The sequence below is a fragment of the Ahaetulla prasina genome, chromosome 10, assembly GCF_028640845.1.
Source record: "Ahaetulla prasina isolate Xishuangbanna chromosome 10, ASM2864084v1, whole genome shotgun sequence".
In the NCBI taxonomy this organism is placed as follows: Eukaryota; Metazoa; Chordata; class Lepidosauria; order Squamata; family Colubridae; genus Ahaetulla; species Ahaetulla prasina.
The window spans coordinates 9,629,424-9,773,602 of NC_080548.1; the positions used below are offsets into that span (position 1 = coordinate 9,629,424).

A 144,179-nucleotide genomic window follows, 5' to 3' on the forward strand; every position below is an offset into this window, starting at 1 on the left:
TTAAGTGAGTTTTGTCCCATTTTATGACCTTTCTTGCCGCAGTTGTTAGGTGAATCACTACAGTCATTAAGAATAGAATAGAATAGAATAGAATAGAATAGAATAGAATAGAATAGAATAGAATAGAATAGAATAAGATTTTTTATTGGCCAAGTGTGATTGGACACACAAGGAATTTGTCTTGGTGCATATGCTCTCAGTGTACATAAAAGAAAAGATACGTTCATCAAGGTACAACATTTACAACACAAATGATGGTCAATATATCAATATAAATCATAAGGATTGCCAGCAACAAAGTTACAGTCATACAGTCATAAGTGGAAAGAGATTGGTGATGGTTATTATAACATGGTTATTAAGTGAATCTGGCTTCCCCATTGACTTTGCTTGTCAGAAGGTTGCAAAAGGTGATCACATGATCCCAGCATGCTGGGACCATCATAAATATGAGTCAGTTGCCGAGTGTCTGAATTTTGATCACATGACCATGGGGGGGATACTGCAATGGTCGTGTGAAAGATGGCCATAAGTCCCTTGTTTCAGTGCTGTTGTAGCTTTGAACGGTCACTAAATAAATTTTTGTAAGTCAAGGACTACCTGTACAGGTTAGGTTTATTTATTTATTTATTTATTTATTTATTTATTTTGTCACAACATCATACAAAAAGATTATATAGTATATACACATATAAACATATATAGGAAGAAGAAAAGAAAAACAATAGGACAGGAACGGTAGGCACGTTTGTGCGCTTATGCACGCCCCTTATGGTCCTCTTAGGAATGGGGTGAGGTCAATAGTAGAAAGTTTTTGGTTAAAGCTTTTAGGATTATGGGAAGAGACCACAGAGTCAGGTAAAGTATTCCAAGCACTGATGATTCTGTTGCAGAAGTCATATTTTCTGCAATCTAGATTAAAGCGGTTTACATTAAGTTTAAATCTATTGGTTGCCCTTGTATTATTGCAATTAAAGCTGAAGTAGTCTTTGACAGGAAGGACATTACAATAGATGATTCTGTGAGTTAAACTTAGGTCTTGTCGAAGGCGACGGAGTTCCAAGTTTTCTAAGCCTAGGATTTCAAGTCTGGTGGGATAAGGTATTTTGTTGTTTTCAGAGGAATGGAGAACTCTTCTTGTAAAATATTTCTGGACACGTTCAATTGTATTGATGTCAGAGATGTGGTGAGGGTTCCAAACAAGTGAGCTGTATTCTAGAATTGGTCTAGCAAATGTTTTATATGCTCTGGTTAGTAGTGTGGTGTTTTTGGAAAAGAAGCTATGCAAAATTAGGTTTACAACTCTTAGAGGTTTTTTTGCTATGTAGTTGCAGTGGGCTTTGGCACTTAGATCATTTGACATGAAAACTCCAAGGTCTTTAACGGGATGGGGGTTATTAAATGAGACTCTTGACTAAATCATGAGTGCCTGCCTGTGCATTACTATGGGTCTTGATATGTGAAACCAGTGTTGGTTTGTGGTTTGGAGGTTTGTGTAATTTCAGAAAATTGATTAATTCAGTAACCAGGTTGAACACAGATGTCTGCTATTAAAACTATTGTTGAAGTTTTGAAATAATACAGACAAACTCATTGAAGCAAATCACCGTATTAAGGTGAATCCAAGCCAGCTGCTACACAGAAGTCTATTTTTAACATCATAAAATCAAAAGAACCCCTTGAAGTGCTTTAGAACAGGGGTCTCCAACCTTGGCAACTTTAAGACTTGTGGACTTCAACTCCCAGAATTCTGGGAGTTGAAGTCCAAAGTCTTAAAGTTGCCAAGGTTGGAGACCCCTGCTTTAGAACATGACCGGCTGTAACTTCAATAAAAAGCTGTCTCATAACTTTTCATCCTTGCTAAAGCTTAATCAACCTCAAATGAACAGCATCTTTAAGAAATAATGTTGCAAAAAAATGAACACCCTTTGTTTTTAGGGTGAAGTTAGGTGAGATGTTAGGTTTTTAATACTGAGAATGTGCATTTATGTCAGTAAAGATAAGGTAAATGAATTCAGGAAGACAAATTGCAATGTCAGCCATCTGGAATATCAAAATGCAAGTGTTGAATTCCTTAAGAGGGCCAAGTAAGGTCAAGCAAGGGAGGAATCTCAATATAATAATTATAATCCATAGCAATCAAGTAGTGTGATCTCTGAACTCATGCTAGCCAGCTCTGTCAATAACAATAATGATTAAAGATTTCTTCAGTTGTATTAATCCATTTCTTCCTTCCTTTCCTTTTAGACTTGCCCTGTAAACCAGATAGGAATCACAACCCCCCCCCCATTTCCTTTACAGCTGAGAAACTAATCGGGGGTGGGGGTCTTGCCTTACCTACTATCCAGTTATGGGCTATGCTGTCTTTTATCTGTTGGCCATATCTTTTTGTCCAGTCTCCATGGTCTTTTCTGCATGCCTTCCCTTCCCTTCCCTTCCCTTTCTTTCCCTTCTCTCTCCTCTCCTTTCCTCTCCTCTTCCACTTTATTTCATTGAATTTCATATATCCCAATAGCTACCAAATAAGGTTTGTTCTTTACGTCATTGAAAAATAGGCAATTCCCTTGGAGATATTTTATTGCATCCTGAATTACTGCATTAAAGAGAACCAACCAAAGTGCATATTTTTGTAGGAAAAGAACCCATGCACACAAGCAAGCTAAGTTTGAAAATCAATGTATGCTTCTAAAAATGGTAGACAGAAAAATACAGTTATTTAAGAGGAAAGAAAGAAATCTATATGAAAAAGGTGTGCATCAAGGAAATGTTATATAAATATATTTATATAACATGTTGATGGGGATTTTGAGGGTTATATATTAGTTGAGTACAGAATAATAGAGTTGGAAATGATCCTGGAGGTCTCTTAGTCCAACCCTCTGCTCAAACAGGAAATCTTATACCACTTCAGACAAATGGCTGTCCAATCTCTTCTTAGAGCACCCACAACTTCTGGAGGAAATCATTCTATTGATTAATTGTTCCAACTGTCAGGAAATTTCTCCTTAGTTGTAGGTTGCTTCTCTCCTTGATTAGTTTCCGTCCATTGCCTCTTGTCCTGCCTTCAGGTGCTTTGGAGAATAGATTGATACCCTCTTCCTTGTGGCAGTCCCTCAAATACTGGAACACTGCTATCATATCACCCCTAGTCCTTCTTTTCATTAAACAAGACATACCTAATTCCTGCAACCTACAAAAGCTTATTATGTTAGAAAACAAAAAGAACCATACAAAATAAAGGCAAAATACTTCCTACTATAGCAGGGAAGCTTCATTTCAGAGGTTCATTTAGAAAGACATCTCAGCAAATGTTTACATCCAGCCAATTAGGTCCAAACTTAATAAACAATTCAGATTGAATCTCGGAATCAGAAGCTTCGCATTTAATTCAATGGTATGAATCAATTCAATGATTCAAACTGGAACCAATCCACCCCACCCTGATGACTGGAAATCTCAGCAGCCCAGAACCTGATTGTTTTCCATAATGTACATGTGATTGATCTAGGGTAGACCTTGGTAAACATAATGTCTTTGGTTAATAAAGACTAGGTGTTCTTTTCTGGTATAATAATGAACCTAACCTGGAATTCACTCAGCTGTCCATGGCTATTGTCTGAAACATTGCTAAGGTATTTAGGCCACCCATCCTTGTCCAATACAAGAAGTTCTGGATCTCCAGAGGTAGGTATCAATGAACTTTGTTTCTAGATGGTAATAGAGAAGGATGCCTAATACAAAGGCAAGCATTCACTCCTTCCCGTAACTTTTCTCTTCTTGCATCACGCAGCTTTATGATCAAGTGCCTCCTACAGCTAACTTCTTTGCGAACTAATTTGACTACTGAATTTCCTTTGACATTTTTATTACATGACTCCAGCTTCATCTCCCTCTTTAATCAAGGTGAGCAAAGCATATACAGTCCTGCAAAGTGGCAGAAGGATTTGGGCATACCTATAAAAGTTTTTCTATGGCCAAATGCTAACATGGCACTCCTTTTCATACTGTTTCTGTGCTTCAGTCAAACTTCAGAAGAAGAATGCAAGGTGAAACCCAACTGGAAGAATATAGCTGAAGAAAACATAGGTTAGACCAGTGTTGCTCAACCTTGCCCATGTTAAGATGGGGGGACTTCAACTCCCAGAATTCTGGGAATTGGAAGTCCACCCATCTTAATATGGGCAAGATTGAGAAACACTGTGTTCACCCCATCCTAGAATACTATCCCACTGTTTGGAATGCTTACCATATATCAGACATTAATACAATCGAATGAGTTCAGAAATACTTTACAAGAAACATTTTGCATTCTCCTGTCTATAGTAGAATAATACCCTATGCTGTTAGGCTTGAAATTTTTAATTTGGATAGCTTAGAACTGTGACACTTGCGGTTACACTTCGGTATTGCATGCGATATTATATATCGTAATGATTTGCCTGTAAATAAATTTTTTTTAGTTTTAACTGTAATATGTGAATAATCGCTTTAAACTTAATGTAAACCATTTTAAATGTGATTGTCAAAATTCAATTTTTGTAATAGAATTGTCAAAGTTTGGAATATTCTATCTGATTCTGTTGTCTCAGCTACTAATCTTTATAGTTTTAACTCCAACTTAACTCCATCTGTGGACCTCACCCCATATTTAAGAGGTCCTTAAGGGGATAAGTGTGTAAGTGCACTTAGGTGCCTATCATCTCCGTCACATTGTAATTTCTTTCACTTTGCTTGTTCAAATTTGTAATTTTCATTTAATGATAAATAAAATGAAATGAAATAAGAAAATTAATAATAAGAAAATAAAATCCAATCTGAAAAATATGGCCCATAACTGATTGGTTCAAGGCTAATCATGGATTGTAGAATCATATGATTGTTGAAAAAGCTACTGTAAAGTCATTGTCTTAATTTTTCAAAAAACATCCGAGTCTAGCCTTCACAAAGAAAATACAGTGTTTTTCCACAGGGATTTTTTAATGGCTAGGCCTTAGCTGAACTATGAATATGAACAAGCATTTCTCCATGCCCTGAAAGCAGGTGTAGCAACTGTCCAGTAGAGTTTGCTTTAGAGGGCACACGACCAGCTTTGTATTATCTGACACAATTGCTTATCTGAGAAAATACTGTTTTGTGTGAAGAAAACACCAAGGAATTCTGTCACTGACTTTCAAAAGCCTCAAAAAACCTCGAAAAGCCTCAAATACACCCAAAAGACAATTCTGAAAACACAATCAACTGAATAATCTAATAGATTTAGTCAATATGGCACTTTGATTTGCCCTGAGTCCTACGGGAGATGGTGCGGTATATAAGTTTGATTAATAAATAAATAAATAAATAAATCTGCATCAACTGAATTTGAAAAATGCTTTGGTTCCAGGCAACTTTGGAGGAAGGCTCTCTAATTATTAAAAGTATTTGGTTTTCTCTATAACACCTTTGCGGTATTTTAAACTTGTGTACAAGCACATTTTCCTGGGTTAATTACGATACACCATCATTGTGAGTTTCTTCTCCTTCCTGAGTAAACTTAAACTTTTGTTTGGTCTCATACATTTTAGTAAATTATATTTAGTTGGCAAGGATTGCATTTTGTTGTGTTTTTTTAACATATGGGAGAGCCAAGGGATTCATTCCATCTTTTTCACCTTTTAAAAAGCACTAAGAGCTAACTTGGTAATTCCTTCAACTACCACAGAACTCGTTGGAAAAGCTGTAGTCTGAGCAGAGAAAAGCATCTGATTAGTTTTTTGTAGTCTTGGAAGCAAAATAGTTAGGCCTGGTTAGTACCTAGATAAGAGGCTAGAGATTTTAGAACAGCAGACAAGATGGGGAAGTTTTTAGGAAAAGAACAGAAGGAAGCCATGGATACAAGTTTAACTTTTATTGCTTTATATGGATAAAGTCACCTGGCAGCTGCATTTCTTGGAGGGAGATGGTCACACGTATGAAGAAGGGTAGATGGAGGGTGTACTGTAGGATGACAGCTCTCCCACTTTTGAACGTGCTTGTGGCATTGAGAGCCAGTTTGGTATTGTGATTAAGGCACAAGACTAGACAAAAGGAGGTTGTGAGTTCTAGTCCTGCCTTTGACATGAAGCCAGCTGGGTGAACTTGGGCCAGACCCTCTCCCTCAGCTCGGTAGCAACCAATAGCAAGCCATTTCTGAAAGACCTTGCCAAGGAAACGGAAGGGACTCGTCCAGGCCAAGAGTCAAGGATGACTCAAAGGCACCAAAATAAATAATATGGCATCAATTTCCAGCGTGACACTTCCCCTGTCACCTTGCTGATTTTGATATCCACCCACCTCAGATGCTGCTGTCACTGGATGTCAGGCTGGATTGGGAGGTTGAGTTTCTCATCCTCCTGCAACTGGATAGTTTGCCAACCTTTAATAAATAATCTCTTAATAAGACAGTTCCTATTAAGTCCTCAATCATTCCTACCTTTTTAAGAATCCTGTTTTAGCAACGACTTCAAGAATGGTTAGCAAGGTTATGGCTAAAATGATGAAGACATTTTGTTTTCCACTCATCTGATTGAATAGAAAATTCAGCTCAGAAGTTGGCAGCATAGTTTTCGCCATATACAAGTAGTCCTTGACTTATGACAGTTGAGCCCAAATTTTCTGTTGCTAAGTAAAACATTTGTTAAGTGAGTTTGCCCCATTTTATGACCTTTCTTGCCACAGTTATTAAGGGTGAATATTAAGGGTAAATTAGTCAAACTTGTTAAGTGAATCTGGCTTCCCCATTGACTTTGCTCGTCAGAAGGTCACAAAAGATGATTACGTGATCCCGGGACACTGCAACCATCCTAAATACAAGTCAATTGCCAAGCATCTGAATTTTGATCACATACTTTGGGGATGCTACAATGATCATAAGTGTGAAAACTGGTCATAAATCTCTTTTTTCAGTGTCATTATAACTTTGAATGGTCACTAAACGAACTGTTGTAAGTTAAGGACTACCTGTATATATATCTGGACTATTGTGAAATCTGGTACCATCTGTTTCTACCTTGAATCAAAATCCATCTCACTGAAGTTTATTCTCTACAGAGGCTCAGTAAATTTGCAAAGCATCATCTATATATATGAAAGCGAAAACTACTCACGTAATTAATCATGAAATCTCCAGAATCGTAAAGCCTACAAATTTGAAATTTGCCACCTATGTTCCTCTTGGCGTCTAGTTGATAACTAAGAAAGGATTTTTCAAAATGACCATCAGAGCATTAGTATTTCCTATATTATGATTAACATGTTCTGATGCTAAGGAGTTCTATCCCCCCTTCCCACCTGAAAAAAAATCTGTTCCAAATGCAAAACACAAGCAGAGGAGAGGAGTTTCACTTTCAGTTTTACTTTCACAGCAGCAAGCAGCTTTAATACAGAACATTTGAGCTAAGCCATGGCCAGGCCCCTTCCTGTCTCCTTCTTGTTCTACACAGCAAATACTGTTTGAGTTTCCAAACACCCCTCACCTCTCTCACACACTGACAGGATGCTAGCCAGATGAATACCAATGGATGCTGCAAGCTGGGAAATTCTACTCCCCCTCCCCCTCTGTTCCAACTGCCAGTTGCATTATATTAATACACACTGATGCTATGGAGTTACACATTCTACATTAAGTTTCAGGCTGCAAGTGTCAATTTATCAAGCCTGAGCACATAGTTTTGTAGCAAAGTATGGGTGTCCAGCTAGTAAGTAATATGGACTATCATTACTGTGTTCTGTGGCCATCTAAGTACATCATTTAACAGCAAAACACTCATATTTTTAGCATTCTCTGTTCACAAATATATGTTACTCACCTACATGCTCTGTAACCTGGGAAACTATTTCTACTTTAGGAAACGAATAGCTCAAAGGCTCATTAAGACTCAAAAATGTCAGAGAATAGCTCAAGCAAAGAAAATTAGTGAACCCAGACATCAATATATAGCACTTACATACTTTTTAAACATTCAGATTTAAAATACCTGCTTATTCTTCAAAAGGGCAAAGAGCTACCTTCCTTCATCTTACAAAAAGGGTTGATTCATCTGTGGGCAAGTATGTCATTTCAAAACAACAGAAATTGAAAAGATGGAGAAAAGAGAAAATAACATGTAACAAATGTAGAGTGAGTGGGAGGATATCTAAGGAAATAAAACAGGGGTTAACTCTGGACCAGCCGAAGTTCAGTTGCTGATGGAAACAGGGAACCATGGCAAGAAATACTGAACATTTTAAAGATTCAAGAAAAAAAAGGAGGGAAAAAATGATAATGTACTGACTCAAAATGGATGGAATTACAGTACTGAGAATTCCTAGCTAATATTCTTGAGGCGAATGTATGTTCTATGGAGAGATGCTAAAAATTCTTTTGAACTGACTGGGTTAAGAGAAAAAAAAAGAAGTATTTGCTCTGATAGAAGAGAATATTTGTTAAATTTCATCAGGCTGCTGAGCAGCATTGATGCCAAGTGGAAAGAATGAAAAATAGCCTTGAAAATGCTTTTTTTCAAAGTGTTTTTTTTTTTAAAGCAACAGGACTGTTTTTTATTTGAGAAAGAAGAGGAAGACATTATCCAAGAAGCTTCATCAGTTATAATTCATAAATTATATGACTATACAACTATGACCTGAATTATTGAGAATCTCCATAGACCAGAGTTTCTCAACCTTGGCAGCTTGAATAGAATAGAATAGAATAGAATAGAATAGAATAGAATAGAATAGAATAGAATAGAATAGGATTTTTTATTGGCCAAGTGTGATTGGACACACAAGGAGTTTGTCTTGGTGCATATGCTCTCAGTGTACATAAAAGAAAAGATACGTTCATCAAGGTACAACATTTACAACACAATTGATGGTCAATATATCAATATAAATCATAAGGATTGCCAGCAACAAAGTTACAGTCATACAGTCATAAGTGGAAAGAGATTGGTGATGGGAACGATGAGAAGATTAATAATAGTGCAGATTTAGTAAATAGTTTGACAGTGTTGAGGGAATTATTTGTTTAGCAGAGTGATGGCCTTCGGGGAAAAACTGTTCTTGTGTCTTGTTGTTCTGGTGCGCAGTGCTCTATAGCGTCGTTTTGAGGGTAGGAGTTGAAACAGTTTATGTCCTGGATGTGAGAGATCTGTAAATATTTTCATGGCCCTCTTCTTGATTCGTGCAGTATACAGGTCCTCAATGGAAGGCAGGTTGGTAGACTGGTCAACTCCCAGAATTCCCCAGCCAGCATACTGGAAGTTCTGGGAGTTGAAGTCTACCCATCTTCAAGCTGCCAAGGTTGAGAAACACTGCCATAGACATATATTCTATTTTATTTTTATTCATTTATTTGTTGAGTACATATTAGATAATATATATAAGTATAAGCATGAATTGAATACATAAAATGAATACAATTAAAGGGAACAGTAGGACAGGGACGGTAGGCACGCTGGTGCTCTTATGCACGCCCCTTACTGACCTCTTAGACATATAGCCTTGGATAATTTCTTGTCATTCCAAGGAAATATCAGGTTGACCTTATGCTAAATCCAAAATCTAGATACAATGCAAAAAAGGCAGGACAAGGAAGACAAAAACTGAAATCTGGATTCTAGGACACCTGCAGGTACTTCTCAACTTACCACATCTTGCTCAACTTATAATTTACCACTTACAAATCCAGCTATAAAAACTTAAGGTCAGAAGTCAAGGTGCCCATGTGACCAGAAGAGATTTTAATGACCTTTTTTGCAGAGGTCATTAAGTGAATGTGGTGGTCATTACTGCAAATCCATTCATTTGACTGGGCTTTTTTTCCCTCAGAAACTAGTAAAAAAAAATATTGCAAATTGTGGCCACATGACTGCAGAATGCTGCGACAGGTTGTAAAGGTGACTGGTTGCCAAGCACCAGACATGTAGTATTATAACCATGGGAGGGGGTATGCAACACCATTTATGATAAAGCAAGCCAGGGGGTGCTTTACAAGCTGTAAAACCCTCATTCCGTGACCTTTCTAAATGCAAATAGTCATTAAGCAGCAATTATAAAATTTTGACAAATTGTTCAGCTGATACAGGCGTTCAGGGTTCAGCACAAGATGGAAAAGCAAAAGATGGAAATGCAAAGAACTTTCAAAGAAACTTCAGGCTACTCAACTACATTTATTAAGAAATGACTGGCAGTAAAATTCATGCTAACGTTCAGCTATTCTCTGGTTAAATTTAATCAATTAAATAAATAGTATCCCTGTGCCATCCAGATCCTTTTTCTCACTTTTTAAAGACTTCCTCTTGTGTGTTTGCAAACAGGGCAGAAGTTTGCAGAAAGATAGGCACAGATAGGTTTCAGCCAGTTCGCACCACTTCGGGAGAACCGGCTGTTAACTTTCTGAGCAGTTTAATGAACTGGTTGTTAGAAGAAATCATTAGGGCAGAGAACCAGTCGTTAAATTATTTGAATCCCACCACTGGATAGGCATCATCAGAAACTGGCACGTTTCTAAGAAATTCCATTTTAATTTCATTAATAGAGGGAATGAGTCAACAACAAGGCCATCCTCATTCCCAAAGGCTCTCCAAGACTTTTAGCTCACCTGGAGTTTTTTTTTTTTCCTTCCTTTTATTTTTAAAATTTTTGCAAACCTAAATAAATGTTCTCACCCATCTGGGCGACATCCAAGAAAAATAGCAGGTAAATACTACCCAGCAAAGAACCCACGTAACAAGTCATATTATGAAACTAGAGTGCCGCATGTTGTTTGAGAGTATTGTTTTCTGCTTCACAGCACTTTTGAAACAGTTGGACGGGTCTGCCAAGATGAGAGGAGGGGATCTGACTTTAAAAAAAAATGTTGTACTATCATGTTTGGTTTTGCAAAGTAAACCTTTGCTTTCTTTGTTTCATGTTAGGGAGTAACTTTGGTCTTGCCTTTGAATGACTCAGAATTTCTTTGCCATCTCCTTAGCTTTTCAGCTGGCTCTCTCGTCATTTGTGATTTGCATACAGGGGTACAAAGCCCACATTGTGGTTTTGGACTAACTTTTTTTTTTAGAAGATTTAGAAACTTAGTAGTTTTTTTGCACACCTCTACACCCCCAAAGTGTATCTTGGGCAATGCATTATTTGTAATATATTCTGTTTGCCCCAGGTGTTCAGGTCATCATCATACAATAATCCTTTATCATCTGTTCTTACGTCTGCTTTGTAGTAATTCAACATGGACTTACAAGTAGAGGCAGTAACATCAAAAGGACAGAGAAAAACAATGACTCAAGTGAAAGGTGTTTTCTGCGTGGGGGGGGGGGGCACCCAGCTCCTGATAATCTTGGAAAGACTTCTGGAAGAAGATAGAACAAGGGGGGGCGGGGAAAAGTCCACAAAACTTTTTTTAAGATTTCTGGAACTGTTTGTGTTCCTATGTACAGGAGTTGTCTCTCTACCTAGGGCAGTGATGGTGAACCTTTTCAGCACCGAGTGCCCAAAATGGAACGTGTGTGAATGTGTGTGCATGTGCGTGTGCCGGAGTGCCGGAAACCCAAAGTCCAGCTGGCTGGTGTGCATGCGTGTGCCGGCCAGCTGGTCTTTGGGTTTCTGATGCATGCATGTGCGCTGGCCAGCTGGACTTTGTGTGCACCAGAACACCGGAAACCCAAAGTCCAGCTGGCTGGTGTGCATGCGTGTGCCGGCCAGCTGGTCTTTGGGTTTCTGATGCATGCATGTGCGCTGGCCAGCTGGACTTCGTGTGCACCAGAGCACCGGAAACCCAAAGACCAGCTGGCTGATATGTGCATGCCTGTTTTTTGGCCGTTTTCCAGGCCATTTTTCGGGCTGTTTTTTGGGCCATCTGGGAGGCTGTTTCCAGGCCTTTTTCTGGCACCCGTGAAACCAGCTGGCTTGCACACATGTGCATGTTGAAAACCAGAAGAGCAGCTGGCGACGGCGCACGTACCCACAGAGAGGGCTCTGCGTGCCAACTCTGGCACGCATGCCATAGGTTCACCATCACGGACCTAGGGAGAGATTGTAGGCCTTTGGTTTTTGCACAGATATCCAGAAAGCCAGCAGGAAGATCCTTTAAGATCTCACTCCTTAACAGAGAAGAGAAGAGTAATGAACAGAACAGAGGAGAGAAAAAAGGAAAGAGTAATGGTTGGAAGTTTGTTAAATAGAGATCCAACCTAGAAGTAAGGAGGAATTTTCGGACAGTGAGGACAATTGATCAGTGGAATACTTGCCTCCCAGAGTTGTGGGTGCTCCATCACTGGAGGTTTTCAAAATAGCCTGGACAACCGTTTGATTGGTATGGTAAAAGGTCTCCTGTCTTGGGCAGGGGGTTGGACTAGAAGACTCCAAGATCCCTTCTTGGATTCTATGTTCTAAGAGCCCAAGAGACCACACCGTGCACCAGTCGTAAATTATAGCAAAACTGGCTATATATCATTGGCCATTAAATGCTGCAGAATCCACACGAAAGGATCAATAGCACTAACAATAGCATTTAGACTTATATACCACTTCACAGTGCTTTACAGCCCTCTCTAAGCGGTTTACAGTGTCAGCATCTTGCCCCCAGCAATTTGGGTCCTCATTTTACCCACCTCGGAAGGATGGAAGGCTGAGTCAACCTTGAGTAGTGAGAATCGAACTGCTGGCGGTCAGCAGAATTAGCCTGCAATACTGCGTTCTAACCACTGCGCCACCACAGAAGGAAGGAAGGAAGGAAGGAAAGGAGGGAGGGAGGGAGGGAGGGGGAGGGAGGGAGGACTAGCACTTAGACTTATCCTGCTTCACACAGTACAGCCCTTTCTAAGTCGTTTACAGAGTCAGCATCTTGCCCCCAACAATCTGGGTCCTCATTTTATTGACCTCAGAAGGATGGAAGGCTGAGTCAACCTTGAACCATGTCAAAATGAAACTGCTGGCAGTCGGCAGAATTAGCAGACTGCAATATGGCATTCCAACCACAGCACCACCATGGTAAGCAAAGTAAATAGGCCCTTAGTACATTATGTGGGTGGAGTTTAGACTGGCTTATTTGTGTGCTTGTTATTACTGGGCTTCTATACCAGGGGTCTCCAACCTTGGCAACTTTAAGACTTGTGGACTTCAACTCCCAGAATCCCTCAGTCAGCAAAGCTGGTTGAGGAATTCTGGGCGTTGAAGTCCAACAAGTCTTAAAGTTGCCAAGATTGGAGACCCCTGTTCTATACAACCTCTCTGTTTGTAAAGCAAATCCTCTTAATGTTCCAGAAAGCCCGTAAGACCTGTTATTATCTTCAGACATTGGGGTTGGGATGTTCTGAGAGCACCAAAGATGTGTGTGAATTTGTGTTATAGTTCCTCAGTTGTCTTTGGTATTGGATCACCTCTATGTTAAGATGGATAGGCATACACCTGTCTATGTAAATAAATACAGGTAGTCCTCAATTTACAACAGTTCATTGAGTGACCATTCAAGGTTACAGCAGCATTGAAAAAAAGTGACTTATGACCATTTTTCACACTTACGACCATTGCAGCATCCCCGTGGTCACATGATTAAAATTCAGATTTTCAGTTGCAGTGTCTCAGGGTGATGTTGCGCCCTTCGGATAAGTAAAGTCAATGGGGAAGTCAAATTCACTTAACAACCATGTTACCATTAGCAACTGTGGCAAGGAAGATTGTAAAACGGGGCAACACTCACCTAACAACTTAAGTTTGCTTAGCAACAAATTTTTTGAGCTCAATGGTGGTCGTAAGTCGAGGACTACCTGTACAAAGAGGTTTGCTATCCATCCCAACCCAGATAAAGAATTTTAAATATTAAGGGGGGGATCACAATATAGCCAGAAATGCTAGGCTACCCAACAACAACAACAAAAGAAAAAACTGCTTAAACTTCTCATGTTGGACAAATCGACTTCTGTGCCTTTGATCTGCTTAGATGCAGGGGAGAAATCCAGCAGGTTCTGAAGAACCGGTAGAGGAAATTTTGAGTAGTTCGGAGAACCGGCAAATACCACCTCTGGCTGGCCCAAGAGTGGGGAGGGAATGGGGATTTTGCAGTATCCTTCCCCTGCCATGCCCACCAAGCCACACCAAGCCCACCAACCCACGCTCACAGAACCGGTAGTAAAAAAATATATGTGGATTTCACCACTGCTTAGATGTGCTGTGTGAGCCCAGACATGCCCTACACGAATCAAGAAGAGGGCCGTGAAAATATTTACAGATCCCTCGCATCCTGGACATAAACTGTTTCAACTCCTACCCTCAAAACGACGCTATAGAGCACTGCACACCAGAACAACTAGACACAAGAACAGTTTTTTTCCCAAAGGCCATCACTCTGCTAAACAAATAATTCCCTCAACACTGTCAGACTATTTACTGAATCTGCACTACTGTTAATCGTTTCATAGTTCCCATCGCCAATCTCTTTCCACTTATGACTGTATGACTATAACTTGTTGCTGGCAATCCTTATGATTTATATTGATATATTGACCATCACTTGTGTTGTAAATGTTGTACCTTGATGAAGGTATCTTTTCTTTTATGTACACTGAGAGCATATGCACCAAGACAAATTCCTTGTGTGTCCAATCACACTTGGCCAATAAAAAATTCTGTTCTATTCTATCTATTCTATTTGCTCTTTTTAATCCCTTCTTTAAACTTACTCCTTTATTCACCTGCCTTGACCTTTACGTTCTCCATCTCTGCTCATATTAGAATGCAACTTTTCAGTCATTGATTTCCTTCCTTGCAAGTTATATTGTCTCCTTCGGTTCCCCCCCCCCCCGCCCCCACCACCTGAAGAGTTCAAGATGGCAAGTATTATACCTTCTCTTCCCATTCTTTCACAACAGCAACCCATGGAAGTAGGCTGGGCTGAGGGAAAGAGACGGGCTCAATGTCCTCTAGGAACTTTCAATGTTTGAAGGAAGACTAGAACTTGGTTTATATACTGCTGTTCCAGCTCTTTGCCATTTGACCAGATGGACTGCTGGGCTGAGCCACCCCAAGACCATCTATGGCTAAGGTGAGCTAGAAACTGGGTCTCCTCACTTCTACTCCAACTCCTTTACCACTGCACCAGATTGGTAGCCGGTTCCTCTAGGGACACCCCTACACTCCAGGTAGTCCTCGACATAGGACCACCATTGAGTGCAAAATTTTTGTTGCTAAGTGCAACAGTTGTTAAGTGAACTTTGCCACAGTTCCTCCTATAGTTGTTCAGGGAATGACTGCCGTTGTTAAATGAGTAATACGGTTGTTAAGTGAATCTGGTTTCCCCATTGACTTTCCTTGTCAGAAGGTTGCAAAAGGGGATCACATGATGCCGGGATACTGCAACCGTCATAAATGCATGTCAGTTGTCAAGTGTCCAAGTTTTGATCATGTCACCAGGAGGATGCTGCAATGGTTAAGTGTGAAAAATGGTCACAAGTCACTTTTTTCGGTGGCTTATTAACTTGGTAAAGGTAAAGGTTCCCCTCGCACATATGTGCTAGTCGTTGGATTAGAAGATCTCCGACTCTGTTATTCTGCATTTTATTCTGTATTCTATTATCATCATAAAAAGGTAAAGGTTCCCCTTGCACATACGTGCTAATCATTCCTGACTCTAGGGGGTGGTGCTCATCTCTGTTTCAAAGCAGAAGAGCCAGCGCTGTCCGAAGACATCTCCGTGGTCATGTGGCCGGCATGACTCAACACCAAAGGGGCACGGAACGCTGTTACCTTCCCACCAAAGGTGGTCCCTATTTTTTCTACTTGCATTTTTACGTTAACTTGGAACAGTTCCTAAATGAATAGTTGCAAGTTGAGCAGTACCTGGAATCAGTTCTTTTCACATTGCACCAAAACTTGTTGTAAATGTTGTACCTTGATGAAGGTATCTTTTCTTTTATGTACACTGAGAGCGTATGCACCAAGACAAATTGCTTGTGTGTCCAATCACACTTGGCCAATAAAAATTCTTTTCTATTCTATTCTATTCTGCCCGAGACCCGTTGTTTTTGCTCCCAGTTTGTGTCGTGAATTGAGAGATTTGCTTGGCGTATACCAGATTTGAACAGGAAGACAAAATGGATTGAGGGAGCATTGATTTGGGAGCGGAGAGAGAAGGGCTTCTTGCTGTGCTCTCTTATGACAATCAACCTCTGCCCAAGATCTAAGAAAGATACAATCAGATTGGTTGTAAAACCAGCCAAATAAAAATCCGACTTAGCCCCCACCTTCCCCCCCTGCTTCGCCACACAGAGAGAATTCCTTTCTCCTTGCACAACTCAAGAAAATTGAGACCACACCCTATTGCTCACACAAAATAAGGCATCTCATTACAGTGCCATGAGCTGGATTCCTCCGGTGCTTTTTTCATGCAGGACAAGGAGAAAGTTTCATGGCTTAAACTCTTAAGATTTCAGTAGAGCTGCCACAAAGAAGAAGAAATCCCTGCTTTTCTTGGGGGTGGCGGGGGGAGGCTGGCCAATCTGAGGAAAGGCTGAAGAAGATTTGAAGAAGTTGGTGAGTAGAATTTCCCTTCTTACTGGTGGACGGACGCGAGTTTCGGAAGATGGAGAGAGAGACTCTCTCAGTAGAGTTTGGAAGTATTCATTGTTTGCAACCAGGAGAGATCGACCGGGTGCCAACTCTTTAACCCTGATCTTGGATTACTGGGAATATTTTCATAGTACAAAATGAATTAAACATGATGCGTAGGTATAACTTCAGTGGATAATAAGATCATATTGCTTGTTCAAGCAACTAGCCGTCTGAGTAGGCATTTTCAGCACCCAAAGGTAAAGAGTACCCGTAACAAATTCTTAATACTACTTAGGACCCCAAGACAAAATAGTCTGATGGGTTCAGTTGCTGAACAGCAAGTTAAAACAACTTGCTTCGCAGAGTTTTGGCTTCGTTAAGAAACTTCAGGAAAAAGCAAGGTGCTTTAATGTCTGTAACCAGGAAGTGCCTCTCGCCTCATCCTGCTGATCTCCTTAAGTCCTGCTCAAGTCCCTTGTGAACCTCAAAAACTGAGCTGAGCAGGGGCTTGGAGGCTGGGGTTTAAGGGAGCAATGAAGGCAATTCAGTTGTTTCATCTTCTTGGCTTTTTACAGAATAGGAAGCAGTGGTGGGATTCAGCCAGTTCGCACCACTTCAGGAGAACCGGTTGTTAACTTTCTGAGCAGTTTGGCAAACTGGTTGTTGGAAGAAATCATTAGGGCAGAGAACCAGTTGTTAAATTACTTGAATCCCACCACTGATAGGAAGCCATTGAAGTTAAAACACTTTAAAGAAATGAAGCTAAGCGCAAGGTTGGTTCATCCACCAAGAGGCAGAAGGAAAAGACGAAACGTTTCGATGTACAGAAATCAGGCTTAATTGTGCATCAGGCGTCTGAATGGCGACTTGGCCCTCAGTCTTTCGGTGTTGGGTAGCAATTATCAGGTTCTCCATTCAGCAAATTGCCTTTCTTTTAAAATTAGAAGCTGTAGTAGCAGTAGTAAATTTAATGCTAGCCAGAATAAAAAGGACGTGTAAAGGACACGTTTGACCTGATAGGAATGAAAAGCAGGCAGGCAAGCACGTAAAAAAATTGACCTTAATTGTGCAGTCATCTGAATGGTAACTTTCCATCAATCCCATGGAGCTGAATGGCAATTATCAAGCTCTCCATTCAGCAAATTGCCTTCGTTTTAAAATTAGTTGTAGTAGCAGTAGTAAATGGCATGGAAAGAAAGCAAAACATGTGTTATCTGACGGAGCTGGAAAGGAGGTAGGCAGGCAGGGAGAAGAAGGAGTTAATTTTTTTTCTCCTTTTGCAGCCAAAGTATATACTCTTGTAAATACCTTTGCTTTTGAAATGCAATGGCTTGTAAAGGAAGGTAGCAACTAGACAAAGAGAAGAGAAAAATAAAAGCAGTTCCTGGAGTAGGAAACACAAAATGTGATCTCCCAAAGCTTCTGCAATTTGATGCAGGTAGGGCAGCTGCTTAGAAAGGACTTTTAATAAACTTTGCATGGGGAGAAAAAACGAGACGCTTCCTGCCAGCCATACCTGACTTGCTGCAGGGAGCACCAGGGGGTGGACGGTGGTAAGAAGGAATGACTGAGAACTGTCAGATGGGGTGGTTGTTGGTTGAAGTGTTGGCCCTAGCCAAGGGTGGGGAACTCTTTGCGATGTAATTCAGTCACATTGTTTAGGTGGTCATTCAAAAGCTGGAGTCATGAGAGCTTATTGCTGTTCCAAAGAAAGTGCTTTTGCAAGTGTCGGAATTAATCCAGAGAGAGAAATGCATTGCTTGGTCAGTCCGTAGGTGCAAGATTCAGAAGGATTTCTTTTTTGAATGCTTCCCTCAATTTTTTTTTTAATTATTTAAAACCTCCAGTGTTGGAGAACCCAAAACTTTATTTATCGTTTTGGCTAAAGATTGTTAGCCAAAGTAGCCATAAAGAGAGGGAAATTCCAGACCGTTGAATTCCATGTGTGCGAGTTTTTCATTTGCAAAGAGACAGGCTGAAAATTAAAAGATTACTTTAGCCTCCATTCGTGATGTCTTGGTGATATTTGCAATCCTGGCAGTGACTCTCTGAAAGTTTGAACAGAAGTCTCTGAGAAGGTCAGGGTGCCAGAACTTAACCTATCACCTTTGAGGTACGAGGCAGGTAAAGCACCACTGAGCTAAGGCCCTTCAATTATTTTTTGTCTATGTCAGCAAATCTGGTGGCTGCAGCAGCACGTTGCATGGCTGGAAATGCTTCCAGCAGCCACTCAGGCAACATCATTGCTGCAGGGATTCCTCAACTTACAACCGCAATAGGGGCTAGAATTTCCATTGCTAAGCAAGATGGTGATTAAGTGAATCTCATCCAATTTTTCAAAAAAATAAAAATTGTCATGGTTATTAAGTGAATCACTGCAGTTGTTAAGTGAATCACATGACTTTAAAGCAAATATGGGTTCTCCCATTGACTCACACTTATTGGAAGCAGCTGGGAAGGTTTCAAAGGGCAAACACCAGAGGTGGGTTTCAACAGGTTCTGACCAGTTCTGGAGAAACAGTAGCAGAAATTTTGAGTAGTTCGGAGAACCGGCAGTAAAAATTCTGACTGGCCCCACTCCCATCAATTCTCTGCCTCCCATGTCCCAGCTGATTGGAAGGAAATGGGGATTTTGCAGTAACCTTCCCCTGGATTGGGGACGGAACCTGCCACGACCATCAAGCCACACCCACCAAGCCACACCCACCAAGCCACGCCTACCAAGCCACACCCACAGAACCAGTAGTAAAAAAAATTGAAACCCACCTCTGGCAAACACATGACCTGAGGATGCTGCAACCCTCATAGATACATGCCAGTTGCCAAGCACCTAATTTTGATCACATGACTGTGGGGATGCTGCAAGTGCAAGGAGTATGTGGCATTTTGTGTGTGTGTGTGTGTGTGTGTGTGTGTGTGTGAGTTGTGTTGTGTCTGTGTAAAGTGTGAAAGTTGGTTTTTGGTATCTATTATTGTGTTGTGTACTTTGTTTATTATTTTTATTATTTATTGTTATTGGCCACGCCCACCTGGTCACCTGACCACCAAGCCACGCCCACCAATTAAGCCACGCCCAGAGAACCGGTAGGGAAAATTTTAAGATTTCACCCCTGGCAAGGACCCGTTGTAAGTCACTTTCTTTAGTACCATTGTAACTTCGAAAGGTCGCTAAATGAATGGTGGTAAGTTGAGGACTATTTAGGTTAGTGAGAAGGATATGAGTGGTTACTTCAGAACCTGACAATTGTTTTGGCCTGCACTGTTGCCTGCACCTTGTCTTACTTCTTCAGCCATTGACATTGTTTGGGAAATTATAGTCCAACTTCTGCTAGGGCCATAATTCAGTTTGTTCAAGAAATTCTCAGCGTTGCCAAAAAAAAAGCAAACCCACATCAGATTTAATATTATTGTATTAAGTCTCCATGAAAACTCAGCTGCTCGTGAGTTAGAACATAGAATATAGAATAATAGGATTGGAAGGGACCTTAGAGATCTTCTAGCCAACTCTCTGTTCAAGCAGAAGACCATATACTATTCTGGACAAATGGCATCCAGTCTCTTCTTGCAAACCTCCAGGGCTGAAGCACCCAAAATTTCTGGAGGTAAACCATTCCACTGATTAATTGTTCTGTCAGGAAATTTCTCTTTAGTTTTAGGTTGGATCTCTCTTTAATGATCTTTTATCCATTACTTCTCCTGCCCTCTAGTGCTTTGGAGAATAGGTCAACCCAGTGGTGGAATTCAATTTTATTTTTTACTATTGGTTCTGTGGGCGTGGCTTAGTGGGCATGGCATGGCATGGCTTGGTGGGCATGGCTTGGTGGGTGTGGCAGGAGAAGGATACTGCAAAATCTCCATTCCACCCCACTCCAAGGGAAGGATACTGCAAAATCTCCATTCCCCCCCCCACTCTGGGGCCAGACAGAGGTGGGATTTGCCAGTTCTCTGACCTACTCAAAATTTCCGCTACCAGTTCTCCAGAACCTGTCAGAACCTGCTGAATAGCACCCCTGGGCCAACCCCCTCTTCTTGGTTACAGTCCCTCAAGTACTGGAAGACTGCTATCATGTAACCCCTAATTCTTCACTTCATTAGATTAGAATACCTATTGTTCATCCTCCAGACCCCTAATCATCTTTGTTGCTCTTCTCTGCACTCTTTCTGGGGTCTTTTTTTTTTTTTTTTTTTGTATCATGGTGACCGGAACTGAATGCAGTATTCCAAGTGCAGTTTCATCAGTGCAGTATAAATTGGCATTATTGCTTTACGTGATCTTGAAGCTATCTCTTTGTTGTTGCAACTAGGAATGCATTAGCTTTTTTGCTTAAGAGATGGTCTACTAAGACACCTAGATTGCTCTCACAGTTGTTCCTGTTCAGCCAAATGCCACCTATTATATACATGTGCATTTGGCCATTCCCCCTACCTTGGTGTCATCTGCATCATCTACATGGATTCATGTATGTAGGTTTATTGACAGAAACACTAGAAATAGAATGCCATTACCTTGTTCAGGGTTGCTTTTTCAACTTCCTAGTTTGGCATACAAACCTGTACATCCCAAAGGGTTCCCTGTCTAAGACCTAGTCAGGATCTGCTCTGTTTAGCTTCTAAGAACAGTCAACATTGGATAGGTATTTCACTGAGGTTTGTGGATCCATACAATGTTCTGATTCAAACAACATACAATGCCTAAATAAAGACATACAAGCCATGGTAATTAGCTTCACACAACAAGCTAAACCTCAAACAAGTTAATCACACAATGGTTAAGTAAAAGAATTGAATCTAACCAGAGTCTACCATTGGAACACAATTTGTAACTATGTTTCTCTGTTCATTAGATCTCAGTTTGGATTAACCAATCCAGCAATGGGATTAAGAAACATGGCAGGTGGGTTTCAAGTAGATTGCAATTAGGTTCATGCATCACATCAAACCATATCACCCTAACCATGGTTTAAAGACCAAAACGCAATTGGCTAGATTCACAAAACACACTAGGCCAAAGCCAACCAACACACCTAGATTGTTGATCTGAACAACACCTAAAGCCAGCTCATTTTAGCCGGTAGTTTCTAAGTATTCCGGCAGTAAAGAGGTTAATATCTTCCTTTTAATCTCATGCATTAGACTGAGAGATCACCTGCAATACACACATCCCCTCCCCCCAACCTGGGAACTCCCATTTCAAAACTTCTTGGAATGCAGATGTCAAAGTCCTGTTACAAACAGGCTTTGGAGAGAGTAGAAGACACGCATCTCTTAAAACAAGCAACTGTTTGAAGGTTCTGTTTGAAGTAATATGACCTGAGCATAGCTCATAAAATTATCTGCCACAATGTCCTACCTGTCAATGACTACTTCAGCTTCAACCACAACAATACACGAGCACACAATAGATACAAACTTAAAGTGAACCGCTCCAAGCTTGACTGCAGAAAATATGACTTCAGTAACAGAGTTGTTAATGCCTAGAATGCACAATCAGACTCTGTGGTCTCATCCCCAAATCCCCAAAACTTTAAGCTTAAACTGTCTACTGTTGACCTCACCCCATTCCTAAGAGGTCTGTAAGGGGCATGCATAAGAGCACCAGCGTGCCTACCGTCCTTTTCCTAATGTTCCCTTTAGTTGTATTCATTTTACGTATTCAATTCATGCTTATACTTATATATATTATCTAATATGTACTCGACAAAATAAATAAATAAATTATATATAGACCACAGATGTCAACTGAGCTGCTTAATTCCAGTAGTGGATTTTAGTTCAGGACATGAGCCAGGTTCCCACCTAATTTCTGCATCTGATCATCGTGTCTTTAAAGAAAGGCAGAGTGGCAACTCTAACAAGAGCTGGACTCCATTTGGGATCTTGCTGTTGAAAGCAGAGCCACGTTTAATCTTTGGTGGTTCTAAATATGGCTGCTTGAACCATACAGCAGGCCGAAAAACAGCATGTTTTATTCTTTTTTTTTTTAAAAAAAGTTTATTATATAAAATACAAAAGTACAGAAGCAAATAATAGGAAAAATAGGGGAGGGAAAAGGGAAGAAAACAGTGTAGAAAAGAAGGGGGAAAGAAAGAAAAGTCTTTGATGTCCAACTTCCTTTGGTGCAGTAGAATAAGATAGTAACATCAAACCCCAACTTTTCACTTTTACATAATAGTATAAACCAGCCATTTCTATAACAACAGATCTATCTAATCAGTAAAACCCAGAATCAAAGTTTCTTTTTTTTCCTGCCTCAAGCACAAAGTCCAGAAACGGTTTCCAGGCAGAAACAAAAGTAATTGTGTTTCTTTATTATTATTATTTTATCAAAGCAGCCAATTTAGCCAACTCTGCTAGCTCCCATCAGCTTTTACAACCATTCATCCATTGTGGGGATTGTAGTCAGGTGGAAGAGTGATGGACAGGGGTGTTTTTGCTCCAGGGGCCACTCCTGCGTCTCCATCTGCAGTTGGATTCATCGTGGTTATCTCTACCTGCGTATTTTTGCAGTCAGTGCTACTGCTAAAGGCTGAGATCTAGCTGTTTTCTGCCTGGTTGGCATTCCTAGCTGACAAATGTATCAGTGTTGGTGCTTTTCAGGCATTTTAGTCCAAACAAAATTTGAGCCAAGAAAATGAGTCATCAAGGAAGAGAAGGGCAGCATGGCTTTCCTCCTAACTGTTTACCATTGGGTGGAGAACCACTGGTTTCTTTCCCCCACGCTAACATTTTTGGTCAAATGCACCATAGTTATTTAGTACCTGACACCACCTTCGATAATTAATGGCTCGTGAGATTCTGTGCAGGATAGCTGCCAAAGCCAAATGAAACCATCCAGAAAAAATGGGGACAAACATATTTGCACAACCATATTTTTAATACGTCTATCCAGGATGTAAATATGTTCTGTATGGAGAATATAAAATGTTGTTTTCTGAAATAAGTCTCTCAAAGGTACATTGAAATATAATGCATTAAAGGCGAGCTCATGAATCTATTATCCGGCTGCATAAGAGCCCCTAGATTCACTTAAATATAATCAACATTCTGAAAAATAATCTCCACAGAAATGATTGAGTTTTACTCCAAGTATTCAAACCAGGAGGTATTATTGCATATGGCATTTAATATATAAATTCCGGTTACAGAAACTGAGATGAAGAATATGACTAGGTGACTTTAGATATCAGATTGGTAGGGATTATGTTACAATGCCTAAGTTATCTGTTATTGCTGTACTTTTGACTGTTGGAATAAGAAGGTGTAGACAGGGATCCCTGAGTTCTTCAGCCAGTTGACCCTTTTATGAAGCTTCAGATTGTTCATTGATCCCCAAACATTTAATCCTAACCCTGTGGGAGGATCAATACTCACCACTTTGGAGAACCCAGGGTATCGTGAGAGAACAAGAGATTCTTTGAACAAACAAATAGACACACCCTTCACAGTGCAGTTATGGATACTTAAAATAGGCAAGAACTAACGTCTTTGTAGAGGTGCTTTTAATAAACAGAAATTCCCTATTTATTTAGGTTGCAACCCTCTTTCCTCTTACATTTCTCCTCCTTCTATTAGGAGAAATCGAACTTTCTCCTATTTTCATGGGTTTTGCCTGTTTTTATGGGGTTTTTCCCTTACTTTTGTATGCTGCTCAGAATCCACTGTTGGGCATCTAATAAATACCAATATCAATCAACCAATCAATCCAGGTTTGAGCTAGTCTGGTCAGTGAGAAAAGGAAAGAGAGACCCAAACTCTCTTTGGGGGATCAAACCCAAGTGTCTCCACACCTATTTAGTGCCTTCATAATTACCTTTACTACTATTGAGAGGAGGGATTGGCCCCTCTAAGTCCCTTCAGAATCTTCTGAGCTGGGGGGGGGCCTACAATCTAGGTCTCTCCACTCCTAGTTCAAACTATTCACTGTCGTCCTATCCTAACTCCTAGGATTAAAGTGAGGGATTGGCTGAAAGGTTCTGTGGCTCAGGAAGGACTAGAATTTGGATCTCCCTGCTACCATTCCAACACCTCGATCACATCACAACAATGATTCTTGGGCTAAGACAGAGAGGATGTCATGGGCTGTCAAAATAAGCTTGGGAGACAGGAGGAAGAGTTGCAGCCAGGGCAAGAGTCAGACAAGAATCCATCTCAGTCCATAGAAGGAAAAGGAGTGAAGAAAGCATTTCAGAAGTGATCCTCCCTAGTCCTCTGGAAAGGAATGAGGATGGAGAAGGCATCTCAGAAAGGATGGAGACATATCAATTTAATTTAATTAATTGGTTGATTAATTGATTAATATCCTCCCTAGTTCTCTGGAAAGGAATGGGGATGGAGAAGGCATCTCAGAAAGGATCTCAGAGTCCCCTTCTCAGTGAGATGGTGGCACATCCATGTAATTACTCAATGAATTCGTTCATTAATTGATTAACTGGTATCCTTCCTTGTTCTCTGGAAAGAAATGGGGATGGAGAAGGCATCTCAAAAAGGATTCCAGAATCACCTTATCAGTAAGATGTAGACATATTGATTTAATTTAATTAATTGGTTGATTAATTGATTAATATCCTCCCTAGTCTTCCAGAAAGGAATGGGGATGGAGAAGGCATCTCAGAAAGGAACCTGGAGTCACCCTATCAGTGAAAAGGGTGGTGTATCCATTTAATAAACAAAAAAAAAAAATGAACAAACATCCTCTCTTGGCCTCAAACAGAAATGCCACGTCAATAAGGACAAGAAGAAATAAAGAAAATTAGGGATGATTCAAGATCTGTTCAGTAGTATTGGATAGCTTCTTACATTCTTCTGTCTGGCCAGCTAAACCACATGGCTGCCAACATTTTTACTCTCCTGCCTTGCTTTACTTGCTGTGGCTACGTTTCAGGCAGAAGCAGCAGCTGACAACTTCTTATGTTCTCTTTTCTTGCAGGGGTGTCTGCAGGGTCTGATGAAAACAACCTTTAATAAAAGGAAGGATGATTGATTTTGAGGAAGAAGGGAGGGAGGGAGGGAGGGAGAAAAAAGGAAGGAAGGAAGGGAGGGAGGGAGGGAGGGAGGGAGGGAGGAAGGAAGGAAGGAAGGAAGGAAGGAAGGAAGGAAGGAAGGAAGGAAGGAAGGAAGGAAGGAAGGAAGGAAGGAAGGAAAAAATAAAAATCAGAGAAAAAAGGAGACAAAATTACTATTACTATTTCTACAATTACTTTTTTGCTGTCATTTACTTTCCTGCCTATCAAGGCCATGGCAAAGCAAAATTTCAAGAACATTTTGTGAAGTTTTTCACGGTAGCCACAGACCACCATGTGTGCTTCTATTTTAGTAGCAAAAAAAATATATGACAATATGGGTGCTCTAAAGATGTTCAAAGGATGTGGTGGCTCAGTGGCTAAGATGCTGAGCTTGTCGATCAAAAGGTCGGCAGTTCAGTGGTTCGAATCCCTAGTGCCACGTAACGGCACTTGTCCCAGCTTCTGCCAACCTAGCAGTTCGAAAGCACGTAAAAAATGCAAGTAGAAAAATAGGGACCACCTTTGGTGGGAAAGTAACAGCATTCCACGTGCCTTTGGCGTTGAGTCATACCGGCCACATGACCACGGAGACGTCTTCGGACAGCACTGGCTCTTCAGTTTTGAAACAGAGATGAGCACCGCCCCCTAGAGTCAGGAACGACTAGCACATATGTGTGAGGGGAACCTTTACCTTTAAAAATGTTCATATTTCTCTTTTTTTAAAAAAAATGCATCTAACTGCCTTGAATGGACGACAGCCTAAAAGACACAGCAAGTAAAATTTGTTCAGAGATCATGGAAATGTTTTGGAAGGAGACTCATTTTTCCTAGAATGAGCCAAGAAAAATTATTAATAACTTATTGTTTAACACAGAAATGCAAAACCTACGACAGAAAAGCCTTAGAGTTCAGCCACTCCAAGACTCCAAATTCCTGATTTGTGATCCAATTTGGTGTTTGTTTTCTGGCCTAGAAATTTTAGAATGGAATTTCGGGAGCTAGACTTCAATGCCAAGCAGGACCTAAATTTGAAAAAGGTTTACTTTATAACCCTTTACTTCAGTGGTGAAATTCTATTTTTTTTTACTACCGGTTCTGTGGGCATCGCTTGGTGGGTTTGATGTGGCTTGGTGGGTGTGGCTGGGTGGGTGTGGCAGGGAAGGATACTGCAAAATCTCCATTCCCTCCTCACTCCTGGGGGAAGGATATTGCAAAATCCCCATTCCCACCCCACTCTGGGCCAGCCAGAGGTGGTATTTGCCGTTTCTCAGAATTACTCAAAATTTCCGCTACCGGTTCTCCAGAACCTGCTAGATTTCACCTCTGCTTTACTTTGATTGTCCTTTGAACTAAGTAACATGGAGTTTAATTGATCAATTAATAATATTATGTGGTTCTTGGATTATGCAGAATCCAATTATCACACGGGGAAAAGAAATCCATGCAAATAGAAAACTAATCTGTTGGGGAGAAGACTGCGTTTGTATGCTAGCTTTCCTCTGTGGAGGGATTGATTGTATGGAAAATATCATGTCTTTGTTCATTTATGGGAATTTACAGGGGAATGATGAGAACCATGAGTTACAAGTTAGTTTATTACTTACAGAAGGAGATGTGGGGCGGGGGGGGGGGGGAGGCAAGATTGTCTTGTTTTTCCTGTTTCTTTTGAAGAGCATATATAAACCTCCCCCAGGTCAGTTTATTACTTGCAGAAGGAGGCCTGCTAAATCTCAACTAGCAAGAGAATAAGGGAGAATAGATTATATCAAAAGGGAAGGTGAGAGAAGAATACCATTTTTGAAAGCTCTACTGTATGAAAGCAGAAAAATTAAAAAGGGTGTCTAAAAGTCCATCAAGTCCAAAAGGAAAAATGTTCTGCTCAGATTCTATTATCTTGTTCTTTCTTTCTTTCTTTTTTCTTTCTTTCTTTTTTTTTTTTTTGAATTTATATCCCGCCCTTCTCCGAAGACTCAGGGCGGCTTACATTGTGTAAGGCAATAGTCTCATCCATTTGTATATTATATACAAAGTCAACTTGTATTGCCCCCCCCCAACAATCTGGGTCCTCATTTTACCTACCTTATAAAGGATGGAAGGCTGAGTCAACCTTGGGCCTGGTGGGACTCGAACCTGCAAGTAATTGCAAGCAGCTGTGTTTTATAACAGACTGTCTTACTAGCCTGAGCCACCAGAGGCCCTTCCTTTCTTCCTTCCTTCCTTTCTTCCTTCTGTTCTTCCTTCCTTTTCTTTTTTTCTTCCTTCCTTCCTTTCTTCTTTTGCTTCTGGAGTTTATTCATTTATTGTTTAAGGTTCACCAAAAAGTTTTCAAGCTATTCCCTGTTCAAATATGGTTTTCTTTGACTTTGAAATCAGCCAGTCACCTATGTAACCTTTAAAACCAAAAAGCAAAAGGAGGTCTTTGAAAGATGGGGAAGGTGTGGTCCTTTCATCTCTGTTGCCTGGTTATTATATAGAGCCAGATGTATGATGCATCTGTAATCACAATGGAGAAAGGAGGCAGACACCTGCAGATGTTGTTTTTTCTCTCTGTCCTTGGGATCCAGGGCTGACCCTTTTAATGCCTTACCCTCCACAGACCATGTAGTCCTGCTGTCTTTGCATTGAATTGGGGCATTGAACTTCAGTGCATCTGATGATGGGCAGACCCTTTTATTCGTTAAATTTATTTATTGTAAATATTGTCATTTACTGACAAGTGGCTCTGCATGGCTTGCAACTGCATAATACGGTAATATAAAACAATGAGAGCCTTAACTTCATCAAGTGTTAAAAATTAAAACATTAAAAGTTAAGGGAAAAACCAGGATTAAAGGGACCAATATGTAAACAGGATGCAGATGGAATCTTTTCCTTCCTATATGAGATGCCAAGATGAACCAACAATCTTGGGGGTTCTCCTTCATGTGCATTTCTGCATACAGATAGTCCTCAACTTACAACCATTCATTCGGTGTTTAAAGTTGCAACTGCCATGAAAAGAAGGGATTTATAATGGGTCCTGACTCCTTGCGCTTATGACCATTGCAGCAACCCCATGGTCATGTGATCAAAATTTGGGCATTTGGTAACCAAAGGGCCGTGGTAGCTCAAGCTGTAAGAAGCCTGTTATTAGAACACAGCAGCCTGCAATTACTGCAGGTTCAAGCCCGGCCCAAGGTTGACTCAGCCTTCCATCCTTTATAAGGTAGGTAAAACGAGGACCCAGATTGTTGGGGGGGCAATAAGTTGACTTTGTAAAATATACAAATAGAATGAGACTATTGCCTTATACACTGTAAGCCGCCCTGAGTCTTTGGAGAAGGGCGGGATATAAATGTAAATTAAAAAAAAAAAACCAGCTTGCATTTACAACAGTTGCAGCATCTCAGAGAGAGGTGATTGCCGCTTGCAACCTTCTTATAAGCAAAGCCAATCACTGCAGTTGTTAAGTGAATCACACAGTTGCTAAGCGAATCCCTCATTCGTTTTGACCGTCAGAAGCCAACTTGGAAGATCATCAGTGGTGATCACCTGGTCACGGGACAATGCAACGGTCAAAAATGCATAGCAGTTGTCAAACACCCCAATTTTTATTATATGGTTGCGAGGATGCCGTGATGGTCATAAGTGCGAGGCCTGGTTCTAAGTAATTTTTTTTTTGCAGTGCCATTGTAACTATGAATGGCTTCTAAACCAATGGTTGTAAGTTGAAAATCACTTGTATTAAGCCACCAGGTGCTTTTGGTTAGGCCGAATAATGAACTCATTTGGCGGCTGAGTTCACACAACATGCTGTACTAAAAAGGGATTGGGTGATTCAAATGTCTGCATGGGAACAGGGAATTCTGACCTGGTGGAATTTTCTTGTATGAATTAAGCTATTGTTGGAAGAAATATCCATCTGGGTTCAGTTTCAAGTGGGGACAAAGACACTGGAAACATGGAGACTGCTTGGAAAGATGGTTTAATGGTGGTCAGGATCACATGGCTTGAGTTCCTGAACAGAAAAAGGGCTGAGATCCTGTGTGCTCCCTGGCTTTATGCTTTTTCTGAGCTTTGAACTTTCTGGGGCACAAGAAGAGTACCCTGATTGGCTGTCAGACTCCCAGGGGGTGGGGGTCTTAGCTAGCCTTGCTGGCTGATGTAATCTTCCCAGGTGCCATGTGGTGAGTTTCAGTTGCTAGATGGGTTCTATTATGATGCAGATGATGGCCCATTGACAAAGGTGGGGGGTGGCAGGAAGTTGCAGGGAGCTGCTTTGTCTTTAAAACATGTTTCTCCATTTCTCATCCAGGGAAATATATTCTGCCTTTTAAGTATTTTCTAAAATATTTCATTCTTCTAAGAGGTGGGTGGGTGCTAAATTCCTACACTATCATAGCAAGCCATAAATTTGTTAGTTTTGGAGACAGATTATACCAGTGGTGGGACTCAAATTTTTTTACTACCGGTTCTGTGGGCATGACTTGGTGGGTCTGGCATGGCTTGGTGGGCATAGCAGGGGAAGGTTATTGCCGAAATCTCCATTTCCTCCCGATCAGCTGGGATTCGGGAGGTAGAGAAGAGATGGGGATGGGGCCAGTTAGAGGTGGTGTTTACTGGTTCTCCAAACTACTCAAACTTTCTGCTACCAGTTCTCCAAAATTGGTCAGAACCTGTTGAATACAACCTCTGGATTACACATTTTGTTTTATTAACTGGGTTTAAGATTCAGCCAGTTGAATGAAAAACAGGCTTAGCCTTATTACTGTTATTATTCATTAACTTTCTAACCCATCTCTTACATATGTATTAGCCCTAAAACAAGCCATTGAGGTTCATTCAACAAACAATTATTTTAAAATTAACCTAACATCATGTATGGAGACCGTGATTGTCTCTTAATACTCAGGAAATTACTGAGCGGTTAGACAAAATCCAGATAATCCATTTCTGGTTTAAATCTCAGGAAACATTGTTGTAATTTTGCACAGTCTTATGTTGTTTTAGGAAACTTTTTTTTAAAATGTCAGTTGGGGAAAAAAATGGTAGGAAACCTACAGTCAAAATATAAGTTGTTCCACCTGTTTGATGGGTTCTTTGCAGATGCACAGAAAAAACCTTAGATCTAATTGGTCACAAGCACCACAATTAAAGGAAAGAAAGAGGAATTGGACAGCTCCCAAAACACCAGCAGGATTTCCTAGCTAAGAACAGTTGCTATTCTGGCAAAACATGAGTGAATTGAACTTTGGAACAGCCAACATATAAATAGTCCTCGGTTTATGGCCACAGTTGAACCCAAAATTTCCATTGCTAAGCAAGATAGCTGCTGAGTGAGTTTTGCCCCATTTTACAACTTTCTTGCCATACTTATTAAGTGAATTACTGCAGTTGTTAAATTAGTAATGTGGTTGTTAAATGAATCTGGGTTCCCCATTGACTTTGCTTGTCAAAAGATCGCAAAAAGGATCACATGACCCTGAAACACTGCAACCTGCATAAATACGCCAGTTGCCAGGTATCCAAATTTTGATCACATGACCACAGGCCATATGTGGTCCTGGACAGCTAGTAATGTGGCCCCACAAGATATAATAAAAGATAAAAAAATAAAAGAAATTTGTTATTTATATACATTAACTATATCATATATTTCGTATCTGGCCCAAGACAATTCATTTTCACTCAATGCAGTCCACGCAAGCCCAAAGGCTGGACACCCATGACTCCGTGTATTACGCATATCCAGAAAATTGCACTTTGTTCAGCTAACTATGCTTGAACAAACCATGACCCGGTTGCTTAGCTCGGTTTATGAGCTAAATTTCTTTTTGGCAGGTTAAATCAACCACAGCTTAATAAAATATGTGAAGCAATCTATAAAGGAATATTATGTTGCTTTCACCCATGAACAGCTTAGAAACAGCCCATATTGGACGCCCAATAAAATAATTGTGATAATACTAATGTTGTCACTTGACAAACCCAATTGAGTCAAGTGGCAGTGGGCATGAGGTTAAATTTACTGAATAAACATTCTCTTACCTGGAATGGGTTTTCAACTCTATGACTTCTTCAGAAACCAAGATTTGACAGGCAAATTACAGTAATGATGGGCAGAGTGCCAGCTGGGCATAGTTGCCAAGGAGTTAGCTAGTTGGAATGGCCAATACCAGACACCAATAATGAGAAGAAAAAACTCTTAGCAAGAAGGGGATCAGAGAAATTCAAACATTTATCAGAATAACTGAGTTGGAAGGGACCTTGTAGGTCATCTAGTCCAATCACACACACACACACACACACGGCCAAGCAGGCGATCCTACACTATTTCTGATAGATGGCAGTCCAATATTTTTGCCCCCCAAATATTCACTGAGAACATTCCTCAAGAATAGAATAGAATAGAATAGAATAGAATAGAATAGAATAGAATAGAATAGAATAGAATAGAATAGAATAGAATCAGAGCAGAGCAGAGCAGAACAGAACAGAACAGAACAGAACAGAACAGAACAGAATTTTATATTGGTCAAGTGTGATTGGACACACAAGGAACTATGTACATAAGTTCTCAGTGTACTTGCAAAGCAACAGAGTAATAATAATCATAATACCAAAATAATAATAATCATAATAATGATACCATTAAGAGAAGGCTGTGGAACAGATGAAAAAGATAAAAGTAATACATAAAAAAGTAATTAAATCCCAAGCAAGACAAGGTTAAAGACTTGGAACAGGTCCTGAAACACAGGAAAATCCAAGACATAATTTAAAAGCAAAGAGGTTGCTATGTAAGAAATGGCCTTTGGCAGGGGAACGTAGAAGAGGCATTAGTTATACCATGAAATATGAAGAAGGAGGAGCAGAAAGTAGAGGAAATGTCATTCAAGATGGGGCTAGAAACAGTGGGCAGGCATGTGTCACCCAGTTCTGACTTAGAGATGGGAGAAGCCGCCTGCTGGGATGAATTAGAGGAAGCAGGCTGACCGTTGACGGGTGTAACCCAAAGAGTGGGATGAAATCAGTAATGGCCAGAAGAACAAGGCCAAGAGGAAAGAGTGGGTGGCAAAGGAAGGGAGATGAAAAGGCAAGAAAAAGGAAGTGAGGCAGAAACAAACTTAAGCCTAAGCGCAGGGGACAAAGAAGTCCACATAACCATGATGCTGGCTGGCTCCACAAAAATCACTCCCACCTATATGAACACACACACCCATCTTGGAATTTTTCACCTTTTGAAATTTTATAATATTATTTTTATAATTGTAAAACTTTTAAATCTGGTTTTTCATGTTGATTTTATTGATTTTATTGTACACCACCCAGAACTTCTCTGAGAGAGATGGGCAGTGTTAAAAAATACAATGGATGGATGGATGGATGGATGGATGGATGGATGGATGGATGGATGGATGGATGGATGGATGGATGGATGGATGGACAGATGGACGAATGGACGGACAGACAGACAGATGCCTCTATCAAAAATTCTGATGTAATTACACAGGACTTCTTACAATATGTGTTGATTTTGCTTTGGAAATCTACAGAAATATCCATGTTAGGAGAATCTCAAAAACCTCCCAGGTCCTATATGAACTTTAGGTAGGACTCATAAGAGGACACCCATAGTTTATGGGGGCAAAAAAAAAAAGAATAAGAGAGTTTGCTAATACCTTTATCAACTTAATGAAGTTTATTAAAAGGAATAATGTGAGCTTCAACTGACTTCATCAGATAGATGTGATAGGTTAAAAAGGAACTGCACTATGGCCAGGCAAAACAAAAATAAAACAACCCACTAGATAAGAATAGCCAACCATGTCTTTCAATTGCCCTTGATGTTTTGTGATTCTCCAACCAAGGGAGCAAGCGTAGAAAACTGTCTCCTCCTTAAAAGAATTTTAAGCCATCCAATTTTGTGCTTTGTGTTTTTCATCACCAGCTTTCTCCAAACTGGTACCTTCCAGTTTTACTGGACTGTACCAGGCTATGCAAATTTGGGGAGGCTGAAGCTGATGAGTAGTAGATAAGCTGGATGATGGATGGATGGATGGATGGATGGATGGATGGATGGATATGTGCCATCAAGTTGTCAATAATCACATAGGTGTTTTTTTTTCCTGTGATCTGTCCCTAAACCAGTCTTCCAGGTCTTTTTTGCATTGTGTCTCTATGTGATTTCTTTGGTAAAAATGCACAGGTGGTTTACCATTCTTCCCTTGGACAGTATGAATTGATGGCTTTGCCATTATCCCTAAAGTGATCACCCACCTCCAGCATCTTCCTATGTTGCTGCTGCCCAATATAGCTACCTGCTTCCTGGGCACTTAGGATGACCTTCACACCTTGGATGACCCTGCTGGGAATGTATGCTCCTGACATACACTTAAACCATTCTTTGCTTATCCCTCCCAGGCACACCAACATCACCTACCTACCACCCTACCACAATGGGGCAGCAGAGCAGGACTTGGGAGGAGTAGGTGAGGCCAGAGCAAAACTCAAATCTGACTTCATTAAAATGCAGTTTCTTCACAAATGTATTGTATATTTTCCTCTTTGCCCAATAGGCAACAACTTTTTAAAAGATTGAGAACCACACATTTGTCTCACCCTGAATGATCATTGATCATGGATGAGGAAGTCTGGTGCAAGTTCTCAGCTATGCTCTCCTACATTATAGATTTTTTTAGACCTAGCTTGTTACGTTTGGGACAAAAATTAGAAATATTCTGACTCTATTTTGTCTGACCTGATTATGGTCAGCTGTCTTTGAATGAGTTAAGGGGACATTATTTTTAAAAAAATAGGCGGGTGGCAATCAGGAAAGCAATCACATCCTTTCATTCTTTACCCGAGCATCCAAAGAGCAGTCAATTAGACTAGTGTTTCTCAACCTTGGCAAGTTTAAGACATTTGGACTTCAACTTCTAGCATTCCCCAGTCAGCAAGGTTGAGGAACAGAGTTAAACTCTTGGTAGGCAGTATGTTCATGCTATGTTTTCGGGCTGAACGGGAGACAGGATGTATCAAGTCAAAACCTTCCCCAACAATGATCTTGGAAACTGCTTAACTCCTATAAATTATTTCAAGGATATGCCGGGAAACCACTAAGCTATGAGTCAACTAAACATAATAGCTGAATAATGAGTTATCTCCAGACCCAGTGAATAAATATTGTGACACCGACATTTTCAGCCAGAGCAAACTATCTGCCTGAAATAAAAGCAGAGAAGAAAAGTGGCTGAGATGATTTCAGAGAATGTGATTTATTTGTAGGCTGGTTGGTTTGGAATGAATGAACGAACACACACACACACACACACACATCCACTTTAAGTAATTCTGGGGATTAACAAACAAGACATAAAAAACATATTTTAAAAACACTAATATAAAACAATGCAGAATGCAATTAAAATATTAAGAGGATTGTTCTATCTTGTCAGAAGCGAATGTCAATAATATCATGATGTAGTTAGTATAACAATGGGACTGTAATTGCAGAAGGGAATAGCATTCCATCCAAATTCAAACCACCTATGGATCATAACTGTCCATAAGTCATAACTGGATCATAATGACATGAATCATAACTGTCCATAAGTCAGCAAAGGCACCCCAGTGGCCCACCCTCAATGTTTGGTGCATTTGGATGCTGTGATCTAAATAGCCCAAAGGTTTGGGACAGTTTCCCCCTATTTCATATTTTCTGACTGTATTTTGTTTGAACTGGCTATAGTAAGTAATATTTGAATGAATTAAGAGGATATTATTTAAAAAAAATAGATGGGTGGCAGTCAGAAAAACAATCACATCCTTGCATTCTAAGCAGTTAAGGGTGTGAAAAGTAAAAGAAGAAAGAAAACACAAGATTAGGGGCATCTAGCAAGAAGAAAGGATCCACGTGTTTAGAGAAAGCAACAGGTTTTATTAATTTATTTATTTTATTTGTCAAGCGTGTATTAGATAACAGATATAAGTATAAACATGATTATGAATACATGAAATGGATACAAATGAATAGGGACAGTAGGAAAGGGATGGTAGGCACACTGGTGCGCTTATACACATCCCTTACAGACCTCTTAGGAATGGGGTGAGGTCAACAGTAGACAGTCTTAGGTTAAAATTTTGGGGGGTTTGGGATGAAACCACAGAGTCTGGTAGTGCATTTCAGGCATTGACCACTCTGTTGCTGGAGTCATATTTTCCGCAATCGAGTTTGGAACGGTTTACCATAAGTTTGTATCTATTGTTTGCTCGTGTATTGTTGCGGTTGAAGATGAAGTAGTCATTGACAGGTAGGATGTTGTAGCAGATAATTTTACGTACTACGCTTAGGTCAGACTGAAGGCAGACCAAGTTGTCCAAGCCCAAAATTTCAAGTCTGGTGGCATAAGGTATTTTGTTGTGAGCAGAGGACTAAATAAAATTCTATGAGGTTCTCTAAGGAAAGCTAGGGTTATACAGCATTCAGTTTAAGCTAAAAAGAGCTGGGGTAGTACATTATGGGGAAACCAATAGTTATTTTAACAACTAGTGTAAATTATGTTGCACATGAAGCCATTGTTTAGATGATGCATTTTGATATTGTATATAATATGAACCCTGCTTTGCAAACCCAGATTTGGAGATTAGGATATTGTGTGAACCCAGCCTACAAGGATTCTCATCAATATCTTTCTGTCCTATTTATGCAGAAATGACTTCCACGGTTCATTCCTACATATTTCTGATAGAAATTTTACAAAATTATCCACTGGTAGAGATCTGGACAGCAGTATTTTGAAAGGAAACATAAAAGAAGTGGAAGGGAGGTCTTCTAGCTAACCCACTACTCAAGCAGGAAACTCTACACCATTTCAGATAAATGGTTGTCCAATCATAAAAACCTCCAGTGCTAGAGCACCCACAACTTCTGGTGGCAAGTCATTCCACTGATTAATTATTTTTACGGTCAAGTGAAGTGAGGATCTGAACGAAACTTAGCGTAAGAGACCAACTTGCATCCCCTTTGGTCCCCCTCCACTTTTGGTGCCCCAAACACGGTGAATATACCATCAACCACATTTTGGCAGGAAGAAAAGCAGAGCATTAGTTCATGCATGTACTTAAACTATTAAATATCAATTGCCTTTCCTTCCTGCTATGCTCCACCCACTTCTTTGAGCCCCACCTACTTTCTGTGGTCATATGTACTGCTGTGAGTAACGTCCTCAAGATATTACGTTGGATTGAAAGCAGCTGTAAGCATTAAAAAGTTACGTAACACCTCCCACCTACAAGACTGGCTAAGTTGAATAAAAACCTTTCACCAATATATTGGAAATGTAAAGTAGTGCCAGGTACCTACTATCACATGTGGTGGGTTTGCCTGAAAGCCAGGGACTTTTGGTACCAGATAAAATGATGGCTAGAAGAAATGTTAATATAGATGTAAAGCTAGAACTTTTCCTTCTGGGTATCATAAGGGATAATTATAATAAGGGAACGATATATCTAATGTTGCATATATTAATGGCAGTGAGATTGGTCTTCACGCAAAACTGGAAAAGTAAAGAAAATCCACCTGAAGAAGAAATAATAAATAAGATACTGACTTATGCAGAAATGGACAAGCTTTGGAGCTCAAAGACAAGGATGAAATGGAAGATCATGAAATCTGGAATAAAATGTATCAATGGCTAGGGAAGAGGAGGAATGTCAGGACAGAGAAATATGGATAAATTGAGAGCTAGAGAAATAGTATAGTATGCAATAAGTAGGAATAAGTAGGAATTGCGTTGGTATGAATGAGATTTATGTAGCTGGATTTTGATTGATTGTACGAAAAGTATATATGGAATATGTATTGTATTGTAGTCAGTATAAAGGAAAATGTGATGGAAATGTTGGAACCAGAAAAGTCGCATCATGTCCAAATGTTTTTAAATTGTATATTTAATAAAAAAACTTTTTAATTTTTTTTTTAAAAAGTTACTTAACACTTGAACGCTAGGAAACTTGTTTAACTGTATGTTTCTGTTGCCTTTCCAGGTGTTCGTGAGCTGGGCCTCCAACTTCTATCGCCATGGACTGGAAGACATTACAGGGCCTGTTGAGTGGAGTGAACAAATACTCCACTGCATTTGGTCGTATCTGGCTCTCTGTGGTCTTTGTTTTTCGTGTCCTTGTTTATGTGGTAGCTGCTGAGCGAGTGTGGGGTGATGAGCAGAAGGATTTTGACTGCAATCACCGGCAACCTGGTTGCACCAATGTTTGCTATGATCATTATTTCCCCATCTCCCATATCCGTCTCTGGGCCCTGCAGCTGATTTTTGTCACCTGTCCATCTCTTCTCGTCATCATGCATGTGGCCTACCGTGAGGACAGAGAAAGGAAGAACCGGGAAAAAAATGGGGAAAATTGTCCCAAACTTTATAGCAACACTGGAAGGAAACATGGTGGCCTTTGGTGGACTTACCTCCTGACACTCTTCTTCAAGCTGGGTATTGAGATCGTCTTCCTCTATCTGCTCCACAGAATTTGGGACAGTTTTGACTTGCCGCGCCTGGTCAAGTGTGATCTGCATCCTTGCCCCAATACAATTGATTGCTATATTGCTCGGCCTACTGAGAAGAAGATTTTCACATACTTCATGGTAGGGGCATCAGCTCTTTGCATTGTCCTCACCGTGTGTGAGATCTTCTACCTCATCTTCAAGAGAGTGGTCCGCTCAATGCAGAAATGGAAGAAGAACAAGAAGTCCTTGACCTACAGCAAGGCCTCCACATGTCAATGCCATTTGAGGATGGAACACGCACATGATGGGAAATTAAAGAATTCCCCCTTAGAAGGCCTCAGAGCTTCTGCACCTAATCTGACTTTAATCTGAGAGGGAGAAGAAGCAAATCCAAAATGGCCCCAAGCCAGGACACATGAATGGTTTTTTCAAAGATGAACTGGGGAGGGAGGGAAGACTTGAAGTGGAAGCCTTCCATTGAATCACTAACCAAATTTTCCACAAAGGAAGGACCACAATGATTGAAGGGGAGCTGACAGAACACTGCCATGTTTATTCAGGTCTAAAGTCAAGGCCATATTATAACTAGGCTAAGCGTGCACACTTCATATGCTCTGGCAATCTATGTTGGTTTGTTCTCCAAACCCTTCTAGAAAAGTTGTAACTTTCTACATTCTCAGGTTTATGCTTTCTACTTTTCTAAAATGTCTCAGAAGACAGGCAAACATCTGTGCGCAATATGTTGTGGTCTTTAAAACCCAAGACAGCCAAAATCTATGACCCTTGATTTCTTCAACTGATTTATTTAGTTGTTCGTAGAGTTGTTTATAGAGTATTAGTCACTGAATTGCCTGAGAAGGAGGGGAGTAAATTAATTAGGGAAATTCAGTAAACATGGATAACTTAACCTAGATGTCCTCCCTTCTCTTGCAAGCCACAGTTCTCTGAAATAACAAATGCCAATGCAATCTACAAAGCAGTCGAAACAAAGCACACTGAAAGGTTGTTTTAGCTGAATTTTCTCTCCTGAATTTCACCTGGAGGAAATCCACTACGAATTTGGAGTTCATATTTGAGGAACTCCCAGGGAAGCAAAGTCTTGCTAGGCAAAATTGTGCAAGACAGAGGAGCGAGTCTGCTTACACCATTCCTAACCCATTTATAGCTGAGCTTGAGTCTTGATGACAGTACCCACTTTTCAATAGAAAGTACTTTAACAAAGCATTGCTTATATATTATTTACTGGGCAAAAACAAAGATGTTGAGTTGAGTTAAAAAGGAATGAGACAGAATTTTCTTCTCAAAAGCCTTCTAGACAGGTCACGGCCTTCTACTCCCTGGAAAAGACAGAGGTATCCTAATATGGAAAGCTAAATTTGGTATAGATAGAAGGGATGATGAGGGCATAAAAAGAGGGAAGGACATCCATTGTTTTTCTTCTTCCTGAATTTTCTCCTACTTTTTATTCATTATTTTGATGAAACTTTCCCCAACTCTCCACTCTTGGTCTCTCATCCTGTCTGAAACAAAGAAATTCCCACTGAAATCAAGGATAATGTAACATTTGAAATTATTCTGGAAGGATTAGCCCAGAGAAAATGGAACATGTCTTAAGAAGAGAAATGGAGGGAAACATTATTCAAAAGCAATGTTTACAGCTCAATTTAGCCAAAAGGAACAAATCAAGCAAAAGAAGAGATTTTGCTGTTAGCAAAAATATTTAAGCTATTTTGAGACAACTATGGATCTTATGACTATAAAATCTTATGACTACAGGATTGTTTGTAAATAGTTTTTGAGTCTCCTTAACTGAGTTCCATGTAGACTGTCTTCCATGCAGAACAAGAATTAAAATCGCATTTAAAGTATTTGTTTGACTGATGCTTCTGTTGCTGTGGAAAATAAAATCCACCCTGGACAAAGTTTAGGCAGGACTCATGACTCATTTTGGATCAGTTAGCACCAGAGAGCAGGCACAAGTCCCTTCCTTTTATTAGTTTTTCTTACAGAAGTTTTTATTAACCATGTAAAGTTGATGCAAATTTAAAGAAGAAAGTAAACATGAGTAAAAGAAAAGTACTAAGTAAAAAGAAGGAAGGAAGGAAGGAAGGAAGGAAGGAAGGAAGGAAGGAAGGAAGGAAGGAAGGAAGGAAGGAAGGAAGGAAGGAAGGAAAACAGGAAAGGAGGGAGGGAGGAAAAGAGGGAGGGAGGGAGGAAGGAAAAGAGGGAGAGAGGTAAAATGGACGTAGAGAGGAAGGGAAAAAAGGAAGGGAGGGAGGGAGGGAGGGAGGGAGGAAGGAAGGAAGGAAAGGAGGAAGGAAGGAAGGAAGGAAGGAAGGAAAACAGGAAGGGAGGGAGGGAGAAAAAGAGGGAGGGAGAAGAAAGGAAAAGAGGGAGAGAGGTAAAACAGAGGTAGAGAGGAAGGGAAAAATGGAAGGGAGGGAGAGAGGGAGGGAGGAAGGGAGGAAGGAAGAAAGGAAGGAAGGAAAGAAGGAAGGAAGGAAGGAAGGAAGGAAAGGAGGAAGGAAGGAAGGAAGGAAGGAGTTTCTTCTTTACAGCAGTTTTAAATGCATTTATATTTTATCCTCTCTTGCTAAGGTTATATCATGACTTCTTTCTTTTCCATAGTCTAATCATCAAAACCATAAATCATAATTTATTTTTTTCCATTTTCAGCAAAAAGTCCATAAAGCATTTCCCATCACTAACAAATGTAGCTATTGTTTTGTCCCTAATCAAACAAGTCAATTTTGCCATCTCTGCAAATTTTGTCATCTTCACCAACCATTTCTCGATTATAAGAGAACCGGCAGGCATTCCAATTATTTCTGACACTGACCTGACACTTCCAGCTTATCCGAGCAGAAATAGCAAAGAAGCTGCTGGAAAGAAAGAAAAAATCTTTGGAATGGCAGATTTGTTCAGTTTATCTCTTTAACCTTAAGTTTCTTTCATTTCATTTTTAATGATGACGATGATGATGATGATGATGACGATGGTGATGATGATTCTAGAGAATGATTATTAGAAATTTACCACATATTTCAATCAGCTACATTTTTGCAAACTTGTTTTTGCTTGCAAACTCTTTCAATCTTTACACTGCATTGGTAAGACCACACTTGGAATACTGCATCCAGTTTTGGTCACCACAATACAACAAATATGTTGAGAAAGAATACAAAGAAGAACAATAAAGATAATTAGGAGACTGGAGGCTAAAGCATACACTGAACAGTTGTAGGAACTGGGTATGTCTGATCTAACAAAGAGAAGGACTAGGAGTGACATGATAGCAATTTTCCAATATCTGAGGGATTGTCTCAGAGAAGAAGGAGTCAACATATTTTCCAAAGCACCTAAGGACAGGACAAGAAGGGATTCAACCTAGAATTAAGGAAAAGTTTCTTAATTGACACTGAGAACAATTTAATCAGTGGAACATCTTGCCTCCAGAAGTTGTGGGTGCTCCATCACTGGAGGTTTTTAACAAGAGATTGGATAAATGTATTTCCAGAATGGGCAGGTTCTCCTGCTTGAGCAGTGGGTTGGATTAGAAGATCTCCGACTCTGTTATTCTGCATTTTATTCTGTATTCTATTATCATCATAAAAAGGTAAAGGTTCCCCTCGCACATATGTGCTAGTCATTCCTGACTCTAGGGGGCAGTGCTCATCTCTGTTTCAAAACCAAAAAGCCAGCATTGTCCGAAGACATCTCCATGGTCATGTGGCTGGCATGACTAAATGCCAAAGGCACACGGAACACTGTTACCTTCCCACCAAAGGTGGTCCCTATTTTTCTACTTGCATTTTTTACCTGCTTTCAAACTGCTAGATTGGCAGAAGCTGGGACTAGTAATGGGAGCTCACCCCCTTACATGGCACTAGGGATTCGAACTGCTGAATGCCAATCTTTCAATGGATAACTCAATAACTCAAGGCTGCACACATAAATAACATTCCCTCTTCTTCCTTCTATTTTCCTCATAGGAGAAAAATCCCTGTGAGTGTTGGGCTGAGAAAGAGGGACTGGTCCAATGTCACCCAGCCAGCTTTCATGCCTAAGGCGGGACTAGAACTCATCACCTCCTGGTGATTGGCCCAAAGTCACCCAGCTGGCTTCCATGCCTAAAGTGGGACTAGAACTCATAGTCTCCTACTTACAGACCTACTTATAGATTAACAGAGTTGGAAGGGACCTTGTAGGCAGTGGTGGGATTCAAGTAATTTAACAACTGATTCTCTGCCCTAATGATTTCTTCCAACAACCAGTTTGCAAAACTGCTCAGAAAGTCAACAACTGGTTCTCCCGAAGTAGTGCGAACTGGCTGAATCCAACCACTGCTTATAGGTCATCTAGTCCAAACCCCCACCCAAAATCCTAACATGGGATTAGAACAAGGGATGGGTTTCAAAACCCATCACTACTAGTTCACTCGTGGATGTGCACGCACTCGCGCTCAACACTTCTGCACCTGCTCCCTTGATCCAGGGCAAACCGGTAAGAACCCACCACTGATTAGAACTCACAGTCTCCTGGTTTATAGCCTGAAGCCTCCACCACTAGGCCAAACTGGCTCCTCCTCTCCAATTTCTATCCTACCCCTCTTCAAATTAAAGCCCCCTGAGATCAATGAGTCCTTCCTGAGGCCTGGAAATATCGGTTGGAACAATCTCCTCTTTCCTTCAAACTCTTTTCTCTCCACTCTCTCCTTGCCCAAATCATGAACTGGCAATGCTAACTACCTTGCAGATGAGTCTTCAAGGATAAACAAAGTTTATTCAGCTGCTAAAAATTTCGTGAACACACCCAAGTGTGATAACAGGTAAGTAAGTATTCGTGTATCGGTCCAAGCCTTTTATCGGCAAAATTATCTACTGTCTTCTTACCCATTTGTAATTAGATTTTGAATCATAATGTATGGGTCGATAGCCACGTCAGGCCAATTAAATGCACATTATGAGAGAGATGTTATCCATCTGAATAAACTACCTCTGAACTTCCTCAAGTTGTGTACATTTGGGTTGGGGACATAGCCCAGAGCCTCCCTAGATTCTAGACACAAATTGTGATCATTAATGGAACAGAAGAGGAACCGCTATTAAGAATATGGGGGAGTAATCATTTAAACTGTCATTTTAGTTGACTTTTAATATACATTTAGCCTTTGACCAAGCCGTCTCGTCTTCTGCCCCCACTTGATCTTGAAGCACCACTTTCAGCTAAATGCAGCTCTCAGCTCGTGAAAAAATGATTAATTTCTGGCAGTTTTACCCTGAGTTTTCATTGCCATCTATTCAAGGAACAGGAGCATTTTAGCTCAATCAGGTTTGCCAGCCCTTCCCTTGCTCTTTCATTCGGCTTCCTCAAGCACCAGCCTGCTGCAGGAAATCCACTCTTACTCACAACTCTTCATAACTATTATGAACAAAAGCAGGTTTCCAACTCATTTCTTCTTCAAGGGGCCTTCGAAGCAGCTGAGCAAGAAGTTATGCATGGCACCCAGACTGACCTCCCTTTCTCCTGATTCTCGAGAACACATTTCTTTGCTGGAATTTCAGCATTTCGGTATCTAATGCTCAGTCAGGTCTGGTTCTAGACAATGGCTTACAAATCGCTTGACCCGCCATAGAGCTGATCAAATCAAAGATAAACATGTCCTCAAGTTGAGTTTAACCCCTTGATGATTTCACGGACCCAACCGTACGCTTTCCTTGGGAGCAAAGCAAAAATTGCCTTTTTCCTGGCTATTTTTCAACTTCCTAGTCTAGCCTCCCTGTTACTTTTAAAAAACATAAATTACTGGAACCTCAGACCAGAGTCTAGTGATTAAAAAATGGCTGTGTTTGTTGTTGTTGTTTTCCTTTCCATCAACTTGTGGCAGAACTCATCAGTTCAACAGAAAACAACATACAGGTGGTTCTTGACTTATGACCACAACTGAGCTCAAAATTCCTGTTGCTAAGTGAGACATTTGTTATGTGAGTTTTGCCTCATTTTAAGACCCTCCATGCCACAGCTGTTAAGCGAATCACTGCAGTTATTCAGTTAGGAACATCATTAAGTGAATCTGGCTTCCTCATTGACTTTGCTTGACAGAAGGTCACAAAAGGGGACCACATGACCCCGGGACACAGCAACGGTCATAAATATGAGCCAGTTGCAGTCATAAGTCACTTTTTTTCAGTACTGTTGTAACTTTGAATGCTCACTAAATCAGGGGTGCTATTCAGCAGGTTCTGACAGGTTCTGGAGAACCAGTAGTGGAAATTTTGAGTAGTTCAGAGAACCGGCAAATGCTACCTCTGGCTGGCCCCAAAGTGAGGTGGGAATGGAGATTTTGCAATATACTTCCCCCAAGAGTGGGGAGGGAATGGAGATTTTGCAGTATCCTTCCCCTGGAGTGGGGTGGGAATGGAGATTTTGCAGTATCCTTCCCCTGCCACACCCACCAAGCCATGCCTACAGAACCAGAGGTAAAAAATTTGAATTCCACTACTGCACTAAACAAACAGTTGTAAGCCAAGAACTACTTGTACCTGCCTATCATCTCAAGATGGAAGGAAAGCACATTAATATAGATGCAAAAGAGCATTTAGTCTAACTAAACATGTATTTCTAGATTTGACGTTTCCTTCCTTCCTTCCTTCCTTCCTTCCTTCCTTCCTTCCTTCCTTCCTCTGAAATTTGAACATTCTCATTTTCCCTTTCCTTCTTTTTCTCTTTTCCACATTTACTTTGCTATATTTTTTCCTTGTCTATTTCTTATTAAGCAAGTGAAATCTTTTAATAAATCTATTTTTTTTTTAAAAATCCTCTAAAAAAAGAAACATATAAATTATCTCAGCTTCTCTATCCTCAAGGTGAACATTTAATGGTTCAACTCTCTTTTTAATCTCTTTTTTTTTTAAAGAGAAGGTTAATAATCTCACCTTTTCTCTAAAAAGAAGGAAGAGGAGGAAGCGACCCAGCTTCAATATTCTGGATTTTTGAGTTTAAGAAATATGTTATTAAAGTCGTAGGCAAAACTAAAAATGTAGAAAAGGAAGTTGAATGTGGAGAAAGGAAATATACTAGCTTTATCTGATCTTTTCTGGTATACTGGGACTGCATAAATTTAGATAAAACTCCTTCTCTTGTAATTGCACCTTATTTAAATGGTGGGAGATGAAAATATTTGACATTAAAATAAGAAAGGAAAAAAAACCAGGATCCAAAACTACCAGTAACAGCTTTTAAAGAAAGTTACCAAAAAGAAAAACTGAACAACGGTTATAGCATTACTGCAATGCTCTCTACATGGGGCTCCCCTTGAGGAGCACCCGGAGGCTCCAACTGGTGCAGAATGCGGCCGCGCGGGGGATTGAGGGAGCACCTCGTAGCTCCCATGTAATACCTCTCCTGCGTAGGCTGCATTGGTTGCCGGTGGTCTTCTGGGTGCCGTTCAAGGTGTTGATTATCACCTTTAAAGCGCTCCATGGCATTGGACCGGGATATTTACGGGACCGCCTGCTGCCGACAGTTACCTCCCATTGTCCGATACGTCCAGTGCGCGCCCACAGGGAGGGTCTTCTTAGGGTGCCGTTGGCTAGTCAATGTCGGCTGGTGGCCCCCAGGGGAAGGCATTCTCTGTGGGGGCCCCGGCTTTATGGAATGAGCTGCCGGTGGGACTCCGTCTCCTCCCTGATCTCCGGACCTTTAAGCGCGAGCTCAAGACTTTCTTTTTTCATCAAGTGGGGCTGGCCTGATTGATTTTAGTATGGGGATTTTAGTGGGTTTTTATATAGGGTTTTACCTAGGTTTTAGTTTTGATAAATTTTAGCTAATATTTTAATGTTACAGCGATTGAATCAGTTTTTTAAATTTGATAGTGTATTTTAAATTTTGGGGGATTCTTGTCGTTTTATTGGCTGTACACCGCCCTGAGTCTTCGGAGAAGGGCGGTATAAAAATATGAATGAATAAATAAATAAATAAATAGTTTTGTTTCTCAACAGCCACTTGAAGACATGCAATTTCAACTCTCAGAATTCAATTTTGGGAGTTAACGTCCACACTTCTTCAAGTTGACCCAACATTGAGAAACACTGACTCCTTTTCATCGTACTAAGCCAAAAGACGGCAGATCTGGGTAAATTTATTTATTTTATTTATTTATTTTTATACTTTTATACCGCACCATCTCCCGTAGGACTCAGGGCGGTTCACAGGCATATTAAAATACAACAATAATAAATAAGCAATTTAAAACCCAATTAAAACAAAATATTTCAATCGCCAAATAACTAAAACGGTAAAAACTGGTTAAAACCCATTAAAATTAACTAAAATATTTTATTCTTAGGCTAGTCCAGCTCGTTGAAATAATAAAGTCTTCAGTTCACGCCTGAAGGTCCAGAGGTCTGGGAGTTGCCGTAACCCTGGAGGAAGCTCGTTCCACAGGGCCGGTGCTGCCACAGAGAAGGCCCTCCCCCTGGGGGTCGCCAACCTGCATTGCTTGGTCGATGGTACCCGGAGGAGGCCCGCTCTGTGGGAGCGCACCGCTATCGGCGGCAGGAGGCGGTCTCGTAGGTACCCTGGTCCTAAGCCAAATACTGGATGCCTGTCAGACAATTGGGGTAATGAATCAGTGGCACAGTGTCTTCCAGATGTTGTGGGTGCTCTACCACTGGAGGTTTCTAAGAAGAGATTGGACAGCCATTTGTCTGGAATGGTATAAGGCAGTGATGGCAAACCTTTTAGCACTGAATGCTGAAAAGGTCGCGCGGAAACGTCACCAAGTGCACGTGTGCTCATCGGGGCCGCACTCCAGAAAAGCTGAAAAAGCCCCACAAACTCCCCCTACCCCCTGCACATGCACGCATGATGCCCCTGCCCCCATTTTTGGCCTAGCAGGCCTCCCTGCAGCCTCCTGGGCACAAAAATGGGCTTGTTGTGTCTGCGCCCCCCAAGCCAGGCCTGCTGCCAGAAAGTGACTTGGGCAGTGAGGGGGAAGGGCCATCAGGACTTACCACCGGCTTCCCTGGCTCAGCTCCAGGAGCCTGAAGCAGGCCAGGTAGAAGAGATAATGAGGCCTCCGTCCCCTGACTCTTCCCCCCCCAGGCCACACCTGCAGACCCAGCTGACGGCAATCAGGCTTGGTTGAACCCTAAGTTTCGTAGGCAGGAGAGGAGGGAACAACAGAAGCAAGGGTGGGGTGGGCCCAGGAAGTGCTGAGTCATGGAGCCACACCCCACAGGATATAAAAGGCAGAGAGAGCTGCTGTATCTCTTTGTAACAGGCAAATCTACTGATTAAGAGCTGAAGTTTGTTTCTGGGTGACTTCTGGGTCGTGGAAGATAACAGAGGCTCTTGGCATATGTTGGCTATTCCGCTGCCAGAGCTGATAGTGCCGGCTAATTAAGCCATCACTCGGACGGAGGCAAGGGAGAACACAACAGGGCTGTGGGGGGGGCACACAGCACCCCCTGCACTCCACCCCCACTCCCTATGCATGCGTGGATGACCCCTTCCCCCCCCCCACATGAACAAGACCCCCTGCGCATGCGCACACGTCTCCCACATGTGGGAGTCTTTGCGTGGTGGGTCTTTGCATGGTGGGTTTGTGTGGTGGGTTTCAAAAATTTTTACTACCGGTTCTGTGGGTATGGCTTGGTGGGCGTGGCTTGGTGGGCATGGCAGAGAAAGGATACTGTAAAATCCCCATTTCCTCCCAATCAGCTGGGACTTGGGAGGCAGAGAATAGATGGGGGCAGGGCCAGTCAGAATTTTTACTACCGGTTCTCCGAACTACTCAAAATTTCTGCTACCGGTTCTCCAGAAATGGTCAGAACCTGCTGAAACCCACTTCTGATCTGCATGCCAGCTGTGGCACACCTGCCATAGGTTCACCATCACGGATATACAGTTTCCTCTGTGAGCAGGGGGTTGGACTAGAAGACCTCCAAAATCCCTTCCAACTCTATTATTCTCTTTTACTTCCTTCTTCAAATGTTATTGGAGATGGAGTTTCAAAGAAGCAAAACAGAAATTGCTTTGACTGTAACTGATGGGAAAAGGAACAAGGCCGCACTGGAAACTCTGTGGATCAAATGCACCAAACTGATGAGCCGGATTAGGTCTATTGGCTAAAGGTTTCTCACTCCCATTATATTTAATTGAACTTTTTCCATATTAAAAGCTTATCTCAAAATTATGGTTACCAGATACCTGGCAAAAGGAGGGAGATGTTTTCCATGTTGGGCTTCTGTTCCCCATCTGGGAAGCATAGCCTTAAAAATCAGATATTGTCCAGCTTTCTGAGTTTTTATTACTATTATTTTGGACTGACTTCTCAGCATAATTAACAGATAACTAGCATGCTGATCACTAGCAATGGTTCCTGAAAATGAAGGTTACCCAAAAGTATGTTGGAAATACAAAGAAGGGACGCATGAATTTGTACTTTAATGTCCCAAAGGTGCTTTTTCAAAAGGCAACTGGACTTTCTTTGGTTTTTCCTGGAAGATGTTTCGCTTCTCATCCAAGAAGCTTCTTCAGTTCAACCACGACTTGGATGACTGTGAATCTCCATAAACATTTAATGTCTTTTTTTTTTTAAGAATTTTTTAAAAACTTTTCAGAAGTTTAGACTTTTATTCATGTGATCTTAGCACCACCTTCTGGCCACAAATAATTTAAAAATGACTTTGCTTAACATTTTTTAATCTGAATCTCTGCAAAACACTCGTTTGGCAAAAATGTATCCACTTTTCAAGAGTTTTGGGTGTTTATGAAAACATTGCAGCGGTGATGATGATGATGATGATGATTAATTTGCAATTAAGTAACACTGAGATTTAAGCTTTTTCATTATTTGGAATCCTCTTTCTTTGATAGATAAAGAAGGAGGTGAACTTCCAAGTGATTTGGTGTTATTTGGTCATATAATATAATATAATATAATATAATATAATATAATATAATATAATATAATATAATATAATATAATATAATATAATATAATATAATATAATATAATATAATATAATATAATATAATATAATATAATACACACACACACACACACTTTTCTAGATTTTTCTTTCACTTTCCCCTTTTTTCATTTATTTGTGGTTATTTTTATATATTTATGTGTTCTATAATGGGTTTGTGGTTTCCCTTTTGTTTATTTAAATCAACACTAGGTTACCCAGTGCAGCCCAGATGTTTTGGACTATGTCTTCCATCATCCCCTGATATTTATCATGCTGCTTGAGCTAATGGAGTCCAAAACATCAATTTATTCTATTTTAGATTATATTAGCTAAGTTTTCAGACATAAGCAAGTTGCATAGTGCAAGGTGCAAACCCAGTCAATTGGCTTGACAAGCCATTGTTAGATATGACATATAAAGCCAGTTGTGATCATACGGCAAATCACAGTTAAAACGTACTATAATATACCCAAACATATGCACTTATCATCTTACCTTATCATCTTCAACATGTCCTGAAGGAATTCATATTTATAGTTTTATCCAGTGAAGGACATTCTTTCTCCTTTCCTTTCCAAAGACAATAAGAAAAATATAACAGTAGCTGAGTGGGGCTATTTTAATTAAAAAAATTAAAATGAATAAAATCCAGTGGATGGTACTGTTGGGAAGATATAGGTAGTCCTTGAATTATGACCATAATGGAGCCTACCCATCATGGTCATAAAGCAATTCAGTCACGTGACCAACCCAATTTTATGAATTTTGAGGGTTACCTGTACTGCTAATTATACATGTTATGTAATATAAAAGGCTTAGCTTGGCTGATTTTCAGCAATCTGGTGCAGTTGCACATGTTCTCTAAAAGATGGCAGTGCTCCCTTTGAAATAGTCCAATAATGCAGCAGCTTCTAAGAAACAGGGATAAAAGCAGCACAAAAAATTCCCTCTTTTTCCAAGAGGAGAAGCTGAAAAAATGAAACCAAAGTGGGGGGAGGTTTGTCCCTGGAAATTTCTCAGGAAAGTACATCTGGGGGAAATTTTATCACAGATGATGTTAATCAGAAAGCCAGTTTGGTGTAGTGCTTAAGGCATCAAGCCAGAAACTGGGAAACGGTGAGTTCTAGTCTCGCCTTAAACACAAAGCCAACTAGATGATCTTGGGCCAGCCATGCTCTCTCGGCCCTAGGACGGAAGCAATGGTGAACCGCTTCTGAAAAATCTTGCCAAGAAAACTGCAGAGACTTCCAGGAATTGGGTACAATTGAATGGAAGAAAGAAAAAGATTGAACGGCTAAATAAACAGCCTTCCAGATACATTGGTAGGATACCTTTCAACATTCTTGGCCGGCAGCTTAATGGCTGATGGGAGATTCTGGAAATTTGTGGTTCCAAAATCTGAAGAGTTCCAGATCAATGAGGGCCGGAATAGAGCTTCCATTTTGGCTCAGATGCAACTCAGCCTTGACCCACAGCATAGATTTTGATGTTGAGAATTATTCTGACTTGCTCAGTGATTCACTGTCAGGGTTATGACATAACGCCATGGTTTATAGCTGGGGTTATGATAAGGTATCATTTCTCTTTCTTCAATTGGCTCTGAACTGCTATAAATGGGCATCCAGCTGCCCTCATCCCAGTAACATTTTTCTTCTATAAACATAACTTTATTCATGACTTGCAAGCGATCCAAGAGGCAAAGGCTTCCAGGAACGTCTCCAAGACTTCAACCATGTAAGAAACCTCCCCGAGCAAAATCAGCATGCGAGCAGAAAGTTTGCTATTGCTGAGGAGGATGTCTGTTGAGGTAGAGTTGCATTTGAAGGGAGCGTCATTCCAAGGTGTGGGCGGCTCAAGCTGTTCTGCCAGCAGCGTAAATTATTTGACACACAATCTCCTGGATGTCCCTCCCTCCCCCAAGAAAATATTATTCAACCCTGAGAAATACCAGTATTTTTATTTTCAGGGGGAAGCAAATAGCCAATCCCAGCTCAGACTGTAAGAAAAATCCTTTGGAAAGAACTGAGGGAATTTGTGTTCAAGAATGAATAAGATCAAGAATAAGGGGCGTGCATAAGAGCACAAACGTGCCTACCGTTCCTGTCCTATTGTTTCCTTTCATTATATCCAATTAATATAGTTATTACATACTTATGCTTATATATATATGCTTATATATTATATAGTTACTTTCATGCTTATGCTTATATACTGTTGTGACAAAATAAATAAATAAATAAATAAAAATAAATAAATGAATGAATGAATGGATATTGGTGTGGTGAAACATGAAAGTGAATTAGCCAGCCAGAGTTACCTTATAGGTGACGTGGATGTGGGGGGGAGAGAGGGAGGGAGGGAGGGAGAGGGAGAGGGGGGAAGGAGGAAGGAGGAAGGAGAGAGGAGAGAGGAGAGAGAGAATCCTTAACATACTAGTCTTTTTTTTCTGACTATCTTCTTTTTCTTTTTTTTCCTTATTAAATACTTTTTATTTTTTTAACAAAAACACAAGACATAACAAACACTAACATAAAACATATACTCCTTCTTTACATCAGCTTCATTTCGGTATTAACATACTAGTCTTATCCAAGCAATATCCATAGTAACTATAACCAGACAGTATTGCAAAGACATATTTCAACCTATTTTAGGATATGCTCATAGACTTATTGCTCCTGGAGTTAGCATTTTTTTTTTATTGTAAGCAGCCCAGAAACAATTTATTATTGCAAGATGGGAACTGATATAAATATGAAAAAAAAATACAATTTTTTTAAAATGCTATGGATGTATGCCATCCTTTCCTGCTTTACTTACTGCAGAAAACAAAATAGACAGATTTTTTTTTAAATAGCATGCAGGTAATCCTTGATTTACAACCAGTTACTGGGTGACCATTCAGAAATACAATGGATGCCCCCACAAAAGGTACTTTATGGCTAGAAGTTCAATAGCCAGTCCTCCCCAGTTACATGACTGCATTTCAGGTGCTAGCAACCAACCCACATTTAGATTTACTTACAGTTTTCAGCAAAATTGGCCCACAGCAAACCCTCAGTTTGCTTAATGACCATGGCATTCACTTAACGACTGTTGCAAAGAAGGTCATAAAATTGGGCTGGTAAAGTAACTGATCTGCTTTACAACTGTCATGAGTTACGAACCTGATGGGCAGGCTCCATTAGGGTCGTTATTGGAGAACGACCTGTCTCTTCTTACAAATCAATATAATTAATTTTATTAATTATAAATACTAATACTGCATGTACACCATTACAGTGAATATCTCTTCCTTGAAGGTCAAACCTGCCTTCTTCTTTGCTTCAATCTTCTTTTGTTTATGAGCTTCAGCAAACTACAACACCCAGGATCAAGAAGCAGAAGATCATGAGTGGAAAGGTTAAGAATCAGCTTGCTTTTAATTCCTACAAATATGAGCCAACTTATGCAAATACAGGTAGTCCTTGACTTAGGACCACAACTGAGCCCAAAATGCCCATTGCTAAGTGAGACAATTAAGTGACTTTTGCCCCATTTTATGACCTCTTAGAATAGAATAGAATAGAATAGAATAGAATAGAATAGAATAGAATAGAATAGAGTTGGAAGGGATCTTGGAGGTCTTCTAGTCCAACCCCTGCTTAGGCAGGAAACCCTACACCACTTCAGATAAATGGTTGTCCAAGCTCTTCTTAAAAACTTCCAGTGTTTGACATTTACAACTTCAGGAGGCAAGCTGTTCCACTGATTAATTGTTCTAGCTGTCAGGAAATTTCTCCTTAGTTCTAGGTTGCTTCTCTTCTTGATTAGTTTCCACTCATTGTTTCTTGTCCTGCCCTCAGGCGCTTTGGAGAATAGCTTGATTCCCTCTTCTTTGTGGCAACCCCTGAGATATTGGAAGACTGCTATCATGTTTCCCCTAGTCCTTCTTTTCATCAAACTAGACATACCCAGTTCCTGCAACCGTTCTTCATATGTTTTAGCCTCCTAATCATCTTTGTTGCTCTTCTCTGCACTCTTTCTAGAGTCTCAACATCTTTTTTACATTGTGGCAACCAAAACTGGATGCAGGATTCCAAGTGTGGTCTTACCAAGGCATTATAAAGTGATATTAACACTTCACGTGATTTTGATTCTATCCCTCTGTTTATGCAGCCCAGAACTGTGTTGGCTTTTTGTTCATTTGTTTGGTGAATCACTGCAGTTGTTCAATCAGTTACATAGCTGTTAAATGAATCTGGCTTCCCCATTGACTTTGCTTGTCAGAAGGGGATCACATGGCCCAGGGACATTGCAATCATCATAGATATGAACCAGTTGCCAATTATCTGAATTTTGATCATGTGACCATGGGGATGCTGCAACAGACCTAAGTAGGAAAAACAGTCATTTTTTTCAGTGCCATTGTAAGTCACTAAATGGATGGTTATAAGTCAAGGACTGTATCATACTTGACCTCATATTCCTGAAAAAAAGAACTGCAGCCATCTTGTTTCCTTGGCAAAGTTGTCAATGATATTGCCAATTATAATATTGCCTTGTATTCTATTCTGTTCTGTTCTGTTCTGTTCTGTTCTGTTCTGTTCTACTTTACTCTACTCTACTCACTCTACTCTACTCTACTCTACTCTACTCTACTCTACTCTACTCTACTCTACTCTTCCTATTCCTATTCCTATTCCTATTCCTATTCCGGGATATCGGACCGGAATATCTTCGGGACCGCCTTCTGTTACCACATGCCTCCCACCGGCCAGTACACTCTCATAGAGAGGGCCTCCTCAGGGTGCCGTCAGCCAAACAGTGCAGGCTGGCGACCCCCAGGGGGAGAGCCTTCTCTGTGGGGGCACCTACCCTCTGGAATGAGCTTCCCCCAGGACTTCGACAACTTCCAGACCTCCGGACCTTTCGCCGCGAGCTTAAAACATATCTATTCTTTCGAGCAGGACTAATAGGGTTTTAAATATGGATTTTATTAATAGGGTTTTAAATATGGATTTTATTGGGGTTTATTTTATATTTTGTATTGTATTTTAAATTTAGGCTATTGGAATAAGTTTTTTAAATATTGTTTTTATTGAAATGTATCGTTTTTATTTTATCTGCCTGTTCACCGCCCTGAGTCCTTCGGGAGAAGGGCGGTATACAAATTAAATTATTATTATTATTATTATTATTATTATTCCTATTCCACTCTACAATGTCCTTATTCTCTGAATTCTTCTTTCTGTGATCAATTTATCGGAGCCTGATAATTACTCCTCTATCTTTGTCAGTCTCAACCATGTTTTCACCTTCTCATCATATTGGGTTTTTTACTGTTTTATTTATTATTTATAGACATTCAATCCAATTTTCATCAAACCGTGTGCGGTCTGGGTGTGGTAACATTTACGCAGTCATAATATTCATCTTTTTACAGTGTTCATCACCATAATAACAATAGTATAGTAACATTATTGTATCATAACAATAATACTTAACATCATCTTCTTTGACACCTCTCTTCTTTTAAGGCTTCCTCTTTTAATATCTCCTCCTTGCTAACTTTGGTCTCTTTTATCTAGCAATTAATACAAGACAGGGTATATCCCATGTCAAAAAACCAAAGATAAGATAGAAAGAAAGAAAAAGAAAGAGAAAGTAAAAGAAGGGGAGGGGAGAGTGGGAAAGAACAGCTCAAAGTAACAACAACAGTCGTCATATTGACTGACTTCTCACTGTGCAGGTTAGTAATGTTGGCATGATGAGAAGAGAGGGTGGAACCAAAGGGAGTATTGCACTGTATTTCAAGGAACCCAGAAGTCCATTTTCAAATTTAAGGCGGCCACCTTTCTCCTTCTTTGACCACTTTTCAAATCGGACGGCTGCTTCTGCATGCAGGTTGTCAACATTCTAAATCATATTGATTTCTGCTTGGAATTCCTCACTACCTTCCCCAAGGATTGCAGGGATTCCCTGCCTGAACCCCCCCTTCTACACACACACATACACACACACATTTTCCTGCTCCTGATTCCCACGCTTTGCAAGGTGCTGGTAAATTCTTCCCGTGCAGGATTTCCCTTCTATTGCTCTTGGCCTGCATTGCTGCGCAGCAGAGGCACCAATTGTTATTTCAGTCTCCGCTGTTTTCCTCCACTTCCTTTTTCCTCAGCCAGGCTCCAGAGAAATACTCTCCCACCACCACAATCCTGCTGCTGCTGCTGCTGCTACTTCAACTCTTTAGGAAATCAAAAGTTTTCTCTCCTCTCCCTTCTGGGCTATGTTCACCCAATATGCTGAACCGGCTTTTATCTTTAACCAGTTTAGGAGGAGGAACATTGCATAAGGCCTTGAGTTGTAACCTACCCCAGTGAACTGGGTTCGCATAAGACACTAAGTTCCCAGACACCTGCCTCCAGATTCCCCTAACAAATTCTAAAGCAGTAGGGTTTTTTTAAAAAAACCTTGGTACCTTTAAGATGGATGAACTTCAACTGGCTGGGGAATTCTGGGAGTTGAAGTCCACCCATTTTCTTAAAGGTGCCAAGGTTGGAAAACAGACGGCTTTAGAATGCAAGGCAAGTTCACTCCTGCATCTTTAATGGACCTGCTTCCGTGGGTTGTGTGAACACAACCTGTGTGAAGTGAGCCGCTGTGTTAAGCTCTTTCAGCCAGGAGGCAAGTGAAGGCGCCTTTAACTATTCCTTCTTTCTACGAGCCCAATCAGCTGTGACTTTTTAAAAGGAAAAACAACAACAACAGAATATTCAACAATTGCACTGCTAATCCAAGCCCTTTCTCCTCCTCTTCCCTGACTCGTTTCCTCCAACTCCTCCCCCTCTGTTAACTCATCCAAGGGTTATTATAATAAACCTTTCTTTGCTCTTCATAACAGTCTCAGAGTGCCCTGAATTCCAGAAGTGTGTTTGTTATATTCCTGTCCTGCATCTGAGCTCGGCTGCAGTTTCTCTTCAGGAGCAGAGCTGATACCAAGAAAATTAAGCCAAAAACTCCTAATGAGGACTTTTAAGTCAGGAAAATCCCTTTGATTTGTTGGTGAGTAAAAAAGGCTGTCTTCAAATTTGTTAAATATCCCTAAAACTCGAAAGCCCTGGAGGCGGTGCTTTGATTTAAGGAATAATAGTCAATCTGATTTTCACACTTGTCTGCTTCAAAGTTATTCCCTCTCGGCGCCACAGCACAGCCCTTTTAAGATTGAAGGTAAAGATTTATGGTATTTTTCTAATGTTTGACTTTCTCTACCAGACTGTCTCATATCTAGGAGATCCAAGACTTTCTGCCATCCTTTCCTGCTTGCCCGACAGCAAGCCTAGCTGTTTAACTTTCTCTAGACTCAATCAGAATAGAGCTGGAAGGGATCAGGGAAGCCTTCAGGTCCAAGCCCCTGTTTAAGCAGGAAACTCTATAACCATGGCTGTCCAGTCTTTTTAAAAAAGCCTCCAGTGATGGAGCACCCACAACTTCTGAAGGAAAGCTGTTCCACTGATTAATTGTTCTCGCTGTGAGAAAGTTTCTCCTTAATTCCAAATTGCTTCTCTCCTTGATCATCCATTGTTTCTTGTCTTATTTTCTGGTGCTTTGGAAAATAAACTGACCCCCCCCCTCTTCTTTGTGGCAACCCCTCAAATACTGGAATACTGCTATCATGTCACCCCTTCTTTTCTTTATACTAGCCAAACTCGAATCCTGCAACCATTCCTCACATGTTTTAGTCTCCAGGCCTTTAATCGTCTTAGTTGCCCTTCTCTGCACTTTTTCCAGACTCTGCGTTGGGCTTGTTGAATCTTTAAAAGAAAGTTACTAGTCCTCATTGACTTATGAGAGAAGAGCTAGTACTCCTGCTCAGAGGAATTCTCTAAAACCAAGCATGATCAAGCATGGAGTTCCTGATTTTTCCCAGTACAAGCACAGCTAGGATCATCAAAACCCAACAAATCAATTCAGGACCCCAACACTTCCAGCCGTCCTCTGCCTTCTGGTTGTGCAGATGTGTTAGACAATCAATGCCTATTTTATCACCTTGTCAGGAAAAGCTTGTCTACAGGGCAACCATCTCTAAAAGCAGGAGAAAAAAAAAAACCAGGATACAGTTTTTATTGTTTATCCCTATTTTTGCCAAAGCAATTGGCAACCTCAGGCACTAATTCTTTATAAGTCCTGGGCAGCTGCTGAGACTAGAGATAGAAATATATATATATATATATAATAAAATTATCATAGTCACAACTGTGCAGGCACCCTTAGGTAAATTTAACCACTTGTTACCTTTTTCCTTTAGTTCTATTGGCTTCCTGAGACAGGAGGAGTCTGGTAGCATCTTTTCCAAACAGCAAGTTTTATTAAAAGGCATAAATTACCAGATTATTATTATTTTTTTACTATCCCCTGGATTATCATGGCTCACTTCCTTTCTGGGTGGGAGAGTTTAAAAACTAATCCTTTAAATGCCAATACAGCAATATTAGGCAGTTGGGGGTTTGAATCCTGCTTCTGTATTTTTAAAAAAAAACAGGGCATAGGGACAGGGCTGTAACAAAGAATGAATACAAGGAACAGTACAGTGAAATATTTCTTGCAAGGGATAAAATACCAGAATACCAGAGTTGGAAGGGACATTGGAGTTCTTCTAGTTCAACCCCCCCCCCCCACCTCAAGCATTTCAGACAAATGGGTGTCCAGTCCCTTCTTAAAAAAACCTCCAGTGATGGAGCACCTACAACTTCTGGAGGCAAGTTGTTCCATTGATAAATTGTTTTAACTGTCAGGAAATTTCTCCTTAGTTCTAAGTTGCTTCTCTCCTTGATTAGTTTCCACCCATTGCTTCTTGTCCTGCCCTCAGGTGCTTTGGAGAATAGATTGACCCCCTCTTTATGGCAACCCCTTAGATATTGGATCACTGCTATTATGTCACCCCAGTCCTTCTTTTCATCAAATTAGACATGCCCAATTCCAGCAACTGTTCTTTATAGGGAAGAACAAGGCATTCAGTTTTAAGATTGCATGCTTAAAACTTCTTACTTCTCCCATCTGTGGAACGGCTGGGTTTTCATACGTGTATATATATTTTAAGCCAGGTAATGTGCAATTTTATTTGAAAGGAGACTTTTACAGTCATTGATTGCTTTAAAATTATTTCTTTTATTCCTGATTATGCACAGATGCATATTATTTTTAACTCCATAGTTAATGCTACTTCTAATTTCAGAAGGGCAGTGTTGTTTGGCTATTCTAGGCACAAATGACAGTGTTGTAGCACCTAAATGTTTCTCTTATTGTAAGCGAACTGTAAACGCAACCATTTCTGAAAAGGAAAGATATTTATAGAACCCTTCCGGAAGATGAGCAAAAGAACAGCTTTCGGTTTCCAGAATTTCCTTTTGAAATGTAAGCCATTTTGCGGTCTGTACTGTTTTCTTCAGAAGAGCTAATTCTCCTATATTAAGTTGAAGCTGATAAAGTTAGAGGTCATGATAGAATTTGTACTCAGGCTGCCTGAGACCCATACATGGAATTTTGCCTTAATCTGTCTTTCCTCCTGGCACAGCTCTCAAAACTCAGCATTTATTGGATGCTCTGTGCCTGAAGATAATCTAGTAAAGGGACGTATTACATTTTGGGGGTGAATTAGTAACCACCTGGAATTTTGGAAGCTGGTTCTGGATTCACAGTTGGACTTCTACAGTCTGTTGATAGGTGTGGTTATTCTCTAGTTACTCACCTGCTTTACCCACTTTGGAGGTTCCTATAGTCTCTCCCCCTCTTCTCTCCCTCTCTTCTCCCTCCCTCCCTCTCCCTAGCACCCACCTACCCTCCCTCTCTCTCTCCCCCTCCCCGCCCCTCTCTCTTCTCTCTGTGTGTCTCTGTGTCTCTCTGTCTCTGTGTCTCTCCTTAAGCATTCCTACACAGAAAGCAATGGATCTCAGCTTCTACTACCTTTTTTTAATCTTCCAAGAATATGCAGGAGATCACATGAGATAGGTGACATTCTTGTAAACTACCATTTTGCTGGATGCTAAAATAATCACAATCTCTCTCTCTCTCTCTCTCTCTCTTTCCCTCCCTCCCTCCCCCTCCCTCCCTCCCCCCTCTCTCTTATGTGTTCAATCAATGAATGAGTTTAGTAGACAACAACCATAAGACAGCAATTTATTTATTTATTTATTTATTTATTAAACTTTTATACCGCCCTTCTCCCGAAGGACTCAGGGCGGTGTACAGCCTTCATTTAAAACAGTTAATATACATATTAAAATAACAATTAAAAAGCTTATTCAATAAAAGGCCGAAATTAAAACCGTCCAATTGACCATATAAAATACCCAGTAAAATTACCATTAAAAATTTAAAATTTAAAATTTAGAATTTAAAAATCAGGCCAGTCCCGCTTGTATAAATAAATAAGTTTTCAGTTCCCGGCGAAAGGTCTGAAGGTCAGGCAATTGGTGTAAACCAGGGGGAAGTTCGTTCCAGAGGGTAGGTGCTCCCACAGAGAAGGACCTTCCCCTGGGAGCCGCCAGCCGACACTGCTTGGCGGACGGCACCCTGAGAAGACCCTCTCTGTGAGAGCGTACGGGTCGGTGGGAGGCATGTGGAAACAGCAGGCGGTCCCATAAGTACCCGGGCCCTAAGCCATGGAGCGCTTTGAAGGTGGTAACCAAAACCTTGAAGCGTACCCGGAAGACCACAGGTAGCCAGTGCAGACTGCGCAGGAGTGGTGTTACCCGGGAGCAACGTGGTGCTCCCTCAATCACCCGCGCAGCTGCATTCTGGACTAACTGAAGTCTCCGAGTGCACTTCAGGGGTAGCCCCATGTAGAGAGCATTGCAATAATCCAGTCGAGAAGTGACGAGAGCAATGGTGATAGATGTAGAGTTGCCAAGCAACATCAGCATTAGGAAGAAAGGACGTGAGAACCTGAGGAAGGACCAAGGTTTGAAGGAAGCACTAGAAAGGATGTGGAAAGTTAAGGCCAAATAGGTCCCAATGTCGGTAGGAGCGCTTGGGGTTGTGACTCCTAAATTGGGAATCCAACAGATTCCAGGAATGACATCAGTGCTAGAATCAGACATTTGGAAGAGGGCAGAGCTAGGAACACCTGAGATTTTGCTCAGGACTCTCAAACTCCCAGGAGTTCTACACAGACCACCCATAGGGCTGAGAAGGAAGTGTGTGTGTGTGTGTGTGTGTGTGTGTGTGTGTGTCTGTATCTACTATACATACATACATATATACATACATATATACTGTGTTTCCCCGAAAATAAGACCATCTTATTTTTTTTGAACTCGGCCTTATTTTCAGGGATGTTTTATTATTTTGGGGTGCATGGAGCAAGACAGGACTCCTCTTGCCATCTTACCTGATTTCCAGCTCTTGCATTTAAATATTTTTGGGGAGGGCTTATTTTGAGGGGAGGCTTATTTTAGCGCATGCACTCAAAAGCCCGATTAGGCTTATTATCAGGGGATGTCTTACTTTCAGGGAAACAGGGTACATACATACAAATACACAGTAACAATACAAGCGAGACTTTAAAAAATTAACAGCCACAATCGAACTCTCTAGTATAAAGCAATTATTTTGATGTGAACTGTAGTAGTTCTTTTTCAATATTGCATTCAATTTGGAATTTTAAAAAAACCCTGGTTTTGTAACATTGCCATCCTAAATTATAATTCATATTGAGAGATCATTGAGAATAGAAAAAAGAAAAGAAAAAAGTATTGTAGGTTATTTAATATAACGCTAGTCATTTTTTAACATCTACGAACATCAATGTATGGAAACAACGTAAGGCAGTAAGATGTATAACAATGTAATAAGAAGGTAGGCAAATACATAAATTAATCATGCTAAAGTATTTGGTTGATGGTGTTTCCAAGTATCGGGTTCAATGATCTCAGCACTTTGAGAAGACACTGGGTAGGGCAAGGCAAAATGAATTTCTAGTTTAGAATGAAAAAAAGGTGAATCATGGATTTGATGATTAGAAAGGCAGAAAATGGGAAGGTGATAAATTCATTTGTAACCACTGCAAAAAAAAAAGGATTGGAAGCCACTTCTTAATACACTTTTTCTTTTCTTTTTCCCCTCTATGTACTCTCTTGTTTCATTTACTTGTTTTACATCTTCCTTCGTTCTTTTTCTTTAATATAGCTTTATACTGTACGTTTGTCTTATATTATTGTAACTCATATTTTAATAAAAATTCTATTTTAAAAAAATCATTTTTCGAGGAGACCAAGTAGAGGAAGGCTGGATCCAGCTGTCCTATCTGGTTATACTCCAACAATTGGTTGGCTGAAATAACTGGAAAATAAGAGGGTTTGGGCCTGACATATCCAGCACTAGAACAGGGAAGCATGGAGAGATTTCCCCATTAACAGAGTGCTATGAAGTGGTTTGACTGAAGCTCTTTGCAGATGTTCCTTTTCAGAACTTAGGTCATGACCAACCGCTGTAGTGTTGTTAAAGGGCTTCTCCTGAATGTTTCTGCCTGACCTGGAACATAGAATATTAGGGTTGGAACCAGGGGTGGGTTTCAAAAATTTTAGCAAGGGGTTCTTTGCCCAGTTTCTGGGTGGGCATGGCCATGGTGGGTGTGGCCTAGTCGGCCTCCTGCACCATGGCGGGATGGGGGCGTTTTTGCCCTCCCTGGGCTCCAGATGCTTTCCTCAAGCCTCTGGGAGGCCGTTTTTGCCCTCTGGAGGCCAGAATTGGGCCCTTTTCCAAACTTCCTGAGCTTCCGCTAGGCCCATTTTTTGCCCCTCCCCTTTCACCTCCGTGCGCGCCCTGCACTTACCTGCATCCAAAACAAACTGCATGGGAACTCCTGGGAGGGGAGGGGCCAGCCAGGAGTGGGATTTGGGGGTTCTCTGAACTGCACAGAATCTTAGCTAGAGATTCTCCTGAACGTCTGCGAACTCCCAGCAGCCCACCCCTGGTTGGAATGGATCTTGAAGTTCTTCTAGTCCAACTCGCTGCCCAAGCAGGAGATCCTACATCATTCCAGACAAATGGCTATCCAATCTCTTCTTGAAACTCTCCAGTGATGGAGCACCCACAACTTCTACAGTCAAGCCATTCTGTTGGTTAATTGTTCTCACTGTCAGGACGGTTCCAGGTTGGACCTCTCTTTAATGATCTTCCACCTGTTGCTTCTTGTCCTGCACTCAGATGCTTTGGAGAATAGATCGACCTCCCTGCCTTCTCTGTGACAATCACTCAAGTACCTCTATTTTTAAAATATATCTTAAAATATCCTTTCTATCCCAATTACATATTTAGATTTCTAAATATTCAGAAAAGCATATCTTCTTTTTTTAAGTCCCATAGAGTTAAAGCTATGTTTATCGCATGTATGCATGTGTTTTGTCATTAAAATATGGTAGGGAAGTCATTCAAATCACTGATGTCCTACACACAGATGCACAAAAACACTCTTCAGTGTCATCACTTTCCCTGTTGCTAGGTAAAGTATTAGTATAATTTTAAACTCTAACCACATCCTCAAATCATGCTCAGCTATATTCTTTGTTCCCACAACACCTCGAATTAGATCAATTGCAAACGTACGCAGCTGTACAGTATCTGCATAGGATACTGGTCTTAACCGTGGTTATTTTTTTGTGGCTTTGCAGTTTACAGTGTAATTTAGACAAGAGGGTTTCCTCAATAACTAAATTAAGAATGTTGTGTAAATACCACCATCATACAATTTGGTTGGAGTTAGGATATTGTACGAGTCCATCTGTGTTGGGAAGGGAATGAGTTTTCACAGCAATTAGGTGAGGTGAATTATGACCCCATTCATTAGCCTTGTCTTCCATGGGAGCCCTTGAAAGCCTCCTAGGGGCCAGTGTAACCCTCAGTTCAGGATGTTTGCCCATCTGGAACTTAAATGATGGTGGGAACCTCAAGCTCTCATGAACTGATTTTGGATCCCTTGTTAATTCCTTCTCTACTTCTCTACTGTCCTTAGCACAGGATGGGCGACTGGGGCTTCCTGGAGAAGTTACTGGACCAGGTGCAGGAACATTCAACAGTCATCGGCAAGATCTGGTTGACGGTCCTGTTCATCTTCCGAATCTTGATCCTGGGTCTAGCTGGGGAGTCCGTTTGGGGGGATGAGCAGTCCGATTTTGTGTGCAATACCAAGCAACCTGGCTGTACCAACGTCTGCTATGACAACGCCTTCCCTATTTCCCATATTCGTTACTGGGTGCTGCAGTTCCTCTTTGTCAGCACCCCAACTTTGGTCTATCTGGGACATGTCATCTACCTCTCCCGACAAGAGGAGAAGCTAAAGGAACGGGAGAGTGAACTCCGGGCATTGCAAGCCAAAGATTACAAGGCAACAGCTATGTTGATGGCAGTGGAGAAGAAGATGGCCAAGATCTGTGTGGCTGAAGATGGCCGAATTAAAATCCGTGGGCCTCTGATGTGGACCTATGTCATCAGCGTGATCTTCAAGACCATCTTTGAGGCAGGCTTTCTTCTTGGCCAGTGGTACCTATATGGCTTTGTCATGCATGCTAACTATGTGTGCCAAGGTTCTCCATGCCCACACCATGTGGACTGTTTTATGTCCCGTCCCACTGAAAAAACCATCTTCATCCTTTTCATGCTGGTAATGGGCTTGATATCCCTTGTCCTCAACATTCTGGAGCTTCTCCATCTCTTTTGCAAGCACCTGGTCAAAAGGGTTAAGGAAAGTGACTGTTGCTCCCCATCTTCTGCTCCCCCTCTACCCTTTGATGGCAACAGCATTGGTAAAATGCCAACAGGGCCTTATCCACCAGATAAACCCTATTTCTACCTGCCCATGTCAGACAGGCATGCTCCACCGGGATACCAGGGATACAACAAGCTCTCCAGTGAGCAGAACTGGGCCAACTACAACACAGAAGAAACCCTGGCCTTGCAAAACCAGATTAGTCCTCCTGATCTCTTTGCAACAGGACCCCCTGAAATCCATCTCTCTCCAGAAAAGCAATCCAGCCGCCCAAGTAGCAGTGCTTCTAAAAAACAGTATGTCTAGCAAGCAGCCATTTGAAGTGTAAGTTCCATGGGGGCTTCCTTGAGAGCAGCCAGGTTTCTCTCAAGGGTCTCTTCATGTGGAAGGCTCCAATATGATTCCTTGCCATGGAAGAAAGAGGCTGGGCCTCAGGATTCTTCCCAGGTGCTTCCCAGGTTTTTGCCACAGTATTCTACTGCCCCGGTGAAAACCAGGACTTGAAGATGGACACAGACTGAACTTGTGGATCCACCAAGGTGTAAAAAACAAAAGGACACATAGAACAATCTCATAGAAGCCACTGAAGCGGCTGGTTAATGGGCATTTTAAGATGGAGTGCTAAATGTTGATTCCTGGGGGAAAACATAAGTAGTTGGGTCTGTATTTTGAGGTGTCTTGTGACTTACAGATCAGAAAACAGCCACTGGACCACAAAGAGAGGAGGGTAGGTAGAAGAGACACCAGCTTGGACTATCCAAACTGAGTTTCAAATTTTGGAAGTAAATTGAAGCTGAAAAGGAGAGGGCAGAATAAACTTGAGGAGGAACTTCTGGTATGTCACCTTTTTAGGAATGGACATGTGAACAGGTTGAGGAAAGTCATCTATCAAGCAGATTTGTTTTCATGTTGCAGTTGTCAAACTTCTGAGCAGTTTACTTATTAAATACTGCAGTACATCTACCGTTTGCATATTGTTCCAAGTAGGCATTAGGGAGAATAATTGCTGTTGCTGATGTTATCTTATTAAATATGACTCCTATTTAAGTATAGAGCTGATAATGACTTAGGTCCTCTGGGTTACTTTAGAAATGTCTTCCATCTAACAGCGTAGAAAAGCAGTTTTCAATCTCACCATATTTGAAACTCCAATTTCTGTCTTCCACTGATACTGGGTGAACTTTTGGTCTGCCAAGGGCTCTCTCTACATTTTCCCCCCCTTCAACTGGTACCTTGGAGAATTTGAATCAAAACTGTTAACTATGTAAAATAACTCCCCTTTCTCAGTCTCCTTGGTCATGTAATTCCATCTCTCATTCCATCAGGACACTTTTCTGGAGATTGGCCTTCCACAAGCTAAATGCCCTTCAACCAGTTGGGGCTACAGATCCCCAAGTTTCCAGCCATACTGGTTTGGGATGCTGGGCACTAAGATCCCAGCACATCTGGAAGATACCAAATTATGAAAAGGCACACATTTCTCTTGGTGTTAAATGGATCAGAACCTCATCAGAACTTCATTCTGATGGTTCTGTGAAGCCACATTCCTTCGCAGACAAAAGACTATTGTGTTAGCTGAACTTTACTCGGTATAAATCGTCCATTGACGATACTCTCTAAATATTGAAAGCTATCTGGCCTTCTCCAGCGTAACTGCTCACCCATCTTCTCATTCCAATCATTATTTGTGCAGGGCTCTGCCAAACAGAGATTACTCCTGGATGTTTGAGGTCAATATTGTGTTATATGTGTATCCTTATAAATCGTTGCAGTGGTCAGTCTCTCTCCTGGCTTCCTACCTTCCTTTGTACCTTCCTTTTTTTATATGTGTTCTAATTCTTTCACATCATATGACTGTAAGCACAAGCCGGGTCCCTCAGTGTTAAAATCACACTCTCTCCTGCAGTGGGAAAGTGATGTGAATTTTTTTTTAATGCTCATATGTCAGCCCTTCCAGGAAAAAATTCCTGCCTCTCTCTGGATTAAATCAAAGGAGTGGGATAGTTTGGGGGTTTTGTGTTTGGAACTCCCCATTTTTTGCTCCCCATCTACCCTTTGATGCCAACAGCATTGGTAAAATATCAACAGGCATTTATCCACCAGATAAAACCTATTTCTACTGCAAAAATACATGCTCTGGAAACTGGCTTTTGTTGCTGCAGGTGAAAAGCTTGTGATGGTTATAAAAATAGGATCGCTCTCCAGCTTCAATCAAGAGCAAACTGTGATAGGAAGAGATAGGGGGGCAAGGACCATTTTTTCCCCATTTCTACTGAACTGTTTCTGATAACTAAACTGTGAAAAGGAGATGGTTGTATGTAGCGAACTCACCTCTGTGCCTTTGATGAAGATGTCTCAGATCAACATGGCCATTAAGAAGCTGGCTTCACGTCCCCAGTTCATAACCAATGTTCACTCTTTCAGGGTGCAAGGTGGAGGGCTATGGGTATGCACTCTGTGTTTGTGTCCTTTTTTTTTCTAAATAAAAAGAATTTTTTTATATATAAATAAAATGAAAAATTGGCAAGACTGTTCTGTGGGTCAATAGTACATCTTGCAGCCGATATAAAATTGGCCTGATGAATGCTTCCATGCCATTACAAGATTCAAACCACTGGACACAATGATTAAATATCGAAGATTTAACCAAGTCCTTTATAATGAACATACTTGTATTTGCAGAGCTCCAGAGATGGAGCGCAAGACATATATTATTTGAATGTCAATTATATAAGAAAGAGAGAGAACCGTATCTTGGATTGCACGTTAGATAAACAACTTATTGGGATCCTTGTATTAAAACAATATGTGTCATGTGGTGTCAGAATTCACACATTGCGTATATAACACAGCCCTTCATTTGAATAAAACAGTTCCATTGAGATCTGCATGTGTGGGTTTCATTGGGGTAAATTGTAGGGATGACACAGAAATATGATTTGCATTCTTTATTCTTTCACAGAATAACAGGGTTGGAAGGGACCTTGGAAGTCTTCTAGTCCATCTTCCTGCTCAAGCAGGAAATCCTATACCATTTCAGACAGATGGTTGTCCAATCTTGTCTTGAAAACCTCCAGTGTTGGAGCTTCCACAACTTCTGGAGGCAAGTCATTCCACTGATTAATTGTCCTCACTGTTAGGAAATTTCTCCTTAGTTCTAGGTAGCTTCTCTCCTTGATTACTTTCCATCCATGGCTTCTGGTCCTGCCTTCAGGTGCTTTGACTCCCTCTTCTTTATTACACCCCCTTAGATATTGGAATACTACTATTATGGCACCCCTAATCTGTATTTAATTCCATCTTTATATATGCTTTTATTAATCTGTGTTTTTTATTCTGGATTGGATATGACCTATTGGCTAATCAACAATAGAGTTACTTCACTTTCATTCCACACATGATCTCCAGTCCACAATGAGTTGTGGAACACTTACTCACAGCCCTAAAGTCCTATCTCAAAATGCTATCAGGTCTTCTTAGCAACATCAGGCATCCGGTATGAATGACACATGAGCATCTGCAAGGGAGGGGAGAAAGCAAATGACAAAACATGAATGACTACACCATGCTAACAATGTGACTCATGTATGCATGTATAATCAGACATGGGGCTGCAATTATGCAAGGGTGGCATTGGATCATGCTAGTCTGCATTTCATTGTGATTTGCTGTCAACCCCTCTGCAGTCTACAGTGATTATTGTTGTAAGAAATCATCTTTTAAAAACAAAACCAATAATCATCCTTACCCTAACAGTCCAATAGCATAAAATGAAGATTTAACCAAGTCCCTTATAATGAACATACTTGTATTTGCAGCGCTCCAGAGATAAAGGACATAATGCATAAATTATTTGAATGTCAATTATATAAGAAAGAGATCATTAACTTGGACTGCACATTAGATGAACAACCTAATGGGATCCTTGTATTAAAGTATATATTTCATGTATGCTCAGTAATCACAAATTACATACACTATATAATGCAGCCATTTATTTGAATCCCAAATTGCCCTAGTTCTAAACACGATGTACCACAAGTTGTATTTCCATCTGATCAGATGGGAAACGCCTATGACCATATTTAACTGAAGGGCTGGTGGCCTTTTTCATTGTGGCTTCCTTACACCTAACCCTACTAGAAGGAGCATCTGGTGACCCTTGGTTATTAACCTGAAATTGATCCTCAATTATTCACTGAATTGTTACTTCAGTGTTTGAGTTGCTAGAGTGTGTAGTGGAAGAAAAAGTGCTGTGATTGCAGCTACAATCCTACATCCATTCACTAGAAGAAAGCCTGATTGACATTTATGGGACTAACTTCTGAGTAGGGGTGGGTTTCAAAACCCATTGCTACCGGTTCACTCATTGGCACACACGCACTCGCACATGCGCACAATGCATCTGCCCATGCACAAAAGCATCTGAGCGGGTGGCCGGAGCCTCCCGCCGCTACCTGTTCACCCGACCTGGGGCAAACTGGTAGCAACCCACCACTGCTTCTGAGTGCTGGCAGAAATATCCATCTGATTCAGTTCCAAGTGAGAGAAAGACACTGGAAACATGGAGGCTGATTGGAAATATGGTTTAATGATGAGGCAGAACCATCAAGCACATAGTCCTGGTGCAGCTGACCACATGAAGTTGAGAGAGGTATTTATCCCCTCTCTTGGGCTTTGCACTTGAACTTCTTGTTCTTGTGCAAGAACATTTGTGACTGTTGTAAGAGTCACAGCTAATTTTGTAGTCCGTCTGAGTCCCAGGCTTGGTTGAAGCTTGCAATCAATCAATCACAATCCCCAGTGATTGTGCCATGTGGTGAGCTCTGCTACTAGATGGGTTAATTCTATTATGTCCTGGAGGATCATGTCTTAATCCCATCACTCTGGAGCTGGAGGTCTTTTGTCTTGTAGCTAGGCTGGCCCAGTCTTTCTTAATGGGCACCAAATATCTACTGCGGGGGTCAGGGAGCCGTGTTCTGTCTTTAAAACATGTTTCTTCTTTTATCCTCCAGGGAAATATAATATTCTGCCTTTTCAATATTTCTCAATATAGTTCATTCTTCTAGGAGAAGGGTGGGTGCTAACTTTCTACCTGAGTAAACCTGGGTTGTGCAGCACAGTTAGCTCCAAATCAGAAGGAATCTGGTGGCACCTTTGTGGCTAATATTTTATTAAAAGGCATGAGTTACAGTTCTGATGTAGATTTAACCTGGGATGAGGCAACAGAGGGGAAGGAAAGAGAAGACAGGTGAAGCAAACTCAGGTTATCTGTGCAAGACATTACAATTATCTTACCAACTGATAGCTCCAGTGTGTTTGTTGTCACTTTCTGAGATCACCTGAAGCCTGCCTGATGTCTCCCCAAAGCTGATGCCTTTTAGTCAGATTTTTAGTCAGCCTGTAAAGGATCTACCTGATTCCTCCTGATTTTTGGTACCAGACAGTAATACAGCTCTCTTCCCAGAATAGTACACAAATAATACCGTATTTTTCAGAGTATAAGACACACCCTTTTCCCCTAAAAAAGAGGGTGAAAATCTGGGCGCGTCTTATACTCCAAATGTAGCCCTGCCCAGCTTCTCAAACGGAGGTTTCAGAGGCTGAAAAAAGCATCAGAAACGGAGCTTCAGAAAAGAAACCCCCAAACAGAGCTTCAGAGGCTTTTTTTCAGAAAAAAAAAGCAAGGCACAGAGCTCACAACCAAGGAACCTGTTGCTAAAATTCACCTCTGGGAGCAGCTGATTGGGGGTATTCCGGGAGGCAGATCCACCTGCCAATCAGCTTTTTTCTTATTTTCCTCTCAAAAAAACTAAGGTGCGTCTTACACTCCGGTGCGTCTTATACTCCAAAAAATACGGTACATTGATTAGCTGTTCAAATTCCCTTCTATTTGGAATCTTCAGATCCATTTTTGCTGGAAATAAGAGGGGACAAAAGTGACCTGTTCTTTGAGGTTTTCTCTTGGCTGGATCTAATCTGATGAAGGATTACAGTATAATTCAGACCATCATCTGTTTGTTTGTTTTTTTAGAAAAAAAATATGTTCAAATGTGGAAGGCACCCTTGGGATCATCAAGACCAATCTCTGCTCAGTATGGAATCCACAACTGTCTTGGAGTGTGGAGGGTGGGTGGGGGGAAAAGTTAGATAAATCTAGTTTCATGGCACCATGAAGACTAACAAAACTTCAAGACTAACAATCCTTGGCATCATAAACAGATATGAGATGCAGGGAGCTGATCTGGAGGGGACACGCACATATTTTTGGATTATTGGAAGAGAAGGTACACAGAAAGGGGGACATCAGATGGGTTGCAAAAATCTGGATGACTGGTACACGGCAGGAAATGCTTCCTTTTCTATGTCTCTTGGCTGCCATCTAGTAGCAGTTCGTATTTTTGCAGCCTGATCTGGCAGCCGTGATAAAAGGCAAGGCGAGACAGGAAAGAAAAGAGGAGGATGCAAACTTGGATAATTATTTATAGCGTGACTGTTTATAAAATAGTTCCTAGGTGTGGCATAGAACTTCATTGTGAGTTGATCAACAACAATATATAATCTCTTATCAGCAACTGATGAAGCTTATCTGCAAATGGTCCTTTTCCCTTCCATCGCCTAGCAGGGCTAACTCTCTGGAAGGAAATTTGATAAAAATAGCTGTACGGGAGGAAGGGTGTTTAATCCTTTCTCGGATGACATTTCTCCAATTCCACCCTTGCCCCAGCAGCTATTTTCCCCACAGTGGAAACAATTTGGCAGAGTTCTTATAACATACTTAATCCTAAACTCAGGTTAACGAAACACAATTGCTGGGCTCACCTAGCATGGGAAATCATCTTGTGGCTTAACTTCTGATGGTTCGGTTCACAAATGATGCTAAGGCAATAGTTGGTTTCCTACAATGCCCTGAATGAGATACTGTATTTTTCAGAATATAAGATGCACTTTTTCCCCCCTAAAAGAGGATGAAAATTTGGGTGTGCCTTATACACCGAATGTAGCCCCGCCCACCTGCTGGTCCCCATCCTTCGGCCTCTGCACCAGAGGTGGGTTTCAGCAGGTTCTGACCAATTCTGGAGAACCGGTAGCGGAAATTTTTAGTAGTTCGGAGAACCGGTAGTAAAAATTCTGACTGGCCCCGCCCCCATCTATTCTCTGTCTCCCAATTCCCAGCTGATTGGGAGGAAATGGGGATTTTGCAATAACCTTCCCCTGGATTGGGGTGGGAATGGAAATTTTACAGCATCCTTCCCCTGCCATGCCCACCAAGCCACACCTACAGAACCGGTAGTAAAAAAATTGGAAACCCACCACTGTATGGGCTATTAAGAAAGACTTGGGGGGCTGTTTCTTTCCTTTAATAAACATGTTTCTCCATTTCTCATTTGGTGAAATATAATATTCTGCCTTTTTAATATTTCCCAAAATATTTCATTCTTCTGAGGGAGGGGGAGGTACTAATTCCCACAACACTGTCAAACTATTTGTTAAGGCTGTATTAAGGCTGTACTATTCTTTTCATCTTTCCTATTACCTATCTCCTTTTCTACTTATTTTATTTTATTTATTTTATTTATTTTGTCACAACAATATATGTAGGAATCATACTTAGGACTATAACTTTGTTGCTTGTATCATTCCAATTTATATTGGTTTATTTAATTTCCTAGTATGATTTATGTTGATTGCTTATTTAGTATCTTATGACTATCACTAAGTGTTGTATCTTATGATTTATGATAAATGCATTTTTATGATGACTATGATGATGATTTATCACTTATAGCTTTTATGTACACTGAGAGCATATGCACCGAAGACAAATTCCTTGTGTGTCAAATCACGCTTAGCCAATAAAAAATTCTATTCTATTCTATTCTATTCTAACAAAACACAGAGAAAGGCCATGTACAGCAGGACGTTAAAGACAAGGCAAGCCCTGAAGAAGGGTGCTAAGACTGAAGGTAGAGTCCCCAAAATTAGACCAGATACATCCATCCTCTGTGAATGTGGTTCACAAATGGTCTAAACAGAGTGAGAGAGTAAGTGGCGAGGGTGGGGGGGAAGAGAGGAAAGAAATTATTGGGAATAAGAGCCAAAAAAGAATACACAGAATAAGATAGTTGGTGTTTCCATGTTGGTAACTTCATTTTGTAGGAAAGGTAAAAGCAAAAGTTTTAAGACAGATAACTTCTTTTTCAATGTGGTAGATGTAATAATATTACCAAATGCCTAGATTAGAATTAGCAACTATGATTCTGTGTGATTCCCAATATGGAGTGGGGGCAGTAGTAGGATTCAAGTAATTTAACAACCGGTTCTCTGCCCTAATAATTTATTCCAACAACCACTTTGCCAAACTGCTCAGTAAGTTAACAACCAGTTCTCCCGAAGTGGTGCGAACTGGCTGAATCCCACCACTGGGTGTGGGGGAGAAAAGGTTGTAAAATGGGGCAAAATGGAAGCATTTACATATCCAAATCTGGTGAAGTTTGAAAAAATTGTGACAAAGACGTTTTTGACACTGAAGGGAAATTAAAATCTAAGCAAGAACTTGAAGTAAATTATCATGCAAATACAATCTAGATATGATAAAGACATGAAAATTTACAGCTTTTATAAAAGACAGACAGCCTTCGATCAGATATTGTTGAATTCTGATGAAAAACTAATTAAGAAAATATCTAATTATTTTTTTTATTAAATCGGAAAATGGAGGATGAACAAGTAAAAGACACAATGATACAGTGGGCAAAAAACTGTTGATATAATATAGAATAAGAGAAATGGCAAAACTTATGGGAAAGTTAAAAGGGAATTCTCTAGGAATTCTATAGGCCGTATGATGTCATCCATATACGGTAAAGGTCACCAACTGCCAGCTGTCACTGATGAGAGCCAAGATGTTTAGGAAGACATAAGTAGGTCTTCAGGAGGGCTGCTCTAAAGAGCTTCTCCTTCGTGTCTTTCCCTGTTTGGGAGGTGGAAGGTCTGTCTAGGAGCCTTTGCCCTGGGGGAAACAGAGAGGGGGAAGGCGGGGATGGGAGGCCCTCAGGACTGGGCTCCTTCACAGAGGTTGACACAGAAGGAGCTTCTCTCCCTGTCCCAGATACAGAGCAGGTAGAGCAGATGGAGTCTGGAAGGGCTTTTACTCCATTCCCTTCCTTTTTTCAGGTTCCTGAGATTACGAGAACGATGCAGAGAAATCTCCCAATGCTGCTGGGGGAGAAAGAGAAGGAATGCCAGCCCAGCAACTCCTTCAACCTCCACCTTGGAGGAAACAACAAGTCTTTCTCACCGAAGAAAGACAAAATTTACCATTGAAATTGAGCTCCACAAAGTGGAGCAGCATGGTGAGTGGACACTTTGGGTTGAAGGGGATGGAGGGGGAAAGGGAAGGAGTGCCTTTAGGAATGGAATACTCTATGTAGGCATCTATAGAAGCCAATTCTGCCTTTTTGTACATTCTAGGTTGCACTTAAACAGTGGAAGGTATCTATATACTGGAAACTGGGGACGGAGGATGTAGAGAATGCAATTGGTCTTTCCCCTAAAATAGACACAGCCACAAAAGCCTTTGAATTGGGTCTCCAAGGGAAGGATGCTGCAAAGGACTGATTTTAGTGTTATTCTTCATCTGGAGGAGATCTAAAACCTATCTATGATTCCACCCTCTGTGTCTCCTTTCCCAGATTTCCCTACAAAGGACAACCGAGGGAAAGAGAAGATCCTCTTCCAGAGACAGGACCTTCCCCCAGCAGCGCAATCAGAGCCGGCCTGCATAAGAAGAGACCAAGAGATGAGACAATATCTCCGGCAAGATGAGGAGAAAGATACTGCAGGTACCCCTTGAAAGTAGAGGTTTCTTTCGCTGGGCTTTGCCTCCAGGTTTCAATCCCAGCCTTTTTTGCCCAATCTCAGTGTGGAGCAAAAGATTCCTTAGGATGGACAGAGTCTCAGGAGGGTTTCAAGCTTTCCTTGTAAAAGGAAGAGCACTGGGGACTCTGGGAGAATCAGCTGCCCTGACTGACAGCTGGACTCTTCAATTGCACAGGAGCATCGCCTAATCCAGGTCCTCAGTGCGATGACTGCACTGTTTCACCTTAAGTGCACAAATGAGGTCGCAGCGCCCAGATATAAAAATATGATGGGAAGCAGGGAGAGTTGATGGGTGGCAGTCAAGGAGGATGGGGAGATTTCAGAGGGAAAGGGAGAGAAGGAAAGCTACTACGAATTCGCAGAAAGTTTACCTTCTCAAAGCTCAAAAGGATCCTTAATATGGGGGCAATTGTCCTTTGGACTAAAAGACAAGCTGTTGCAGCAACATAGCAGGTTTTGGGACAAAGAAGACGTTCTGGAGCAACTTGGTTGAGCTTGAATTTTCTGATTCTCTCCTCTTTTGTTTCCTGGCAGGCTCTGTTGCAGGAACACACCTTCGTCATCGGATTAGCTGTTATGCTAGACACCTACGATCTCAGGTCAGTCTTTTGTTTCTTTTATAGTGGGTACTCAGTCATTAAGAATGGGAAGGGCATTCAGTTGAGCCAGCTTATCCTAGTCTTATGGGAAAAATGAAACTGAGGCTTGGTCATTAATATGGGCACTAATGCCTCTTCCTTCTTTTAATCCCACAGCAAGATCACACCGGAAATGGATGAGCCGGTCGAATCCATGCTGATCGACATTTCCATTTTTTATTGGATGGCTACCCTGGATACAGAAGATGATGTTTCTGAGGTACCGCTTTAAACAACATTTCTGGGATTTCCTTTCTAGTGTTGCATGGATGGGAAAATGTTCTCCAGAAGAAATAGCACCATCTCTTACGTTTCCTTTCAGGTGGACGAGAAGTTGTTGAAGGAGGCCTTTGGCCTGACACTGAGGAGCCTTCTCCGGCAGTCTCCCACCACACAGCGGTTCATTTTCATTCTGAAGGTAAGGGTCCGGAAATCCCATGGCAGCTCAAAGGAACACCATCATAAATTGCACACATGTGTTTCGGCAACGAGAGTCTTGATTTTCAGAAATGAGAAAACATGTCTTTTCTTCGTTGATTCCCCAGCATTTGGACACAGGTGGGAGCTTCTTCTTGCCGGCACTCAACCAGCTCCTCTATTGTGGGAAACATCATCCCAGGATCGATGTAAGTAGCAAAACTAAATTACCACATGAATTGTAGCCTTTGAGTCCCCCACAGCTCTTGGGACCCCACCCTCAAATAACGTTCCTCTTGGAGCCAGAGAGAGTGCAGGGGGGACTTTTTGCTCTCATGCCACTTGAGGAAATTCTGGGAGGGATGGCTTGCTAGCAATTTGTGAGTGATGGGCCAAGGGAAGGAGAATTACTCTCCAAGAACCTTGGCAATAGTGTGAGGGATTTCTTTCTCTTACAGCTTGATGAAGTCCAGCAAGTTTTCCCTGGTGTTCCCAGGGAAATCTGGCAGACTGGAAAGACATACGAAAACATCAATGAAGGTAACTTTATTGAGAACACTAAGGGGAGGGGGGAGGGTTACTTATGACCTGTCTTCTTATTTACGGCAGTCACATCAACCGTACATTAATGTCATCACATTTTGGGTAGTTGGCAAGAAATTCAAATTTACAATCCTTTGCAGCACCTAGTGGTTACATGATTGCAGTTTGAGATATTTTAATTGTTTTAAGGCAAAAAAAAGTGAGGGAACCAGTCACTGGATAATCTGCTTTTGAATTTTCCACCATGTGATTCACTTAACAACTGTTGTAAAAACAGTTATAAAATTGAATTCGGTCATGTGGCGACTTAATTTAAAACTGTAATGACTGATCATGAGTTTTAGCTCCCTTGTTGTCATATGTTGAGGACAATTCCCATAGATGGAAAACCTGTATATGTTTTCCACCTATGTAGCAAACATCAAATTTAAATATCTCTTTCTTTCAATTCTTCTCACCTTTTATGTCCATGCAGGAGACCTAGAAATAGAGGAGTTGGGACCTCCACCCTCTGCCATTGATCCACCTATGTTCAAGGATGGATGAAGTTCTACTCCATCTCAGGAAATGGCCCTTTTTTCTTCTTTCTATAAATTGTACAAGTTATATATAATAGTTGAATTTGATCTGTTATAACTTCTGACTGCATAATAACTGTTGGTATCTGTGTTTCTAGATCACTGGAAGACCAGAACTCCCTACTGCTGAAGTTTCCCTTGGGGTCTGGAAGATGGCACTGGGGCTGAATATGTTCTGGAGCAGACGCTGACCATAATCATTTTTAATATGCTGCAGCAGGTTGGTAATGCCGAGGGTTAGACTAAGGGATAGTTCAGTTTCTGCAAATGTGGGGGTTTTTTTCTCTCTCAAGCATATGCTTGATTCTGCTTTCTGCCCTGTGATTTGTCTCTTCTCAGGCTATGTAGCAGCTTGGACAGAATTCCATATGGTGCCTGTAACTGACTTGCTTGCTTGGACCATCACCCGTCTGGATTAACATCTCCCCGGGACAGAAGAACAATGAAACACAGATGGATGGACTTGAGTTTTTAATGGCAGTGTTTTTTCTTCTATCTATGGGACATTTATATGTCTCCAGCTATATGCCACCATTGAAGGCAAACACAAGGTAAAGTAGACAGAAGTTTAGTCAAAGGTGCTACCTTCAGACTTTCAGGATTCTGTTAATGTAGCCTTACAATAAGGTCAAATGTAATCATATTTAGTCATATTTCCTGTCTTGTTTCCCTTGGAGGCCTGATACAATATCTGCAGATTGTTTGAACTCTCTCTCTCTCTCTCTCTCTGTGTGTGTATGTGGGGGGGGGGCTCCCAGCTAAACAGACAGGAAAGGTGATTAAATGTGCTAATTCTACCTTATTTTAAGGCTACATTAACAGAATCTTGAAAGTCTGAAGATAGTCCTTTTGACTGAATTTCTATCTTCTTTATCTTATGTTTAAACAGGTGGCATATAAATGTCCCGTAGACAGAACGTAGGTTTATGTTCATGTACCTATATGCAGTGGTGGGATTCAGCCAGTTCGCACCACTTCGGGAGAACCGGTTGTTAACTTTCTGAGCAGTTTGGCAAACTGGTTGTTGGAAGAAATCGGTGTGGCTCAGGCTGTAAGAAGCCTGTTATTAAAACACAGCTGCCTGCAATTACTGCAGGTTCTAGTCCCACCAGGTCCAAGGTTGACTCAGCCTTCCATCCTTTATAAGGTAGGTAAAATGAGGACCCAGATTGTTGGGGGGGCAATAAGTTAACTTTGTAAATATACAAATAGAATGAGACTATTGCCTTACACACTGTAAGCCGCCCTGAGTCTTCGGAGAAGGGCGGGATATAAATGTAAATTTAAAAAAAAAAAAATTAGGGCAGAGAACCGGTTGTTAAATTACTTGAATCCCACCACTGCCTATATATATATGTTTATGTATTTATTTTGGTTGTCATATTTTGTTTTTAATTGTATAATAATTGATTTTATGGTTGCTTACCACCCACTGTCTCATTTGACATGGGCCCCTCTACAAATTGTTTAAATAAATAAGTATACTTTAAATATTTTTCCTTCACTTGTTTTCTTAATGAACCTGTGCTCCTTTCTTTATTTCATTATTTTTTAAAATCTGTATTTGTTTTGCTATCTGATTTCCAAATATAAATAAAGGTACAATATAAGTCTGTCTTTTGTAGAAAATTATTTATTGCATCCATTTGGGGACCTTCTGTTCATCAAAACTTTGAGTATAACTGAAGTGAAGTTTTAAACAGTCAGGAAAAATAAGCCCATGGATTCCTTGATAAATGATACTTTTTTTTAAAGTAGGGTCTTATAACCCTAAGGAATATTTTATAACAATTTGTAAAGACCCAAAAGAACAAACAATTGTTTATTTGTTTGTTTTAAAAGCTTTCTATGGTATATCTATCCCCCAAAAGAATAAGATCGTAATAAACCTAAAGAATGCTTTAGGTTTATTAACCTTCCTATACTACCACTTCTTACAATACTAGACAACACAGAATCAGCAATGGAGACCTTCAGGTTTCTAGGTTCTATCATATCTCAAGATTTAAAATGGACACCTAACATAAAAAAAGACATTGGAAACATGGAGGCTGATTGGAAAGATGGTTTGTTGATGAAGCAGAACCACATGTGATTCTGGGCAGCTGACAAAATGGAGTTGAGATTGGGTGGGGTTTTTTACCTTCTTTGGGCTTTGTATTTGAGCTTCCTGTTCCTGTGCAAGAACATGTCCTTTAATTTTCTATTGGCTGTTGTCAGATTCCTATGGGGTCATTTAGGGGTTATGTAGGGGTCAGAGCTGGCTCTATAGGCAAAAGATGAAATGCAAATCCTAGGTGCTTGTCTGAGCTAATCTGGTCAACCTCTGGCTTATTGTTTATCTGAGCTCCCAGATGAAGTTTGGAATGCTCTGAGATAGCACAATGAAGGGGCCTGTCTTCTGAAAGGGTGTTGGGCAATTCCTATTATGCCTAATGACTTTTGTCCTGTGTTGGATCTTGGGTGAGGGGCTGCTTCTAATCCTATCACTCTGCCTTCGTTAGCTGTCAAACTTTGCTGCAAGCAGTTTTGAAATATCCTGTCTCGAATGGATTTATGCCTGCAGTATTTGCTTTGCTTATGAATAGAGGCATCTAAATAGTTTTTTTTTTATTTACATTTATATCCCGCCCTTCTCCAAAGACTCAGAGCGGCTTACAGTGTGTAAGGCAATAGTTGGGTTCTTTTTTCAATAAGCTCTTAAGTACTGGCATCTGCTATGGGGTAAGAGGTGGGTTTCAGCAGGTTCTGACCAGTTCTGGAGAACCGGTAGCGGAAATTTTGAGTAGTTCAGAGAACCAGTAGTAAAAATTCTGACTGGCCCCGCCCCCATCTATTCTCTGTCTCCCAATTCCCAGCTGATTGGGAGGAAATGGGGATTTTGCAGTAACCTTCCCCTGGATTGGGGAGGGAATGGAGATTTTACAGCCTCCTTCCCCTGCAACGCCCACCAAGCCATGCCCACCAAGCCACACCTACAGAACCGATAGTAAAAAAATTTGAAACCCACCACTGCTCCGCGCGTCCTCTCAGATGGAGCTTTTGGAGGCTGCAAACTCAGCCTCTCAAACAGAGAGCCTTTCAAACAGCCTCCAAAAGCTCCGTTTGCAAAGGAGCTTCTTCTTTGCAAAGGCAGCCTCTCAAATGGAGCTTTCGGGAGGGTGAAAAAGCAAGGCGCAGAGGCCAAAATCGCAACTGGGAACAGCTGCTGCCTTGTCGAACCGGTTCCGCACTTCCCCTGCTCTACTCACTGGAGCACCCTGTGATGATCAGCTGCATTTCTGAAGCTGCATATTCTCCCCAACGAGCGGTGTGCACGCTCACAACCAGCGAACCTGTTGCTAAAGTTCATCCCTGATAACAGCTGACTGCGGGTATTCTGGGAGAGGATCCACCCGCCAATCAGCTGCTTGTGCTGAATCAAGCTAATGTGCTGAAGTTGACCAGGCTGTTTGCTAAGGATGCTAGCCAGATGAATACCGATGGATGCTGGTAGGCAGAGGCAGAATTTTTTTTTCTATTTTCCTCCCCCAAAACTAAGGTGTGTCTTATACTCTGAAAAATACAGTATTTAACTTGATTTTACCTTATTTAGCTAAACTCCTTAATATAGGAACACGAGAATTATTATTATTATTATTGTTGTTGTTGTTATTATTATTATTATTTTGTCACAACAATATATGTAAGTATCATACAAAAAAATTATATAGTATATAAACATATATATATGAGTAAATATTAGGAGGTATAAGCATATATATATATATAGGAAGAAGAAAAGAAAAACAATAGGACAGGAATGGTAGGCACATTTGTGCGCTTATGCATGCCCCTTATGGTCCTCTTAGGAATGGGGTGAGGTCAATAGTAGAAAGTTTTTGGTTAAAGCTTTTAGGATTATGGGAAGAGACCACAGAGTTGTGGAAGAGACCACAGACCACAGAATTGAGAGGAGTCTTAGGCAAAAGCTGTTTATTTTATTTTATTTTTAATTGCATTCTTGAAGAACTAGCCTGTGATATCACTAGAAAACGTTAGCCATTCAGGGAACAATTTTATTTCAATCCTACTTTTTCAGGGGGAAATAAATAATCTCTCTGAAGCCCAAGGAAATGGCTCTATTGTTGTTGCCCTTTGTTTTGTAATTTTCAGTGAGTGGAATGATATTATGCAGTGGGCAGTTTAAACCATGCTTAGCAGAACTTTATGGGATAGCCTGCCCATGCTTTCTCCATCCTGATAATTCCGTGAATTAGAAATGTAAAGCTTTTAGAAGGTCTGTGGGTGTCCAAATTGCCCTGTTACATGTTTTTAATAACCTTCCCCCTTTTCATTACCTGTACATTATGAAATCAAGGAGTCTTAGATGCCCTTGTACCCAACCCCAGCCAGATGTTCTACCTTTCACCCATCCTGCTTCTCCCTCAGTTCCTGGAGGTTTCAAAGATACATTCAGAGCAGGGGTGAAATGCTACTGGTTCAGACCGGTTCGGTTGAACTGGGGGTGGTGACGCATGGTTCGGAGAACCAGTAGTGGCAGTAGCGCCAGGTTCTGCCCTCCCGCCTGGATGTCATTACTTCCTGGTTTAAACCAGGAAGAAACCTGTTTTTGACCCTCTGTGTGTGTGCAGAAGTGCACATGTAATGCACACGCGCATGGAGTACACACTTCCGAACCAGTAGGGAAGGTAAATAGATTTCACCCTGATCCAGGAGTTTTCCAGTGACTTCTTCTTGTGTTTTACAACTTTCCACTCTGGTCAAAATGTGATTTCTTGGTGATGGTCAGGCTCCCTATTAGTTCCATATTAAACCAGTATGTAGGCAAACAGAACTGAAATATTCTTTAAGTTCTGGAAGCTATGATCCTGTTTCCCAGGACTTAAAGAATATTTCAGCTCTTCTTGTGTACATACTGGTTTAATACAAAGCTAATATGGAGCCAGACCATATTTAGACAAGGATTATATTTAGAAACAACTTAGCGAAATGCCTCCCTGATTCACTGGAGCAGGAATCTCCAACTTTGGCAACTTTAAGACTGGTGGACTTCAACTCCCAGAATTCCTCAGCCAGCACCATCAGACTTACAGGGTACTATTACTCTAGTGTCTCTCAGTAATGTTTGGTCCTAATCTTGTGGAGTCTCCATCGGCATTGACCTTCTGGTTTAATCTATCTAGTTGAGCCTTCAATCTGGCTCTTAGGGACACCACGTAAATTCTCCCTTCTGCCCTTATCCATCCAAAGTTGTAAGGTTATAAACTGGCCCCAATTTTATTTAATTTTTGTATTAGCTATTTGGTAAACTTCTTCTCATGTATGGACTCCACACCTATGTTGAGTAACGGTCATTCTATTTGTGGAGACACACGAAGGACAAGCTTATCATCAACTCTAATACACTAAAGTTTGGATGTTTTCAACTCTTTTCCTTCCCAACCTTGAGCATTATTCCAAAGTTATTTGAATGGGCTAGCTATTAAGAATGTAAAGTGAATAAATAATAAAGATAATACCCTGTTTCCCCTAAAATAAGACATCTCTTGATAATAAGACCAATCGAGCTTTTCAGCGCAGGAGCTAAAATAAGCCTCCTTCCCAAAAATAAGCCCTCCCCAAAAATAAGCCCTCCCAAAAAATACTTAACTGCATGCGCAGCCAGTCCCCACCATTTTCTCTGGTTAGGGTTAGGGAGACAGAGCTGGAAATCAGGTAAGACGGCAAGAGGAGCCCCATCTTGCTCCACATGCCCCAAAATAATAAGGCCTCCCCAAAAATAAGACCAAGTGCTTATTTTGGGGTTCAAAAAATATAAGACAGGGTCTTATTTTCAGGGAAACACAGTATATTGTGGGCATGCATCCATCCACACACGCATACATGGGTATACATATAGTTTACCCAGATGGTTGGAAAGGTTAGAAGGAAAATAGAGAGAAATGTGCCCATGAAGTAACAAAAGGCAAAAACATGCAGAAAAAGAAAGCAAAATATTATACTGTAATTAGAAGGTTTTCCTAACCATAGCAACTTTAAAACACATGGATTTCAACTCCCAGAATTCCCCAGCCAACCATGCTAGCTGGGGAATTCTGGGAATTGGACTTCACATGTCTTAAACTTGGCAAGTTTGAGAAAGCCTGTCTAACTGTAATATTTGCTTTCCTTTTCTCCATGTTTTTGCCTTTTGTTTATTCACAGCAGAGGTGGGTTTTAGCAGGTTCTGACCAGTTCTGGAGAACCAGTAGCTGAAATTTTGAGTAGCTGAAATCTTGAGTGGTTCGGAGAACCGGTAGTAAAAATTCTGACTGGCTCCGCCCCCATCTATTCTCTGCCTCCCGAGTCCCAGCTGATCGGGAGGAAATGGGGATTTTGCAGTATCCTTCCCCTGCCATGCCTACCAAGCCACGCCCACAGAACACGTAGTAAAAAAATTTGAAACCTACCACTGCTTCATGGACATATTTCTCTCTATTTTCCTTCTAACCTTTCCAACCATCTGGGTAGTGTATATGTATTGTATACCGTGTGTATGTGTGTGTGGATTAATAGATTATCCAGCTTTAAGTAAAGGTGTGTGGTGATACAGCTCTAGGCTCAGATTGAGAATCTTGGCTTAGTGCCTGGATTTCAATGATCTCCCAGGCCTTTTTGTGAAAGGATGGTGTCTATGTAACAAGCCCCCTCCCATATTCTTAGGTGTCCCGTATTTACCAGCAAGACTAAGTTCTCTTTTCCCTTGAAGTTATATCAATCCATTCTTCAGTTGACTTACTTACTGTACTTCCTCCTTCTGTCTTCATTCTCCTTCTGGGTTCTCAACAACCAATGAGTTGGGTCAAACCTTCATGTTCTCTGTTTGACACATAATAGGTGGAAATAGATTCGAGATAAGCGTCAAAACCACAGAGACGTGGTATTGTTTTTTTGTTTTGTCTTGTTTTGTTTCTATTGCTAAAGTACTTAAAATATTCCAGCACAGTACATTCCCGGGAGTTCTCTCGGTGTGTGATGCTTTTAAAAATAGCCCGATCAAAGCAGTTAAAATATGAGGGGAGGGCTGTCTTTTCTCATCTCTGCTGAATTTATGCAAAAAAAAAAAAGATCTTTCTCTTTTCCTATTTCTATATTCCTTTGCAATTCAAATAAGCAAAAAGGCTATCATGATGAAGTCAACCCACTTCTGAAAGTCACATTGGATTGGTTCAGACTGTTGTCATTCAAATAGTTGGAGACATTTTTTAAATAATTTAAATATTGCAAGGAGGCGGTCTTGGTCAATGACCACAACATTCTTGGGTGCTTGGGGAGGCAAACCTAGTTTGTAAGAACTCATGTTTCCAGGTTTAACTTTTTATTAAAAAGGCAGGACAGAAATCAGTACCCTGAATAGTAAAAACTGTGACCATCATTAATGCTCCATGTCAGAGAAGGCAATATTGTACTAGAAGGCCTATTGGTCTGACCGATTAGATGGCCATGTTGTGTGGCTCTATATCAGGGATTGTTGAGGTCCTCCAGCCAAACTTTTATTGCTTTCAATTTCAGAAGCCTTCTGGAAGCCAGTAATTCAGCCCTGCGGCAAGGCAGGTGGACAACGAGTTATTCAAAAGATAGATAATGAGGGAGGAAGGGTTTATGTGCACATTTCAGGGGGTCCTGCCCACTGTTTTTAGTTAAGCTTCAGCCATCATTGACAAGCATCCATTTGTGCCTTCCAGCTATCACTCATAGAACACAGAATCATAGGATTGGAAGGGATCTCAGAGTCTTCTACTCCAATCCACTACTCAGGGTAGAAGGTTTATACCATCCTGATCAAATAGTTGTCCAGCCTATTCTTGAAAACCTCCTGTGATGGGGCACCCACAATTCCAGGAGACAAAATCTACTGATTGTTCTTACTGTCAGATAATTTCTCCTTACTTCTAGGGTGGACTGCTTTTTAATGATCTTCCTTCTGTTGCTTCTTGTCCAGCCCTCAGATACTTTGGAGAATATGTTGACACTCCTCCAATATTTGTCACCTCAAATATTGGAAGGCTGCTATCATGTCCCGCCCCAGTACTTTCCTTCGATAAGTTAAATGTATCTAGTTCCCTGAACTGCTCATCAGTTAGCCTCCAGACCCTTTTATCACCATTATCAGGTCTGATAGAGGGATTAGACCCTTAGGAAAGAAAGACACACATCCCAACTCTGCTTGGTTGAAGTGATAGGTTATTTTACTAAAAGATGTTGGTTGCACTAGAGTCAGGCTAGAACTAGATTTCCCATGCTCAAAAGATATAGAAACTTTCCACACATCCTAGCCATCCTCCCCATGACCAGTCTTCAGCCAACAAGAGTTGCCTAGGTGTTTTGAGAACGCTGAGGTGTTTAGGGTAATCCACATTCTTTCTCAGAATTCATGGCCTTGAATGCTGGCAAAAACTGATTCTGAGCTTTCCTGCTCTTTTGTCAAGCTGTCATTCCCCCCCTCCCAGTTTCCTATCACGTACACAGGCAGGTTGATTGCGCGTTTGCTCACCCTCTCCCTGCTTCTAGCCTTTGATGGCAGGATGCCACCAAGGCACCCAGCTGAAGATGGCAGACCTGATAGTTGCCCTCGTCTGTACTCTTTCCAGGATCTCAACATCTTTTTTGTATCATGGTGACCAGAACTCTATGTGGTATTCCACATGTGGCCCCACACCCACACAGATGCCATACATACCCACCAGAGTGCAAAGGACTGGAGAGAGCTGGAAAATATGGTGCCCACTCACCATAAAGAGGTCCAGACAACAAAGGGGGTATAGGAGATTACTGTGGCTCATAAATTTCCTACCTGATTTGTCTAGACACCTCTCTGGAGGAACTGACCCCCAAAAATGGTGATTCCCTACCTCGTAGAAAAAAAATATTTTTTCTTCTCCAAGAGATGGGAGTGGAAAGCAATGTGCCAAGTTGGAATCCCGAAGGTTTTTAATTCAGTTTTAGAGCTAATTAAAAAAAAAAAAGACACTCCTTTTTAATTGGCATCTCCAACAGGTTCTGTAAAAGCCAAGTCCAACAAAGTCTCTGTTTTCCACCTCTGGTTCTTATCAGTCACGCAACTGTATTTACAGAAGATTCCCAGACACCCCTTTCCCCTAGTTTCTGAGGGCAAATGTGGAGTTTGGGCCAAGTTCCTTATTTTCACATGTGAAGCCAAGGCCCCTAGCCTGCCACTTGAGCCCCGCAGCTCACCTATGGAAACATCACACTGCAGGAACGAATGGGTCTGTGTTATTCTTGGAGAGCAAAGAGAGACTGAAGTGAGGCCCTTCCCAACGAGGTCGAACGCTGTCATAACATTCAAACAATAGAAAGGCAAGGGATCGCTGCAGAGCGACTAATTTGGCAGGAGGAGAAATGCCCCGAACAGGAGTTGTTGTAAGCCAAACGGTCCCCTTAATCTTGTTTTCCACCTTGTTGGAACCAGTTGGTTAATAAAGGAAAAGAGAAAATAAAGCCACCAATACATCCCCTTCTCAATCCCCGATTCTGCCAATGAAAATATTCACTCCAAGACAGTGAAAAACAGAGCAAAGCTAATAGATGTGTATCAACTCTCCCCATCAGTTTGGCCAAAAACCTCGGAGGTGTCTGTTACATCACCTTTTCACCGGGAACTTCCTCTGCCTTCATTATGCCCTGATATCATTCACAGGTCACTAAAATACAACCTTAAAGACTTCCCTCTGGTCAGACTGTGCATTCCCAGGGTTTCCAGTGGTGCACAATCAGGAGATCACGGTTTATACCACGATCACCTTTACATCTGGGAGACTAGATCCCAATGGGTTTGGAAAAGGTCCAACTTTGTCATTCTTGATCATAAGCACAAGCCAAGGCAGCATCTGGGAATCATCTGAATGATGTGGCCAAATAATCTTCTTCTTTTTTTCCCCCTTTCTTTTTCCTCGTCTTGTGTAGACTTTTCAATAGCTGGATATTTTCCAGAAGGTGAGAGTTATTTGCAAATAACATTTCCTCTCCTCTCTTCTCAACCTCCTTGCTGCCTAATTTCGGGGCAAATACATTGATTTGCTTCATCCTGCCCTGCTGCTCATTTCCATTAATTTTACAGTAAGTCAATTAGAATCAGGAGCTCAGCAATCAGAGAGGAAATACCAAACAACTCCATCATAAGCGGAGCACGGTAACTTATTTCCTGTTTATTTATTTATTTATTTTTAAAAAGGAAGAAATGAAAAGGAAAGTTGTTTGTCAAGCATCAGCTTTTGGAACAGCATTTATTTCCAAAAAAGATCTTGGATCCAACAGCAATAGCACTTAGGCTTATATACCGCTTCACAGTGCTTTACAGCCCTCTCTAAGTGGTTTACAGAGTTAGCATTTTGCCCCCAACAATCTGGGTCCTCATTTTACCGACCTTGGAAGGATGGAAGGCTGAGTCAACCTTGAGCAAGTTAGTATTGAACCCTTGATAGTCAGTAGAATTAGCCTGCAACACTGCATTCTAACCACTGTATCAGAGGTGGGTTTCAGCCTGTTCTGGAAAACCGGTAGCAGAAATTTTGGGTAGTTCAGAGAACCGGTAGTAAAAAAATTGACTGGCCCTGCCCCCATCTATTCTCTGCCTCCCGAGTCCCAGCTGATCGGGAGGAAATTGAGATTTTACAGTATCCTTCCCCTGCCATGCCCACCAAGCCATGCCCACAGAACCGGTAGTAAAAAAATTTGAAACCCACCACTGCACTGCATCACCATGGCTCTTGGCAATAACTGCCCCAGAGATAATTTTAAAAGATATAAACAGACAGTGGCTGAAGCCTGGTATTTCTCTGCTAGAAAGAAAACCAAGCATATCAATAAAGGAGAATATTTGTAGCTCAGGGTTGAAATGAGGGGTCCTTGGTATTTTCTAAGTTTGGTTGTGTTCTTGCAGATGTTTCATAACCCAAGTAGGTAACATCATCAGTATGTAAGTAGAGAACAAACCCTACTTCCTTCTAGCACTGATGATGTTACTAGTTTGGGTAATAAAACATCTTCAAGAAAACAAGCAAGCTCAGAGAGCACCAAGGATCACTCAAAATCAACATAGATATGAGGAGGGAGAGTGAAAACAGCATCTGCAGCTATTAGACATGGCTGGGAGCAGCCTCACCAATTGATATGATTGGGATCCCTGTGCGGGATAAGCATTTTCAGATGTCTCCAAACATACTGCTCATATTTATTTTATTTATTAAACAAATTTATATAGCTGCCCAACTCACATGACTCAGGGCAGCTTACAAAATTTTTTAAAAAATCTACCATATAATAAAAATCTCCTCTTGCCCTATCCTCTATGGCAGCAACAACACAATCAAATCAGCCACATATCAGCACTTAGGTATATATACCGCTTCAAAGTGCTTCACAGCCCTGTCTGAGTGGTTTATAGAGTCACATATTTCCCCCAACAATCTGGGTCCTCATTTTACCCACCTCGGAAGCATGGAAGGCTGAGTCAACCTTGAGCCTGGTGAGATTCGAACTGCCAAATTGCAGGCAGCTGGCAGTCAGCAAAAGTAACCTGCAGGACTGCACTCTAACCACTGCGCCACCACGGCTCTGATCCATTTATGGTCCTGAGGCCCACTCACAATTCCATGTTTTTAGGGCCTTTTGGAAAAAGCAACAAGGTGGGGGCCAACTAAGGTGGGGTGGGGGTGGGGAATGATGTTCTACAGAGAAGGGGCCACCACCAAGAAGGCCCTTTTCACAGTCCCACCGGATGTACCTTCCTAATCGACAGGTCCTGTAACATGTGCCTCTAAATCACATAAATAAATTGCATGAAAATGTAGGATGGGAAAGGAGGGCAGGGGAAGGGAGAGGGAGAGGGAGCCAAAATTATTCAAATATACCCCTCCCCCAGTTTCAGTTTTACATAGGTGACAATATGTTATATTTTCTTCTCATTGTATTTATTTGCCTGATTTTGGCCCACATCTGTGAGGTTGGTTGGACTGAGGGTGAAGGTCCTATCTACAGCCATCAAATAAGCTCCATGCTCAAATGATGGATTTCAGCATCTGAACCATCAAACCCATCAAACCCTACTGACACTTCTAGGTCTGGTTTCATTTAACTACGGGAGATTAGACATTGTCAACAATGACGCAACTAAAAATAAGTGGTACAGCTGGATGGGGAAATTGCACAAGACTATCTTTTTTGGAATTTTTCTTCCAAACAATCCACCTACTTCTTCTTGGATGGGAAAGAAAACAACGTGAAATTTGAAATGACTGAATGCATGGAAAAGGAAAGCTAATGGGGGAATGTGAATCATTCTGTCTCCTTGCAACGAGCTCTAAATTTCATATTCTCTTTTTTTTTCTTTCCGAAGATTAGCTTTGTGTATGTTTTATTATAATTCTTTGGCCCAGTTGGGAATGCCTGTTCTTTTTTTCCTGCAATTCAAAGTTTATGACAAAGCTTACAAGGGCTTTTGTGCTGTAAAGTCAGGGATAAAGTCCTCAGCGGTGTGCTGTCCATTCTTTCTGGAGTCGTCAGGAAACACTTTCGTGATAAGGCAGAAAGAGCAGGAGAAAATTGAACAAAGCATCCCACCACAAGGCTATTCAACTGGGAAATAGCGCATGCAGGATGACGAAATCTTTATTTATCCCCAAACTCAGCGGGCGGAACTGAGCAAGCTTTGTGCCAGGACCCAGAAATCCTCTTTATAACACTGGAGGAAGCAAACTTTGGGGGCTGACAGACCCTTTCGGAAGGCTGAGATCATACTGAGTTCCTCTCACAAAATGGCTGCCATTAGGCCTGGCCTAAGGCTCCCCTTACTCCCAATACTTACACCGCCTTATCCCAAGACTCAAAATGGGTGAGTAATTTAAGTCAAGCGTCTCCAACCTTGGCAACTTTAAGACAGTCTTGCTGAGGAAATCTAGGAGTTGAAATCCACAAGTCATAAAGTTACTAAGGTTGGAGATCCCTGGTCTAAGCCATGCATCATGTTTATTTTCTACAAACATCCATATGGAATATATGTGAGACACCAAAACTTTCATAGAAATAAAGAATTCCTCTCCAAATTTAAAACTTCTATTAAAAATGTTCCAAGGAAGCACGGAGAAAGGGGCAGGTGGAGAGTGAAGGCACAATCAGGCCTATTTGGGAGCTCCTGAGAAGTTGCCATTGGCCAACAAATGGCTAAAAACAGAATGTGGAGCTAAATTAGCTGGATCTCTTGGGGAATTTTTACATGTTTTCTGTGTTCTTTCCCATACAGCATTTTGCCTTGGCCCCTATTTTTAAACCGTCATTCCTCGTACCTCATTCCTCCCCCAATCTCATGTCTTATGACCGAGGAGTGAGCATTCCAGAAATTGCAACCACCAAAACATTTTGCATAATTGTTTATTTAGCCTTTAACATACACCCAGGAAATAACTTTCTTCTCTCTGAAACTGATGTGAAGACTGAAAATAACATGCAATCCAGTAAAATGAATTTTGAAGCTTAAGGGTTTCAAGGAAATGAGATCCTTTGAACTGGATGTTTGTACCATGCCATCCTAAACTGGCTTGTTTTGTCTTGGCTGAATATGTCCTGTGAAACCAACCATTGTGCTTACAAACAGGGTTATTCAGTGGGAAGTGTCAACATCTGCAAAAATGGTAGGTTCAGCATCCTGATCAAAGCCCTACCCCAGCAGTCTTCAAACTTGGCAGCTTTAAGACTTGTGGACTTCAACTCCCAGAATTCTCCAGCCAGTTGGAGAATTCTGGGAGTTGAAGTCCACAAGTCTTAAAGCTGCCAAGTTTGAAGATCTCTGCCCCACCCCTTTTCTACACATGTACAACAAGTAAGGTTGAGCTTCTATCCATCGTGTTGGAGGTTTTGACCACCCCTGAAGATACCTCTGTTTATAAATGATGATTTACTTAGGCAAATTGTGGATTCTGTTGCTTTTATTTAACATCACAGTTGAACTAAAATGTGGCTTTTGAAGGCGGTAAGATAGCTTTAGGGGAAATTGTTTCTATTATATTTTTGAAATGTTTCAGTCTTGAAGGATTTGGAGGGTTGCAAGATTTTAAATTTGCCCTTGATTTTGCTTATGTGGGGGAAAAAGAGAGATAACTAAAACAATTGCCTTCACAAAGCTGATATGTTCCACTGGATTTTAACTATGCAATCTTGTGGGCTGCAAATCCAGACTAGGGACTTGCCTTTGACCAGTGGGTCAATCTTCAACCCATTTCTGTCTTGGTGTAATGTCAGGACATACCCACTCTATGAAGCAAGCTGATGGGAGTAACAGTTTGACTCAACATCAAGCACATTCCTATGTCTCCACTGCTTGGGATTGGCATCCCAAACCCATTATCTTTAGACCAGTTCCTCAACTTCAACAACTTGAAGATCTGTGGACTTCAACTCCCAGAATTCCCCAACCAGCATGGCCGTATATCTTCAATTCGCCGAGGCTGAGAAACACGGTGTTAGGTACTAATTCTCCCTGGTTTCTCAGTAGCACGCACGCACACACACACACACACACACACACACACACACACACACACATACCAACCACAGCACATGGCACAGCTGCCATATCCAGCCAGCCAGCCAGCCAATGACCAAAGCTAGAAAGGCTGGTTTTAGCATCATCATGAGCAAACAGCTACTTTGTTTTGATTAAGGCCTGGGGACATAATCTATTATTAATCTATGCCTGATATATTCTGAAAGAGCACCTCGCAGGCCTCCTGGGTAGCTGCAGCCTGATTGATTCTTAGCAGCCATCCCTGGACTGTTGCAGATAAAATGTGGCCGTTGCCAGAAGCTGGGCAGCAGGTGTTCCGCTCTCTGAGATAACTTGAATCTATCGTGCAGAAGAGCCGTGGGATTTACCAACTTCTCCTCCTCCTCCTCCTCCCACAATGGCAGGTATCATTCTAAGTTCAAAAAAGCTAAATCCCAATCTGGCTTTCCATTTGCATCCTAGATCCTTATTGATGTTCACTTTGAAATAAATCAGTGGAAAAGTCTTGCATCTAACGTTACTCCAGGCTATGATTTATTTATTTTTTTCACATGAAACTGCAATTTAAAGGCAAGGTGGAAAGGAGAGGGATGTGTGGGAAAAAGTTGAGTGGCACCCGGGCAGGCAAAGGGTCTCTCTTACTATCCTGGAGCTTTTCTCCATTTGCTCCAAGAATAGAATAGAATAGAATAGAATAGAATAGAATAGAATAGAATTGAATTGAATAGAATTGAATTGAATTGAATTGAATTCTTTATTGGCCAAGTGTGATTGGACACACAAGGAATTTGTCTTGGTGCCTATGCTCTCAATGTACATAAAAGAAAAGATACATTTATCAAGAATCATAAGGTACAACACTTAATGATAGTCATAGGGTACAGAGTAGAGTAGAGTAGAGTAGAGTAGAGTAGAGTAGAGTAGAATAGAATAGAATAGAATAGAATAGAATAGAATAGAATAGAATAGAATAGAATAGAATATTTATTGGCCAAGTGTGATTGGACACACAAGGAATTTGTCTTGGTGCATATGCTCTCAATGTACATAAAAGAAAAGATACCTTCATCAAGAATCATAAGGTACAACACTTAATGATAGTCATAGGGTACAGAGTAGAGTAGAGTAGAGTAGAGTAGAGTAGAGTAGAGTAGAATAGAATAGAATAGAATAGAATAGAATAGAATAGAATAGAATATTTATTGGCCAAGTGTGATTGGACACACAAGGAATTTGTCTTGGTGCATATGCTCTCAATGTACATAAAAGAAAAGATACCTTCATCAAGAATCATAAGGTACAACACTTAATGATAGTCATAGGGTACAGAGTAGAGTAGAGTAGAGTAGAATAGAATAGAATAGAATAGAATAGAATAGAATAGAATAGAATAGAATAGAATAGAATAGAATAGTTATTGGCCAAGTGTGATTGGACACACCAGGAATTTGTCTTGGTGCACGTGCTCTCAGTGTACATAAAAGAAAAGATATAATGGCACAGACATGCTCTGAAAAACTAATATTTTATTTATTATGCATTCTACTCTTGAATGCTGATTGTCTGACCACAATTAAAATTATCAATCAAGCAGAAACACAGGCAAAAATCACAGAAACCTATAAAATCAATATACATTGGCCAAATTATTTCACAGCCACCATAAGAATAACACTTACACAAACATAATATCCAGGGGTGAAATCTACTTACTTTCTTTACTGGTTTGGAAGTGTACGTGCAGCTATGCTGCGTGATAGTTGGAACCTTTTTTTTTAAAGCATTTTTTTACTCCAGTTCCAGCAAATAGATAGTTAAAAATGCTTTAAAAAGGGGGGGGGAGTTGACCACGCCCACCCAGTCACATGACCCCCACCACTAAGCCATACCCTCCCAGCCAAACCCACAGAACCAGTAGCAACAAATTTTACATTTTCCTCTTTATTTTGAAACTACCGTATTTTTTTGGAGTATAAGACGCACCTTTTTCCCCCAGAAAAGAGGGTGAAAATCTGGGTGCGTCTTATACTCTGAATGTAGCCCTGCCCAGCTTCTCAAATGGAGGTTTCAGAAGCTGAAAAAAGCGTCAAAAAAGAAGCTTCAGAAAAGAAGCCCCCAAACAGAGCTTTGGAGGCTTTTTTTCCGAAGTTGTTTCAGAGGCTTTCAGAGAAAAAGATTTTTTCTCAAACGGAGTTTCAGAAGTTTCAAAAGCAGAAAAAAAAGCAAGGCACGGAGCTCACAACCAAGGAACCTGTTGCTAAAATTCACCTCTGGGAACAGCTGATTGGGGGTATTCTGGGAGGCCAATCCACCTGCCAATCAGCTTTTTTCTTATTTTCCTCCCCAAAAGCTAAGGTGCGTCTTATACTCTGAAAAATACGGTAAGTCATATCAAAGATATTAGGCTTTGAGCGATCTACAACTTTGAAGAGAAGTTGGGGGGCTGGAGTGAAGGAGAACAGAGGCAGGAGAGGGATTGGCAATGAGGACAGCACATTTTCCATCAGTAGCGTCTCATGCCCACTCCAGACTAGCTGAATCAGTGGTGAGACCAGTCTACCAGTCTACCAGTTCAATCCAAAGAAGCTTGAGAAGGCTGGAGAAGGCACCTCGTCAGAGCGACAAAAGTTGAGTTAGAGAGAGGCATATTAAAAGCAGACAATCTGCTTCTTTCCAATCCCCCAGGGAATCAGCCGTCTCTCCCTCCTTTCGTCGCTTTTTCTCCCAGGCTCTTCTCTGCCCTTTCTCCTGACCCTGTGGGAAAGTTGCGTGCCCTCCTGCCTTCTCTGGCCGACCCTTCTGGTCACAGTCCCCAGTGGCCTTCATGTCGGTGCCTCCCAATTGGAATTTCATTTCTGGCAACCAGAAGCAAGAGGCGATAGAGACCCTGACAGAAAAGGAAGCCCCTGGCTGGATTTTGAGTACAAGTTCCAAACGATGTACTCTTGGGCTGTTGTTTACTGCACAGTAAGTTCACCAGAACTTGCAGCAAAGAACAGAATAGTATGCGCCCTTGGGGTCCATGTTTAAACTGATTATTATGTGACATCAGAATGTGACATTTGGGGCTGTCGAGCAGCAGTAGCAGCAGCTTCCAATTGACATAAACCAATATATACTAGTTTGTTGGTTTGTATCCAGCCTTTATTATGTTTACAAATAATTGGCCGAGAATATATCCAATATACCCTCTTCCTATTTTCTCCATAACAACCTTGTGAGGTGGGTTGGAAAGAGGGACTGGCCCAAAGTCACCTGGCTAGCTTGCATGTGGCACTAGAACTCACAGCCTCCCGCTTTCTAGTTTGGTGCCTTAATCACAAGATTAAACCAGCTTCAATTTTTTCCCCTTGCATCTGCTTCATTGGACGTTGTAAATTCTGCTGTTTAAAGTAACAGATTAACAGAGCTGGCAGGGACCTTGTAGGTCAGTGGTAGTCAGCCTGGTCCATACTGCCCACTAGTGGGTGTTCCAGCTTTCATGGTGGGCGGTAGAGGTTTTGTCCGATACTGAAGCACTTTCCTTTTTTTTTAGTTTAAAACATTTTTTAAAAATGTTCATAGCATTATTTAAAAACATTTTCATTAGGTTTTCATAAAATTCCCCGTGACAATTTAAATTTCTGAAAATATACTATTTGTATCGCCCGCGCATAAGTTTAGTTCACGTTACATAAGTGAAACTAAATGGCTGCAAACAAAAGAGCCTCATCCCAGAATAGCTCGCGCATCTCCCCCCACACCACCCAACTGTAACAGACAAGCAGTGCTGGTAGCCGGCGCCCCCACCCCCAAAAACCAATCCACGATGCACGAGAGGCATGCACAGACGATGATACATGGCGTATTATTGTGGAACCGGTGGGTGGTTAGAAAATTTTCCTACTAACAGAGATACAAAAGTCGACGGTAGGTATAAAGAGGTTGACTACCGTTGTTGTAGGTCATCTAATTCAAACCCGTCCCCCAGCCCAAGCAGACCCTACACCATTTCTGACAGATGGCAGTCCAGTCTCTTCTTGAAAGCTTCCAGCGATGAAGTTCCGACAACTTCCGAAGGCAACTTCTGTTCCATTGGTTGATTGTTCTCACTGTCAGAAAGTTCCTCCTTATTTCCTGGTTGTTGTTCAGTTTCCATCCATTATTCTTTGTCTGGCCTTCAGGTGCTTTGGAAAATAGCTTAATCCACTCCTCTCTTTGGCAGCCCCTCAAATATTAAAACACTGCTATCATGTCTCCCCTGCTCCTTCTCTTCACTAGACTAGCCATGCCCAGTTCCTGCAACCGTTCTTCATATATTTTAATCTCCAGTCCCCTAATAATCCTGGTTGCTCTCCTCTGCACTTTTTCTAGAGTCTCAACATCTTTTTTATAGTGTGGTGACCCAAACTGGATGCAATACTCTAGGTGTGGTCTTACTAAGGCTTTATAGAGTGGTATTAGTACCTCACCTGATCTTGATCGTATCCCTCTGTTAATGCAACTTAGGACTGCATTGGCTTTTTGGCTGCCGCCACATGCTGTTGGCTCATATTTAATTGGTTGTCCACTAAGACTTCAAAATCCCTCTCACAGTTACTGCTAGTAAACCTAGTTTCACCCAGTCTATAAGTGTACTTTTGGTTTTTCTTGGTTAAGTGTAAGACTTTACTTTTCTCTACACTGAATTTCATTTTGTTAGATAGGGCCCAGTGTTCAAGTCTGTCAAGATCCCTCTGGATCTTGAGCCCATCATCTAGGGTGTTGGCTATTCCTGCCAGTTTAGTATCACCCTCATCTAAATCATACTGGGCCTAAGACAGAACCATACAGTACCCCACTGCTTACCTCCTTCCATGTAAACATAGTACCATTAAGGACTACTCGTTGAGTACAGTTTGTCAATCAGTTACAAATCTATCTGATGGTGATGCTATCTATCCCACTTTTTTCTAGCTTAGGAAGAAGTAGGTTGTGGTCATGCCTTGCTGAAGTCTAAGTATATTATGTCCACAGTATTTCACGGGTCTACTAATTTAGTCACTATATTGAAAAATGAAATAAGATTGGTTTAGCATGATGTTTTTAACAAACCCATGCTGACTTCTAATTACTTGATGTTGGCAGATCTGTTTTTTTTATTGTTATTATTTTTTCCAGTATCTTCCTGGGTATTGATGTTAGGCTGTTGGTCTATGTTTTGTTTTGTTTTTCCTTTTTGAAGATGGGAACCACATCAGCTCTTTTCCAGTCCTCTGGTAGTTCCCTGGTGCTCCAGGACTTTTGAAAGATGTGGTACAGTGGTTCTGAGATAGCATCTGCCAGCTCCCATAGAACTCTGGGATGTAATCCATCAGGTCCTGGTGATTCATATTCATCAAGATCAGACAGATGTTCTCTTACTATTTTTTTTGGGCTTATTTTAACTTTTATTTATAAATGCTTATCATAGGATTGTGGAAGATCACTCAGTTATATTTCTATGTTTGTTACTATCCTGAATGAGTTACACTTCAGAGATATACTTACAGGTAGCCCGTAAGTTATGACTGCAATAGTCGTAAGTAATAATGGTCATAGAACAGATTGGTCACATGACCGATCCAATTTTATAATCTTTTTTTTTCTGCAGTTTTTGGCAAAACCGAACTGCAGTCAGATGACTATGAGACAGCAAACAGCTGTAAGTGCAATTACTTGATCATGAGGGTGGGGGGGGCGCAATGATTGGAACTTCAGGTCCCTCTTTTCAGGTTGGTCATAATTTTGAATGGTCACTAAGCAACCAATCGTAAATTGAGGATTAACTGCATTAGTTCAATCTGGCTTTTGCATATCTTAAAGATGTGCCAATCATTACTTCTGCAAAAGGGCAACGACTCAGCTAGATCTGGATTATTTGAAGCAGGCTCGGAGCTTGGATTATTTTTTCCAAAGCTCTCCTTCAATTTGATGAAAAGGTATTTGCTTTCCTTTTTTTTTCCAAACGAGAAAAGACTTCTAGTGTCATTCTCCCCCAGAAGAATGGAGACTGGCAACCTTGCTCTTGTTTAGTGTCATGTGATGGCTGTGAATGGATTCCTTTTCACTGAACCAACCTCTGTTCAAAGATCTCAGCCTCCTCCTTCCACATCTTGCAAGAAAAAGCATCCACAAAGCATTTTTTTCCAGTTGGCAATGTGGGGAGCACTAGATGGGCAAGTCACAGAAAACAACAGGACTGGCACTAACCTTCTCTGCTGGTTCCAGCAAAAAGATCACCTCAAAAGGACCAGTGAGAGAAATCCAAAAGAAATTCTTGGAAGCACCAAGTTCTTCCATGGTGAAAGGATCAACAGGTGACATCACTATTGCCCAGGGGATGCCCACTTGAAGCTCTTTTCATGTCCCCAATAATGAGCCCACCAAAGTGGTACCTATTTATCTAGTCACGAGTACATGTTTTTGAACATGGAGCAAATGACAGGAGCTTGCCCTGACACACGGCAGCACTCAGGCTTCAAACGTGGGCTTGCCAATTGTCAACCCAGTGTCCTAACTACCTGAGCCACCATGGTTCGCTCAACCTCCCCTGAAAGTAAGGTAGAAAAGCAGAAACCGATTTGTAGGAGAACATAAACCAAAGCTTGGTTTCAAAGCAGAGCTTAAAAACAAAGTGTTCCCTAAAGATACCTCACACATTCCATATTTGGGCCTCTGGTGGCTCTACAGACTAATGCAGTCTGTTATTAACACAGTTGCTTGCAATTACTGCAGGTTCTAGTCCCACCAGGCCCAAGGTTGACTCAGCCTTCCATCCTTTATAAGGTAGGTAAAATGAGGACCCAGATTGTTGGGGGCAATAAAAGTTGACTTTGTATATAATATACAAATGGATGAGACTATTGCTTAACACAATGTAAGCCGCCCTGAGTCTTCGGAGAAGGGCGGGATATAAATTCAAATAAAATTAAAAAAAATATTTGACACAATTCTAGCCCTAACCATTCTCAGGGAGAGACCTGAGATGCTCAGAATCTAAAGACCCTTTATCTTTGCTCAGGCTGAGAAGCAGAGAATACAAATCTTCTAATCTTCATGCTGGGTGATCAACTCTACCCTCAGCCCCCTTTCTGGAAGGATCCCACGGAAATGTGTCTGGAGGGAGCGACAATGTCAGGATGTTACCCAGCAATTCTTGAGCGAGTCTTCCTTTAACTGGGATGTTCACACACATTTGTCAGTGGCTCTTGGCATTGGCACAGCCAGTCCTTTGGGCTCCTGATTGTCTGAGACGACCTCGGTCACCGCTGTGTTATATTTAACCTGATTCTTCGGTGGCAATGAAAGGGAATTGTTTGGGACCTTCACTTTCCTGGAATGTCAATTGTTGGAAAAGACTTGATAAAGGCCAACACAATAAGAGGCCCTGGGGTGCAGCTTTCTCCAGAGAAAAGGGGGATAAGAGAGGGAAGGGTGGGAATAATTTTGAAATCTCCTTCCATGGTCCCAATACCCACAAGTACGGGGTAGTCCTGTGGAAGGATGAATGTATACATTTCGGTTTGCTGATTTCGGGATACTTGATTAAGTTCAATTGCTTTCACTTTCACGGCTCTGCAAGTCTATGCAGCCTGTTTGTTAAAGGTGAGAATCTTATAAATTCTTCACAAGAATTTTGACGGATGTGTCTTTTTTTTGTATCTTTGCAAATAAATCATCCTGATATGTTGCATCTCTATGCATTTAAACAGGTTTTTTTTTTTCTCATGTGCTTTTTAAAAAGGGAGCGTTGCAAATTGCTTTACAAAATTCATAGAAGTGTATATTTCAGGAAAGTTCACATTTAATTGCATGTAAAACCATTTTCTCTCCCATCCTTGGCTAATGATGCCTTTGTCTGAATCCACAGTCAGGCCTTTGCTCTTCACGGACCCCTGCAGTTTCTCCTTCGCTTAAACTGAATTTCAAAACTGACCTTTCTGAAAATCCAAATGTAACCGTTCTATCTACGCCTTTTCTTAGTAGTTCAATATCTGGAATAACAAATGAGGAACTGCATGGCAACCAGTGTCCAGGAGAGACATAGGTCTGATTGCATCTGAAAGTCAAAGAATTCCATCCTGAGAAAATAAAAGGAATATTTTTTTTCCTGAGACAATGATCTGGTCTTAATCGCTTAAAGGATTGTCCTTGCAATCTTTCGTTCTAACCATTGCTATAATAGAGACTTTGCCTTCACATTTGTAATGTTTAGTGTGTGTGTGTGTAAGTGTGTTTGTGTAGGTAGTCTTTGACTTATGACCACAACTGGAACAGAATTTCAGTTGCTAAGTGATGTGGTCCTTAAACACATCATCACATGACCAGAGCTGATTTTTACCCTGTTTACTGTGGTTGTTAAGCAAATCACACAGTTGTTAAGCAAATCCGGCTTCCTCAATTAACTTTGCTTGTCAGAAGCTGGCTGGGATCTGTGAATTTGTAATCAGATGAACGCAAGACACTGCAACCATTGTGTATGCAAGCCAGCTGCCAAGCATCTGAATTTGATCCCATGACCACAGGGGAGGTGCAACAATGGAAACTTTGAGGATGGGTCACAAGTCACTTTTTTTGAAACTGTTATAACTTTGAACCATCATCAAATGAATAGTCATAAGTTAAAAATATTTATTTAGGTATGTATTTATTTATATCAGTTGCATTACTCCAAGAAGATATGAAGAACAAAATCAGGAACTTTTTTCTAGCTTGCTTTCCTCCTTCCTTCCTTCCTTCCTTCCTTCCTTCCTTCCTTCCTTCCTTCCTTCCTTCCTTCCCTCCCTCCCTCCCTCCCTCCCTTTCTTTCTTTTACTCTCCCTGGAAAAACCCTGGAAATTGGTTTGTGCCACATCACATCACCGATCCTCTTTGCTTAGTATTGTCTACATAGCTTCCTCAACCACATATTCTCCAAAATCAGTTTGGCCTATGTGGGTTATGAATTACTTGACCCAAAGCCCAAGATCTAGACATGGTCACCCTTGACAAGTCCACCCTCAGCCATAAACAACCAGACATAAGGTTGTCGGCATAAACAACCAGACCCACACGTGTAGAGTTCAACCCAGCTCCTTTTTTATTCCTTGCCTATAGTACTGAAATCTCCACAGACTGGCAGCTTTCGTATGAGAAGGACTAGTTAACAGTGGTGGGTTGCTACCGGTTTGCCCCAGATCAGGCGAACTGATAGCGGTGGTGACGGGAGGCTCCGCCCATCTCTGCCCATGCGCAGAAGCAGCGCACACACGAGCGCCCACAAGCGAACCAGTAGCGGCCAAAATTGAAACCCACTACTGCTAGTTAAGGCTCAAAGGCATTGGGGGGTGGGTCAGACTATGCTCTCTTGTGTTTACATAAAGGAGTGCATGTTAATTCCCCATTTGAACCTTCTTCTGATTGGGATGGTTCCTCTTCAACATCAGGGAACATTAAATGCTCTCTTGCTCTCTCCCTCTGATCATTCTGACTCATCGGGTAGTTGCTATGAAGAGGAAAAGGTGAAATGAAATCTCCATGTCAGCTGTCTTAAAACTCCTTGAGAAAAGATGAAATATAAACCTAACAACTCAATAAACACATTTGAACTGCATCAGGCAGCAAGAGAGTTTAACTAAATTAGCCAGCAACTGGTTCCAACAATAATTCCTGACTCCTTTCCTTTTCTCTCCCTTTATTTACTCCAACCAAGCATAAAAGATGGACTAAACTGATTATCCCTTCTCCCCTTAAATGTAAAGGGCCTGAATGTTCCTGTGCAATCTAATAAACTCTGACTACTTTAAGCTACGTGACATACTGGCCTCCCATTGCAAGGCATCTCTCTCCTCTAAGACATGGCAGGCGACGCACCATGAAGGCTGCCTGGAGTGGATCATAAGCTTAGTGGCAGAGCATGATGCTCCTCAGGAAGAAGTCCAGGAAGAGCCCATGAGAAGACTAACCTCCATGCTGTCAAGTGCTGGGGAAATCAGGAGATTCAGGCAGTTCAAATGAATATCAAAATTTATTTCAAGCTCAGGCATTCAGGGTGGGCTGGACTCATGGCTTATGACACATTTGACCCCTCCTTTAGGCTCAGCCTGGGTATTCTTCTACACATGCCACCCTTGCCATCCATGCCAGTCACTAATTCTGACCATCCCTGACCCAACAGGAAGCCCCAGACAATAAAACAAGACATTGCTTAAGCCGGAAGTCTCCACTCTTGGCAACTTTAAGACTTGTGGACTTCAACTCCCAGAATTCCTCAGCCAGCAAAGCTGGCTGAGGAATTCTGGGAGTTGAAGTCCACAAGTCTTAAAGTTGCCAAGGGTGGAGACCTCGGCTTAAGCCATGTGTGTTCAATCTTGGCAACTTTGAGACATGTGGCTTTACAGCGGTAGTATTATGTATGTTTAAACAATATGAAATAATTAAAGATTATAATTTGATATAAATGTGTATTACTACTAGAAATATATAAGCTGGATGAATGTGATAACTATGATTAATAATACGATTTTATCTGTACCATAATGTATGGCACTCAGGTGTCACACTGTTCACGCATTGATATATATATATATGTATGTATGTATGTAGGTCTTTGGTTATTCGGGTTTTCTCCAGTGTAAAATTGGACGTGTCTAGGCGACGTTTCGACGAAGTCTCATTCATCATCTTCAGGCTTCAGCTTCGTGCTTCTGGGAGCAAAGGGTGGCTCCCAGAAGCACGAAGCTGAAGCCTGAAGATGACGAATGAGACCGTCGAAACGTCGCCAAGACACTTCCAATTTTACGCAGGAGAAAACCTGAATAACCAAAGACCTACATACAAACACCTGTGAAAACCTCAGAAAACATATATATATATATTCGTAGGTTTTCACGGGTATATGTATGCAGGTTTTGGTATGTTCGGGTCTTTTCTCATGTAAGATTGAAAGTATTTAAGTAACGTTTCGATGAGATCTCACTCATCATCTTCAGGCTGGAGTTTTTGGCTTTATTCTTATGTGACAAAGTGACACTTTCATATATATATATATATATATATATATATATATATATATATATATATATATATATATATATATATATATATATATATATATATATATATATGTATGTATGTATGTATGTATGTATGTATGTAGGTCTTTGGTTATTCGGGTTTTTTCCCACATAAAATTGGAAGTGTCTTGGCGACTTTTCGAGGAAGTCTCATTCGTCATCTTCAGGCTTCAGCCGTGCTTCTGGGAGCCACCCTTTGCTCCCAGAAGCACGAAGCTGAAGCCTGAAGATGACGAATGAGACTTTGTCAAAACGTCACCAAGACACTTCCAATTTTACGCGGGAGAAAACCCGAATAACCAAAGACCTACATATAGATAGATAGATAGATAGATAGATAGATAGATAGATAGATAGATAGATAGATAGATAGATAGATAATAAAAAATAAAAAACTTGATTTAAAAAAAAGATTTGTGGACTTCAATTCCCAGAATTCCCCATTCAACATAGCTGGCTCTAATTCAAGCTCACCATATATGATTGTATTTGAATAAGATACTATGCTCTTTTAAAGTTAAATTATATTACAATTCAGTGTGACAGCTTGGTTCACACAATGAGTTCAGACAACAGCTGGGATTCTTCCAACACGATGGACTTCAAATTTGAATCCCGTTTTAGCCTAGTCTAGTGTTAGTTCTAAAGGTCTTGACTTAAGATTCTTTAGGAAGTCCACCTTACACTTTGGAAGCACCACTTTGTCCAAATTTCCAAATTGCATCATTCTTTCATGGTCCTGGTCCCTAATCCTTACCACAAGCCATGATGTCATTCTCTGCTGGTGATAACGCCTACATAGAGTATCTAAACTAAGTTTCCTTCCTTTGTCCTATTTCTTTCAGCTAGGAAATGCCATTCTTAAGTTTGGTACCTTCTCCTTGGTGTTTTTATTACTTATAAATGCCTGGTGGGGAGAATAGATTTCCAAGCATAGATTGGAAGTGTCTTGGAAGCATGATCCTTTTTCCAGTTTATACATCTGGAATCGGGGATCTTCACTCATTTCTTAACATAGGTTGGCAAGTCTACAAATGGAGATCCTTAACTTCATGGAGGCTGTCTTTCTTTTTCTTAAACATCTGGAGTCTCATGCTGGAGATTTTCACAGCATGGACAGTAAGCCATTTGGATGAAGGATCTTTCAGAAGGAAGCATGTGCTTTGATGGGGCTGCCCAACCAAAGGCAATGTAGGAGCTTTGCAGAACATCTGTCTTGGCCACCAGGGATTGTCTTACATTCTTCTTATTTTTAGTGGTTAGCATCAGCAAACAAGTCATTGTTGCCTAACAATGGACAAGGGTCACGTCAATTGAGGAAAAGGAAATGAGCCACTTGGTTAATTAAAGACCCAGCTGAGCTGAAGAGAACGGAAATCCCGTTCCACAAATCTGCTTCTCCTTGGCCCACCTGTTTGTTCTCATCTTCACCATTGGGGGCACACTTTCCTGCAGGGTCCTTGGTGTTCTCTGGGTTTGGTTGTTTACTTGTAGACAAATTATTAAAACATCTGCAAGAAAACATTAAGCTCAGAGAGCACAAACACTGCAACCCTGAGTTATTCTCTTCTGTTGGAGCTCTTCCTTGCCTTTATTTGGAGGAAAAGGAATTCTGGACCAATCCAGGCTGGATGGGGGAAATGAGATATTAGGGGGAGGAGATTCTGGGGAAATATCTGGAGATCTACAACTGTGATGTTGCAATAGATTCCTGCACTTTTATTTCCTGTTCTCATTCAATATGATAGAAGAGAACTGAAGTTTGACACTTCTGTCCAAAGGGGTGAGGCTCAGGCATTTATGGGAATGACCTTTTATTGTACACTCAACTCTCCATCAGTCTACTATTTCCCATTTAATTCCCAAAGAAGGCATGTGGTCCTATTTATGGGTTAACTTTGATGTGGGCAGCTAGAGTTCAAGAATGCCCCTTGGGTTTTTTATGTGTGTTAGTTTGGTCTAATATTTAAGGCAAAGAGTTAGAAATCCGCATATAGATGAGAGGTCGAACGACTAGCCTTGTGGTGCAACCAAAACAATCTGGAACTGAAGACACTCAAAACCGTAGAAATGGTGGTAGACTTTAGGAAAAACCCTTCCATACTTCCACCTCTCACAATACTTGACAACACAGTATCAATAGTAGAAACCTTCAAATTTCTGGGTTCTATCATATCGCAAGATCTCAAATGGACAGCTAACATCAAAAACATCATTAAAAAAGGACAACAAAGAATGTTCTTTCTGCGCCAACTCAGTAAGCTCAAACTGCCCAAGGAGCTGCTGATCCAATTCTACAGAGGAATTATTGAGTCTGTCATTTGCACCTCTATAACTGTCTGGTTCGGTTCTGCAACCCAACAAGAAAAACACAGACTTCAGAGGATAATTAGAACTGCAGAAAAAATAATTGCTACCAACTTGCCTTCCATTGAGGACCTGTATACTGCACGAATCAAGAAGAGGGCCGTGAAAATATTTGCAGATCCCTCGCATCCTGGACATAAACTGTTTCAACTCCTACCCTCAAAACGACGCTATAGAGCACTGCACACCAGAACAACTAGACACAAGAACAGTTTTTTCCCAAAGGCCATCACTCTGCTAAACAAATAATTCCCTCAACACTGTCAAACTATTTACTGAATCTGCACTACTATTAATCGTTTCATAGTTCCCATCACCAATCTCTTTCCACTTATGACTGTATGACTATAACTTGTTGCTGGCAATCTTTATGATTTATATTGATATATTGATCATCAATTGTGTTGTAAATGTTGTACCTTGATGAACGTATCTTTTCTTTTATGTACACTGAGAGCATATGCACCAAGACAAATTCCTTGTGTGTCCAATCACACTTGGCCAATAAAAAAATTCTGAACAAATCAGGAGGCAGTGAGTTCTAGTCCCATCTTAGGCATGAAAGCTGACTGGGGGACTTTGAGCCAACCACCAAGAGACTTGAGTTCTAGTTCCATCTTAGGCAGGAAAGCCAGCCTGCTGACTTTGGCCCAATCACTAGGAAACAGTGAGTTCTAGTCCCTCCCTTTTAACAAGGAAGTAAATTTAGAGTTTTACCAAATTTGGATTCCTGCGCTGAGCACAAGGTAGGGCGTTTTGTGGTCAACCAGTTCTTTCAGAGGTTCTTGTCAGTTCTTGTTTCCTGCCAAACACAGGCAGAATTTAGATTAATTCAAACAGATTTTAATGTAACTTGAACTGAGTTAGATACAGAGGTAGCTCCCACTTAATGACGACCCACATGGTGACCATATAAACTTTTGATAGATCTCAAAGCTACGTACTCCCCATTTGCGAAGTTCTGATAGCTTTACACCTCCTGTAGTCACATCATCAAATTATGGGCACTTGGCAACCTGTTCACATTTACGGCCGTTTGCCGCATCCTGGGGTCATGTGACTACAATTTTCAGTGCTTTTTGTGAGTTTCCAGCATTTTGTTCCAATTTCCAGCAAAAGTCACCCATAGATATAATGGGTTAGCTTAACAACCGCTGCATTTGCTTAACCACAGCTATAAAACAAGGCTGTAAAATCAGGCACAGTCATCTGGTGACTCCTTTAACAATCACCACAACTTAAGACCAGAATTCTGGGCACAATTACGGTCATAATTTAAGGACTATCTCTGTTGCTCATGATGGAACACACACAACAGAAGCGTGCAAAAGAACATGGACGCATGAAACTTTCTCCTTTTCTTCAATAGACACAGTTACTTTCAGTGACCAAAATATCTTTGCCCGAAAATTTGGTGATCTGGACTAAGCAGAGAAGAAAATATTCTGAAAAATGCCACCATTGCTTGACTCTACCAATGGATGGAGACTTGGTATCTTCAGCTTTGGGGTGTAGCTGTTGGTTTCTGGCTTTCCCGATAAACTAAATAAGAACTGCCGGTCTGGGTGCAAAGACAGATAACACACACTTTTGCACAAGTGGGAACGCTGCTTCCCTATCACAGGAAACAGTGCCTGCTCTTTTGGGGGGAGGGGCGAAACTGACTTCATTATTCCCGAGAATAATCCAAGATAACCCTCCTGCCCATCAGAATAGTTAAGACTACCCTGTTTCCCCCAAAATAAGACATGCCCTGATAATAAGCCCAATCGGGCTTTTGAGCGCATGGCAATAAGGCCAAGTGCTTATTTCAGGGTTCAAAAAAATATAAGGCAGTGTCTTATTTTCGGGGAAACACTGTATAGCTCACATCCTTCTTTCAAAGCTTGATACAGATTCAAAAGTTCAGAAGGCGGTCCCTGGACCCAGCTAAAGGATAGTCCTAAGTGCAGGACAAATGACAAGAGGGTGCTTCTCTTTGCATCGTGCACAATTAGCTGATGGAACTCAAGGCCACCAGATGGGTGAGGGTCGCTAGAACAGACAGCATTTCAAAAAGAAAAAAAAAACTGGACTCTACATATGAAGCATAAGAAGCCTATGATAAAAGTTAGCGAAATGAGTTTCCATATTTTGTGGAAGCAATATCAGAAGCAGGGAACCTGGTGTCTTGGGCACCGAGGTATATGCAGATATTTCCTCTTACAGTCTCCACCAAATATATTTAAAGCAGCTTTTAATATTTTTTAAAAAGAGAGAGCAGGCTGGCTATAAAACCACAGCAGAATCATCTTTGCTCAGAATGATTTATCCGAGTTTGCAGAGGTGTTAAATTTTTTTTAAAAAATGTCAGATGGCTGCAGGCCAAGGGTTTTCTTTGGCCAGATGCCCATTTCCCCAGAAAAACAACAGCAAAGGTAAGATGGGTGAACCGGCCGGGAGCTAGAAGGGGAGATAAGACACGTCATCAGTTTACCTTCTGTTTAAGGTATTGCGAGTGGACCTTCCCAGCAGCATCCGCTGTATCAAAAGGTCTAAACAGACAATGTGCATTTTTAGATTACCCCAAAACGTTTTCTAAAGGAACCATTTTAACAGAGTGGGGAAAATCAGCCAGAGTCTTTACCTTACGATCACTAAGGAGGTTGGAATTGTGATTTGCTGGCTAGACCCATGCCACGTAGGCAGTGCTGGGTTGCTCCCGGTTCAGTCCGGTTCTATAGAACCGGTAGTAAAACCAGCGAGAGGCTCTGCCCACCTGCCACAATGTCATCATGGGTGATCTGCGCATGCACAGAAGTGTGCGCGCACGTGAGCAAAGTGAGCACGCATGCGCAGTCCCGTTACAAACCGGTAGTAAAGGTAAGTAGAACCACCCCTGCATGTAGGGCTTCATCGGACACAAGCAACACCTTGGATCATACCTGGAAGCAAACTGGCAGCTAGTTGTGGTTGCCATGAAGAAGACCGTTGTTATTTCGAGGAGTTCAGTGATGTATTTTTATTTCTCCTTCATGTTAAGGAAAGTCTACAAGTTTAGATCTCATTCAGAGAAAACTTATTGCTTTTTTTTAAACTTTTGTAAAAAAAAGTGGGGGCAAAACCTTCCTCTAATTGAAGTCTCAGTCTTTCAATTCCCATCCTAAAGTCATGTGCCACCCAATCAGTGCCAGGTCTTGCAGTCTTCTGACCATAGCAGGGTTACGAAATCCGGGTGCCAGATTTTGATTTTTGTGGTTGTTATTCTTTGGAGCTTCTGCGCAGGATCTTGCACTGGAAACTGTCTGTGGAAACCGTCCACCCAATGGAGCATCTCTGCTGTGGTTATTAAGGAGCTCCTGGCAGCTTGTAAGAGATTTGGATATCATCTTCTTTGTATGTTTTTATGTTATATTTTTAAATCTCTTTGCTTGAATTAATCATAACGCTTAAAATCCCCGTATTTACTGGTGTGCTCCGGATCCAAATGATCCAGTTGCCTGGGCACCTGATCACTTCCCTGACACTTGGCAAAGCCCCAGTGAATTCACGAAACGGGTGTGTCACACGAGTGCACAGAGCCATACTCACCACTCACCACACAGCTGCATTCTTAACCAGTTGAAACTGGTTGTTATCAAAATGATAATAACAGAATAACAGAGTTGGAAGGGACCTTGTAGGTCATCTAGTCCTACCCCACACCCAGGCAGGAGACCCTGCATCATTTCTGACAGATGGCAATCCAGTCTCTTCTTGAAAGCTTCCAGTAATGAAGCTCCCACAACTTCTGTTCCGTTGGTTGATTGTTCTCACTGTCAAAAAAATTCTCCTTATTTCTAGGTTGAATCTCTCCTTGGTCAGTTTCCATCCATTATTCCTTGTCTGGCCTTCAGGTGCTTTGGAGAATAGCTTGACTCCCTCCTCTCTGTGGCAGCCACTCAAATATTGGAGCACTGCTACCATGTGTCCCCTGGTCCTTCTCTTCACTCGACTAGCCATGACCAGTTCCTGTAACCGTTCTTCATATGTTTTAGCCGCCAGTCCGCTAATCATCTTCAAGATGGGCCCAGGTGGAGCATGTGAGATAACTAAGACACTATGGAAGCTCTGAATGGCTTTCAGATCTAAGATGAAATTGTGCCTTACTGGTCACAACTACTACAACTGCTCATTGAGCACAAACTGTGAATCCAGAAAGACCCTCAAATTCCATGCCATTCTTGGACCGCAGGACCAGCACCACTACCCCATCCAAGGTTCCAGATAAGCTCACAATCCAGATGAATTTATCTTCTTCTTAATGACTCTAGAATGAACAGAGCTAGAAGGCAGCACAGTGGCAGATTGTGTTAGTGTGATAAGTGTGCAGCATTCTTTCAATGCAGCACAACAGTGCCCCCTAAAGCATCTGATGAACCGAAAAAATGTCTAAACACACAGTGAGGATCTTTAGATTGTCCCAAAACTTTTCCTAAAGGAACCGTTTAACACAATGGGAAAAATCAGCTGGGACCTTTACCTTATAGAATAGAATAGAATTTTATTGGCCAAGTGTGATTGGACACACAAGGAATTTGTCTTGGTGCATATGCTCTCAGTGTACATAAAAGAAAAGATACGTTCATCAAGGTACAACACTTACACTTAATGATAGTCATAGGGTACAAATTTAACACTTAATGATACAACACTTAATGATAGTCATAGGCTACAATTAAACAATCAGGAAACAATCAATATCAATATAAATCATAAGGATACAAGCAATAAAGTTACAGTCATACAGTCATAAGTGGGAGGAGATGGGTTATGGGAACAGTGAGAAGACTAATAGTAATAGTAATGCGAACAGAACAGAACAGAACAGAACAGAACAGAACAGAACAGAATAGAATAGAATAGAATAGAATAGAATAGAATTTTTTATTGGCCAAGTATGATCGGACATACAAGGAATTTGTCTTGGTGCATATGCTCTCAGTGTACATAAAAGAAAAGATACCTTCATCAAGAATCATAAGGCACAACACTTAATGATAGTCATAGGATACAAATAAGCAACCAGGAAACAATATAAATATCAATATAAATCATAAGGATACAAGCAACAAAGTTATAGTCATACAGTCATAAGTGGAAGGAGATGGGTGGTGGGAACGATGAGAAGATTAATAGTAGTGCAGATTTAGTAATAGTTTGAAAGTGTTGTGGGAATTTGTTTAGCAAAGTGATGGCATTCGGGAAAAAACTGTTCTTGTATCTAGTTGTTCTGGTGTGCAGTGCTCTATAGCGTCGTTTTGAGGGTAGGAATTAAAACAGTTTATGTCCAGGATGTGAGGGGTCTGTAAATATTTTCACAGCCCTCTTTTTGACTCATGCAGTATACAGGTCCTCAATGGAAGGCAGGTTGGTAGTAATTGTTTTTTATGATCATAAATTCACTTAGGAGGTTGGAATTCTGGTTTGCTGGCTAGACCCAGGGCTTTAGAGGCAAGAGGCAACATGGAACACTGGGGAAGGTGTGGGACAAGAAAGAGGATCAGCTGGGGTTCTAGCCCTTCTTCACTCCACTCTTCACTTCTACTTCTTCTCACTGAGGGATCTTAGTCAGGGTGGTGTAGCAGTGAAGGGGTTGAACTAGGAGCACGGAGACCTAGCTTCGAATCCTACAACAGCTACAAAGGTCCTCTGGGGGCGTCACTTCATCTCACCCCCAGAACCAAGGTGGTTCAGGGATCAAGTCCATGCACTAGAAGTCGATTGTTCCAGATTCTAGATCCCGGCTCCTCAACAGAGAAGTTCCCTGGGGCTCTTGGAGTCTTTGTTGGACTAGAAGCAGAAAAACTGAAAACAGTAGAGATAGTGAAAGAATGCAAAAGCCATGAATGCATAAAAGAGACAATAAGTAAAATCTCAGTCATGGGAAAGAAGCATAAGGAAAAAAAATCAGAATAACAGACACACACACAAACACAAACACGATCCTACTTGTTATAAGAGAGGACCAAGGGAACTCTGTTGGGCTTTCTGTAGATTCTGTAGTCCTTGACTTACAACAAACCCACAAAAAGCTACTTACCACCCAGTTTCAAAGTTCTGACATTGCCCCCCTCACCCTGCAGACACATGATCTAAGCTGGCTGGGGGAATTCTGGGAGTTGAAGTCCTTCAGGCTTAAAGTTGCCAAGGAGACCCCTGCCTTAGCTAACCATGGGTTTGCTTGATGACCGTGATGTTCACTTAATGACTGCCATGTTTACTTAATGCCTGCTGCAAAAAAAAAAAAAAGGTGGTAAAACCAGTCCAGTCATGTGGTGGCCCACTTTATAACCATCACAACTTACAACCTTAACTGCCAGTGAATTATGGTTGTAAATGGAGGATTATCTGTGTATACTCTGCAACAATGGAGTTCCAAGCTGTCTCTGCTCCCGGCCAGATCTTCCTCAAAGAGCTGGCACAGGTTGTAGTCCTCCCTCCACCACAGAGGTCACCGAGGTGTCTTTATTTATTTAATTTATTTAATTTATAGCCTGTCTATTTTGCTTGTCTTTATTCTCTTTCTGCCCTGCTCTCCATAAGGTTCTGAGCCAAGCTTCATCGCATGGGGTATGGACAGAGGTGGGTTTCAGCAGGTTCTGACCAGTTCTGGAGAACCGGTAGCGGAAATTTTGAGTAGTTCGGAGAACCGGTAGTAAAAATTCTGATTGGCCCCACCCCCATTTATTCTCTGCCTCCCAAGTCCCAGCTATTTGGGAGGAAATGGGGATTTTGCAGTAACCTTCCCATGGAGTGGGGTGGGAATGGAGATTTTACAGTATCCTTCCCCTGCCACGCCCACCAAGCCATGCCACGCCCACCAAGCCACAACCACAGAATCGGTAGTAAAAAAAATTGAAACCCACCACTGGGTATGCAGCACAGGTAAAATCTAAAAATTTTCCCCTACCAGTTCTGTGGGTGTGGCTTGATTGGTGGACGTGGCTTGGTGGTCAGGTGACTGAATGGGCATGGCCAATAATAATAAATAATAAAAATAATAAATAAAACATACCAAACTTGGGAGCGCACCGGTCTACCTTCTTTAAAAATAGAGGCACTGGTCTACTAGCCGCCTACAGCACTGATCAGCTGTAGTGCGGCCCTTTGAAGCCCTGCGGCAGTCATTTAAGGCCGTTTGCAGCTATATCACCACCAAGAGCTTCAGTAACAGAGAAGAGGAACAGCGAGGCGTGGACGGGGGGTGGGGGGCAGGGATTTTTGCTACCAATTCTCCGAACTACCTGCCTCCATTGCTACCAGATCACGCGATCCGGTCCGAACCAGGAGCATTTCACCCCTGGTATGGAGGCCTTGCTGTGAGAATTAAAGATACTGTGAAAGCCATATGGTTCCTTTCTATGGGCCTAGTACGTTGTTTAAACTCAAACATGATAACTTTGGTTAAGTCTTCGGCAAGGAGTCAGCCATCCGCTCTTTTGGTTTGTCTGCCAAAAATTTTTGTGAAAGCAACAGAGTATAAGGTAGGAGAGATCTCCTAAGCCCATGATGGTGAACCTATGGCACGCGTGCCCAAAGTGGCATGCAGAGCCCTCTCTGTGGGCACACACACAATCGCCAGCTGCTCTTCTGGTTTCTGGCATGCACATGCACGCCATCCGGCTGATCTTTGCGTGTGCCAGAGCCCCAGAAACCCAAAAATCAGCCAGCCAGCGGGCATGCACGCACCGGAAACCCGAAAACCAGGCAGCCAGTGCATGCATGCGCACCGTCCAACTGGTCTTTGAGTTTCCGGGGGTCCAGTTTGGGCACTCAGTGGCGAAAAGGTTCGCCATCACTGCCCTAAGTTAATGAAGAAAGGAAGTGTAGGATAAAAAAATAATCACACAACTTTTTGTTACAGTCATTGAATAAACCTTATTTTTTAAAAAATGTGTAAGATCAAGTTTAAGTCTATGGAAGATCACTGGGTGACACTGAGCTAGACATGCCCAGCCTATCTCACAGGATTATTGTTGTGGAGAAAACTTGGAGAAGGGAGTTCCATATACTATTTTGAGTTCCTAGAGAAAAGATGAAAGGGAAATCTTATACATACATAAATCCTATCTCAGGGGCCTCTGTGGCTCAGACTGCTAAGACAGTCTGTTATTAACAGCAGCTGCTTGCAATTACTGCAGGTTCAAGCCCCACCAGGTCCAAGGTTGACTCAGCCTTCCATCCTTTATAAGATAGGTAAAATGAGGACCCAGATTGTTGGGGGCAATAAATTGACTTTGTATATAAATATACAAATAGGATGAAGACTATTGCTAACACAGTGTAAGCCGCCCTGAGTCTTCGCAGAAGGGCGGGATATAAATGCAAATTAAAAAAAAATCTGTTTGAATTAGAAAACCAATATAATGTAGTGCTTGGTATTAGAATACCCAGGAGACTGTGAGTTCCAGTCTCACCTGGGAGACCTTGGGCCAGTTCCTCTCTCTCAGCCCTAGGATGAAAAGGAGGGAAAAAGATCTTCTGAGAATGTTGCCAAGAAAACTACTGGAATTTGTCCATGTACGTATCAGAAGTCAAGATTGACTTGAAGGCAATGAGAGCTAGTTTGATGTAGTGATGATGGTGCAGGACTAGAAACCAGGAGATACAGAAACAGATTAAATAGAGTTGGAAGGGAATTCAGAGGTTATCTAGTCCAATCTCCTGCTCCTAAACCATTTCAGACTAGTGGCTGTCCAGGCTCTTCTTAAAAACCCCCAGAGATGAAGCACCCACAACTTCTGAAGGCAAGAGCTTCCACTGCTTAATTCTTCTTCCACTGGTTAAGAAGTTTCTCCTTAGTTCTAGATTGCTTCTCTCCTTGATTAGTTTCCATCTATTGCTTCTTGTCTAACCTTCTGGTGCTTTGCAAAATAGGTTGGTTGACCCCCCTCTTCTTGGTGGCAGCCCCTCAAACATTGGAAGATTACCCCTAGTCTATCTTTTCTTTTCTTTTTCTTTTTTTAGACTAGCCCTACCCAATTCCTGCAACCGTTCTTCATATGTTTCAAGAACTCATAGTCTTTATAGAAGACCATATGTTCTTGTCCTGCCTTGGGCACAACACCAGTAGGGTGGCCTTGGGCCAGTCACCCTCTGTCAGCCCTAGGAAAGAGGCAATGGCAAACCACTTTGAAAATCTTGCCAAGAAAACCGCAGGGACAAGTCCAGATAGTCACCAGAAATCAAGACTGGCTCAAGGTGCATAAACACAGAGAAACTCTCTCTCTCCCCCTCTCTCTCACACACATACACATTGACCTTCCTGCATTTTATTATTATCATTATTATCCCATATTGATCTGCATGACAGGCAGCCTACCATAGTTTTAAAACAATAACTCCACTTTCTATAGAATAACCTGGAGCAGTTTGAAGCGAACAGCTGGATATTGCTGTCATACTTTTTCAGGTTGCATCGATTCTGTCTATGAGCCAGACCACCAACATGTGCCTGGAAATGAGGTGTATTAAGGTGATGACCAGAATGTACTCGACCGGCATTAGCCCAGAGGTGTCCACAGGAGGATGACTTTGATTGCATCAAGGTGACCGCCATCTTAACTTTTTCAATTCCTTCCCTGCAGACGCTTCTGAATCAGAGCGTACCCAAAGAGAGTTAAGCCATAACAGGAAGCCATTAGCAAGCACATGGAGACTTTCTCTATGCAAAAAATCCACACGGCAAGGAAACCAGAATTATTCCTGATCAAACGCATCAGTTACCCCAGAAATATCTCCAGGAATTTTGGTTTTTTAAAACATCCACATGTATCTTGTTTGGGCTTGTTTGTCACGTACCTGGCTCCTTGCGGCGTGACAGCAGCCCTGCCCGAGCTCCTGGAGGTGCTTGCTGGAGTGGCGGTGGAGACCCCATGACTTATTGTCATGGGGGACTTTAACTTGCCATCGACCGGCATGTCATCTTCAGTTGCTCGGGAGTTCACGGCTTCCATGACGGCCTTGCACCTGACTCAAGTAGTTGATGGCCCTACTCACAGTGGGGGTGGCACACTGGATTTGATTTTCATCTCTGGTCAGTGGTTGAAGGATCTGGATTTGAGGGATTTAGTCATCGAACCTTTGTCATGGTCGGATCACTCTCTCCTTTGCCTGGACTTTCTGACTGCCACTCAACACCGCAGGGAGACAGAACCAATACGTTGGTTCCGTCCCAGGCACCTGATGGACCCAGAGAGGTTCCAGACAGAGCTTGGGCCGTTTCCTGAGGGTCTGGCTCACGGCACGGCCGAGGAACTTGTCGCGGCTTGGGAACGGGCCGTGGTGGGGGACTTGGACCGTGTCGTGCCTTTGCGGCCTCTGACCCGGCGTAGGTCTCAACCTGGTTCTCCGAGGAGCTGAGGGGGATGAAACGCCGGAGAAGATGCCTAGAGAGTTCCTGGAGGTCCAGTCGTTCGGAGGCTGATCGGACACTAGTTAGGTCCTATACTAGGACTTACCTAGTGGCAATGAGGGAAGCGAGACGTTGCTATGTCTCCTCCCTCATTGCGTCGGCAGATAACCGCCCGGCCGCCCTGTTTTGGGCTACTCGCTCTCTCCTTCAACAGGGAGAGCGGGATGACCCGTTGCAGGGACATGCTGAGGAGTTTAGTGGTTATCTATATGACAAAATCGTTCAGCTTCGGGACGGTCTGGACCAAAATTGGGTAGATCCAGGTGAGATGTCAGAGAGCCATCTTGTTGAGACTATTTGGGATGAGTTTGACCCTGTGGCTCCCGAGGACATGGACAGGTTGCTGGGTAGGTTGAACGCCACCACATGTTTACTGGACCCGTGTCCCTCCTGGTTGGTGCTGGCCACACAGGAGGTGACTCGAGGCTGGCTCCAGGGGATTACGAATGCTTCTTTGTTGGAGCGGGTCTTTCCGGCCGCCTTGAAGGAGGCGGTGGTGAGGCCTCTCCTCAAGAAACCTTCCCTGGACCCAGCTGTTTTAGGTAATTATCATCCGGTCTCCAACCTTCGCTTCGCGGTGAAGGTTGTAGAGAGTGTGGCGGCATGTCAGCTACCCCAGTACCTGGAGGAAACCGTCTATCTAGACCCGTTCCAGTCCGGTTTTCGGCCCGGTTACAGCACTGAGACGGCTTTGGTCGCGTTGGTGGATGATCTCTGGAGGGCCAGGGATAGGGGTTATTCCTCTGCCTTGGTCCTATTAGACCTCTCAGCGGCTTTTGATACCATCGACCATGGTATCCTGCTGCACTGGTTGAAGGGATTGGGAGTGGGAGGCACCGTTCATTGGTGGTTCTCCTCCTATCTCTCCGATCGGTCGCAGATGGTGTTGACGGGGGGGCAGAGGTCGGCCCCAAGGTGCCTCACTTGTGGGGTGCCTCAGGGGTCAATTCTCTCGCCCCTCTTGTTCAACCTCTATATGAAGCCGCTGGGTGAGATCATCAGTGGTTTCGGTGTGAGGTACCAGCTGTACGCTGATGACACTCAGCTGTACTTTTCCACACCAGACCACCCCAACGAAGCTATCGAGGTGTTGTCCCGGTGTCTGGAAGCCGTACGGGTCTGGATGGGGAGAAACAGGCTCAAACTCAATCCCTCCAAGACGGAGTGGCTGTGGATGCTGGCATCCCGGTACAGTCAGCTGCAGCCGCGGCTGACTGTTGGGGGCGAGTCATTGGCCCCAATGGAGAGGGTGCGCAACTTGGGTGTCCTCCTGGATGGACGGCTGTCTTTCGAAGACCATTTGACGGCCGTCTCCAGGAGAACTTTTCACCAGGTTTGCCTGGTTCGCCAGTTGCGCCCCTTTCTAGACTGGGATGCCCTATGCACGGTCACTCATGCTCTCGTGACATCTCGTCTGGATTACTGCAATGCTCTCTACATGGGGCTCCCCTTGAGGAGCACCCGGAGACTCCAGGTAGTTCAGAATGCGGCTGCGCGGGTGATAGAGGGAGCCCCTCGTGGCTCCCATGTAACACCTCTCCTGCGCAGACTGCACTGGCTGCCTGTGGCCTTCCGGGTGCGCTTCAAGGTTTTGGTAATGATCTTCAAAGCGCTCCATGGCATAGGGCCGGGCTACTTACAGGACCGTCTGCTGCCACCAAATGCCTCTCACCAACCCGTGCGCTCTCACAGAGAGGGACTCCTCAGGCTGCCATCGGCCAGGTGGTGCCGACTGGCGACACCCAGGGGAAGGGCCTTTTCTGTGGGGGCCCCCACTCTCTGGAACGAGCTTCCCCCAGGTCTTCGCCACCTTCCTGACCTTCGAACCTTCTGCCACGAGCTTAAGACACATCTATTTATCTGTGCAGGATTGGACTAGAATTTTAAATTTTTAAATGTTTAAATTTTAAATTTGGTTTTAAATGGGTTTTATTATTTATATCTCTATTTTAAATATTCAGCCTATGTAATAAGTTTTTTAAATTAATGTTTTACCCTGTATATATATATATATATATGTTTTTTATATGGCTGTAAACCGCCCTGAGTCCCTAGGGAGATAGGGTGGTATAAAAGTGTGAATAATAAATAAATAAATAAATAAATAAATAAATAAATAAATAAATAAATAAATAAATAAATAAATAAATAAATAAATCTTTGCCTCTCTCCTCTGGAGTCTGGGGATTCCTAAGCCCTTTCAGATATGGATGACAGCCGTGGGCATGTTATGTTTTCACGTATCGGATATGTGAACAGTTCCAAAGGGTCAAAGTTTTCAAGGACAGTGCAGGCATAAAAAATACAAAAAGCCTGCTTATCCAAGGGTATCAGCTGTTTGACCCTTTCCCACATCTGCAGGAAATTAGGTGCCCTTTCTAACCCCGAATCGGGCCTGGAGGAAACCAGCAAACAAGCAAACTGTACAAGCAGCTGACAGAAAGATTTTGGAAATGTGGGGACCACCAAAATCACTGTAAAGGAGGAAAACAGTGTGTGGCGGCCAAAGAAAGGGGTGAAGGAGGAAACCTGAATTCATTAGTCGCAACGAATTCTTTTCTTTCCATTCGCACATAACTAACATGAAGGATTCTTCTCCTTTTCCTCCAGACTAATCCATTGTCAGATGCTGGTTTAAATATTCGTCTTTCTTTTCTCATGTCCCAAAGGTGCTTTTTCCAGAAGCAACTGGACTTTCTGGTTGTTGTTTTTTAAGATGTTTCGCTTCTCATCCAAGCAGCTTTTTCAGCTCTTCGGAGCTCTGTCTCTCTCTCTGTGTGTGCGTGTGTGTCCATCCCTAGGCTCTTTTTAAAAGACTGCAGTGATGAAGCACCTGCAACTTCTGAAGGCAAGCCGTTCCACTGGTTAATTGTTCTGTCAGGAAGTTTCTCCTTAGTTCTAGGTTGCTTCTCTCCTTGATTAGTTTTCATCTGTTGTTTCTTGTCCTGCCTTCTGGCGCTTTGGAAAATAGGTTGACCTCCCTCTTCTTTGTGGTAGCACCTCAAATATACTATAAATAAACATTACTATCATGTCATCCCTAGTCCTTTTTTTTTAGGCTAGTCATACCCAATTCCTCCAACCATTCTTCATATGTTTTAATCTCCAAGCCTTTAATCATCTTAGTTGCTCTTAGGTGTTTTTCTCTGCACTCTTTCCATCGTCTCAAGACTCAAATTCTAGAATACAATTCTAGAATACAGCTCGCCTGCTTGGAACCCTCACCACATCTCTGACATCAATACAGTTGAACGTGTCCAGAAATATTTTACAAGAAGAGTTCTCCATTCCTCTGAAAACAACAAAATACCTTATCCCACCAGACTTGAAATCCTAGGCTTAGAAAATTTGGAACTCCGTCCCCTTCGACAAGACCTAAGTTTAACTCACAGAATCATCTATTGTAATTTCCTTCCTGTCAAAGACTACTTCATAAAACTGATACTTGCAATAATACAAGAGCAACTAATAGATTTAAACTTAATGTCAACCGCTTTAATCTAGATTGCAGAAAATATGACTTCTGTAACAGAATCATCAGTGCTTGGAATACTTTACCTGACTCTGTGGTCTCTTCTCATAATCCTAAAAGCTTTAACCAAAAACTTTCTACTGTTGACCTCACCCCATTCCTAAGAGGAGCATAAGGGGCGTGCATAAGCGCACAAACGTGCCTACTGTTCCTGTCCTATTGTTTTTCTTTTCTTCTTCTTCCAAATGAGACTAGGATTGCCACAGTTGCCGTAAAAAAACAATTATTTACTTCTTAATATTTCTATGCTCTATTCCCGACATCTCAGAGCTATGAACAGAAAAAAGCAGATTAAAACCAAGACCACAACCCTCAAATGGCATTGATTTACATGGGTAGACACCAAGACTTGACGCCTCCAATTACTTTATTCGGGTTTTTTCGTGCATCTTTTCATTCATCTTACTTTCTTGCATCTTCAGCTTTTTCTCAGATGTTATTAGACAGGACTTGGTGCTGAGAGACTTATTGGAGCATCAGGAAAATTTTTGCAAGAATGAGCTGCTGCATTAATTGTGTGCTTTAGGACTTGCCGCCCACACACATTTAGCAACCACAATTGAAACTGGCAACTTGGTTAAGAAAGCGGTCAATATGTAACACCACAATAGCGTTTGTGATCTTACCATAAGTGCTTTACTGACCTGCAATGGTTGTAAGTATAACCACCATGAGCCGTGGTGGCACAGTGGTTAGAGTGCAGTACTGCAGGCTACTTCTGCTGACTGCTGATTGCCAGCGGTTTGGCAGTTCAAGTCCCACCGGCTCAAGGTTGACTCAGCTTTCCATCCTTCCGAGGTGGGTAAAATGAGGACCCAGATTGTTGGGGGTGATAGGCTGACTCTGTAAAACCACTTACAGAGCACTCTGAAGCGGTATGTAAGTCTAAGTGCTATTGCTATGAAGTTTAGTCGCCAAGTTACTTTTTCATCACCGTCGTCACTGCAAATAGTCACTAAATGAGGCAGTCGCTAAACAAGCACTACTTGTATATGGTAAGTGAACGATCCAAGCAGGTCAGTAGTTAGTTGAAAGAAGAGGTATTGAATTGACTGCATGAAAGACTTCTGCAAATAAACCATTCTGACTTCCTAAACTGCAGTATGATGCATTCATAATTAATAATGAGAACACCACGAATAAATTTAAAAAAAAGCAAAGCACTGTTCATTTACAAGCATCCAGGTCTCTATAAACTATTTAAAACCAACTTGAACTGTGCAAGTGCATCGACGCTGCAGTTTCAGAATGTGCAAAACACGAAGTGCTTAATCTGTGCCCTTCAACACAGCACCCTGGATGTACACAACAGTAAATTTTTGGCAAGCATGCATGCAATTTCAGCCATTTTTAACATATTATTCCACCCTGAACAATAACTTTTGAAATTTGTTTGCTTTGCCTCGCTCTTCCTCAATTGATTGGGTACCAGTTCTTTTTCATCACTCTTTAATTCAAAATTTTTCTTCCATTTTTTTTTTTTTTTGAATGCAGCGGCAAAGTCTAAAATGGATGGCAGAGAAAACAACTCCCAGTGGTCTCAGATTTCTTTTCCCCAAAATTATTTGAAATCAGTGAACACGTAAACAGCCTCAGTATTTGTATCTTTTTAAAAAAATGACACCTTCCTAATCTTAAAGTCAAATGGATGTTTCAGTGATGGGAAATCCCACACAGGCAGTTGTTGCCTTTCATATTTTAAATTCTATCAAGGAGTGAAAACCAGGAGATTTTTTTTAAAAAAAATCAAAATGTTGGCCACTAGAATGCTATTAATCTCCATCTATGACACTCTGATTTCCCTGCTGGTTACCTTAACTTTTTAAATTTCACTTTCCTCTTACTATATTTACATCACTTCCATTGTCTTCCTGTTAATTGCAGTCTTGTTTATAAAATGCATTGTTTTTGTTTTATGTTTAGTTTATTTTTAAAGCAAAGATGGTCTTCAGTGGAACAGTTGTAAACTTTGCATTATGTAGGTTTTGTGATAGTCTATCATCACAAAAAAGAATCAGTTTGGTACAGTGCTTAGGGCACTAGGGTAGGGAGCAGGAGACTGTGAATTCTAGTTCCACCTTAGTCACCAAGCCAGCTAGGTGACTTTGGGCCAATCTTTTAATCTCAGTCCTAGGAAGGAGGCAAGAAGAAACCAACTCTTGCCAAGAAAACTGTAGGGACAGTCCTGGCAGTCAACAGGAGTCAATACTGTCTCAAAGGAACAAAAAAATTATAATCCAAAGCAAACCAGTTTGTTTAGCAGTTGAGTGAGCCCAGGTACAGACCTCAGCAGCTTCACTTCCCCAAAAATACATACATTTTTTTTATAGATGAGCTAAACTCTTTCAATAGGCTCAGTTTGGACTTAATTACGTGGCTTAAACCTAACAGAGGAAGGCATAAGCTGAGGAGTAGAATTGAAAGAGAGAGCAAATTTGATCTAGTGATTAGGGTACCAGTTAAGAACCGGGTGACTGTGAGTTCTAGTCCTACCTTAGGCACAAAGCCAGCCAGATGATCTTGCACCAGTCACTCTCTCTCAGCCCTAGGAAGGAGGCAAGGGCCAACCATTTCAGAAATCTTGCCATAATTGTTAGTGATGGAAATCACCTTGATTTCAAGGTGTGTGTACACATACCCACAGGAATAAGGTGGCTCAGTGGCTAAAACGCTGAGCTTGTTGATTAGAAGGTTGGCAGTTCAGCAGTTTGAATCCCTAGCGCTGCATAATGGAGTGAGCTCCCGTTACTTGTCCCAGCTTCTGCCAACCTAGCAGTTCGAAAACATGTTAAAAAATGCAAGTAGAAAAATAGAGACCACTTTGGTAGGAAGGTAACAGTGTTCCGTGCACCTTTGGCATTTAGTCATGCCGGCCACATGACCACGGAATTGTCATCAGACAGCGCTGGCTCTTCGGCTTTGAAACGGAGATGAGCACCGCCCCCTAGAGCTGGAATCGACTAGCATGCATGTGCGGGGGAACCTTTACTTTTACCTTTGCCTTGGACACACACACAAGCCATTAAAATAATCTCATATGCATCCACTGCAGAAAGCAATTATTTTTTTCTCTTTTGATTTGGAAGGCAGTAAATGCAAAATTGCAACAAAGCACACAGCGGTAGGGTATTAAAAAAGGCATCTGAACAGTCCAAGTCAAAGTTACATTTCCAGCAGATTCAAAATTATTTTTATTCATTTAGGGGGAAAAAATAAGCACCCCAGCCCAGCTGCACCCCTCAAGCTTCATCAGGTCAGTAACAAACCAAACAACACATTTGCCAAACAGACTTTCCAAGATTGGTTTGCTCTACGTTCCTGCAGATCTCCAACTCATTCGGTTAATTAACTGTATATCCATGTTCTGTATGCAGTCCCTAATTTACTGGTCAGCATAAGATGCTACATGAATTCAGCTATAGATTCTTTGTTTATATTGTGTATTGTGGTAACCTTTCTGAATCTATAGGTGTGCACTATGTTCATGCCCAGAAGAAAATAAATGCAGGATTCTACTTTCCATCAATTTTTCAAATCTTTTCCTCTTTTTTATCCCCCAAGGATTCCATAATGAAAATGTGTGGTTCTTATCCACAGCATAATACAGGTAGTCCACAACCTATGGCCATAATTGTGCATGGAATTATGGTTGTACGTTGTGACAGTCATGAAGCAGGTCATCACATGACCATGCCTGACTTTACGAGTTTGTAAAGTTGATTGTTAAGCAAATGCTGCAGTCCTTAAGCAAGTCCGTTTTATGTAATGTGCATTTTTTTTTTTTTTGCTGGAAACCGGAAGTCAATGCTGGGAACTGGACAACAATGCTGAAAATCAGTCACATGACCACGAGACAGTGCCAATGGCCTTAAATATTGTCAAGTGTCCAAACTGCATTCACATTACTACCAGGGGGGCGTACAGTTCTTCCAACTTCAAAATTGGGTCCTAAGTACCTTTGGGGGAGGTCCGTCATAAATTTGAATGGTCGCTAATCAAGGACTACATGTTCGATAGGCAGCTCACTATATTTCACAGTTTTCTTGGAGTTGTGTCCTGCAGAGTAGGCATTTCTCAACCTCAGCAATTTCAAGAAGTGTGGACTTCAACTCCCAGAATTCCCCAGCCAGCATGCTTAGTCCACAAACAGCATGCTGGCTGGGGAATTCTGGGTGTTGAAGTCCACACATCTTTAAAAGTTGTGAAACACTGCTATAGAGAAAGATCGACAAGCAAAATATGAACTTCTCTGGGTAAAATTTCTCCTTCATTCCTGTTTATTGAGGAACACCCCTAATACACAGGTGAAACTCTTAAGCACTTTGCATGCAAAGGCACAGATAATACAACCTGCAGATAGATTTATCCTCTCCTACCCACTATCTCCAGTATAAAATGCAGGGCTCCCCAAATATGGAAACTGATCTAAATTTTTAATTTCAACAGTGGGTTGGTATTCTTTAAAAAAAAAACCAGCACAAACTCCCAAAAAGAAATTTCCAGGGAATGAAATACACAATTTCCTGAGAGGGGACAGTGCAAGTATGGTCCACAGTGGCCTCTGGCAGCAGCCGAGAACTTCCCACTCGAACTGAGGTTTCCAGCAGAAACAGGAACCATTCTTCATTCGCCTGTCCAGAGTCAAAAAGTCTCCAAGCTATTTGAAGAAGAGATCTTCCCTTAAAGAGGTCTACCTACTTTGCAACAATCCCTTTAAAAAAATCAAATCCTGCTTTGGATGTGAACTAATCTTTTGGGTGTCCATTAACTGAGCTTCTGCCATGAGTATGGAGGCCATTCCATTAGAGGATAAACAACCTTTTATGGAAGATCAGAGATTCTGAAGCCAATGCCAAATATTGTGAAGTCCATCCTCCTCTCTGTGGGATCCCAGCAGCTGCAGAAATCGGCTTAACCTGGTGAGAATGGCAAACATACACTGCATGGGCTCAACAGTGGTAGGAAACCTACATTCAAAATCAAAGAATTCAGATTTCAAATAAAAGAAAATGTTAACTGGCCAACAAGGAAACAAACCAGCTCCCTTAATTCTTCTCTGGCCGGTTCCGGTTGAGGACAGCTTTGGGAGCAAATTCCAGCTTGTCCTTCAGACTGACCACTTGGGTAAGGTCTTTCCCAACGCTCTCTTGGAGCTTACGGTCCTCACGTCGTTCCGAAATGCTCTTCTCGTCCTCGGGGGTCTGTGGAGGGGGCTTGCCCCGGATGAACCACTCAAGATTGTAGCCAACCACCCCGACCACAAAGGCTACGGGGAAGGTGACGTAAGGAGCATAGGTTCGTATGCTCGCCCAGAAGATGGGCCACATGACTCCAGCAGGTTCTGTAGAAGTGAAGGAAGACACTGTTGAAGGACCAGCAACTCCGTCAAACCTATACAGGTAGTCCTCGACTTACAAGCAGTCACTTAGTGACCCTTCAAAGTTGCAACGGCATTGAAAACAAGGAACCAATGACCAGTTTTTCAGAGTTACGATCATTGCAGCATCCCCACGATCATGTGATCAAAATTCAGATGCTTTGCAACTGGATCATAGTTAGGACCGTTGCTGTGTCCCAAGGTCACGTGATCCCCTTCTGCGACCTTCTGACAAGCAAAGTCCATGGGGAAGCCAAATTCACTTAACAGCCGGGTGACTAACTTATCAACTGCAGTGATTCACTGAACAACTGTGGTTGAAAGAAAGGTTGTTAAAATGGAGCAGAACTCACTTAACCGATGTCTCACCTAACCACAGAAATTCTGGGCCCAATTATGGTCGTAAGTCGAGGACTACCTGTAGTGACATTCAAGGCATGCTCAGAAAATGGAATTGCATGGGGAAAATGATCTATATTCTTCAGCTATGATCAGTCTGGCCAGAAATCCCAATTTTAAGCGCCTGGTTAAAAGCATCTATGGGGTCTTTGGTACTCTCTCAGCTTGGTGGTTTTAGAATTAGAATTAATTAGAATTAGAATTTTCTTGCAGCTGTTCCATTGGTACTAAACTATTACCTAGTTTAGCAATGAAATGTCTGCAAGAAAACCACCAACCTCAGAGAGCATCAAAAACGCCATAATTCAATCTTGAATGACAGTCTATCGGTCTATCCATCTATCTTGCAGATACTCATTACTCCTCCATCTAAGCCCTTCTGCACAAGTGGCAAGCACATGGTGAATCCTCCGGGCTGTGATCAAATACCCATTTTCATTTATTAGCGAAAGAGAATGCAAGAAGCTGGAAATCCGCTTTGGTTTTAATATTGAAACATTTAAGGGTAAAGGCAGGAAGAAATCTGGTGATCACTAAGAGTGGTAAGGGGACTGGTATACCTCCGTATCTGCCCCTTTAATTTGGCAGGAAGCTTGCATTTAAGCTTGCAATTTCAACAAACATTGGCTTTTAGCAGACTGGTGGGGATTTATCCGCAGGTGATCGAATTCCCCGGGGAGATGACAAAACAACAACGGAGTGTTCGTGATAGCACTTTAAAAAACTAACCTTAACTTTATTGGTCTTTAAAAAGCCACAAGGCTCTTGATTGGTTTTCCCTGGGTAGCTATTTGAAATGTCATTTTGTTCCCTGGGCTTTTTCTTTGCAGAGAGCCAGAAATCAGAAGCACTTTATTTAAGCAGAATTATCTCTTGGTTGCTTGCTGGGCTCCAAAGTCTTATTGCAAACAAAACACACCCAGTTCTCATTGTGGCCTCAGCAAGGCAGAGGCTCTGTTAGCCCTACAAGGTAGACCAGACTGGAAACCGAGATTAGGAATGTTCATACAGGGAGTCCTCGACTTACAACACCTCGTTGAGTGACCAAAGTTACAACAGAGTGAAAAAAGCAACTTGTGACCATTTTGCACTCTTGCAACCATTGTGGCATCCCAGTGGTCACGTGATCAAACCTCATCCCCTCTGGCGACCTTCTGACAAGCAAAGTCAATGGGGAAGCCACTTAACAGCCCTGTTACTACTTTAACACCTGCAGTGATTCACTCAACAACTATGGCAAGAAAGATCGTTCAGTGGGGCAAAACTTACTTAACTGTCTCGCTTAGCAACCGAAATTTTGGGCTCAATTGTGGTCGTACGTCAAGGACTACCTGTACTGACATAAGGCACTAAAAGACAAATTTTTATCTATTTCTCCCTCCTTACAAAAAAAAAAATACAAATAATATTTCTTAAAATATAAGGCACTAAAACAGGGGTCTCCAACCTTGGCACCTTTAAGACTTGTGACCTTCAACTCCCAGAGTTCCTCAGCCAGCAAAGCTTTCTGGGAATTCTGGGAGTTGAAGTCCACAAGTCTTAAAGTTGCCAAAGTTGGAGACCCCTGCACTAAAAGACTACCGCGTTTCCCTGAAAATAAGACCCTGCCCTCTTTATTTTTTCTTTCTTGTGGGAAAGGAAATTTGATATATATCAGGCCATGACATTCAATTATTCTGTGGTTGTTTAAATCTGAATAACAGTTTTTTTTGTTTTGTTTTAATAACTCTAACCCAATAGGCTAGGAAATGTAAGCATAGATTGAACAGAACAAAAATATTTAGCTGGCTTTGAAAGAAATAGATAGTTTACAAAACAACAAGAGCCAATTCAGTGTAATATACATCTATCATTCAAACTCAGGTGTCTTTTCAGGAGAATGCCAACAAGAACTGCACTGTAAAATATACATTTTAAACAAAATGTATGTTTTGGAAAAAACATATCAGAAATTCTTCACTTATGATATTTTAAAACATCAAGAGGGCAACTGACATGAATTAAGTGGCCCTCATTAACTTTTGGTTCCAGAGATGGACCCAAATTTTAAGAAGGTCCTTCCTCAAATTGCTTTTTATCTCAAGACACATCCAAACTTCTTGGAATTATCTATAAGCCTGAAAGGCCTTTCTGACACCTGTTAAAGTCCCAAATTATCCAGGACTTTTTAAAGCAAGCACCTGCACCCTGAACTGTATTTGGAAATGTACTGGAAACCTACATTTCTGTTTAAGGACAGCTGATTAGATTCCAGGGTAATAAAAAAAGTGGGACATGGTGGCTCAGTGGCTAAGACGCTGAGCTTGTCAATCGAAAGGTTGGCAGTTCAGCGGTTCGAATCCCTAGTGCCGCGTAATGGGGTGAGCTCCCGTTACTTGTCCCAGCTTTTGCCAACCTAGCAGTTCGAAAGCATGTAAAAAATGCAAGTAGAAAAATAGGGACCACCTTTGGTGGGAAGGGAACAGCGTTCCGTGCGCCTTTGGCGTTGAGTCATGCCGGTCACATGACCATGGAGACATCTTCGGACAGCACTGGCTCTTTGGCTTTGAAACAGAGATGAGCACCACTCCCTAGAGTCTAGGGAACGACTCACACATATGTGTGAGGGGAATCTTTACCTTTACCTAATAATTCCAACACGCAAGGAAGTTGGAATTTTCGGGAAAAATAATGATTTATTTGTAAAATTATCTGAGCACAGATAACTAAGCTACACATCTTCTGTCCAGGAAGGACAGCAATGTCACCACCTCTCTAGACTAGCGTTTCTCAACCTTAGCAACTTTCAAGATATGTGGACTTCAACTCTCAGAATTCCCCAGCCAGCCATGATGAAATCCACTCATCTTAAAAGTTGCCAAGGTTGAGAAACAAAGAACTATTTCACGACTTTGATCTAACACCAAGATCACGATGGTTACTCTTCTGTTTTTCGCTAATGTCTCTAATCCAATAACTTCCAAGTCTACTAAAGTGTCAATACTATTGTTATCTATAGCCAAAGACAAAGAAAGACACAGAAGGCTACTACTTAGAACAGCACCATGAGAGTAGAGGACTACTTCTAGATTAGATTATCTTTGGGAATCTTAGATTCTGCAGTTAATTCTGATCAGTGCCAACTATATTTAGAAGGTAGCCAAAAACTTATAAGTCTCTGACTGGGAATAGACACATTTGGGACAACATGCTTTGACTGGACTTCAATGACTTGATCTTACTATGGTTTTGCTTAATGTCTTCTCCATTTGCTTTCAAAAGCCAGACTCCTACACTTCCCTGCTCTACCATATCTGGAAATTCCTCTCTATTTCCAGTGAGAGATCCAAATTCAAATTAAGAAGGAATTTCCTGATGGTGAGAGCTATAAAAGAATGGATAAGCATGGCTCCTGATATTATGAGTGCTCCATTAGCAGAAGTATTCAAGAAAAGATTGGATAGCCATTTGTCCAGGAGGGTATGAAGATTCCTGCTCTGATCAGAATGCTGGATTAGAAGAACATCTAAGGGCCTTCCAACCCTATGCTGCTACATCAAACTTAGGCACAAGACATTCAGGAGTTTAGTGTTCCATCTGCTAGTCATCTTCCAGTGGAAGACCTGCATTTTGGAGAAGACCTATATATGGAGAAAACATATAAAGAACAATTGCTGGAACTCGGTATGTCCAGTTTAATGAAAAGAAGGACTAGGGGAGACATGATAGCAGTGTTCCAATATCTCAGGGGCTGCCACAGAGAAGAAAGAGTCAAGCTATTCTCCAAAGCACCTGAGGATAGGACAAGAAGCAATGGATAGACACTAATCAGGGAAAGAAGCAACCTAGAACTAAGGAGAAATTTCTTGATAGTTAGAACAATTAATCAGTGGAACAACTTGGCTCCAACACTGGAAGTTTCTAAGAATATGCTGGACAACCATTTATTTGAAGTGATGTAGGGTTTCCTGCTTGAGTAGAGGGTTGGGCTGGAAGACTTCAAAGCTCCCTTCAAACTCTCTACTCTACTCTTCTACTCTATTCTAAACTAGCAAACCTGATCCCTTGTGAGAAACAGACCAATCCAATTCCAATCGCTTCCACAGTTGCACTACCCATCAACAGTCCTTGTTAGGATGGAGCTTTATTGATTTTTCTTTGCAGGGAATTGGTTGAGCCAGAGGTTCATGTAAGCAGATTTTTAAAGTGCTTTGGAGCTGACTTGGCTTTCCACATCTTAGAGTCAATGCTGAAAAGTGAAAGACCACACCTCTTCTTGCAGCTGATTGAGATGTAGAAGAACAAGGGAGATTCCAAATATTGACAATACCTTGCTCCAAATTCTGAGGTAACCTCATGCTGCCATGTTGTGTCAAAAAAAAAAAAAGACAAGGACAAGGACAAAGTGAAAGCCTGAAAAATCCTACAGCAGGAAAGACATGAAGCTGAGCAAAAGTGGATCTTCTCTACTGTTCAAGAACAAGGCCATGAAAGTGTCAAGTCTCCAGACTTCTCGAAGAACAACAGCATCCCACCCCAAGAGAATTGACAAGGCCATGCAATATGGACACACCGAAAGAGACAGATGGACGGATAGGACAAACCAGACATTAGTTCTTCTTAGTCTCTCCATATTTTATCTTCTACTGGAGATAAAACCAAAAAATTAAAGCTACATTCAAAGAAATACTACAGGAGAGGTGTGTGATGAAGCCAAGAGCATGTTCTTGAACATAAGACATTTTGGATGAATAACCCCACAGAATAGGAATAGGAATAGGAATATAATTCTTTATTGGCCAAGTGTGATTGGACACACAAGGAATTTGTCTTTGGTGTATATGCTCTCAGTGTACATAAAAAGAAAAAAAAACAATCATCAAGAATCATAACATACAACAGTTAGTAATAGTCATGGGTAACTAAATAAGCAATCAAATCCTACTAGAAAACAAATAAAACAATATAAATCATAGAGATACAAGCAACAAGGTTATAGCCATAAGTGGGAAGAGATAGGTACTAAGACATCCCCTGATAATAAGCCCAATCAGGCTTTTGAGTGCATGGCAATAAGGCCAAGTGCTTATTTCAGGGTTCAAAAAAATATAAGACAGGGTCTTATTTTCAGGGGAAAACGGTAGTAAGGATGAGAAGAATAGTAATATAGTCTACAGATAGCACCTATCCCCGACAAGAATAGCCAGGATGTTCAAGAATAAATCTGAAAAATGTTGGAAATTTAATCAGATATCTGGTTCATATTACCATATGTGGTGGACATGCACAGAAGCTAAAAGATATTGGACTAAAATCCACACATGGTTGGAAAAAATGATTAAAAAGCATATAGTTTTAAACCACAAGTTTTTCTATTGGGGATCATACCTGAAACTTATAATAGAGAATTGAGATATTTGATTGTGAATGTAGTAACAACAGCTAGGACTGTGTTTGCTAAGAATTGGAAAAGTGAGAAATTACCATCGCAAGATGAAATTATTAAGAAAATAATGGAATGTGCAGAAATGAGTAAATTGACATTTGAAATCAGAGAACAGGAAGATAAACAATATTACAAGATATGGGATTTATTTTATCAATGGCTAGAAGGAAAAATATGTAAAAAAGTATTTGAGAGAGGCTTTTATAAGGAAAGAATTGTTGAATGACAATTGATTTAAGATGATGGAATGAATGATGTAATAAGATAAAATATTAATTTAGAATAATTTATATGAAATGAGAGAATGAAATATTATAGTTAACTAAAGGATCAATTGATTAAAACATTTGGATACATATTAGATTGATAAAATGTAAGATTAGGCAAATTAATGATACGTATATGTTGAAATTGCACAAAAGATTTGGAATCAACCTACCAACACACTGTATCTGAATTAAAGATGTTTTTGTTTATTTGTATTAAAAAATTTTTTTTAAAAAAAAGAATAATAATACAGTCTTAGTTAATTTGACAGTGTTGTGGGAATTGTTTGTTTAGCAGAGTGATGGCATTCGGGGAAAAACTGTTCTTGTGTCTAGTTGTTCTGGTGTGCAGTGCTCTGTAGCATCGTTTTGAGGGTAGAAGTTGAAACAATTTATGTCCAGGATGTGAGGGGTCTATATAGATATGATCTTATATGATATGATATGATATGATATGATATGATATGATATGATACGATATGATATTATTATATTATTATATTATATTAATATATAATAGGGACCCTCACATTTTTGCTTCTCAGCATCTATATGAAATCTATATTCTACATAGAGTGGCGTGGGAGAACGTAGCTTTCCAGTCTCTTTTCGAGAGATCTCATCCCACCCTTTGGAGAATATGGAAATCTGCCATTTGAATCAAAGGAGGAAGGCACCCTCAGTCCAACAGCAGCAGGTTGGTTTTGCAAAAATTGGTTTTAACAAAAAACCAATTACTTAGCCAACTTAGGACAAGATTAGGCAAACAAAGAAAAATCTCCTCTTGCAGAGCCCCTAAACCAGTGGACTTCAATTCCCAGAATTCCCCAGCCAGCTTCTGAGAGTTAGAGTCCACATAGCTTCAAGCTGCTAAGGTTGAGAAACACTGCTCTAAACCAGGGGTCTCCAACCTTGGCAACTTTAAGCCTGGAAGACTTCAACTCCCAGAATTCCCCAGCCAGCTTTGCTGGGGGGAAAAGCTGGCTGTGGAATTCTGGGAGTTGAAGTTCACAAGTCTAAAAGTTGTCAAGGTTGGAGACCCCTGAGTTAGAGCAGTGGTCACCAACCAGTGGTCCATGGAGTACTGGCAGTCCATGAGAAAATTTTGGTGGTCCGCAGAAAAATTATTTGCATTTTTTATATTGCACTAAATACTATTTATCTTTTTAAAAAATTCATGTTAGTAGTCCTCAGGATTTAAAATTATGAATTTAGTGGTCCCTGACATCTGAAAGGTTGGTGACCCCTGAGTTAAGAGGACAAAGCTTACAAACAAGGAGACCAAAAGTTAAGTTTGCACAACCCACTGAAGTACAAAGGCTTTTCTTCTTCACTTCTAACCGGCCAGGGTGGTCTCCTCTGATCTTTTCTACCAAGGCAGAGGGAACTGGAGAGAGATCCCTTTGGAATCTGCTAATAAAAACTGTTAATCCCGTGGCGCAAGATCCAGCATTAGCAGCGGCAGAGTTAGGATCTGGATCTAAAATCCCCGGGAAGTCAAACTACCCTGCCAACAGCTGATGCCAACTCCTTGCCTTTGCTTCCAAACTCGCTTTTGCTCCTCTCTGCCCCGCACCCCAAAGGTCGCACCCAATTCCACGTCGGGTAGGTGGGTGGCTTTCCTATTCCCGGTCCCAAATTTCCCCTTGCTCAGCCCCCTCGCCTCCCTCCGAGTAGGGGGAAGCTCCGGGTTGGACACCTCCACCCACCCACAAGCGCTGCCACCCCAGCGGTCAAAGATCCTGGCTTTTTTCCAAAGGGGGCACCCGGAGCGCGCAAGCCAGGAATCCCAAGCCGTCCCCTTTGCTGGAGCAGGGGGTTGGACTAGATGACCTCCAGGTCCCTTCCAGCCCCGGATCGCTGGGCTGCGCCCCCCCCCCTTGGAAACCGCGCCCCGCGATCTCCATCGGATCGTCCTCCCCCAAGGTCGGAAGAAGCTTGGAGGAGGACGAAAAGCTCCAGCCACGCGTGCAGGGAGCGACCTTGCGGCCGATCGCCGCGATCCAAGCCGGCCTTCCGAGCCCAGACCCGGTGCAAGGCCACCCAGCCACCCAGCCACCCACCGACCCAGCGGGCTGGAAAGGTGGGGAAGGAAGGCAAGGGGGCTTCCGACGGCCGGGACTCGCCTCCCCTCGCCGCCCTCCGTCTCACCTCCTCCTCCTCCTCCTCCAGCGGAGCCGCCGCCAAGCCAAGCCAGGCCAAGCCTCCTCCGGCGGGGCTCCGCGTGCGCCCTAGCTCCGCTTCCTGCCGCCGCTTCATTGGGCGCCGCTGCTCTCCGCCCGGGGCTGCCCATTGGCGGCGAGAGGAGAGGAGAGGCCGGGCCGAGGAGGGACCGAGCAGGGAGGCGCTTTCTTCCCGGTCCTGATGCCCGTCTTTGCGCGCTCCTTGGGCACCTCCGTCCCTCTCCCGAGCGCTCGGACGCAGAGCGACCTGATTACAAATTACTAGAGGTGGAAGGGACCTTGGAGGTCATCTAGTCCAACGCCCCACCCCACCCCAACTCAAGCAGGAGACCCTACACCATTTCTGACAAATGGCAGTCCAAACTTTTCTTGAAAACCTCCAGTGATGAAGCTCCCACAACTTCCGAAGGCAACTTCTGTTCCATGGGTTGATTGTTCTCACTGTCAGAAAGTTCCTCCTCATTTCTAGGTTGAAGCTCTCCTTGGTCGGTTTCCGTCCATTGTTCCTTCCTTGTCTGGCCTTCAGGTGCTTTGGTTCCTCGACCTGGTTCTCACCCATCGCTTCGCTTTAAAGGTGTAGGTAGGGGTAGTCCTCGACTTACAATGGTTCGTTTAGTGACTGTTCAAAGTTCTAACTGTGTGGGGGAACAGTGATTTAGGACCGTTTTTTCACACTTAGCGTTGCAGCGGCCCTAGGGTTACATGGCCAAACCTCAGATTTTATAGTAACAGAGTTGGAAGGGACCTTGGAGGTCATCCAGTCCAACCCCCCCACCAACTCAAGCAGGAGACCCTACACCATTTCTGACATATGGCAGTCCAATCTTTTCTTGAAAGCTTCCAGCAATGACGCTCCCACAACTTCCAAAGGCAACTTCTGTTCCATTGGTTGATTGTTCTCACTTCCTCCTTAATTTCCAGGTTGAATCTCTCCATGATCAGTTTCCATCCATTGTTCCTTGTCTGGCCTTCAGGTGCTTCGGTTCCTCGACCTGGTTCTCGCCCATCGCTTCGCTTTAAAGGTATAGGGGTAGTCCTCGACTTACAACGGTTCTTTTAGTGACCGTTCAAAGTTCCAACCATGGGTTGGAACAGTGACTTAGGATTGTTTTTCACAGTTAGGAGCGTTGCAGCAGCCCTACGGTTACATGACCGAACCTCAGATGTTACAGTAACAGAGTTGGAAGGGACCTTGGAGGTCATCTAGTCCAGGGGTCTCCAACCTTGGTCCCTTTAAGACTTGTGGACTTCAACTCCCAGAGTCCCTCAGCCAGCAAAGCAAAGCTGGCTGAGGAACTCTGGGAGTTGAAGTCCACAAGTCTTAAAGGGACCAAGGTTGGAGACCCCTGATCTAGTCCAACCCGCTACTCATGCAGGAGACCTGTACTAGGGATTCGAACCTCCGAACTGCTTGGCAACTGAGTCATTTTTTTAAAATAAGAAACATTTTATTAGGTTATAAAATAAGACACAAGCGACAAAAGAAAATGGGAAGGGAGTGAGGGGAAAGCGGGGAAAGTGAGGAAGGGCTGGGGAAAAAGAAAAAAAAAGTGTTGACGTCCCTCAGTTGCAATAAAATGAAACATTAACATCAAACCACAACTTTTTGTTTTTCCATAGTAATATAAACCAGTCATTTCTGTAAACACATATCAATCTAACCCAGGGGTCTGCAAACTTGGCTCTTTTAAGACTTGTGGACTTCAACTCCCAGAGTTCCTCAGCCAGCTTTGCTAAGGAACTCTGGGAGTTGAAGTCCACAAGTCTTAAAAGAGCCAAGTTTGCAGACCCCTGACCTTACCGGTAAAACCCAAAATCATATTTGCAACTGACTCATATTTATGGCGGTTGCAGTGTCCCAGGATCATGTGAACTCCTTTTGCGACATTCCAACGAGCAAAGTCAATGCGGGAAGCCACATTCACTTAAGAATTGCAGTGATTCGCTTAACAGATGTGGCAAGGAAAGTTGTAAAATGGGGCAAAACTCACTTAACAAATTTCTCACTTAACAACATAAATCTGGGGCTCAGTCGTGGTCGTAAGTTGACTACCTGTATAAATAGAGGCACAGAATGAAAATCACAGGTAGTCCTCAACTTACGACCACAATGAAGCCCAAAATTTCTGCTGCTAAATGAGATATTTTGTTAAAGTAAGTTTTGCCCCATTTTACGACCTTTCTTGCCACTGGTGTTAAATGAATCGCTGCACTCGTTAAGCTAGTAGCCCAGTTGTTAAGTGAATCTGGTTTCCTCCTTGACTTTGCTTGTCGGAAGGTTACAAAAAGTGATCACATGACCCTGAGACACGGCTATCGTCATAAATATGAGTCAGTTGCCAAGCATCTGAATTTTGATCATGTGATGATCAGGCTGCTGCAATGGTTGTAACCAGGGGTGAAATCTGCTTACCTTCCCTACTAGTTCGGAAGTGCGCGCTCTGCTCGCGGGCGCGTTTGTCATGTGCGATTTTGGACCCTCTGCACATGCGCAAAGCCTTCTGCGCATGCACAGAGAGTCAGAAACAGATTACTTCCTGGTTAAGACCAGGAAGTAACGATGTCCGTGGGGGTGAGCGGAGCTTCGCACTGCCGCCGCTACAGGTTCACCAAACCACATGCCGCTGCCTCTACCGGTTCACCTGAACTGGTGCGAACCGGTAGCATTTCACCCCTGGTTGTAACTGTGAAAAAAGGTCATGTCACTTTTTTCAGCCCTGTTGTAACTTTGAATGGTCACTAAATGAACTTGCAGGATGAGGACTACCTGTATTAGTACCGCTTTATAAAACCTTAGTAAGACCACGTCTGGAATACAGCTTCAGCTCTATTCTAAATTCAGAGATCCTCCCCCACTTCCAACAATCCAGCCTTCCCCACCCTCGCTGGGTTTGCTCCAAGTAGGCTTTGCTGGTGAAACCTGCAGCTTGGCCCTGTCTCCGCAAGCAGATGTGGGCAGCCCTGCCTAAGTGCAAAGATTTGAATGTGTCTCCAATCTCTGCTTTTCCTCATCCCGGCTGGCGGGCTTCATGCGTTCAATTAAGCTCTTGTGCAAGCCTACTGTTGCCTAGAGATTAAGCCAAAGGTCGGCTGCTGCAGCGGGCTATAATTAGGCTTGCTGTTGCAGTCCACCCAGAAATGCCAGTTCATGTGAATTGCTGCAGCCCCCTTGGTAGTGGGTGTGAGCCACTGTGAGGGTAGAGGAGGTCTGCAGGGAGAAGTCCAAAAGGACAAGGGACGGCCACCACAATGCCATTAAAGCAGTGGTGAAATTCATTTTTTTTTACTACCGGTTCTATGGGTATGGCAGGGGATGGCAGGGGAAGGATGCTCCAAAATCTCCATTCCCACCCTACTCCAGGGGAAGGATACTGCAAAATCCCCATTTCCTCCCCACTCCTGGGGAAATGATATTGCAAAATCTCCATTCCCACCCCATGTGGCATTTGCCGGTTCTCCAAACTACTCAAAATTTCCGCTATCGGTTCTCCAGAACCTGTCAGAACCTGCTGGATTTTACCCCTGCATCAAAGTGCCGCCTGGTTTGTTTGCTTCATGTTGCTTCGATGGCACAGCTATGCCTCCATTGTGACATATTTTGAACACCTCCTGCAGATGATCAGATTGCTACCCAGGAGCTCAAGGTGCCAGGACTAGTTGCTGCTTAGTTTCCAAGGTCATTTGAAAGGGCAAGTTCTGATTTTTAAAGCTCCGTGCGGCTTGGGGCACCATGCATGCTTTGATTAACAGATTAACAGAGTTGGAAGGGACCTTGTAGGTTATCTAGTCCAACCCCCACCTTGCCCAAGCAGGAGACCCTACACCACTTCTGACAAATGGCAGTCCACTCTCTTCTTGAAAGTCTCAAGTGATGAAGCTCCCACAACTTCTGAAGGCAACTTCGGTTCCATTGGTTGATTCAGGGGTGAAATCCAGCAGGTTCTGACAGGTTCTGTAGAACCCAGAGTGGAAATTTTGAGTAGTTCAGAAAACCTGGTAGCGGAAATTTTGAGTACTTCGGAGAACCGGCAAATACCACCTCAGAGTGCATGGAGAGTTTGCAATATCCTTCCCCCAGGAGTGGGGAGGGAATGGAGATTTTGCAGCATCCTTCCTCTGCCATGCCCACCAAGCCACACCCACCAAGCCACGCCCACAGAACCAGTAGTAAAAAAATTTGGATTTCACCACTGGTTTGATTGTTCTGACAGAAAATTTCTCCTTATTTCTAGGTTGAATCTTCCCTTGATCAGTTTCCATCCATTATTCCTTGTCTGGCTTTCGGATGCCTTGGAAAAAAAGTTGACCCCCATCTCTCTGTGGCAGCCCCTCAAATATTGGAACACTGCTATTGTGTCTCCCCTGGTCCCTCTCTTCACTAGACTAGCCATGCCCAGTTCCTGCAACTGTTCATTGTATGTTTTAGTCTCCAGTCCCCTAATCATCCTGGGTGCTCTTCTCTGCACTCTTTCTAGAGTCTCAACATCTTTTTTATAGTGTGGTGACCAAAACTAGATGCCGTATTGTGGTTGTGGTCTTACTAGGGCTTTATAGAATGGTATTAGTACCTCACTTGATCTTGATTGTATCCCTCTGTTAATGCAGCTAAGGGTTGCATTAGCTTCTTTGGCTGCCACCGGACACTGTTGGCTCTTATTTAGCTGGTTGTCCACTAAGACTCCAAGATCCCTCTCACAGTCACTGCTGTTAAACCTGGTTTTACCCAACCTGTTTAAGCCTGATTTAACCAGATTTTCCCACCAGAATCAGCCATACTAGTTGTTTCTGAAGGCAATTAAGACGGAGCGATTTGGAAAGAAACAACACTCTCTGTGTAACTGCGATTGCCGACGCCGCTGTGTAATTTTACCGTGGGACAGTCTCTCCCGCTAATGATTATTTATTAATCTAATTTATGGGATTAGAGTGTTATTGGGGATGCTCTGTCATTTTGATTATTGTCATTTGTATTGTTTGCCATGGTCGTTTTATTGTTAATGGTTGTGCTGCGGATGTTTTATTAGTTTGTACTGTTGGTTGCACCCTGGATGCATTAATTGGAGTTTGTGTCAGCTGCTGTGAGGCTGAATAAATTTCAGGCACACAGAATTCATAAATAAAATTAGGGCTTCCAAAATACAGAGACTGGGTTTTTACTGCATGCAAACCCCCAGTGATTGACTTTAGCTCTGGGTTCATAAAGGTAAAGGTTCCCCTCCCACATATGTGCTAATCGTTCCCGACTCTAGGGGGCAGTGCTCATCTCCGTTTCAAAGCCGAAGAGCCAGCGCTGTCCGAAGACATCTCCATGGTCATGTGGCCGGCATGACTCAATGCCAAAGGTGCATGGAACGCTGTTAGCTTCCCACCAAAGGTGGTCCCTATTTTTCTACTTGCATTTTTTACGTGCTTTCGAACTGCTAGGTTGGCAGAAGCTGGGACAAGGAACAAGAGTTCACCCCGTTACGTGCCAGCATTAGGGATTCGAACTGCTAAACTGCCAACTTTTCGATCAACAAGCTCAGCGTCTTAGCCATTAAGCCATGGCGTCCGTCTTAGGTCTATGAACCTCTGGGTTCATAGTACATGCTAAATATGATTTTTTTGGGAAAAAAAATGCGGTTGCTGTGTTTATCTACGCCATAGATTATCAGAGGAACCATACTGTGGTTTACAGAACTAGTTCAGCTCATTGAAAAGTAATAATAAGGTAATGGCCTGTTTTGAATATAATGCACTGTACTCAAAATGGGCCAGTTCCACTTTTGGTGTTTTTGCTTTCTGTATTAGGAGATACTTGTTTTGTTAAAACCAATCATGTTTTCAACCTTGATTGAATTCTAGAATCATTTCACATGGTGGTTCTTGCATATCTGAGGATGAGGTTTCAAGAAAAGTGTGATTGTGCTATATTCTAACACCCTGGACCTTTAAAGAGTGAGTTTTATCTTGTCCTTCAGCATGGGATTTTGTTTTCTTGAAAATATTTTATTTTTATTTTTATTTATTTATTTTGTCACAACAATATATGTAGGTATCATACAAAAAGATTATATAGTATATAAATATATATATGAGTAAATATAGGAGGTATAAGCATATATATATATATAGGAAGAAGAAAAGAAAAAAAAAACAATAGGACAGGAACGGTAGGCACGTTTGTGCACTTATGCATGCCCCTTATGGTCCTCTTAGGAATGGGGTGAGGTCAATAGTAGAAAGTTTTTGGTTAAAGCTTTTAGGATTATGGGAAGAGACCACAGAGTCAGGTAAAGTATTCCAAGCACTGATGATTCTGTTACAGAAGTCATATTTTCTGCAATCTAGATTAAAGCGGTTGACATTAAGTTTAAATCTATTAGTTGCTCTTGTATTATTGCAATTAAAGCTGAAGTAGTCTTTGACAGGAAGGACATTACAATAGATGATTCTGTGAGTTAAACTTAGGTCTTGTCGAAGGCGACGGATATTCAGATTAATAGAGTTGGAAGGGACCTTGTAGATCATCTAATCCAACCCTGTGCCCAAGCAGGAGACCCTACACCATTTCTGGCAGATGGCTGTCCAATCTCTTCTTGAAAGCTTCCAGCGATGAAGCTCCCACAACTTCCGAAGGCAGCTTCTGTTCCATGGGTTGACTGTTCTCACTGTCAGAAAATTTCTCCTTATTTCTAGGTTGAATATCTCCTTGATCAGTTTCTATCAATTATTCCTTGTCTGGCTTTGTGCTTTGGAAAGTTTTGGAAAATAGGTGCTTTGGAAACTAGTTTGATCCCCTCCTCTCTGTGGCAGCCCCTCAAATATTGGAAGACTGCTATCATCTTCCAATAGCCTTCACTAGACTAGCCATGCCCAGTTCTTGCAACCGTTCATCGTATGTTGTATGAAGGCAACCATCAAAGATTGCAAGTACTAAAGTTAGTACAGTACTTGACTTACAATTTACCAGTTGGGGCCAGAATTTCAATTGCTAAGCAAGGCAGTTGTTAAGTGAGTCATTCCCGGTTTTATGACCTTTTTGGCACAGTTGTTAAGCGAATCACTGCTTAAGTGAGCTCAAACTGCCCAAGGAGCTGCTGATCCAATTCTACAGAGGAATTATTGAATCTGTCATTTGCACCTCTATAACTGTCTGGTTCGGTTCTGCAACCCAACAAGAAAAACACAGACTTCAGAGGATAATTAGAACTGCAGAAAAAATAATGGCTACCAACTTGCCTTCCATTGAGGACCTGTATACTGCACGAATCAAGAAGAGGGCCGTGAAAATATTTGCAGATCCCTCGCATCCTGGACATAAACTGTTTCAACTCCTACCCTCAAAACGACGCTATAGAGCACTGCACACCAGAACAACTAGACACAAGAACAGTTTTTTCCCGAAGGCCATCACTCGGCTAAACAAATAATTCCCTCAACACTGTCAGACTATTTACTGAATCTGCACTACTATTAATCGTTTCATAGTTCCCATCGCCAATCTCTTTCCACTTATGACTGTATGACTATAACTTGTTGCTGGCAATCCTTATGATTTATATTGATATATTGATCATCAATTGTGTTGTAAATGTTGTACCTTGATGAACGTATCTTTTCTTTTATGTACACTGAGAGCATATGCACCAAGACAAATTCCTTGTGTGTCCAATCACACTTGGCCAATAAAATTCTATTCTATTCTATTCTAAGTGAATCTGACTTCCCCCATTATCTTTGCTTGATGGAAACCTCCTGGGAAGATCTCAAGTGGCAATCACATGACCCCAGAACATGGCAACTGTCGTTAATACAGGTAGTCCTCGATGTACAACAGTTCTTTTAGTGACCATTTGAACTTAGAACTAGAAAAAGTGAGATGACCATTTTTCATGCTTAAGACCATTCTAGCATCTCACGTGATCAAAATTCAGATGCTTGGCATCATATTTATGACAGTGGTCTTGTCCTCAGATCATGTGACCTTGTCACCTGGAAAGCAAAGATTCACTTAACGACCATGATACTCTGTTGCCATGTTACTAAATTAAAAACTGAAGTAATTCACTTAACAACTATGGCAAGAAAGGTAAAAAAATGGAGCAAATTCACTTAACAACTGTCCCACTTAGCAACATAAATTTTGGACTCAATTGTGGCCATAAGTCAAGGACTGCCTGTACATGCCAGTTATCAAGTGGCCAAATTTAGATCATATGTGGCTGTGGGGATGCTGTAACTGTCGTAAGTGTGAAGAGCAATTCTCTCCGGGATAGCTCAGGGGGGCCGGGATAGCTCAGGCAGTAGAGAAGCCTGTTATTAGAACACAGAGCCTGCAATTACTGCAGGTTCGAACCCGGCCCAAGGTTGACTCAGCCTTCCACCCTTTATAACGTAGGTGAAATGAGGACCCAGATTGTTGGGGGGGGCAATAAGTTGACTTTGTAAAAAAATATACAAATAGAATGAGACTATTGCCTTATACATTGTAAGCCGCCCTGAGTCTTCGGAGAAGGGCGGGGTATAAATGTAAACAAAAAAAAAAGTCACTTTTTTCAGTGCTGTTGTAACTTTGAATGGTCGCTAAATGAATTGTCATAAGTTGACGGCTATCTGTCAAATCAAAGGCTATGAATTCTCCTCGTGTACATTCTAGGATTCCTCTTCAGGGAATTCTTAAATCCTTAAATTCTGCCAGGTTACAAGAAAATAAACATTGATTTATTTAGATCAGACAATTCTATATCGTGCTTTTCTTTCAGACACTCAAAATCGCTTACAGTGAATAAATAATGCATATAAACTATTTTTGTGGTAGATGAAAGCTATGAAACGTTGCTTGCATTTGGGTGAAGCTCTCTACGTTTTTTCCCCCCAATGTTTTTTTCCAAGGGAGATGCTGCTGTTACTGTCTCTATTCCTGCTTGTTGATTGCTTCTGGCTTGGGTCACACATCACATTAAATCTTGCTTTCTTTAACCACAATGTGTGAAATTATCTTTGACTGGATTCACACAACACGGCAAGCCAGAAATCAATAAACTGCGTTAAGGTTTGTTGTGATGCTTGAGCCTTCTGATTCTATGCCCACAACATAACTTTCTCACACAATATTCTAGGCTTCGTTGGTGTTGGGTATTAATGTCTTTGTACTTCAGTATATTGTGTGAACTCAGGCCACTTGACTCCTGTTTGGTTTAATGCAGGTATTTCTAACCTTGGGGACATAAAGACTGCTTTTAAGACCTGCTGGCTGGGGAATTCTGGGAGCTCCAGTCCACAAGTCTTAACAGTTGCCAAGATTGGACACGCCTGGTTTAATGGATTATACATAGCTAGAAAATAAGTTGATGCACTAATCAAGTTAAGACTCTTCCTTTAGAGATAGTTTAGAGATAGTTGAGGAAATATAATGAAGTTAGAAGTTTCTTTTATGTACACTGAGAGCATATGCACCAAGACAAATTCCTTGTGTGTCCAATCACACTTGGCCAATAAAAATTCTATTCTATTCTATTCTATTCTATTCTATTCTATTCTAGAAAGAGACAAAAAGACCATAATATGGGATTAGAGCAGTGGTGGAATTCATTTTTTTTACTATGGGCTCTGTGGGTGTGGCTTGGTGGGCATGGCAGGGGAAGGATATTGCAAAATCTCCATTCCCGTCCCACTCTGGGACCAGCCAGAGGTGTATTTGCCAGTTCTCCGAACTACTCAGAATTTCCACTACCAGTTCTCCAAAACCTGTCAGAACCTGCTGAATGGCACCGTTGGATTAGAGGGATAGTTAAATTTATTAAAAGATCTAATATCACACCATGTCAGTAAAAAAAAAAATATTGTGATCCAAAATTTCTCTTCTATTTTCATTTCATCTTATTTTTAACAATCAGAAATGTATTTCTTTAATTCTACCATTTACTAATCCATGAAGGCTTTGTTTATATCTTCCACTATTCTTTATTCCTTTTAAAATGCAAATCGCTGTGCTCTTCTCTTTTTCTCATGTAAATATTCTTGTTCAAAGATTTAAATGCAAATGCTCTGAAATCTATGCATTTTTTAAAAAGTGACTGCTGCTATTTACCGACATATTTGTTTTATTACTAGCTGTGTCTCGTTTTAACAATCCAATTCTGGACTCAATTCAAAGTTGGCTTAAAACTTGAAATTCTCTTACCTGTGAAGTTCTTGGAGCTTGATTGTTTGCCTGCAAACATTTCATTACCCAAGTAGGTAACTGTCAGCCTCCACTCCAATCTTCATATGCTTTGGAATGATTATACCAGTAGATAGAATGTAAAATGTTTATTTCTGTATTATAAAACTCTTTAGGAAATGAGATGTATCATACCACCGTACAGGGTAAGGGAAAGGAGCCTATTAAGAGTGTCGGCTGATATAACAGGGGGGAGGGATGATTAACGACTGAGTGTTATCAGCGCGCGTTTTTTTAACAGACACTGCATTCCTAAGATGACTGACATCTAGAGACCTGTGGAAGAAGATTACCACGAGGGGCTGAGAAGAAACTGGCATTGGACCAAACCAGCCTGACCTCCTGGAGGAGGAGGGACAAATGGGGGGATATGATATGTTAACCATATTTTGTCTCAGTTCCAACTTAGCTTGGCTGCTATCATGACTGTAAAAAGTAAAAGTACTTGTCTTTGTTCCAAATGAAGTCAAGGTGTATTCTTTCCTAATTATAGTCGGAGGTAGCCTGACAGTAACTTTATCAGTGTGAGTGTGTGTGGTGTTACGCTCTGTTTATATACAGTAACTTGCCAAGCCATTTTGGGTGGAAGTGTAGTTTTCTCATTGGTGTGTTTCTTGATTAGAATATTGTTTTCTGCTTGATTCTTTATCTGGTATGTTATCTCACAACCCACAGAGAGACACAAGCATAGTTTCAACTGAGAAAATTTTAGCTTCTTAGATGAAACCAAATTAAAAAATGCTAGGGAATTCCTGGAAGCTTGGCATTCAAACAAATTAGCCTCAATAGACACATAGAGGTAAACCACATTTACACACCATTCAAAAGAAGCAAAAAAAAAATTTAGGAACAAAATAAGAAGACTAGAAGCATCTTCTCCTTCAACCAACACACAGATAAGCAGGGATTAATATCAGACAAACAATCAGGAAGAAAACTCGTACCTATTTGGGTGATGAAGCTGTGTAAGGAAATGAGCTTAGAGATCACCACAGTTCAGATCTGAGTTACCTGAAATATTTTCATATATTGGACTCTTTTATCTTTTAGAATGAAAGTAGCCTGAGGAACTTCCTGCTTGCTCTTTGTGAGACTCACAAATTAAGAACAAGCTTAAGGAATTTCAGGGTTGTAGCCAGATTAAATAACTGAAAAAAAATCTACAGTATGTTTCCAAGAAAAGCTCATGTCACTTTGAGCTGAACTCAATTTTACTTTTTCTCATGGATGATAGATGATTTTACAAAGCACCCTCACAATTCAATTCAAATATCTTATTTAAAAAAACTGTTTCCCATAGAATCTTTTGGAATATTTAGATACAACTACTCTGCCTTCATAGAACTGAGGAGAAACTTCCTGACAGAAAAATTAATTAGTGGAACAACTTTTCCTCCAGAAATTGTGAGTGCTCCATTACTGGAGGCTTTTAAGAAGAGATTGGACAATCATTTGCCTGAAGCGATATAGGGTTTCCTGCTTGAGCGGGGGGTTGGACTAGAAGACCTCCAAGGTCCCTTCTAACTCTGTTATTTTATTATTCTGTTATTCATTCTCCTAAAAATGTGATACATGTAAGCATATCTGCGAGGGCTTTCTGTATCTGCCAGAATGGAAAAAAATTAAACTGGAATTCTGAAATTTGAACTTAGTTCAAGGCTCTGTCGCTTTTTGTTCTGTCCTCCAGCTATACTATCGGTATCCCTGAGTTTTGTAACAATGGAAGAAGCAATGATTTGCAGTGAAAGCTTTAATAACAGGATACGTGAGTTTCAGCTAAGGCAGATTAATGAATTATCCCTACAAAGGAACAGTTCGGGCTTTATCTGCTAGAAAATTGCTGACTGTTCCACACATCTGCTTCCCTATTTCAGAATTGGTGAGGAAATTATACATATAAATATACATTCGGTTGCGTGTAGATCACCTTTCTTTTTTTTTTACCCCAGAAATGTTCCTTCTATTCAGAGCATAAAGAATAGAAAAACAAGTACAGCTAAGTTATGCGGCTAGTCTCCAAATGGGTCATACTGCAGCATTTTGAAATACAGAAGCTATTTCCCTACATTCCTTCAAGGGTGCATTTGATGTCCACTCTAATCTGAAGCGCCTAGGAGGGGGCACTCATCTAAATACTAACAAGGCCTTGCCTAATAAACAGGTTCTATTCCCTAGCTGACTCAAGCTTAGTTGATATTTACAAGACCTTTAATACTTTTGTTCTTGAGGTTGTTGTTGTTGTGGGCTTCTCTCCAGTAATGTTACTTCTCAAAGAGACCTGGAGGCATATAATCACTAATGTATTTGAGATCTTTGGACAAATACACCAGTAATGGGAGAAAGCCTTCAAGATTTCTATGTTCTTCAGTTTGAAGAAAATTGAGATAAAACAATACTCTGTAAAGTTCCTTGATGAAGGCTATCCAGTGGCTCTTTTTTTTTTTTTTTTTTGCATTTATATCCCACCCTTCTTCGAAGACTCAGGGCGGCTTACACTATGTTAGCAATAGTCTTCATTTTATTTGTATATTTATATACAAAGTCAACTTATTGCCCCCAACAA

General features: G+C 41.5%; 3 protein-coding genes and 1 long non-coding RNA gene across 10 annotated transcripts; 2 read left to right on the top strand and 2 right to left on the bottom strand.

The window, feature by feature from the left end:
* The first annotated feature begins 16,305 nt into the window (after positions 1-16,305).
* Positions 16,306-39,902, top strand: GJB3 (gap junction protein beta 3). Of its 2 annotated transcripts, XM_058196428.1 has the most exons (3): positions 16,306-16,521; positions 33,945-34,012; positions 37,569-39,902. In XM_058196428.1, the coding sequence occupies exon 3, from the start codon at positions 37,603-37,605 to the stop codon at positions 38,404-38,406; it is 804 nt and encodes a 267-aa protein (XP_058052411.1). In that variant the 5' UTR covers positions 16,306-16,521; positions 33,945-34,012; positions 37,569-37,602; the 3' UTR covers positions 38,407-39,902. The 2 variants fall into 2 exon arrangements, with proteins under 2 accessions (XP_058052411.1, XP_058052410.1); XM_058196427.1 differs by lacking the exon at positions 33,945-34,012 and having other exon boundaries at positions 16,307-16,521.
* A 15,982-nt stretch (positions 39,903-55,884) lies between these two features.
* On the top strand, positions 55,885-77,427 carry GJA4 (gap junction protein alpha 4). 6 transcript variants are annotated; one of them, XM_058196422.1, is made up of 10 exons: positions 55,885-56,057; positions 72,934-73,112; positions 73,452-73,647; positions 74,173-74,237; positions 74,394-74,496; positions 74,599-74,694; positions 74,822-74,902; positions 75,152-75,233; positions 75,712-76,034; positions 76,154-77,427. In XM_058196422.1, exons 4-9 carry the CDS (start codon positions 74,215-74,217, stop codon positions 75,780-75,782), a joined length of 456 nt encoding a protein of 151 aa, XP_058052405.1. In that variant the 5' UTR covers positions 55,885-56,057; positions 72,934-73,112; positions 73,452-73,647; positions 74,173-74,214; the 3' UTR covers positions 75,783-76,034; positions 76,154-77,427. The 6 variants fall into 6 exon arrangements, with proteins under 6 accessions (XP_058052405.1, XP_058052403.1, XP_058052404.1 ...); XM_058196420.1 differs by having other exon boundaries at positions 73,452-73,601; XM_058196421.1 differs by having other exon boundaries at positions 73,452-73,601; positions 75,913-76,034.
* On the bottom strand, positions 66,142-75,823 carry LOC131204822 (uncharacterized). Its single transcript, XR_009156645.1, has 3 exons — positions 75,695-75,823; positions 67,191-67,273; positions 66,142-66,234 (listed from the first exon to the last, which is right to left on the bottom strand). It is a non-coding gene; the product is annotated as an uncharacterized LOC131204822 (long non-coding RNA).
* A 43,491-nt stretch (positions 77,428-120,918) lies between the features above and the next one.
* Positions 120,919-131,490, bottom strand: SMIM12 (small integral membrane protein 12). Its single transcript, XM_058196429.1, has 2 exons — positions 131,381-131,490; positions 120,919-123,103 (listed from the first exon to the last, which is right to left on the bottom strand). The coding sequence occupies exon 2, from the start codon at positions 123,087-123,089 to the stop codon at positions 122,808-122,810; it is 282 nt and encodes a 93-aa protein (XP_058052412.1). The 5' UTR covers positions 123,090-123,103; positions 131,381-131,490; the 3' UTR covers positions 120,919-122,807.
* Between the last annotated feature and the right edge of the window lie 12,689 nt (positions 131,491-144,179).

Bases quoted from the DNA above. Each gene is read 5' to 3' on its own strand.
- SMIM12 (XM_058196429.1), bottom strand. From the start codon at position 123,089: ATGTGGCCCATCTTCTGGGCGAGCATACGAACCTATGCTCCTTACGTC.
- GJA4 (XM_058196416.1), top strand. From the start codon at position 63,010: ATGGGCGACTGGGGCTTCCTGGAGAAGTTACTGGACCAGGTGCAGGAA.
- GJB3 (XM_058196428.1), top strand. From the start codon at position 37,603: ATGGACTGGAAGACATTACAGGGCCTGTTGAGTGGAGTGAACAAATAC.